The sequence below is a fragment of the Leuciscus leuciscus genome (genome assembly GCF_965113295.1).
Source record: "Leuciscus leuciscus genome assembly, chromosome: 9".
Classification (NCBI taxonomy): Eukaryota; Metazoa; Chordata; class Actinopteri; order Cypriniformes; family Leuciscidae; genus Leuciscus; species Leuciscus leuciscus.
Window position 1 is genome coordinate 35,427,673 of NC_138733.1, and position 116,884 is coordinate 35,544,556.

Here is a 116,884-nt window from a genome sequence, read left to right on the forward strand (position 1 = left end):
CTGATTTCACATGTGTTTCACAACGAAAGTAGACCGCATAACTCTGTCATACTAACATCCAACTTTTTCCAACCATTAATACATCAATTTCATACTTCCATACTCATTTAGTATTTGTTCTTATTTGTTGATACAATTATTTTTATTACACGTGTTTTCCTTGTGTTGATGATAGAGAAACAGGCTCTGTAAGTTACTGTCATCTCACAAATCCTTCAGATTGTTCAGCTGATAAATTCCCTCCAGTTTACATATTTCTTATTTAACAATCTTCCTTGATTGTCCTCTATTGTTAAGGGGAAACACCCTCACACTGACCTTAAGTGATGTATGACCAAAACTAACAATATTAATTTGGTGCCACTTACTGCTACATTGCGGTGGCCTGTGTGAGAAACTACTACACAACTCATCCTCTTCCATTTCCTTTTTCCCTCTCTTTTCAGACATAACTTTGTACGTATGATGTACCCTCTCTGTACATCATACATAGTTTCATCTCCAAAAGCATACCCTCTATGGCTGATGTTTACTGAGTGACCATTAGCAAGCATGCAGTGTAAAGTGAAGATATTTTTAAGGTTATTCATTTCCCCATTTCTCCAAGCCAAGAATCAATCAATTAGCAAGCACCATCGCACAGCTGCAGGTGATATGTGCATAAAAAAAAAAAGAGTAGGTCAAAAAATCGACAAAAAACAAGGAACTCCCGCACACTATCAGCACTTGCAATTGAGTATCAAAATTTCATTAGCAACGTTTCGGTCTTATGACATCAGGCAAGCCAAGAATAAAATGTTCAAGATACATGGATGGGAATTTGCTCCCTAAAGAAATCTCTGCGAAATCTGTTGACCTCATCTCCAGCCAAGCAACAGAAGCATTTTATAAAACAACAGTCCTTAAACTGAGCCCAGACACAATGTTTAGCAGTGCACACAGAGCCTGGTCTGTATTAACAATAAGGTACAACAGGAATTTTTGTCAGGTATTATATTTGCAGGTCCTACATGTTACACAATGCGTGCAGAGATATATTTAAAGTTTATGTAACAACCATTTACTTTTAACTATAATAATATAATGTATAATAAGTAATTAAATGAGACTGTGTTTTCATGTTTTATTGTTTGCTTTTCCAGCCTGAAGGATGAACAAATCTACTGGTTTGGATCTGGTATTTTCATCATATGAATCGCTGGGTCCAAGGAAATATGTATTGACTATTTTTATTTTCCTAGTTTACACAGTTGCAACCTTTGCAAACATATGTATAATGCTTGTTATCTACTTAGAATCAAGTCTCCATAAGCCAATGTATTTATTTTTGTTCAACCTGATGTGCAGTGGACTACTCGGAAGCAGTGCTGTTTGGCCAAAAGTTCTTTCAAATCTCCTAACTGATTGGCACACTAGTTCGTATGAGGGGTGTCTTCTCCAAGTCTATTTGCTTAGTATTTATGGTGCTTGCACTTATTCTACTTTGACAGTAATGGCCTATGATAGGTATGTATCCATTTGCAAGCCATTACAGTACCATATTATCATGAATCCCATTAAAATTAAAATGTTGCTTATGTTAAGCAACTTAGTTCCTGTTTTCTCAATAGCTGGTCAAATATATTTGACATCAAGAATTCCCTTATGCAGCCGTACTCTTAATAAGCTATTTTGTGATAACCTTTCAATCATTAACATATCATGTAATACGAGTAGTCTTGGCTTTTTAAGCAATGTGTATGGTTTATTAATAATAGTGTGTTTATCTGTGCTCCCTACATGTCTTATATTGCTGTCTTATGTTAAAATACTTTCTGTTAGTTTAAAAGTGTCAAAAAATGGTCAAAACAAGGCACTTGGAACATGCCTTCCTCATTTGATAATCTTCATAAACTTTTCAATTGCCACGTTTTTTTCTGTTATATATAACAGATTTACTGTGCTTATATCTAGTGAGATGAATGTCTTCATATCAGTCCAAATAACACTTTTGCCACCACTTTTGCATCCAGTAATATATGGTGTTAGAACCAAAGAGATCAGAAAATGTACTGTTAAAATAACCCAGAGATTGTGTGCATCAACAATCTGTTATTATACTTCAATACTAAAAGTACCTAAAATATTTGCAATTTCATGATCTTTATGTACATTATGTGTTAAATTATATGTAAAGCTATAGACAACCAAAGATATGATTAAAAGCAAATACTATTGTACAATGTTTTGTCTACTTTCAGATTTTATACAGTAAGATACAAAGGTCTGATCCTACTAGTGGAGCAACCTCTAATGTTCATTCTTTTTAAATATACTACAGTGTTTTTCATTATAGATTATATTATCATCATAACGATCTGAAGGAAAATTAGATTTTCACAATTTTCTAGTGTTTAGTGTGTGTCCTTGACAGCAGGGCTCAAGCCCTGGCATGGACGCTAAACCATTTGAGAATGTTCCAAGTATCATGTGATTCACTTCAAGAACATCTGACCTTTGTACAGTGCAGTTCGTGTTCTGGATAACACTTTTTTTCAGGTTTAAAGTTGGTAAAATCCTAATGTGTTCAGAAAATGTCAATGAGGTCTTAGACATTTGAACCCACTGCAAGCTCATTTAATTTCATCCACAAAAACGTTAGGGTTATCTAAATATGTTTTCACTTGTGCACACATGTAAATGTAGTAAAGGCTGTTGCCTAAAAGCTGGTTAATTCATAACTTTACCTGTTCATTTTTGTACTGACACTCATTTCACTATAGGCTACAATGTCATGTGTGATAATTTTAATGACATAAAAAAATGCACAATTATTTCTAATTTGTTGCGTCATGTAAAAATACCCCATATTTCAAAAATCTTGCCAAACAAATGTCCTGATTTAATGGTGATTTGTCACCATCTAGTGTTATATTTGGGTTGGTTTGGGTTGTTCTTTTGTTCCACAATGATGAACAAAGAGACTTTTAAATCAGACCCAAACTTTATTTCTTTCCTTAGCAAATGTGTTCTTATTTTAGGATTGAAGGCTCTTTACTGTAGATTAAGCTTTAAAATTTAGCAGCCTACCTCAGCTCTTAGTTCTTATTGACAGCACATAATAAAGTAAACAATTCCAAATATCTTTATAATATTACCTGTTTATAGCTTAATAGCTGGCATATTTGAGATTCAGTTAATGGCTTTTTTTTTTCTTTTTACAAACCAAATACATTTACTCTCACAGAATATGAGATACTGTACTTATTTAAACTTTCATTATGCAGACCTGAAATTCATATGACTTGTTTTGGTAAATGCAATAGCATCACCTTGTCCACATGGTGGACCACTTGTATAAGGAATACTAGCCTACAACAATTGCTGAAAGTAATACTATTGTGTACTTGAAAAAAAAAAAGCTTTGTGTTTTCAAATTTAGGTTATAAAGATAAAATGTGAGCTCACAAAATATCAAAAATACAGTGCTGTCCCAAAAGGAATTTGTTAATAAATAAAAGACAACAAATATAGTGTCCGGTGTATGTTTTAGCTATAACATTGCTGTTTAAATTTTTTATTTCATCTTGCCGCTTTAATAGAAATTATGTTTCATTATGACACTGACACAGTTTAGTGTGTGTGTGTGTGTGTGTGTGTGTGTGTGTGTGTGTGTGTGTGTGTGTGTGTGTGTGTGTGTGTGTAATACATGGCACTTTATGATTACTTCATGACACTCACAAACAGTAAGAATGAATTGCTTTTTACATTTATTTTAATTCTCAATTTTATTGAGATTTACTTTTTTAGACTCCTATTATCGTGGTTATTAATCACGCTTAGGGAGCCTGTCATCTTCAAGTATTGATAAAACAAGCCAATGCACACATTGGCGTGCGAGCTTTGTATCAACGCTCCGCCCCGCAGCACGGTTATAAATACGGAAGTGGATGCACGCACCACTTGTCTTTCGCTTCGGAGCAAGTGTGACGGTGCTTCTTGAAGTCTCTCCCGGTGCTTGTGGTTCTACAGCGCGAGTGCAGCGGTGGTCGCGAGAATTCTGAGCTCTCAACAGCTGTTTTAACAGCATTCCTTTTTGTGTTTGTTTGTCTGACGGCCAGTTGAGGGCGGAGAAAGTGAGCGCTTCACTGGTACAGGCTGCACCATCCCTGTCAGTGTTGCCACGATCATTCACCTGTGTGCTCCGGCACTGGTGAGTTTTTTAATTTCCTGAAAGAGCAACACGGTGCGTTTGCTTCTTTTTCAAGATGTCATTCCACCATACCTGTCAACACTCCCGTTTTTCCCGGGTTTCTCCCGTTTTTTAGCCCTATCTCCCGGACCCCACCCGGTTTGTTATTTCTCCCGGGAAACTCCCGTAATTTGCATGTCCCAAACTCCTTTATGAATAATCGGACCAATATGTTTGTCTAATGTTGACCAGTTGCCAGATCTTGTATCAAATGCATTATATTCACACAATCCACACACCATATACAATTTCAACCCGTTTGTCACCTCAAGCTGGCAACCTATAACCCAGTTGCGCAGTCGCGGAAAGTTTAACCCGAAAGCGAGCCGATAGACATGGCAGGTGAAGGCAGTGTCCCCGCAAAGAAACCGAAGTAGCCTAAGGCCCTGTTTACACGAGAACGCTCGCGGGTGAAAACGCAAAAATATTTTATCAGATGTGCCTTTCGTGTAGACGGCGACGGCGTTTTTGGGGCTTAAAAACGCAAAAAAGTGAAACCACCCTCCAGAGTGGAAATCTTAAAAACGCTCCACCGTCACCGTTTCCATCTAAACAGTAAAAATGCAAAAGTCTGCTAGACAGTGAAGGCACCGATCAGTGCTTCACATTGCCACCTAGCCGCCTGGAGTGCATAATACATTGAATTTCACACACTTTTGCGTCACCATATGCACGCAGATTTCCCCCCCATAACGCTCGTCTAAACGCAGAATAGAAAGTGATCACTTTTGCGTTTTCTCTTCAGATCGTTTCCGTGTAAACGTAGCCTAAGTTACAGTTGTAAATTTCAACAATGTTGGACGCAACAATTTACGTTGCCTGAGCCAGATCCAGATATGTCAGCTATGCTGAAACGGGCCGCCAAGGCTGTCAGGCTCGCGTGGAATCCTCCACCGTGTCCCGAACAGTCTAGGTTGGATGATTGGTTTCTTGGGGCGGGCCGCACTGGTTCTCAGCCCGCCGCCCCAGTGCCTTTCTTTCCCGAAGTGCATGGAAAGCTTACCAGGTCGTGGATGGCACCTTTCTCTGCCAGAAACTGCCTGAGTAGCTCCTCCCCCCTCACTACCCTTGATGGAGGAGCGGTGAAGGGTTGCGAGGCAATCCCTCTAGTGGAGCGGTCTGTCGCGACACAGGTGCACCTGTGTCCGGCGGCCGCTGCCTCTTGGACAGGGGATCCTTGTCTCCCCTCTAAGGCCTGTGAGTTCTCGTCCGTTTTCACGGGCAGAGCTTACAAAGCCTGTGGGCAAGCCGCTTCCTCTTTGCATGTCATCGCGTTGCTACAGGTCAACAAGGCCAAGGCACTCATGGACATGCACAAGGGTAGCCCAGACCGTGCGCTCATAGGTGAGCTCCGCACCGCAACCGACCTCGCCCTCTGTGGTACGGCCGTTGCGGCTTGCACGATCGTTCTGGCGATGTCCACCTTAGTGGTCTCGGAGCACCATCTCTGGCTCAACCTGGTCGATATGGGGGATGCGGACAAGGTACGGTTCCTGGACTCACCTATTTCACAGGTTGGGCTGTTCGGCGACACGGTAGAGAACTGCACCCAACAGTTCTCTGCCACCCAGGTGCAGACGGATGCCATCCGGCACATCCTGCCCTGGCGGCCCGCTGCTGCCTCCACCCCGCCACCAGTGGCAGATCCTCCCACTGCCGCCGCCTCCACTCGCACTAGGCCACCGCAGCAGCCTCCAACCAGGCCTCAACGTGGAGCCAGCCACAGTCAGGCCACCCAGCCCATCTCGGGCACTGCCAAACCAGGTGGCAATCATCAGACCAAGCGTCCCTGAGACAGGCCACCCAGGGAGGGGGGAACAAGCTCTTCAGATGGTTGCCGTTCCGCCGCTGAATCCCCAGAGTCCAGCGGTACCCTAATTGTCAAAAGAGCAAATTCCTCCATTCCTGGGTCCCATGAGGGCCAGCCTGGCGGTGTGTGACCCTGTGAAGCCTTGCACCCCTCAGCCCCCTCTTGTGTTGCCAGCCGGCAGCTGGGTGCAGTTCGAGGACCCGGTCAAGCGCCTTCTCATGCACCTCCCTGGTCCTTCTGGACACGTCACTTCAGGAACTATGCTACTAACCACAGCTTGAGAGCTGTAGTTCTAACCATGCAGGCTTACGATGCTGTTTGTGAATGTTCGTTGGAACTATGGTTTCGGGAAACACAAAATTGTTGAACTTGCGACCATAGTTGGCTAACTATGCTTTTGGGAAATACACCCTGATTGTCTGTTCAGTTGTAAAATGGTAAAAGTGAAGAAAGTGAGCAAACTATGAAGTCAAGAGGGCACACATAAAAAACTCTTCAAATTTTACAATCTTATCTTACCTTCCAATACGCAAATAGTTTCACAATGCCGTCTGGAATAAAGAAAATGACCAACTGAGCAACATGATTCATATTCAAAATGGAAAGAGAGCACTGCTTTGTTTACATTTGTATATCCTCTCTTCTAGCTTCATCAGGCACGTGCAGAGTTGGGGGCTTTGGGTGCTCGAGCCCCTGCCCTGTTTCAAAATTAATCAAAAGTCCCCATCTCAAACAAATATCAATGATAATATTGTGGTCAATAAAACAAAATGCATTTGATTATAATTAACATGAAAATGTGTACAAAACTACAGTAGCCTAAATTCACATTTATTTTTACGTTCCTGACAGTCTGAGGTGTTGTTGCTATAACGCGTTGCTATGGGTTGCGTCACTTTCGACAAGTTCAAGGGGGTAATCCAGCATCCGTAAGGCGTACCTTCTATGGGGGCATCCATTGGCTAACAAGCCATCACCTGCTGTTTGCATTCCATTGACTCCCATTCATTTTGGCGTCACTTTGACAGCGAATAACTTTATCTGAGGCATTTAAAGACTCTATTTGTCCATTGTTTATTTCGAAAGAAACACGACAATGCATAAAAGGCTCCATTACCTTGTATCTTACATTATGGCCCCGTAGAAGCGTTTTTTGTAAAAATAGGCAAACGATTGCGTCATAACCACGCGACTCTCTGTCGCACAGTAGAGAAATTACCGTGTAGACAGGAGGAGAAGCTCGCAGACAATCGGTGGGACGTGGAGGCAAAATGACAAAATAATTCATCAGAATACTTACCAAAAGTTGCTCCTGCTCCTGGCACAGCTACTAGAAGACAGACGGGTTGCTCACGTCACATCTACGTCGTCAAGCTCAGTTTGAGGCTGCGCAGTACGCTCAGCCATCAGGAAGTGAGTGCTTTTAATTGACTTCACTGGTCTCCGTCGAAGTCTATGGGGTCGCTGTGTCCATATCTTTTACTATCTATGGCCAAGTTGCGTGTGTCTTGCTTCGGTCTTGATTGACGGGGTCAGTCTCCGTTTTCGAGTGTCTAAAAACTCTGGAGTAGTGTGTGAACGGCAGGCATAACCGTAGCAAAAGTTATGCGTTTTAAAATGAAAATACACTTTGTAGTAGTGTGTGGACGGCAAGCATAACTGTAGCAAAAGTTATGCATTTAAAAATGAAAATGCACTAGTGTAGACGTAGATATCCCACAGTCTACTTGGGAACCGATGCTCTCGAGCCAAAAATGGTTCTTTCAGTGAGTATATGGCTCGACAATATTAAAAGGTAGTGTGTCGATTCAATTAAAAATCCACATATCACATATCTTAAAATATTACATAATTCATTGAAGCCTGTTTGTCATGTATAATACACCGACCAATCGTCATCTGGCACATCAAGTTAAAATTTCATTGGACAATGTGAAGTGGAGTGGTATTTTCCGGTCATTTATAAATAAATCATTTGAAAATTACATGGACAGACGAATTTACATTTATGAAGTGATCTGAATCTGCGTCGTTGAACTAATGGATGTTAATTGACTACAAAGCACTGCACAAAACCAGCACCAAAAGTAGCATTAATGGTTTTATAGTATTCAAGTCACTTGTATTTGGTCTATATTGATACACCATTTACCATTTGATGAAACTATCATAGGCCCAGGCCTACAGGCCTATTATGTGAAGTCTAGGCTGACAACAACATGCGAAATGGTGACTTTATTATTTTAACTTTTTTGATAATTTTGCAGCAATAGTATATTAGTATAGTATTACTGGTCAAAAATGTGCACACACATTACAAATTTTTATTTAATTTAATTTTTTTAAGAAGTCTATGGAGGTAAAATAATGCCAAATGTTCTTGAAACAAAAAAGCCTGTTGAATTGCACTACTTGTAAAACATATGCATTGCATTAACCATGCTTGCATTTTAATATTTAAATATTAAAGCTGGTTGAATATTTAAGCTGTGAATATTTCAATTCAAAACATTTCAAACACATTTTCATTATTAAAAATTAAATAATCCATCTGCTGTTAGTCGATCTCACCAGCAGGTGGTGCAAAAGCGCGTGTTGTTGACGAAGACCAGCAGCAGTTAGAGCAAGCCATTCATTCATAAAACTCATTTACAGCAATGTAAGTGTATTTGTGATTATTATGACGGCTGTTTTATGTTAAATTCAGTGTCTTCACGGTTACTTTTCCTGTGTAGCCTACATGCATCTTTCTCTACCGTGAACGAGATTATAATGTTATTCCCCGATGCGGATGTACAGATCCAATGTTACATTTTTGAGGTTGACATATATTTCTCTTGGTTGTTTAGTTGCCTTAACTTTATATTGTGGCGATGTGCTGCATGCAGGATATTAGGGTTTCCCTCAATACTTCAGGATTACCCTGCTGGACGCTTAACGTAGCTTAATGGACTAATTACAGTGATATAAAAGACCAAACTCGCAGGCAAGCAGATGGACTCAGAATAACGCGCAAAGCTTAATGCTGAGCGTTTCCCAGTGATAGACTGGCATAAAGTTGGCTTGACGTTGGACATTCGCACATTTAGGGACCGTCTCTAAAGTGTATACGACTTTGGTATACACGTTTCTAACTTCGATAGCATTTCAATAGAACGACTTACAGTCATAAAACCAACAGTAAAGTGTTCATGTAGTGTCAGGCATAATGCGCACCCTTTTTGATATTTATTCAAATAAATTGAAGTTTGCTATTGAAGTTAGAAACATGTATGCCAATGTTGTATGCAACTTTAGAGACGGTCCCTAAAAGTGCAAATGTCCAATGCCAAGCCAATTTTACATTTATTTTGTCATTTAGCAGACTCTTTTATATACTGACACAGATAATCATTTTCATTTTATGAATAGCCGCGTTTCCACTGTCGGGCCAGTGCGAGCCAGGGCTTTAAACGGGCCATGCCGGGCTAATAGCCTCGGGCTAATAGCACCGGACCTGCGTTTCCACTGTCGGGCCAGAAGCTCCACAGCGCTTCACTAAAACACGCCCGTAACACGCCTCTCTGGAACAACGTCACACTAACCCATCATTTCACCAAAAAATGGAAGTTTTATCAGAAAACTAATCAGAAATCACTGGAAACAGCGTTGAAAACAAACATGATAAAAGCGGCCGTTTGCTGGCATTTTTGTTGTTTACTTGAATATTTAAAACCCAAGCATCGATGTTTTACCACAGGTTTACAATAAAAAGTGATACATTGATCATAATTAATTTATGTCAAAATTGCACATTAGTCACTCAGAAATAAATTACCATTAGGTCTATTTCACAAAAGAAAGAGGACACACTTCTTCAGTCGGGTCTGTTTCTGTTTATCTGGAACAGGACATACATACATCACATTTAGAAAGAATGATAATTTCTACAAATATATGCCACCAAAAATACGACCTGAGGAGCTTTAGCACTCTCTCGACTCCAATACAGATATTTTGGAGGAAACAGAAACAGAGGAAGCTCCTGAAAAAAAAGTTGCTTTATTGTATGATAGTCTGGTATAAAGAGACGAGACGTAGGCTACTGACAGATAAAATAAAAACATGACTGTGAAAGCCTTTATGATTGGTCTGATTTCTTCAAGCGTTCACTATGTTTTTTTACTATGCGTATATTCAAGCGTTTACTATGTTTACTATGGTAATGGTTAGCGCGCATAGTCTTTTGCATCACAAACAGAAGGCATTCAAACATGAACGCGAGTTAAATTATTTTAAAAGTCTTTAATCCTGACAGAATCATCCGGCACTGCCGTCTCCCGACTCATGTGAACTCCGCCCCTGTTCATAACCACTCCTCTAGCCCGAGCTGGCCCGCTTTGGCCCAAGGTATTCGACGGGCCAGAAATCCTGGCCGTTGGCCCCGAGTAAGCCCCGATCAAGCCCCGGAAGTGACAGTGGAAACACGACTGGCCCTGGCACGCACTAGCACGGCCCGGCCCTGGCCCGACAGTGGAAACGCGGCTAATGAATGGCTTGTTCTAACTGTTGCTGGTCTTCGTCAACAACATGCTTTTGCACCACCTGCTGGTGAGATTGACTAACAGCAGATGGAGAGTATGCTCGGCAATCTACTGCTTTTCCTGCAATTCCTGGATGTCAATGTTGAATTTACTGTTGAATTTGAACCACTGAATTTGTGGAAGCGAATTTGCAAAGTGAAATAAATGGACCGAAATTTGCCTGTTTTTAAACAGTTTGAATATTTTGGAAGTGAAATATGAAAGGTGAATATGGATTATTGAATTTTTAATAATGAAAATGTGTTTGAAATGTTTTTAATTTAAATATTCACAGCTTAAATATTCAACCATGTCGAATTTCAGCCCATAAAAATACAAGCCCTAAAAATATAATGCATTAAAATGCAAGCATGGTTAATGCAATGCCTATTTTTTTCAAGTAGTGCAATTCAACAGGCTTTTTTGTTTCAAAAACATTTGGCATTATTTTACTTCCATAGAAGTCCCTTATGCGCATCAAGCCTGCATTTATTTGATCAAGAATACAGAGAAAAAAAACACATATATATATATATATATATATATATATATATATATATATATATATATATATATATATATATATTACAATTTAAAATAATGGTTTTCTATTTTAATATACCTTAAAAAATATATTTTATTTCTTTGATGCAAAGTATATATATATATATGCACATTTTTACATTTGAGCCCCTGCCCCTGAGGAACTCTCTGCACATCCCTGAGCTTCATTGATGGTCGCCTTCAAACATTATGTTAACTCTAAATAATGTTAAGACCTACATGTCTACTTACTCTCATAAGTGTATTAGTAGACTATTAGGGATAGGGTTGGGGTTAGTAGAATATGTTGACATGTACTTGCAAATTTACATATAGTCAGTAGAATGTCTGTTAGGTGACCATCAAAATAAAGTGTTAGCAGATATTAAGCAGACAGTCTGCTTATACTTTACTAATACTCTAATTAGAGTTAGTTGACATGCTGCATCGTTACTTATAGTCAATAAAATGTCTAAAGGGAACCATCAAAATAAAGCATTACCCACCTGCTGGTATAGACAGTTATTTCTTCTCACACTGGTGCATAACATACTAGTTGGTGGTTGGCTGTAGTCTTTGTAGTATGTTCAAGTATAACTTTTTGACCCAGATGCATGCGATGCGAGGTGACAAAATAGTTGGCTTTCATCCCCACCAGTTCTTTAATATCAATTTGGTGTGTAATGGCCTTAAAAAACAAATCAGACATTCAAACTGACCCATCAGTAGATTACAGCTTTCTGACTGTCCTTAAGGTGTGACAATTAGCAGACTCCTGTTGTACACGCATATTGGCCTATTAGCCTGGATCACTATCAAGACCTCTGTGCATTTAGGAATTTCAAATGACCCTTTTGGCAAGGAAGAAGGGTTGGAACAGGAAAGCAAATGTCTTTGGTAATTTGCAACCCTATATTATATTATATTATATTATATTATATTATATTATATTATATTATATTATATTATATTATATTATATTATATGTCTAGTTCAGTACTGTTTTGTATTTTTGGAGACGTTTCAAAGACTTGGTCATGAGACAAAGTTAACTACCATGAAACGTTAGTAACAACATCATAAGCAACTTTGTTTTTACTGTTGTTCTGTTGTATACTGAGTTTCGTTATATATAAAGCACTTGTGTTGCTTTTAATTATTTCAGACATGTAAAATTAACAGTACAAAAAGTCAAAACATTGGATATAGCAAATTGCCAATAGCACAGTGTACAGTAAATGGATGATGTGATTTGTTATGTATGATATCATTTGTGATAAGACAAGTCATTGTTATTTAAACAAATTTTAAATAACACAGACATAAGATAATTGGGCCCTTGGTGATGCCAACTGTGTATCTCGGACCACTCTGATATTTGGCCTGCGTCCCTTGAGTGCTATTTGGCATGTTTATTGGCAAGATAGTAAGTTTGACTCTTGTTATAGCAACAAAGGACCTATGAGAGTCTTGTAAATATATTTTTTTTAGTAATGAACACAGGTACCTATTGCATGGTTCAATTGTGTGTTCAACAAATTGTACAGTCTTGCAGGCCTGACTATAGGTAGGCTTGTAAGACTATGTGCCCACAAGAATTTTTATTTATTTGTTTATTTATTTTTTACATCTTTACATTTCATAAAAATCAAATGTCTACTATTCACAATGTTCAACACATCCCTCATCCCTTGCAGTATTTTGGTCTATTATAGAATGCTCTCTTCTATGAACTGGAGTGAATACTTTCAGGGCTGTTCGGGTCTAACATATTTTTTTTATATATTCAACATATTTTCTATCAAAATCAGCATAAATTATGAAAATTGTGCTGTGCTACTGTTGATGATTTATTAAAATTAATAGTTTGGTTTGATGTCACAATTATGGTGATCAGTGTTTGCTTTAGTTGAGCAGTTTGATTTGATGTTTTAAAGTTAGTTTTTTTCTCTGGCTGCTGTAATGGTTTGTAATGGAAAAAACAGTAAGAGAAAATGTGATCATGTGATGTCAGCTACTTGATGATGACGACAATGATATAATCATCATGTAGTGCTCTGATCAGCTGATTTCTTCTAGACTGTTAGATGTGTTATTCATTTCATATAATTGTAATAATAATGCTTCTACAGCATGACATCCAACAGTGTTTAAATAGAGCTCTTGCACTTCGTGAATGTACGGGGTGCCAAAGACAGGCCGAACCGAAGGACGGTGTATTGATATACCTGACCGTCGAAGGCGAATCTCAAGAATGGCCTGTGACGGGGTATTATCTGAATCTGAAAGTATGCGTCTTTCAGATCGAGAGAAATGAACCAGTCCCTCGGGCGAATTTGCGCGAGGATTTGTCTGGTTGTGAGCATTTTGAACGGTCGCCTCATGAGAGCTTTGTTCAAATATCTCAGATCTAAGATAGGTCTGAGAGCTCCGTCCTTCTTGGGCACGAGGAAGTAACGGCTGTAAAAGCCTGACTCGCTCAGAGAAGGAGGTACCGGTTCTATACCGGTTCTATGGCCCCTTTGTACAGCAGCTTTGCTATTTCTGCGCAAAGTAGGTGTGCTACTTCTTGATTCACTCTCGTCTCGGTCTGTGCTCGAAAGCGCGGGGGACGGCGAGCGAACTGTAGCGAATAGCCCTGCTTTACTGTATTCAGCACCCACTCTGACACACCTGGAATAGCTTCCCATGCATCTGCATGCATAGCTAGGGGTAGAATGGCCTCTGGGTTCCGATCGCCGCACTGCGTGGGGTCGAGAACCTGAATCAGAGGTACCGGCGCGGTGAGCACGCTCTCGGTGCTTGAATACGGAGGCTCGCTGACAGCGATGGCTGGCCGGTTTATGCTCAATGTCTCGGTCGCCTTGGATGGAGAACATTTCATGGCGGGAAAAACGGGATGCGTGAGCGGCACCGGGGGTAAAGTGTTTATCAGTAAGTGTGAGCGCTCGTGAGCGGGCACGGGACTTACATTCACAACATGACCGGTATGCTGCAGCTTTGAGGGTTCTGTCCCCTGGGATAACCGTGTAGCAGAGCGGGCAGTGAGTAGGTGTGGGCGCTGTATCGTGGGCACATTTCCTACATTTGACACTCGAGCGGCGTGTGCCAGCTTTATGAGAGTGGGCTCTGTGGGAGCGAGGGACACAGGGGGAACCGTGCTTGTGTGTAGGGGTGAACACTGGGACGAGGGCACATTTCCTACACTTAAAACACCATCGGCGTGAGCCGGATAACCAGACATTATACTCTTTTTGAGATTTCTCTGGGCCGCCGTAAAAACGGTGTTTGGGTGCAGGTGAGCGGATTGTACAACGCGCTCGTTGGCTGCAAAATACACATCTGCAGTCGCATTTTCTAAGGGAACTGACTCGTCGCTGCGAAGACGGAGGCTGGGATGGACGCTGGGCAGAGCTTCGTGCAGGAGGCTGAGCTTGAGAGCGGCCTGCAGCTGAGCTCGAGCGTCGAGGCAGGAAGAGGTTCATGGCCTGCGTAGCTTTCTGCACCTCCGAAAAACGGTCGACAATCCCGCTTACCGCTGTGCCGAATAGCCCGGTGGGGGAGAGCGAGGCGTTGAGGAACACGGCTCGCTCAGCTTCCCTCATGTCGGCAAGCGTTAGCCATAGGTGCCTCTCCGTGACGGTGACCGAGGCCATGCATCTTCCGATAGCCTGAGCCGCGGACTTAGTTAGCACGAAAGGAAAGGTCCGTCGCGCGCCGTAAGTCCATAATGACAGTCTGGTCCGGGCCTTTCTCGTCCATTTCGCGGAGGAGATCGACATGGAGGATTTGAAGGACTGCCATGGAATGCAGGGCGGAAGCAGCCTGTCCAGCGGCAGCAAAAGCGCGGCCAACGAGAGCTGATGTGGCCCGGCAAGCTTTCGACGGGAGGGCAGCCTTTGAACGCCATCCCGCAGAGGGCGGACAAAGGTGCGCTGCTACTGCCTCCTCCACTGGGGGGATCGCGTTGTACCCTCTCTCGGCGGCTCCGTCCACCTGGGAGAGCGTCGAGGAGACGGGAGCGGAGTCTCGCGGAGAACGGAGCGTTCTACGATTTAGAGAGCTCAGCGTGGAGCTCTGGCAGGAAGGGTGCTGACCTAGAGGCGGGCGCTTGGCGGCGCTTCTGCTCTTTTAGGCAGAGAGTGTGTGTCGCGGTGGCGAACACACACACAGCAGAAGCAAAAAGGATACTGTCGCCGGATAGTGCGGCAGGCACGGATGGCTGAGGCTGGCGAAGACCTCTGCTTGCTAGTCGCTTGCTTCGATGGCGGCGGCTTCTCTCAGGATCCAGCGATGCGAAGAGCTTAATAAACAAATTATAGCTGGTCCAAAACGCAGCAGCTAGAGTTCTTACCATAACCAGGAAGTATGACCATATTAGCCCAGTTCTGTCAACACTGCATTGGCACCCTATTAAACATCATATAAATTTTAAAATATTGCTGATTACTTACAAACCACTAAATGGTTTAGCTCCGCAGTACTTATGCGAGCTCTAAACGCATTAAAGTCCTTCACGTCTATTGTGATCTCAAAATTCTGGCCAGTTGATAATACCTAGAATATCAAAATCGACTGCTGGCAGTAGATCCTTTTCCTATTTAGCACCAAAACTTTGGAACAGTCTTCCTAACATTGTCCGGGAAGCAGACACACTCTGTCAATTCAAAGCTAGACTAAAAACACATCTCTTTGACCTAGCATACACATAACACATTATAGACTTAATTCAATGTTAGGCTGCATAGATTAGGTCAGCCGGAACCGAGAACACTTCCCATGGGTCCTGATGTACTCGTTGCATCATAAGACGAATGGTGTCTACGCTAATATTAGTCACTCTGTTTATCCCGAAGTTTACTGCAGTCCGCCGGATCCGGGCTGTATCTGGATCTGATGGGGGACCTGCGCCTGGACGCGACGGACAGCCTTAAAATGTCAACTAGTATCTCCCCTGTGAAGGCCTCCCTTTACCTCTATACAGATAAAGCGTTGTCGGGATAATTCCGGTTCGCGTGACTACGCGGAAGCAATAAAAATTCTGTATTATAAATTTTAAGGCCAGACAAGTAGTAGCCTATGTATTTTATTATTGTAGTAGTATGTTGAGGGTTGATTTGTAGGGAAGGACTACACGCCTGTGCACATATATTCAAACGCACATACTTATAGACTGAACTCGTAATGTGCATGTGCACGCCATCAGCGTTCTCACTGGTTCGTGTTTTTGAAGTTTGCGCAGAAAGAACTTTTGCGGCCGTTGCGACGGAAGTGAATCAATCAAACTAACTTTAGCTGGACAATAACTTTATTCTAGAGCTGCTATAAAGCCAAAACAATCTCTGTTATTCTAATTTCCTATTATCAATGTAAAGCCGCTTTGGAGCAATCTACATTGTTAAAAGTGCTATATAAATGAAGATGACTTGACTTGACTAGATGGAGTTATGGCAATCTCTGTATTCGCTTAATATGACATTTTGGGAACTCGTCAAACGGGTTTTCTATTCCTCAGCACTGCCATATGGCTCTCAGTATAATAGGCTAGACTTGAGGGGACTGAACTAAAATGGTTGTAGTAATGGAATCACAAATGGTCAGCTTCCTTAGGTTAGGGATGAAAGTTCATGAAGTTGATAGCGCCCTGGGAAAATGAATCCTGACCGTATACAAAGTTTGTTTAATGTGTGTTAATAGACAGTTGAACTTGGGAACATAGGGCCCTTTTTCATATGTTCATTATGTGCCAAATAAAGTTGGGCAGCATATGAATTAATGAATGAGGCATTTTAAATAGCGCTTTCATATGTACTACTGTACTCCCATAGCGTCTCTCCTCAGCATAGGACCCTAGGAAAATCGATATGCTCCCCCACAACACAATTCAATTCCTTAATCTTGTATTTCACACTGTATTTGTGATTACTTTTTTTTTTGATTGTTAGTCACAAAAATCCTAGAACTCAGAAAAAACGTTCTGACATGAAAACTGAAATCCCATGATACAGGTGGCATTGAGCTCACAGACTGGGAGTAGCACACAGACTCATGGGAACACAACACAGTGTTTTTAGAGACCTAGATATGAGTCAAGTCTTCATTTCACTCTAACAAGTAAAACATATAACACATCTGAAATATAATAAATTGTATCTGTTCAACAATCCAATGAGAAGAGCTGAGATTAATGAGTATATGGGTAGATTTAATATATCGGATTTGCTGCAGTTATATATGAATTTCATGGTGTACATACAATGAATTATTCAATTTACGTCTGACTTGAAGTTTCAAATGTAGCATGTACATTTGCATCACAGTTTAACAATACAAAAAAAAAAAGTAAGTAAGGTAAAGGTGTTTTTTTTTCCCCCCTTTTTTATTGGCATAACAGTACTGAAGCAATGGTTTAGCTTTACACTACAGAGATGATGTTTGCTTGCACAGTAAAACATATGACAATGCTGTATTTTGTTGTTTTAAAAAGTTGGTCAACTACTGTATAATTTCTCTTCTCAGTTTCATTAACTTCATTCGTTTGAACAGAACACTGTGTGTGCAGAAGAGGTTTTCAGCATGAAGGACCTACCTACACAAAATATCTCATTCACAGACTTCAAATTAGTCGGTTTCTACAGCCTAGGAGAATGGAGGCCTTTGTTATTTATCCCTTTCTTTCTGATGTTTTTATTAGCTCTCACAGCAAATAGTATTCTCATATATTTAATCAAATCACAAACGTCTCTGCATTCTCCTATGTATGTACTAATAGGTGTTATGGCAGTGTTAGACTTGATCATGCCTATATTATTTGTACCTAACATGCTTCTTAGTTTTTTATTTAATTGGAATGAGATATCTCTAACAGGTTGTTTGATACAAATGTTTGGCCTTCATTTTATTGGAACATTTCAATCTACTTTGGTTTTTTGGATGGCACTGGACCGTTACTTTGCAATATGCAAACCTCTTCATTATCATAGATTCATGGAAATCTCTAACTTTCTAAAGTTTGTTGTTGTGCCAGTAATGAGAAATGGACTACTTATTGTCACCATGGTCTCTCTGGCTGGAAAACTGTCATTTTGTGTAACAAATGTCATTGATCACTCTTTTTGTGAACACATGGCGTTGGTTCAGTTAGCATGTGGAGATATATCTGTTAATAATATTGTAGGACTTTTGTCTGCTTTCCTTATAACAACTGCTGATTTTATTCTTATTACTGTATCTTATGTTATCATTTTCTCTTCTGTGTTTAGATCTGGAGAGACTCATTTAAAGGCCATTAATACCTGCATTACTCACATTATTATTATGACACTTAGTTTGATTTCTGCTTTGACTGCATTTTTGTCATACAGAATAAGGAATAACATTTCTTCTAGCAACCGTATATTTATAAGCATCATGTACTTATTGTTTCCAAGTTGTCTACACCCGCTAATCTATGGATGGAGAACAAAAGAAATTCGACTAACATTTCTGAAGTTTATAAATAATGCAAAGGTCTTTCCTTTAAAAAACTGAATGGCTTTTACAAACGAATGGATACTACAACATGATAATACACAGAACACATAACTTTTATACAAGGAACTATTGTTTGGATAAAAGCTGAATGATACTTTGTAGATAAATGCATGATAAATATAAAGATAAAAGAATGCAGTTAATGTCTTTACAAAACACATCTAAAACAGCTAATAGAGATGGAAACCTATACACAAAAACAAATGATGTGTAATGTGTAGGGGTGAGCGGGGCACAAACTAACGCGGGTCTAGTTGTAACACACACGGTTTAAAACTTCCCACACATTCCAGCATGATGAACCTTAGTGTATTTATTAGTTCCCATATCAACACTATAGAGAAAAAATTGTGCCAAAATTAAAAAAAAAAATGTTTGGAAGATATCACTGAACATTAATTAATTTTTTAAGTTCATTTTTTATCTGTTTTTTGTGTTTATTTAAAATTAGAGACATCAGATATTATTTTAATATGATATCTGTTATTTAACAGTTGAGATAGTTCTTTAATGCTTTACTAACCAGCAGAAGACACAAGCAGAGTTTAAATCCCATGCTATAACACTGCGTTACAACGTGCCCCTGTTAGAACTATGCTATTCTATTCTATACTTTTATGAATTCTATTGAGAAAATATGAGAAAAAGGTGAATAAAGACTGAGAGTCAATGTTTAGAAGTGATTCATTATTATTATGTTTTGAACTATGCTGTATAGCTGTGTTTTGCGATGTGTTTGTTGTAAAACTCAAATATTAGTTTATTTTTAGTTATTAAAAAATGTCATTATTTTACATGAAAAAGTTAATAAGTGTATTTTATTGACAAACTATTTTAGTTTTTCTTGTCATGTGGTCATGTTACAATGTCCTCCTCACATTTTACAACATGCCCCACCTATAGGGTGAACTTGGTTACGTATGTAACCCTCGTTCCCTGAGTAGGGAACGGAGACGTTACGTCAGTGATGACGAATGGGGTTTCGCTTAGAAAGCCTCTCACCTTCAAGTATGCAAAACGAGCCAATGGCAAGAAAATGCCATGGGTCTGTGGAATTTGCATAGCGTAAGTCCACCCCACGTCGTGGGTATATAAGGAAGTACGCTGGCAACATGCAGATATGTTTCTTCGCTGAGGAGCCGAGACTGAACTCCGGCGTTCCAGCGGTACAGCTGAAGTGGCTGTACCGCTCTGTACCTACTCAGGGAATGAGGGTTACATACGTAACCGAGACGTTCCCTTTCGTGGTCACTACGAGTTACATCAGTGACAACGAATGGGGTTCCCAGTCTAATCACGCCACCTCGGCTGTCTTCCAGTGCCCTGCATATGTCTGAGCTCCCTGTCGTGAGACGGACGGAGGGGGAATATTTCTCAGTGGAAATATGCAATCATGCCCAGCCCGAAGGGGGGGACTTGGAATACAGATATGACCTGGAGGGGCTGCATATGGAATATCACTGGGGTGTCCAGCCGCAGGTGGAATATTTCAAAGACACATGCTCAGAGAGGCTTACAATGGAAATACACATGTGGGGGTCGCCCGGAGGGGGAGCCATGCACATGGAGGCACCTAGCCAAGCGCGAAAGCTGCCGGTGGCATAACTCTGGCGTTGGTGTCAACAGCGCTGGAGGAACTCAGGGCCTACAGGGAGGCTCACCTGAGGAGAATATTCGCACGTATCCCGTCCGTGGAGAGGAATGGCGAGCAAGCGAAGACACCTGAGCAGATTCTAGTACCGGCTAGTTGAAGCGAATACATGAGAAGAAACTGGCTCCAGTCGGAGATTGTAGAATCTCGCGAATGCCTGCAGCTCTGAGATGTCTGTTAGCGAGGCGCCATGCGCTAGAGCCCAAGAGGAGGCCACACTCCGGGTGGAGTTGGCCTTCCCACCAAGGGGGCACGGTTGACCTTGCTGCTGGTATGGTAAAGCAATGGCGTCCACTATTCAGTGAGACAACCTTTGCTTGGAGAGGGCCTTTCCCTTCAGCTTCCCACCATAACAGACAAAGAGCTGGTCTGAGGTCCTGAAACACTGCATTCTGTCTACGTAAGCACGGAGGGCGCATACTGGACAGAGCAGTGCCAAGGCTGGGTCTGCCTCCTCCGAGGGCAGCACTTGCAGGTTCACCACCTGGTCTCGAAAGGGAGTAGTGGGAACCTTGGGCACATATCCAGGCCGGGGTCTCAGGATCAAATGAGAGTTAGCCGGCTCCAAATTCCAGGCACGCTTTGACAACCGAAAATGCCTGCAGGTCCCCTACCCTCTTGATGGAGGCCAATGCAACCAGGAGCGCTGTCTTAATTGACGGGAACTTAAGCTCCACTGATTGCAGAGGCTCAAAGGGAGCACTCTGCAGGGTAGTTAAAACCACTGAGAGGTCCCAAGAGGGAATGAGAGGAGGGCGAGGAGGATTCAGTCTCCTCGCTCCTCTCAGGAACCTGATGATCAGTTTGTGCTTTCCCAGAGACTTACCTTCAACTGCATCGTGATGTGCGGCAATGGTGGCAGCATACACTTTCAGGGTGGAGGGAGACAGCCTTCGCTCCAACCCTTCTTGCAGGAAGGAAAGCACGACACTGATCGGGCATTTCGTGGGGTCTTCACGACGGGAAGAACACCAGTTGACGAAGAGGTTCCACTTCAACGCATAGGCATGTCTCGTGGACGATGCTCTAGCGGAAGTGATGGTAGCCACCACCGCTGGTGGTAGGGTACTCAAACCTGCCTCGTCCCGTCCAGGAGCCACACGTGGAGGTTCCAAAGATCGGGACGAGGGTGCCATAGGGTGCCCCAGGAGGTCCTTCCTCAGAGGGATTGGCCAGGGAGGTGCTGTCGCGAGGAGTAATAGTTCGGGGAACCAGGTCTGGTTTGCTAATATGGGGCAACCAAAATGACCTGCTCCTCGTCCTCCCTGATCTTGCACAGGGTCTGCATACTTGCGGAGGCCCCGCGGCCAGCTGTGCGCCAGTGCACCCATCCCGAGGGTGCCCTCGGTCATTGAATAAAACAGGTCGCAATGTAAGCTGCGCGCACATGGTGACCGAGTCGATTTCCATACCGAGAAAAGAGATCCTCTGCACGGGGCAGAGTTTGCTCTTCTCCCAGTTGACCCGAAGGCCCAGACGAGCTAGGTGCCGGAGCACTAGGTCCCTGTGTTCGCAAGAATGTGAACCCTGTGTTCCCGTAAAGGAACAAGGGCTGCCTCGACGACTTTGATGAAGACGCAAGGAGACAGGGCTAGCACGATTGGGAGAACCGCGTACTAGTATGCCCGCCCCTTGAAAGCAAACCGTAGGAACGGTCTGTGTCAAGGTAGAATGGAGACATGGAAGTAGGCGTCCTTCAGGTCGATCGCTGCAAACCAATACTGTGGCCGCACACATAGAAAATGCGTTTGGCCGTGGCATCCTGAACGGCAGCCTGTGAAGGGAGCGGTTCAGGACGCGGAGGTCCAGGATTGGCTATAACCCACCGGATTTCTTCGGGACAATGAAGTAGGGGCTGTAAAGCCCGGACCTCATTTCCGCTGGAGGGACAGTCTCGATCGCACCCTTCGCCAGTAGGGTGGCAACCTCTGCTCTCATGATAGGGGCATTGCCACCGACCATAAGTGAAGCGGCCTCCCCTGAAGTGGGGAGGAGACCGTGCGAACTGAATCACATAGCCGAGCCTGATGGTTCGGGAGACCCAGCGGAACAGGTTAGGTGGTCTTGCCAGGCTCCCAAGAACTGTGCCAGCAGGGTCATGCGAACCACAGATGTACCCTCGGTGGTGCAGCGAAGCGGAATGACCGGCCCGGACGTGGGTGGCATAGCGACCCGATGTGGGGGCACGGTCATTAGCAGCGTCCTGCCAGAGGAGGCCAGGGAAGGACCAGCGTTCCACGGGGGCATGCTCTGGCAGGGGTCTGGTGACAGAAGGGGACGAGAATGGCGAGGCTCGTGAGCAGCATGCACTGTCATCCACAGCCTCTTGGGGCTCGGAGGAAGGGGCATCAGTTCTTGAAACAAGAGATTCTCCCCCGGCCCTCCACCGGGGGAAGGAGTGGCCCTGCTACCAGCTTTTGGCCAGCTAAGGGGCGGAGACGGGCAGTGCCACCCTCCTGCATCCTCCTCCTGCTAGGGGACGGTGAAGGCTCGAGGGGAGGAGCCACAGGGAGGCGGCCTCGGCGGGAAGCAGACTAAAGAGACCGCACGGACAGATGACCGTTGGTGCAGAAGGCCTCAGTCCGCTTCAGGGGAGGGTCGAAGACTGTTGGGCGCAGTCCTCAACCACACCGCCGAGCAAGCCGCCCGTCTCAAGAGTGCTGCCTAGCCAGGCATTTAGCCGGCTAAGGGGCGGAGACCAGGGCTCGAGACTAACGGCGTCCTATCGTCCTGGGGACGATAGAAAATGTGTTTAGGACGAACAGAAATATTCTCCAGGACGCCTACAGGACGAAAGACATTTTTGTATGTGTGTTCATTTATTACTAGCCTATTAGGGTAACTTACTTAGAAAATGCCAAAATTAACAGACCAAGCGCTGACTACAACGGAGCGCGAGGAATGCTCGTCGGCATTATGCCACACCGTAACCCTCAGATCACCCTGGCCACCAGCCAAAGTATCCCCTCTTGAGGAAGAGATAGATTGGGGTGTGGCAGAGGGGACTCTACCCACACGGAGATCATTGAGTCTCGATCTATAAACATCGCGATGGTCATGTTCCCGCAATGAAAACACGAGCGCTGCCGAGCGTGATTAAGCCCAACACGCGAAACCGCACTCGTGACCGAAAAAGATATGCCACGTGCAGGTCTTTTAGAGAGAGGAAAAAGCTCAGCAGAGTGCTGAAGCGCCCAGGGAGAAACACACACACTGTCAGCAGATCACTGCACAGATCAGCAGCAGGCAATGCGATCTCGCTGGAACGCGCCATCACACCAACACACTGAAGAGCCGCTCGTCTCGTCGAGGAAGATGATTCAGAATGGCTTGTAGGAGTGAAGAAAACTCTTGGCTCCGAAGCGAAAACATATCTGCATGTTGCCAGCGTACTTCCTTATATACCCACAACGTGGGGCGGACTTACTCTATGCAAATTCCGCAGACCCATGGCATTTTCTTGCCATTGGCTCGTTTTGTATACTAGAAGGTGAGAGACTTTCTAAGCAAAACCCCATTCGTCATCACTGACGTAACTCGTAGTGACCACGAAAGGGAAGAACATAATTGTACTCGACATGTGAGAAAAAATAAATACTCTGAACCCCAAGTGAATTTACACAAACTGAGAAAGTCAAAAAAGTGTTAGGTTGTGCCCCATTCTTTATACATCAGCTAGTAAAGTACAGTATATTATTAAGATTTCATTAAAAAAATAAACAGAATCAAAACAGAAGGCATGCTTTGTATCTGTCAGAAGCTGCGTTTCCATTACAGATTTGCGCAAAACTTTTGCAATATTTTCAAAATGTCAAAAAAAAAAAAAAAAAACGAAATGACGGCGTTTTCCATTTTAACCGATGTTATGCGACTAAAGGGCCTTACACACCGGGACGAATATTGGCGCGCGTTATTCGCCAGCTTTTTTCAACGCGTTTTTTGTGTTCACACCCAAGCGATTTTCGCTGACGATGAGCCGAGTGAACATGCAAATTCATTCCCTGACATTAGATGGCGCTTAATGTAAAACAGAAATACAATACCACTCCATAACAGTATATACTCTGCAATACCACTCCATAACAGTTCTCTTTTATCAAGATTTTTGTAGTCGCTGTCACATTTGTCATATAGTTCTTTATGTTCCGACACCAACGAGACCAGCAGCTCCACATTCATCTTGCCTTGCATCTTCCTCGTCTTATTTCTTCCCGGCAGTGTCTGTCTATGGGCAGTGTAGACGCTACTTAGCGTATATCTTCTTCGCCGTTACGTATGTGTGCTCGGCAAGACCGTTTTGTGTTTGAGCGCCCCCAAGTTGTGTTTTACTGTAACTTCAGAAGCTCCAGACACGTGAGCAAAAGCGGCAATCTCATTGGCCGGATAGTTTTTGACGCAGCGCGTCAAACCAAAAAAAACGAACCCGAGGCGGTTTTAAAAAAATTACGCTTTTACGCGTGCCATTTTTCGCGTCGGTGTGCACACTCACATTGGCGCCCTTTGTTTAGTCACGAGGCGTTAAACGACGGCGAATATCGCGCGCGAAATTCGTCCCGGTGTGAACAGGCCTTAAAGTGTAATTTTTTTCCTCTCGCAATAAGTAATTCCAAAAAATCATAGTAATGGATATTGGTAGGTTTACATAGGCTATCCCAGCCACTGCACTAAGCATTATTTTTAATGGAAGGAGACGACATGTTATCCAAGCATTAATGGCAAGGAAAGACCCTTATACTGGGAGAAGCACATTTGAGGGGTTTCTCCTTCCTCTGCTTCAAGGTCTTGTTTAATTGTGCCATTTCTTTGTTGTTTAGAATCCAGTATTCCCATAAATCCTTTGTCATTTATGAGTGTAATGAAGAACTCTGTCTCGTCTTCTGCCCAGCCACCCAGCAGAGAAAGCTCATTTTGGCCGCCTGTATCCGGGATCTTGTCCTTTCGATCATGACCCACAGCTCATGACCATAGGTGAGAGTAGGAACGTAGATTGACTGGTAAGTCGAGAGCTTCGCCTTGCAGCTCAGCTCCTTCTTCACCACGACAGACTGGTACATCGACCGCATTACTGCAGAAGCTGCACCGATCCGTCTGTCAATCTCCCGTTCCATCCTTCCCTCACTCGTGAACAAGACCCCAAGATACTTGAACTCCTCCACTTGAGGCAGGAACTCTCCACCAACCTGAAGTGGGCAAGCCACCCTTTTCCGACTGAGAACCATGGCCTCTGACTTGGAGGTCCTGATTCTCATCGCAGCCGCTTCACACTCGACCACAAACCGTCCCAGTGCATGCTGAAGGTCCTGGTCTGATGGGGCAGAGATGAAATCGTGTGGTCCCCAAACTGGACACCCTCCGGCCCCTGGCTGCGCCTAGAAATTCTGTCTATAAAAATTATGAACAGAACCAGTGACAAAGGGCAGCTCTACCAGAGTCCAAGCCCTTCGCATAGGGCCCCGGACCCAATACTCCCAGAGGACCCTCCACAGGACGCCGTGAGGGACACAGTCGAATGCCTTCTCCAAATCCACAAAGCACATGTGGATTGGTTGGGCAATCTCCCATGAACCCTCCAGCACCCTGGAGAGGGTGTAGAGCTGCTCCAGTGTTCCACGACCGGGACGAAAACCGCACTGTTCCTCCTGAATCCAGGGTTCTATTATCGGCCGTATTCTCCTCTCCAGTACCCTGGCATAGACTTTCCCGGGGAGGCTGAGAAGTGTGATTCCCCCTGTAGTTGGAACACACCCTCCGGTCCCCCTTCTTAAAAAGAGGGACCACCACCCCAATCTGCCAGCCCAGAGGTACTGTCCCCGACCTCCACGCGATGTTGCAGAGGTGTGTCAGCCAAGAAAGCCCCACAACATCCAGAGACTTGAGGACAGGTATTATAACCGCCAATATTACACAGAGGGTTTGAAGTGGGCTAGTTGACGCGCTTCCTGTGGCTTGATTGTTTGTTTGAGAAATAACGTGACGAGTTCAAGTTCTGATTTCAACTCTGTCGTGAGAGATATGATTTTTTGTCACACAAAGTCTTCATTATCCATAATAGAACAATATTCCATCTTCATCGACACTGTCACATTATCTAACATGTATTCACCACATCCGTAGCGGTCAAAAACTAGTTGGCCATTTCCCCTCTGGCAACACCTGCGTCTGATTACACCTACCCTCCCAAGTAGATGAGCCCTATTTAGCTATGCCATGACCGTAGTACCACCTACTGGCCAAACCTGGACATAAACACTGAAATGGCTCTTACACAACCGGCCCCTAATTGAAATGGTTAACAAACATCACAATTCAAAACAAAACAAATTAAGGAACCATTACCAACCTGACATAACATTTTATCCAAACATTTTAGTCACAGTGAGTTCACACACATTAACACTAAAATTGCCCATTTAACCAGCAGCCTCAAGCAACAGGCAGAGCTTTGTTACAGGACGTTGAATGACACTTGACTTTGTTTGCAGACGCACTGAACGCACAAATCCCTTTTTATCCCGGAAAGCTTCCAACACTCTTCCCAGTGGCCAAGAGCCTCGTGGGGCAGTAGGATCCATAATGACGACAATATCTCCAGGCTTTAGATTTCTCCTGATTTCATTCCATTTTTTCCTCTCTTGCAGCAAAGGTAGATATTCCCGTACCCAACGTTTCCAAAAAAGTTCAGCAATATACTGAACTTGCTTCCATCTGCGTTTTAAATACAAGTCATGTGGCTCAAACAATCCTGGCGGCAATGATGGATTTCCTTTCATTAGAAGAATGTGGTTGGGAGTAAGTGGCTCCAAATCATTTGGATCGTCAGAGAGTTTGGTGATAGGCCGATCATTTAGGATGGCTTCAGCTTCACACATAACTGTATGAAGCCCATCATCGTTCAGGGCCTGCTGTTGAAGAACTGAACTTAGAATCCTTCTCACCATGCGGATAACCCGCTCCCAAACCCCACCATGATGTGAACCTGCTGGAGGATTAAAACTCCACTTAACTCCCCTTTGCCGGAGAGCTCCCTGAATTCTTCCATGATCCAAAGCTGCGAGAGCCTCTCTTAGTTCCCTCTCTGCTCCTATAAAGTTGGTTCCATTGTCAGATAAAATACGAACAACTTGACCTCTTCTACAGATGAAACGCCGCAGAGCATTGATACATGCATCAGTGTCCAAAGAGTCAGCCACTTCGAGGTGGACTGCTCTGCTTGCCAGGCAAGTTAGTATCACGCCATAGCGTTTGGCTGTACCACGTCCTTTCCTCACTGTAATTGGGCCAAAATAATCAACGCCAATGTTGGTAAATGGGGGCTTGTCAGGAAGAATCCTTTCCTCTGGCAAATCTGCCATCTTTTGCTCCTGCATTTTTCCATTATACTTCTTGCAACAGACACATTCTGTAATGACTTTTCTTACAGCGGAGTTGGCACTAGTGACCCAATACTTCTTCCGCAGTGTTGATAGCGTGTGATTCCGACCACTATGGCCCTGCTGCTGATGGATGTGCCTGAGGATAAGAGTGGCCACATTTTGGTCCTTGGAGAGGATCAGCGGATGTTTAATCGACTCTGGCAAGGAACTTCTGGTCAGCCGCCCTCCAACTCTGAGAAACCCATCATCCAAGCGTGGATCCAACCTGTAGATTGTACTAAGCCTGCTCACTGTAGAGTTCCCAGCTGACAACATGGCAATTTCCTCTCCAAATCTCTGTTGCTGACAATATCTAATGATTGCCAGCTCTGCTCCCAAAAGGTCATCAATGGACAAAATTTGCCGTCCCGGCTTGTCCTTAAACCCTCGTCTCCTCGGTGGCACATTATCTGTGCTCTGCTTACCAGTGACAGCAGCTGTCTCCTCCTCCCTCCTCCTGCAACTCCTTTCCAACAGAATGCTTTTCCATTTAAGAAACCAGGCTACTGCCACCTTAAGCTTACTCCAACTTGAGAAATAGGTCAGTAACCGGCTTGTGGCAACATGTGAGCCCTCCACAGACACAACATTCACTGTGACTTCCTTCTTGACCTCCTGATCATCTGGTTCTATGATAGTTTCTACCATGTTTGTTGTCCAGTTAGATTCTGGTTTACACAAAAAACCTGGACCCTCTATCCACCTCCTGCCATGAATGAAGTCTCCAACCCTCACTCCTCTGGATGCCTCATCAGCTGGATTCTCCTTGGAGCTGATATATCGCCATTGTGAAGTTTCAGTGGCCCCTCTTATAGTCGAAACCCTGTTCGCCACAAATGTATGGAAACGTTTATCCTCGTTTTTTATATACTTCAACACAGAAGTGCTGTCAGTCCAAAAGATGGACTGCTGCAACTGGAATCTCAACTCAGCCTTCAGCATCAGATCAACACGAACTGCAAGCACAGCAGCAGTCAGCTCCAGGCGAGGAATAGTAACGGTCTTTAAAGGTGTAACTCTGGCTCTGCCCATCAGGAATGCAACATGAATATCATTTCCATCATTCAGCATCCGGAGATATGTGACTGCTCCATATCCTGTTTCACTAGCGTCTGCAAAGTGATGAAGTTGAGCATGTCTTGGTTGTCCAAAGCCCTTGGGCTTAACGCAACGATCAACCTTAAATTCAGACAGCATATCCAAGTCCTCCAACCACCTGAGCCACTGTTGCGCAATGTCTTGTGGCACAGTCTCATCCCATCCAAAATTTCTTCTGCAAAGTTCCTGCAGCAGGATTTTGGCAGGCAATACCACGGGCGCAACAAATCCTAGGGGATCGTACACAGAACTAGCCACTGATAACATTCCACGCCTGGTGACTGGCTTTTGTTGGATCTCCATCTTGAACTTGAATGAATCACTCTCAACACACCATTGCAAGCCAAGAGCTCTCTCAAGAGGAAGTTTGTCTCTATCCAGATTCAGTTCAGTCAGGTCTTTAGCTCTGTGTTCCTCTGAAATACTCTGCAGTGTGGTGCGACTATTGCTCATCCATTTCATCAGAGTGAATCCTCCTTCCTGACAGAGAGTACTTAAATTTTTAACCATGAAGGCGGCTTCTTCTTCAGAGGGCATGCTCTTCAGACAATCATCCACATAAAAATTCTCCTTGACTGTTTGAAGCACTTCAGCTGGAAATTCAGACTGATTGTCATCTGCTGTTTTTCTCAGAGCAAAACTAGCACAACTCGGGGAGGACACCGCACCGAACAGATGGACAGTCATACGGAACTCAGCTACTTCCTTGGTGAGATCTCCCTCTGGCCACCATACAAAGCGCAGGAAGTCTCTATCCTCCTTTGCAACTCTGACCTAATGGAACATTGCTTGTATGTCGCCCATAACTGCTACAGGTTCCAGCCTAAACCTGAGCAGGACACCAAGCAATGTACTGGTCAAATTGGGGCCTTGCAAGAGCTGCTGGTTCAAAGATGTTCCTTTGAAAGTCGCACCACAGTCGAACACCACCCGCAGACTCCTCTTCCTGGGGTGGTATACACCATGGTGCGGGAGATACCACACCCTACCACTGCTGTGATCCAACTGCTGTTCTGGAACTTGCTCTGCATAGCCCAGACTGATCACCCTGTTGAGGTTCATTTTATATTCCTCAAAAAACTGTTTATTATTAAGGAACCTCCTTTTCAACCCGAGCAACCTTTGCTTTACCACAGATAAATTGTTGGGCAGAGTGACATTGTTTCTTTTAAAAGGCAGCTTCAAACTGTAATGACCATCTTCAAGTGTGGCAGAGCTTTCCATAATCTCCATAAACTTGATGTCTTCCATTGAAGGGCCTTTCTCCTCTGTAGCTCTTTCGCCGAAATCATGGTTATACTGGCTGTTTAGCATTTCTTCCAAACGGCTCACTGAAATCCTGCTGTCATTAGCCTGAAAAGGGCCATTAAGGACCCAGCCCAATACTGTCTTAATTGCATATGGTCCTCCCCCTTGGCTATTTATGACCTCCCAAGGTTCCAATATCTTGGGAGCATTGCTTCCAATCAATAGGTCAACATTAGCCTCTAAACTAGGAATCTGTACCTTTGCCAGATATGACCATTTTGCCAACTCTCCTTCAGAGACAATACTGTCTGAACTTACAGGCATTTTCTTCTGTGTGAGGACTTCTGGTAGCTTATAAAAGACGTTGCTGTCCACACTAGACACCTCCAAGTCAAACAATAATTTTGCTGGCACGACCCTTTCCTGTCCCATGGTTTGTAGCAGAACGTGGGTTTGTTTACCAGACAGACCAAGCCTTTGCATAAGATGCTCTGAACAGAAAGTGGCTGAACTGCCGGGGTCCAGAAATGCGTATGTTTGTATTACTCTGTCCCCTTTGATGGATTTGACTTGGACTGGCAAGATGGAAAGAAGGCAGCGATCACTTCCGACCCCTACACTACCACAGGCTTCTTTAGATGCTGTGGTGTCAGGTCTCACAGGATCCTTAGGTCGCTCTGTGTCTACATTGGCTTTATCTCTCTTGTAAATATGAAGCACACTAGGATGGTTTTGACCGCAAATCCGACAAGTCGCACGCTGTCCACAATTGCGACTTATGTGCCCAGCACATAAACAGCCAAAGCAAAGCTCTTTCTCCTTTAGAAAGATTATTTTGTCCTGGTGCTTCTTCCATTTGAACTGTTGACATTCCTCTAAAGAGTGACTTTGCGAACACCACACACAAATTGACCCCACAGTAGAACTATTTTCTGACAAAACTGCCTTTCTCTCTCCAAAGTTCCCAGTTGAGTGTACAGGTCCAATGGTGGTGGCAAAGCTGTTTCCTTTAAATCTGTTGCCTGGCTGCAACTTCAGCCTGTCGACCTTAGCACCAACTGTTCCTGGTGCTGGGTCCTGAATATCACCAAACAAAGAGTCTGACAGAATACGAACATGTTTCTCAATGAATGCCACCAAATCTTTGAACAGAGCTCTGCGTTCAGATGTATCCATTATATTATGAGCCACTGACCTCCATTGCTCCCTCAGCTTGAATGGGAGCTTTGACATAACTGCCCTCATGTTGCTCGTCATGTCCAACTCCTGCATATATTGTATGTTCTCCATGACATTACAGCATGAGCGCAGAAAAAGTGAGTAGGCCTGCAGTGCGTTGGTATCTTCTGCTCTTATAGGTGGCCACGCCAAAACCTTTTCCATATATGCAGAGGCAACTTTGTACTCGTTGCCGAAGTGTTGTTTAAGCAGCTGCTTTGCTTTAACATAACCTAGATCCGGTGCCATATGCTGGCAGCTTCGTACCAGTTCCCTCGGCTGTCCTCTCGTGAATTGTTCCAGATAATATAAACAATCACCTTGACTGACCTTATCCTCCACTGCCTGCTCAAACGCTCGCTTAAATGAAATATATTGAAGAGGATCCCCATCAAATAAGGGAATCTCTCTTGCAGGCAATAACATGAAGCGTTGCTGTTGGATCAATGCTGTAGTTATTTCATTTTGCCTTTCCATTATGGAACAGATGTTCCCCAGTTGGTGTTCTTCTACTGGCTGAGCACTAAATGGGTAGGATCTCAGAAGTTGTGGTGGTACAATATGGTGATCGTCCATTTGAGAACCAATCCTCTGGTTTAGCCCAGCCTGGCCTTGTTGACTAGCCTGCTGAGTTAGCATAGCTGTAGGTTGTAGATTGCCTGTTGGCAATGACCAATCCTGGCACTGCTGTGCTTTGTGGTGGTTTACAGGCCTGTATTCTTTTGCCATAGGATTAAGCTCGTTAACAGTTGCCGTTCTTTTACTTTTACGCATGTAAGAACTCATTCCATTAGATGTAGTATCAACAATGTCAGAGGCAGAGACCAGCACTTCTAGCTTAGCATTGGAGGCAGCTAGCATAGTTTCCAGCTCAAGTTGCTCTCTTCTCCTTTTTAAATGTTGCTCCTGTTCCTCCAATGCATGCCTTTCCTTTAAAGATGCAGCCCGAGCAAGCAGTGCAGCTCTTTCTGCCCTTTCCATTATTTTTGCAGAATTAGTGGATTTTCCACTGAGAAAACTCCTCCTGCTTGATTGCTTGCTAGGGACATTTGAGACACTATCCTCTGGCCGGATATCATCACCACATTCATCATCTTTTTTACCTTTCAATGAGGGAATAACACATAACCAACGGTTCACCTCAGACCGTAATTCATCATTGCAAATCATTTTTGCTTTGAACCAAATACCATGTTTTTCCCTTTCACTCTCAGGTAACATGACCAACAAGGAATCATGAACACATTTTGCATCATCACACAGATCAACAAGAGCACCCAGAGCACATTGTACTCCTCCTTTATCACTTATTTGCATAAGCTCTTTAATACGTTCCCTTAGCTTAGAAGCTTTATTTAATTTAGCCTTCCTATCATTTTGCAGTCTTTCCAGCTTTTGTTCAAATGCCTTTGCAGTTAATGTTACAACACGTTTTTCTTTCTCTTTTAACACATCAAAACCGTTTGCTTTACTGTTCCATTCAGCTGATTGCGCAACCGCCTCAGCAGCTGACGCGTCTTTTTCAAGAAGACTCATTGTGTACATGAATGAACGTCACAAAGCTAATAAACAGTAGTCAATGTCATTTGCTTTCCACTACAAAATTCCTTTGTTCAGCTCTTTCTTTACCAATGCATTGGATTTTTACGCCCGGGTAAGTATAGTGTGCACACTTTATGAATGGCCATTCAAAACTTGTAGCGCTACAACATACCTTACGTGGGACGCCTTGATGAAATAAAAACAGCTCACGATGTCCTCACACTGGTGGATGATGAAAGAAGTTTCGTGTTGTCCTTGAACAGCTGAGCAGACCTTGACTTAGCTCCGGGTCGGATGGAACAGCACCGCCGCATCCTCTCACCGATGCTACTTTCTCTCGCCGGGTTCCGATGTATAACACAGCCAGACAGATAAACAATGAGCAGCTTTCAGATGTCCGGTTTCCAGCGGGCACTCCGCATGGCTTTAAACTGTGAACATATAACTCCACACGCGACGATCTTCCAGCTTCATAAAGCCTAGTTTTTGACTTTTATAACCGCCAAAATTACACAGAGGGTTTGAAGTGGGCTAGTTGACGCGCTTCCCGTGGCTTGATTGTTTGTTTGAGAAATAACGTGACAAGAGTTCAAGTTCTGATTTCAACTCTGTCGTGAGAGATATGATTTATTGTCACACAAAGTCTTCATTATCCATAACAGAACAATATTCCATCTTCATCGACACTGTCACATTATCTAACATGTATTCACCACATCCGTAGCGGTCAAAAACTAGTTGGCCATTTCCCCTCTGGCAACACCTGCGTCTGATTACACCTACCCTCCCAAGTAGATGAGCCCTATTTAGCTATGCCATGACCGTAGTACCACCTACTGGCCAAACCTGGACATAAACACTGAAATGGCTCTTACAGGTATAGTTTAGTTTAATTATGGCTATAACTTATGCTGTCATCTTGCTTTTTTCCACTATTAGTACATGCCTGTTGTAGTGGACCTCATCTGAATGATGGCCAAAACTTTACTGATGAGTTTTATGAAGTTTATTATACTTCACACAAAAGATGAAGCGTCAGTTTTCACAAAATTCACAATAAAACATTCAGCTCTTACATGGATTTTCTAGAGTGAACGTCTCGGGTTACGACTGTAACCCTTGTTCCCCGAGAAGGGAACGAGACACTGCGTCGTCGTCGTGACGACACTTAGGGCGTTCCCCAAAGTGTCATCACGACGACGACGCAGTGCGAGTTCCCTCGAAGGGGAACGTCTCGGGTTACGACTGTAACCCTTGTTCCCCGAGAAGGGAACGAGACACTGCGCCCTAAGTGTCGTCACGACGACGATGCAGTGCGAGTTCCCTCGAAGGGGAACTGACAGTACAAGAATTGTGCATTAAAGTCTTATCCATAAACTCTCTCTCTCCCTTGTATTATCATCAACATACACAGCGAATTACACAGAAACACTTGTTACAACTAACAGTAAACAAATATACAGACCTTATGCCTTTTTGAGGGGTGCTTATTAACTTTTAAGTAAACTTTTAAGTAAAATCTGTAAAAGAACTCTGATGAACTGTAATGAAGTGCACGCTCTCCCTTTTCATTACTGCCGTGACCACTATCGCTCCAGAACCTATAAGCTGGATCACAAACAGTTGGTACCGATCCATCCTTGAGTAACAACATTTTAGCAAAACCTGTGTTTTGTGTTGTTCTTTTGTATTGACCCTCGTCGCGCAGACATAAACAAATTTAGGTATATGTGGGCGCATTCCCTTAAAAAAAATAAAAAATAAAAAATAAAATCGAACTAATATTATGTTGCCAGTTAACAAAATAAATTAATTGACACTGAACCACGTTTTAGATTTGCTTTATTATTCTCTATTCATTTAATCAATTGTTTAAATTTCCTTTAAGCTTTTCAATGCTCTGAACTGAATGGTTCAACAAATAACAGGTGATTGTTTGGTATCACTCAACCTCAAATACTAGATTACACTATTCAAGTGTAGAAACTCAAAATGAATAGTTAACAAAACAATATCTTTACAGAAATACCAGTAAAGCCTTATAAAGTGTCAATTTCTTGAAGTACAAATTATTACAAATGTTAGGGCACACTTTCGGGGTGAAACAATACACTTTGAAAGCAAACAAACACGGTAGTGGCACCCTACAAAAACACAAAACCACTGTCAGCATTTTCATCATGTGCATTAAAGCACCATTTCACAAAAAAAATCTAATATAACATACACACGACATTATGCACCTCATTCACATTTGTTTAGCACATACACATTACATTAACAACTTACCGAACTCTTTTATAAAGACTTCGTAATGCTGGTCACGTGCATCAATCAAACATCTCCAGCCATCTCGAACTCTAACTACCAAAATACACAGTATACATACACAGAATGAAACGAGCATAGCCTATTACACCAGATTAAATGATGATTATTACATTTACTTACATAGAACATCGATTAAATCAAGGATGATAATCAACTTTGCACACGACTTAAGGCCAATTTATACTTCTGCGTCAGGTTCGCGTAGGAGGTACGGCGTAGCATACGCATTGACGTGTACCATACGTCGTACCCTTCGCCGTACCCTGACGCGCACCTCCTCAAAAATGTAACTACGCGTCGCGGCGACGCGGACCGCAAGATCTGTGATTGGTCGGCTGGATAGCATCGCGTTTCCTCCTACGCATTTCCGGAATGATCTTCTGCACTCTGCACCGCCCGCCCGCCATTTTTAAATTCCGAAGATCAGTGAAGAGCCATGGAAATAGACCAAGTGACCGAGAGATTGCTTGAAGAAGTGCGGAAATACAGCCATCTGTATGACTCCTTCAGTCGCCATTGCTCGTAGAAACCTAAACTCAAAACAGCCGCGAGGAATGTAAACACAGTGGAACTGGAACATTAAAACCCACCCGCGCCAACTAGCGTTTCGGCGGTGTAACTGCAGAGCAACACAGACATTCGCAGAAGTATAAATGCTCACGACGGCGTCGCCTACGTGCGTACCCTACGACGTACACTACGGCGTACACTCGACGCAGAAGTATAAATTGGCCTTTAATGCGTCTCTCATGCACTGTTTTAGCCGTCTTTCTCTGTATCGCGCTATTATGACGTCATCATAAGGGCTTGCTTTTCTTAAAGGGGAAGTACTCTCTAGCTTATAAATTCAGATACCACCCGGCTACAATTAAATAAAAACACCTAATAAAAAGTGGGACTGAAAATGTTATCATATTGTTTTTCATAATGTGGAGGCTGCAAAGTTTATCTGTGTATCTCAGTCAACTCTGATCTTATTCCTGTGCCACTTAAATGCTATTTGGTGTGTTTATTAGCAAGACAGTAATTCAGATGCTTGTTATATATATTTTTTTCTTTTTGGAAATTAAGAAAACTTTGTGATCGGTCATCGACTCCACCATGGTCAGCAATCCAGCGAGCTCTGACGTGGATCTCCATCCCTCTGGCTCTGCCATGTTCATCATTAACACTTAAACTTAATCTATTAAATCCAATCTTCCTGAAAATTACACCATTTATACAAATGTTTCCCAACCTTGTTCCTGGAGGCACCCCAATAGTGCACATTTTTGCACAATAGTCTCACTTATCTGACCCATCCATTTCAGCTCTTGGAGTGTCTACTAATGATGAGCTGATTAGTTGATTCAGGTATGTTTGATTAGGAAGAGTTTGAAAATGTATTGTTGGGGTGCTTCCATGAAACACTTATTTAATATAACAGAAGTCTTACTCATTGAGTAAATGTCATGGGTTGCATGCTTGTCATGCCACTGTCATCCACTGGTCATATAAATCCTAGAGCTTAGAAAACAATTACCACTGGCACAGAAACTGCAGATCTATGATACAGCAAAAAGGAGGTGAGCTCTTTTCTTTAATGGGAGTAGCACACATACTCATGGGAACACAACAGTGTATTTAAAGACCATGATTTTGTCAAGCTTTCATTGCACTCCAACAAGACATCTTATCTTGAAAAAAAATAGTTTCTATTCAATAATGGGGAGCACAAATTAATTAGTGTGGGTAAATTAATATCATATCTGGCTATGTATGAGTTATGTATGAATTGTATGCTTGTCATATGATGAGTCAATCCATTGTATTTCTGAGCAGAAGTGTCAGAGGAAACTTTTATTTAACTGTCCAGATTTACATCACAGTATAACAATGCAAGAAAATTCAGAATTAAGGTAAACTCTACTACTATACTTAGAGCCCATAATGTTTGAAATATAGATTCTAGAAAATATTAAACAGAAAAAGAGCTTAAATTCTGACCAGTTTATAATTATTGTTATTAGTATTATTATTAACAATGTCATTTTTTAAGCACAGTACAATTTATGACTAAAGTGTATCTCGGTGTTGTTATTTTCTTGATCAACTTTATTTGTTTGAACAGAATGAAGGACCTTCCTGCACAAAATATTTCATTTACAGACTTCAAATTAAATGGTTTCTACAGCCTTGGAGACTGGAGGCCTTTTTTATTTATCCCTTTCTTTTTGATGTTTTTATTGGCTATAACAGCAAATTATATTCTCATATATTTAATAACAAGCCAAAGGTCTCTGCATTCTCCTATGTATGTACTAATAGGTTTAATGGGTGTTGTAGACTTGATCTTGCCAATCTTTTTTGTACCTAACATGCTTCTTAGTTTTTTATTTAATTGGAGTGGGATATCTTTAACAGGTTGTTTGATACAAATGTTTTGCCTTCATTTTATGGGAACATTTCAAACTACTTTGCTTTTTTGGATGGCAGTGGATCGTTATTTTGCAATATGCAAACCTCTTGATTATCATAAATACAAGGAGATCTCAAATTTTCTAAAATTTGTTTTTCCACCACTAATCAGAAATGGACTCTTGATTGTCACAATTGTTTCTCTTGCTGGAAGACTGTCATTTTGTGCCTCAAATGTAATCGATCACTGTTTTTGTGAACACATGGCATTGGTTCAGTTAGCATGTGGTGATATATCTGTTAATAATATGGTAGGACTATTGGCTGTTTTCCTAATACCAACTGCTGATTTTATTCTCATTACTGCTTCCTATGCTGTGATTTTTACCTCTGTATTCAAATCCGGCAAAGCTCACACGAAAGCTTTAAACACCTGCATTACTCATTTAATTGTTTTGTCAGTTGCTTTAACTTCTGCCTTGATTGCATTTTTATCTTACAGAGTAAGAAATAACATTTCCTCCAACAACCGCATAGTTATAAGCATCATGTACTTGTGTTTTCCAAGTTGTTTTAACCCAGTAATCTATGGATGGAGAACAAAAGAAATAAGACACACATTTCTTAAGTTTATAAATAGAAAAGTCTTTACTTTTTGAAAAATGTATGTATATATATATTTGAAGACCTGCCTGTGTTTGCTGTTTTAGGGGTGTGTGTGTGTGTGTGTGTGTGTGTGTGTGTCTTTATTGTATATATATATATATATATATATATATATATATATATATATATATATATATATATATATATATATATAAATGAAAGGATATACATTCAATGTGATAATACATTTAAAATATGACCTTAATATAAAAATGTATTATTTGGAAGGAGGAACCTCTACAATATATTTTAAATTAATAAATATACAATAAAGACACACACACACACACCCTCCTAAAACATCAAACACGGGCAGGTCTTCAAATAGATACTGCATTGCTATTTCTATAAGCGATTATGCTCTCCACTTAAATATATAATTGTAAATAATCCCATTAATAATAAAAACACATTTATCAAAATGTTTTTTTTCAATAAACAGCAATATATTCAAGTCTGTATTATTTAAAAGTAGCCTATTTCCTATTAAACATGTTTTTAAATCGTGTTTTTAGACTTTTGATAAAAAGGCTACCATGGTTCCAAATACCATAACTATTGATTCCTTTGGGATACCAACACAAAATGTAGCCCAGATGCAGTTAACATGATTTTGAACAAGCCCAAACTTTATTTCATGACCTGTCATATATACTTTCTAATAGGCATCATGTCAAGTATGAATAAAAACAAAATGAGCCAATAAATTGCATCAGCTTTTCTGGGGTCTTCTCAGCAGTGTTGTAACATAAGCAGGTTCTGAGCTACGGGTGGACCCGCGTGGGCCTAGGCATACACAGACTGACCTGTCAGATCCATGGAAATGCATCAAAAAAAAATTAAAAAAAATAAAGTTCTTTATGTTTAACAATTCTTCAATAATTATTTTGAATTGCTGATAAAAATTTTCATTGTTTAACAAATAAAATTGTTGATTTATTGATTTGTTTTGTCATGCAATACAACTCTCCTAGTATTATACTGGGCTACCATCATGCATTTAACGTGACTCGGGCTCTCAAGCCAGAAGAATAAAAAATAAAAAAGGAAATTGCTACTTTTCAGATGGAAATTGCTACTCACAGATGGAGCTGGCAGAAGAGTTTGAGAGAGGAGTTAATCTCTAACGCACTTCAGCCACTGACGAGAGTGTTCTGCTGGACGAGGATCATGCATTTAATCATGCATACCGCGCCGATCTGAGTCTGCACGCAGGCAGCCAGGGAGCCCTGGCCCGTCCCGGTTTGAGAACCGCAGACAGGGCCAGAGAGCTAGCGTTGCCTCCCGTCACAGAGAAGGTGCGACCAGAGGAAAAGTAAGCAGGATTTGAGGGAAGTGATCCAGCACAGGCGCTCCCAGCACTAGTGAAGCGATCCTTCCCTCTGAGGGTCTGCACATCTACCCTATTTTCTTCCATATTCCTTCCCCCTGTGCCCTTCTTCCTCCACAGGCTCTCATAACATCAGGCCTGAGGCTGGGCCAATGATGAGTGTGTTCCATCGTTTGGAACCAGTCTGAAGGCCTGTCGCAGGGCTTGGTAGTGAGTGTGCCCTTTCAGGCTGTAAGGGTATGGCAGGCCTCATTTACATTAAGGCCTCCGCTTTTTAAAGGGATAGTTCACTTTGAAATTAATTTTTGGTATGTTTTAGCTTACCTCAAGGGCATCCAAGATGTAGGTGTCTTTTTTTCCGCAGTAGTTTCAATTTTGATATTTTTAGGTCAAACCGTTCTTGTCTGTCAGTCATAATGCAGGTCTATGGTCACGGTCTCAAAACACATGCACAGAGTCCAAATTAAAACAATTCCCCGTCGTCCAAATTAAACAATTCCCCATCGTAAGTACACATTGATGGCCTAAGACACGAAACGAGCGGTTTGTGTGAGAAAACGAACAGTATTTATATCGTTTTTACCACTTATACGCAGCCATGTCGAAGTGCTCTGATCTGACGTGTACGCAGACTGGTGCATAGATATATACACTAGATGTCTCCTTAAAGACATTCGTTCAATGAACTGCCGTAGACAAGGCGACATCTAGTGTGTATATATCTATGCACCAGTATGCGCACACGTCAGATCAGAGCACTTCGACATGGCTGCGTATAAGTGGTAAAAACGATATAAATACTGTTCGTTTTCTCACACAAACCGCTCGTTTCGTGTCTTAGGCCATCAATGTGTACTTACGATGGGGAATTGTTTAATTTGGACGACGGGGAATTGTTTTAATTTGGACTCTGTGCATGTGTTTTGAGACCGTGACCATAGACCTGCATTATGACTGACAGACAAGAACGGTTTGACCTAAAAATATAAAAAATTGAAACTACTGCGGAAAAAAAGACACCTACATCTTGGATGTCCTTGAGGTAAGCTAAAACATACCAAAAATTTATTTCAAAGTGAACTATCCCTTTAAGTCACAGGTTGAGCTTTGCAGGTCACTTCACCACCGTGAAAAATTATAGTGACCTCAACTCCCTATAGAAAGGGATTAAGGGGATGTTTGTTCATCGTATCAGAAAAATATGAAAGGGGAAAAATTTAACTCGGGCCCTGGAGCTTGCATTTTTTAAGGAAGGTTATCGTGACACCGTTACTATATGCCTCCTCAAACTAAGAGTCATTTATGAGGTTTTTATATGGTTTGTAGCATTAGAACGAAACATGTCACCTTTTGTGAGTAACTTGGCCTCCTCTCAATAAGAGAGTCATTTTACCAAAGCGGTCGCTCATCTGAGCTCCAGATAATTGATATGGCAAGCGTTCGGCCCTCCAAAGAGATGCTGCCTTGATAATCATTCTGTTTGAGTGAGTTGGCTTCCTTTCGGTTAGAGAGTTATTCTGGAAAATAAGCCACCGCTCTACTGAGCTCCAGGCAAGATCACTATTTCAAGCATATGGCCCCCCAGAGAGGCCTCCTTGTTAAACCACCCTAGGTTGAGTGAAGCTTGGTTTCCGCTCACTGAGAGAGTAAAGGGCACTGTGCTGAAACCTCCGCTCCCCCGAGCTCCAGATAGATCATGACTTCAAGCGCGGTCCTCTGTGGGCTACCTTGATAATCACCCTGTGGCGAGTGTGTTGGCCTCCTCTCATTTAGACCTCAACTTTCGGTTCCAAACCTACTCTCTGAACATAACCTGCTCTGGAGCAGGTTCAGGTTTACTTCAGAGGTGTTCAGAGCATGCGTGCCCTATTGGTGAGGCTCTAGTGGGCTTGACAGATTGTGCACAATATAATTTATATAGTTATATTGATATATTTAAAGCACTATTAAAACAAAGTTTTGTTAATTTTATTATAATATATTGCTATATAATTCGCATTTCACACATCGTTGATCTGCATTCAGACAAGGTTTTTTTTTTTTTTTTTACAGGACGTTTTCCGTGCTATAATGTATTTCTATAATAAAAAACAAATAGTATATGATATATGATATATATTACCTTTCAAGCTATGTGGAAGGAAAAGGACTAAACAAAAAATAAACCTATACAGCCATGTTATCTTTGCAAGCACAGACTGTATTTAATTGAATCGGTCCTTCTTTTTATTATATAATTAGCATCAAACAAACAATATATTTCATGTTCTCAGGGATTAAAGATTATTAAACAAAAAGATTGAAAAAATGATTGCACAACCCCCAAATAGGTGGCGATATGCACTAAGTATGCAAATCAAGATAAGAAGTTATTTTTCTTAGCATCCATTTCCATGGTGACTCGTTGATTCGTCGCTCTGTTGAGAATGTCTGGTGTGTTAACCATGAACATACTCTGAGTTGGATGAACTTACTCCCGGGCACGTTTTTGGAACCAGCAAACCTTGAGTAAGCAAGGTTTGGTTTAAGGGTATTTAAGAGAGCTCTCTTGGTTTAAGAGAGTTCAGGGTATGTTTGATGGTAAAATAACCTCCCACATAGCAACATTGTGACGTCTCAGATCCGGCCCACATCTAGCACATGTGGAATGATGATCTGGCCCACATGCAGTGTGGAATGACGGCTCTTGGGTGGCTCACTCCTGTTTGCCAGATCTGGGCCACAAGCAGGCCATAGCAATGCCACATGTCAGCCAAGAGCAGTCATTTCAACCTTAATAAGCCTGTTAACAAGCAGAATCACTGAAGGAAAGAAGAGAACAGAAAAAGAGACTAGCAGAAACACAAGAACTACAACTGACTTCAGCCACAGCAAGATGAAATCAACTGAAGAGAAAAGAAGACATTAAATCTCTGAAGATCTCAGCAGAGGAGGATTAAATGACTCCACAAACAGCATTACCAGCTTCACTTATTACTAACCAGACTGACTTTATTTCTGTCAGACATATACAGTTTTTTTTGAGAATTAACTGAGATTTAACTCTAATGTGTTAGTTTAACTCTAATGGTACTAAATTAGGGAGTTCCAGGAACTAGAGTTATTAAAGTCATATTTCGGCTTCATCACAGTTTTGTTTTTGAGGTACTAAATCCAAGTTTCCCTCAAGCAGTGAGAGCAGTAAATGAGCCAAGGGAACATTGAATATCCCTGAAGTTAGGAAAGTATCCAAAGAGAAGGCCACTCTTAATCAGTCTGAAGCTAATTAAATCACCAGCTACTGGATACATCTGGTCATAATTAGTCACTTGTGACAATAGTTGCTGAGACACTAAGTGATAGTAAACCGAAATTATTTGGTCTGACTGATTCTAGTAACTCAACTCTACGTGGAGACATGGACTCATTACATAGTGTGACCCATGTGTGTTTATGTGTTCATGTCTTCCTGTTTAATGAGAAGGTTTTTAGTAATTAAAAGGAATGATCAAAACAGGCAGTAAGTACTCTTAGTGTTTTGATCATTAGCACTTTACTGATGAGAATGTCCTGTCCTTGTTCTGGTCCCAGGACATCCTCTCAAAATAATTTGCATCCCCATCCTTTTGAAACCAAAGAAACAACCAAATGAATTTCATTAAAAACACAATTATAAAAAAAAAAAAATTATCACAATTTTTTTGTTATTGTTTTTAAATAGTATGACTTTTAGAGAATATAAAGGTGTCGGTGTGATAAACAACAACAATAAAAAAAAAATATATATATATATATATATATATATATAATATATATATATATATATATATATATATATTAAACTCTCATATTCATTCATGAACATGTATTATTGATATGTTTGTAATTTTTGGTGTTAAAATGTTTTTGTATGGGTGTATGTATTTTGTCTTGGAAGTGTGGACTCCCCCTAAAGTAATTACAGAATTGCTTCAGTTCTCTTCAAATTTCCATTGGAATAATTCAATCTTAAAAAAATGTAAACAGTGTACAATAACTGATGGTGCTAATAAATTAGTTAGTTGACTGGCATTTAAGCAGATTAAAATCGTTATTTTGGATCTGCATTTTTATCTTATAGGTGATGCCTTCATTTGACTTAATCGCACCCTCCTTTTACCTGAAACAATAAGGCCTGTTAAGATTGCACAACCTATTCTGTCCTTCCAAAAGTGAATCCTGCCTCAAGCTGTATATACCCATTAAGGAAAACAACAACAAACAACAGTAATAATAATGTCAAGCTGTTGTCCTAGCACTGTATCAGGGGAGGGGAGCAGGGAATATTTAAGAGAGGTGCATGACCTAAATCAGAAGAGGGGGAGCTATAAGAATAAGATTTTAAAAGCCTTTGCGCATGCTGTTATAGATTTTAGGTTTAATTTTACTGACATGAAAAACTAAAAGAGAAATAGATTTGTTGATCTAATGTTTAGCATGTTTTAATGATTAAATCTCTAAGATTCCTTTGATGCAGGTCTGAGCATAAAATGCAAACCACATTTGAAGGTTAAAGGACACTGTTTATGCTTAAATGTATGTATATTTTTGCTTATATTGTTAATTGCTTCTGTAAACATGTTTTCTGTGCATTAACTGTAAACTGTTAAACTAAACTGTAACTATTAACTGTTTTACGTATTCAAAGCGAACTTTGATCCAAGGAATGGATGACAGAAAATTCAACTTCTCTCATCAGGAACTCTACTTGATTGGATTCACGGATCTGCAAGAGTATCGGCGATACCTTTTCATTCCTTTTCTTGTCATCTTTGCTTTCACGTTGTTCGCAAACTCAATTATAATGCTAGTGATTGTAAAAGAAAGCAAGTTACATGCACCCATGTACATTCTGATCGGGTTTATTGCAGCTCTTGGGTTTATACAGCCAATATTTGTTGTTCCAAGAATGTTAATCAGTTTTCTGTTTGGTTTAAATATGATTTACAAAGATGAATGTCTTGTTCAAACGTTTTGTCTGCATATGGCAGGTTTTTTCCAGTCGACAATTTTAGTTTTGATGGCAGTCGACAGATTTTTTGCCATTATTTTTCCCTTACAGTACCATGACTATGTAAACGTTAAAACATCAATAATATTCTGTTTGTCATTTTTTTTCCGTAACTTGCTTTGTGTTGCTACGATGGTCGGCCTGATTGGACCACTCTATTTTTGTAAATCAAATGTGATTTATCATTGTGTTTGTGAGCATACATCAGTTGTTAATACAGCCTGTGGTGATGTGAGCAAGAACCATATGGCTGGAACAATCGCTTTCATCTTAGTAGCATGTGACTGTGCATTTGTAGTCTGCTCTTACATTGTTATTTTTGTCATTATATCTCGCTCTCCTTCTGGTGAGTCACGCCAAAAAGCCATCTTGACATGTAGCACACATTTAATGGTCATAGCGGTGGCATTTTTCTGTGTTGTTGTTGCATTTGTTGGCTACAGGATGCCTACCATACCTAGAGATATCCGTGTGTTAAGCACCTTGTCATATCATCTTATTCCGAACTGCTTTAACCCAGTAATCTATGGAATTCGAACAAAGGAAATCAGAGTTCAGGTTGTTAAATATTTATCTAATAAGGTTGAATCATATTAACTTTCTCTCTTTCATTTTACTTTAATGGTTCATTGTACATGAAGGAAAATGTCTGTTATTAGTATATATATATATATATATATATATATATATATATATATATATATATATATATACATACATAGACTGTATATATATATATATATATATATATATATATATATATATATATATATATATATATATATACATACATACATAGACTGTACATATATATATATACACACATACATAGACTGTATATGATATGTGAATGTATATATCACAAATTTTCATTGTGCTTTCAGCAGTGTTTAGCCAGAAACTGACCCTTTGCAATTACCAATATCCATACAGAAGTAGAAGTAGTTTTTTTCCCCAACTATTTATGGAAACCCTATGGCCAGCTTTGGCTCCATGCAGGAGTGATGAATCATTCTTCAAGCAAAAGGAACTGAATAAATCTTTGAATTCTACCAATCCCGATCTGAATTCTGAATGTAGCCTGAATCATAATGAGATCATGTTTGTTTGTTGGCCAGAGAAGAACTGGCCTGGTTTCTCCTAAGGTTTTTCTCCATTCTGTCACCTGATGGAGTTTGGGCTCCTTGCTACTGTTGCCTCTGGCTTGATTAGTTTGGGACACATTCAACAATATCATTGATCTGACTGTACTGCTGCTGTTGTATGAGAACTGGACTGAGCTAGACGATAGAAATGAAGGTGACTTGATTTGAAACATTTGCTGTAGTTCTAAAATGATAATAAACATCACATTTTAGATATCAAGTAAATGCAAGTCTTTTGTAATAGATTATAAATGCACTTTAACATCACGTCTTAAGAAATGAAGAGGAAAACTGCACTGCCTTTTTAACCATTAATGATTTTGCAATGTAAATTTTAAAGAAAATTTAAATAGGTTTAAATACATGTTCACTGCAGTAATTATCTGTCAAAGTGAAAATTTGGGTCACGGGGCGGCTCACTGTCTTTTCCCAATTCTGTTCCCCTCTCTCCTCCCATTGCTTTCGGTCGCCTCTGCGGATACGTTAGGCACTTTAAAAGGGTGACTGGAACTCAGGTCGCTCACATTAAAAGCTAAACTTGCTGTTTACGCCACTCTCCCACTTCTCAGATCGGGTTGTTTTGCAATTTTGTCTGGCCCAACCAGACAGTGGTGGGCAGATTATTATTTTTATTTTTTTTCATAATTAGTCACACTAAATTAACCGGTTAAATAGACAACTCTAATATTTGCACAGGCGGATCAACTTTCTACTGACAGTCTGCTGTACTTTCTGCATGTCTTGATTGACAGATGTCTCGTCCAATCAGCGGTGTTTCATTCGCAAAATATACCTACCTTTTCCGTTTTGTCTGACTTGTCATTGTGTTTTCACTTACTGCTAAGCAGATGCCATGTGACTAATAAAGACTATGCCATGGGATTCTGAAGCCACAAGAGAATTCATGACAGCACAAGTTAGCACGCAGTATAGCAATCAAAATTGTGACTTGTAAGCCAGTATAGGATAAAGGTCCTAAGCAAAGTTCTTCACTTAAGGGTAAAAAGAAGTTTGAAACACCTGAGCAACGGTATAATGTTAGAGAACATCCCAGCATCGCCTATACTGCTGGGAGCTGTGTTTAGATGATTATGTAAATATTTACCAATGTATATTACTTGCCAAAAATGAACACGCAACAAAAATGACAGTGGTGAGAAAATAGCAGTTAAGAAAGAATCTGTTCATAACAATGTGAGAGCTCTGAAATTCTGACCTCAAGTCAAATAAAGTCACTTCATGTTTATTTATATAACACTTTATACAATTTAAAGCCAGCAGCTTTACAGTATTAAAGGTAAGGTAGGCAATTTCAGAGAGGATATCAATAGCAAACTAGCTTTGAAAGCATAAGATTCCATCCTCCCTTAGTGAGTCTCAAAAGCCATGTCTCTTTCAAAACATATGAACACACACAGCAGAGTCTGCAAAGCATCACGAGATGAGAGACGGCGTTAAATTACTGCATGTCTACAATGATAATGAACGTAAAGAACTTACAGAGCTCTTATTCAATCACTGGGCAGAATGAGCACCAGTTCTAATGGACTCTAATGGAATCCTCCTGGGCTTAACTGCTCCAATCCCTGTGTGAATGTTGTATTCTTAATAAGGTTCTCTGAATCTAATCGCAGAGTGAGCCCTCGAATGGTTGGCAAGTGTATGATTGTACTAACAAAAAAAATAAAATTAAGGGATTTTGCAAGCCGATTAGGTAACACTTCATTTTGATAGTCCGTTTGTTGAGACTTTACTAGTTATTAGTAGCCATTCAGTAGCTTGTCAACAGTGCATCAGTTGACATTCAACAACACTGTTTCAACTGACAAGTAACATACATTCAACTGACTGCCTATACACTGTAAAAAATGATTTTTTGGTGAAGTAAATACTACTGAAAAAAAACAATGTAATTTACATGAAAAAGTTAGTCCAGGCAAGAATTTAAAAAACTAAGTAAATTCCATATCAGTACTTATTTCAAGCGAGTAGAAATGAAAGCGTAAATATCAACTCAATAAAATTAAGTAAAAATTACTCAACTTTTCTGATACTGGGGTTCCCATCATGCACTGGACCTTGAATAATTAATGAGGTTCATTTTTCACTGTTTTCCAGCTGTATTTACACTGTTTTATCATTGCTTTTGTTGTCAGGATTAGTAACTTGCCATTTTGTGACATTTTGAGTAAATTTTCTGCTCAAAATGACACATTCAAACACAAAAATGATCCATCAAATGTTACCGTCATTGTGTATTGTCTACGAAGTATTGAGGTACTGTATTTGCATTCACATGAGACTTAACATCTGACATGATGTCTTATAAATTACTTAGATAATCTAAGTAAAGCACATACTATAAATGATTGGTATAATTCAATATTATTGTTTGAGTGAAATGTAATGCAAAGGAATATTCAACTAAATCGATATCAATCAACCTTTTACTAGCCAAGTTAAAATTACTTATTATCTTTGTTACTTTCACTTAACTAGGTTAAGTAAAGTTTACTTAATTCCATATTCCAAGTAAATTTAACTTAAAGATTTCTAATTAAAGCTACTAATAAATGTTTAGGTTTTTACTTGGCAAACTTTGTAAATTTACTAGCATTTTCAGAGTGAAAAAAATTAGCAAGCTTTTTTCAAGTAAATCCTACTCCAAATTTTTTACAGTGTAGACTATAAGGTACAATTCAAGTGTTAATCTACAGATTTTACAAAAAAAAGTGCCTGTTGACTGTCAATATTATTTTGCAACAGGTTATTAACCAATTGTCAACTAACTTTCTGTAGATTGAGTACCAACAACTCAAGATCAATCTGTCAGTTAAATGTCAACAGTCATGTCAGCATATGAAGTATATGATACTGTATATCCTACTCAAGGGGTCTCATATGCATCAAATTAATGATTATTTTAGCTGATTTAAAACTGTTTTAAAAAAATTGTTAACCATTTGTAGATAATCTGTTGATAGTCAACTAAAGATTAGATCTGTTGCTTGTCAACAAATAAATTGTTTATGATCAGTAGACTATTAATAGACATTATCCACTAAGTGTTAGTAGATATATTTTAGGACTATCTAATTAAAGTGAAAAACAGTTTATATCAGTAGAAAGTCTATAACCTATCAACAGATTGAAAACATACTTTTTTTGTACGTTTGGATGGATGCTGAAACGTATGATACAGACATGTCTGCAACGTAGAATTATTACGAATTCACAGCTACAAAACGTTTACGAATCAAAGATATCTGTATCATTTCCCTTATACTGTTTTATAGATAAATGTAAGTTCCCTTAACCCTACTCCCAAACCTAAATATAAATTACTCATTTTATACAGAATATAAAAAGAATAAAACACTTTATGGACAGAGATGTGTAGGGAAATGCCAGTTTTATTAATAGCATTAAAATATATTTTGAGCCACTAACATTAATCCTACTCCTGCCCCTAAACCTACCCATAACCATTTCTTAAAACTATGCAGGCTAAAATTATGAAGAAAAACAACAGATGTGTAATCATAATAATTTATTGCGAAAAAAATTGGTACCAAAAGTCGCTCAAATGACGATGTGTTGCAGTCCTCTCTGGCATTATATAATAGTTTTGGGTAACACTTTAGAATACTGTTCCTTCATTAATGAATAACTACACAGGAACAAATGAGTAATGCATTAGTAACACTCTAGTAACTACTATTAACTAACAAGAAACTCTGATTAACGAATTAGTAATCGCGCTCAGATGAATGTAGTAGTTCATTATTAGCTAATCAATAACTACTATTTTTTTCATACCTCCCAGAGAACTACTATCTATAGGTTCATAATTAACATGAATAATGCATAATTTATAATAAAAGGTAATGGTAACCCACTAGTAATGACTCAAGTATTACTACATCATTTTAAAGGAACTACTAATTATTTGGATCAGTATTCTAAAGTGAAAAACATGATAACAACCTAATATTGACTGGAGTCATTGTAAACTTTTGAGATTTTTGTAAGATTTTGAATATCAGTTCCTTCCAATGGATTTGGTAACACTTTAGTCATTACTAGTGTGTTCCCATGATCTTCACTTTAGAATACTGATCCAAATAATTAGTAGTTCCTTTATAAATATGTAGTAACACTTTATTCATTACTATTCAAAACCTTACAAAAGCCTTAAAAGCTTACAATGACTCCACACTCCAGTCAATATTAGGTTGTTATCATGTTTTTCACTTTAGAAAACCTGTATATAGTGCTTCTTATAGTCTTCAGTGAGGTATGAAAAATAGTAGTTACTGATTAGCTAATAGTGAACTACCACTTTTGTAAGGCTTTTGTAAGGTTTTGGATAGTAATGAATAAAGTGTTACTACATATTTATAAAGGAACTACTAATTATATGTAAATTACAAACATATCAATAATGCATGTTCATGAATGAATATGAGAGTTTAATTTTTTTTTTATTGTTGTTGTTTATCACATCGACACCTTCTCTAAAAGGCATACTATTTATATAAAAACAATAACATAAAATTGTGATAATTTTTTTAAAAAAATTGTGTTTTTAATGAAATTCATTTGGTTGTTACTTTGGTTTCAAATGGAGGGGGATGCAAATTATTTTGAGGGGATGTCCTGGGACCAGAACAAGGACAGGGCAGTCTCGTCAGTAAAGTGCTAATGATCAAAACACTAAGAGTACTAACTGTTCTATGTAGCACATCCTGTTTTGATCATTCCTTTAAATTACTAAAAACCTTCTCATTAAACAGGAAGACATGAACACACAAACACACATGGGTCACACAATGTAATGAGTCCATGTCTCCATGTAGAGTTGATTTACTAGAATCAGTCAGACTTGGATTTAGTACCTCAAAAACAAAACTGTGATGAAGCAGAAATATGACTTTAATAACTAGTTCCTGGAACTCTCTAATTTAGTACCATTTCAGCAATTTCATCTTTAGCAAGCTAGGCCTATATCATTAATATTTCAAATAAACATTTTACAAGTACCCACAGAAATGTTGCCGTGTATAAGAGCTGCACGATTCTGGATAAATTGTGAATCACGTTTCTTTGTTTTAAACAGAGATCACGATTCTGAACAGACAACTAAACAAAATAACATGTAATTTACTAGAGACACAATGGGACCTGCCTAAGCGCAAGATCACGTGCGTAGAGTTGTGGAGACTGGAACCCTACCGCATCTCCTTCCTGCTGTGCTCCATATACGACACCCTTCCTGCACACATGGGTGTTGAGGGACGACCTGTACTGCAAGCTCTTTGGTCAAAAGGGGACACTGGCACACATATTGTCAGGGTGCAAAACATCTTTAATTTTGTGAATTGGTAAGTTTCGTCAGGGCGTGAAGAAATATAGAGCTGCGTATCATCAGCACAACAGTGAAAACTGATGCCATGCTTCCTAATGATATCTCCTAAGGGTAGCATGTACAGAGTGAACAGCAACGGTCCTAGTACTGAGCCTTGTGGTACGCCATACTGAACTTGTGATCGATAAGACATCTCTTCATTTACTGCTACAAACTGATAACGGTCAGCTAATTATAATTTAAACCATGCTAATGCAATTCCACTAATGCCAACATAATTTTCAAGTCTATTTAAAAGAATGTTGTGGTCGATAGTGTCAAATGCAGCACTAAGATCGAGTAACACTAATAGCGAGATACAACCACGATCGGATGATAGCAGCAAATCATTTGTGACTTTAATGAGAGCTGTCTCAGTACTATGGTACGGTCTAAATCCTGACTGGAAATCCTCGCAGATATCATTTCTTTCTAAAAAGGATCATAGTTGTGAGGATACTGCCTTTTCTAGTATCTTTGACAGAAAAGGCAGAATCGAGATCGGCCTGTAATTGACTAATTCTGTACGATCAAGTTGCGTTTTTTTAAGAAGCGGTTTAATCATAGCCAGCTTAAAGGTTTTTGGTACGTATCCTAGTGACAAAGATGAATTAATGATATTAAGAAGAGGATGTGTGACCTCTGGAAACATCTCTTTCAGTAGCTTAGTCGTTATAGGGTCTAACATACATGTTGTCGATTTAGATGATTTAACGAGTTTAGTAAGTTCTTCCTCTCCTATAGCAACGTATTAAAGACTACAATGCACTGCCTGATGCGATTCTGTAGTAGACGGTTGCATAGTTATAATTTTCTCCCTGATATGATCAATCTTGTTAGTAAAGAAATTCATAAAGTCATTACTGCTGTGCTGCTTGGAAACGTCTGGGGTTGAAGATTTATTTTTCGTTAGTTTAGCCACTATTTCAAATAAACACCTAGGGTTTTGTTTATTTTCTTCTAATAGGTTTGAAAAATAAGCAGATCTAGCAGCTTTTAAGGCCTCTCTGTATGCAATCGAGCTCTCCTTTCATGAAATGCGAAATACCTCTAGTTTTGCTTTCTTCCAGTTGTGCTCCCTTTTTCTGGCTACTCTCTTAAAGGTGGTATCAGTGATTTCAGGCCCAAAAATATTTTTATCACATTCATCTAATCTTTCCTAACGATCCGCTAGCTGCCCGCCCCATAAGCATGCCGTCTAAAAACCGCGTCTCTGTAGGCAGCCTAGGCTCTGAGATCTGCACACAAAAACAAATGGTTTAGCCAAACACTCAAAACCAAAACAAATAGTGTTCCAACCAATCACCGACAGGGGGAGGGTGTTGTGAGGTTTTGAGCCAGCTTTTTCTTCAGCTCTGACTTCGCGTGCAGCCGTGCACGAGCAAAAAACCTCACAACACCCTCCCCCTGTCGGTGATTGGTTGGAACACTATTTGTTTTGGTTTTGAGTGTTTGGCTAAACCATTTGTTTTTGTGTGCAGATCTCAGAGCCTAGGCTGCCTACAGAGACGCGTTTTTTTGACGGCATGTTTATGGGGCGGGCAGCTAGCGGATCGTTAGGAAAGATTAGATGAATGTGATAAAAATATTTTTGGGCCTGAAATCACTGATACCACCTTTAAGGGCCCGAGTGTGCTCGTTGTACCACGGCGTTGGACTATTTTCTTTAAGCGCAAAGGATCAGCTGTGTCTAAAGTGCTGGAAAAGAGAGTTAAAAGAGTTAAAAGTTTCTGTCGCAATATCTAGTTCTTCTAAGCTATCCGGGATGCTGAGATGATGAAACTGATCAGGAAGATTATTAATAAAGCAATCTTTAGTGGCAGAAGTGATAGGTCTAACATATTTGTAACACGGAGTCGGCTTTGCAGCCTTGGCTAAATGAAGTTTACACGAGACTACATAATGATCTGAGATGTCATCGCTCTGCTGCAGAATTTCAACTAATAGGCAAAAAAAAAAAACATTTAAAATACCAAATGTAAACAATGTAAGAATAAAAATGAAAATGAAAGAATAAATAGAAATAAAATTGTACAAATGTGCCAGTACCACTAAATAAAACACCAACATGACAACTTTTTTTGGTTTATTGTCTTAGTTTTTGTGTTTTATGTGAAACATGGTTTATGAATGAAATAAATGTTTTTATAAAACGTACCTATATCTTGTAGATGTCACAATAGCTGATCCTGTCGTTTGCTCAAGTCTGTTGATAATAAAATAAGCTTAATGTTGCAATTTACGGATCTGAAGACATCATCATAATGAATGAGGGGAAAACAGGATGTAAAAAAAAGCCTTGCATAACAATAAGTGTTTATGATTGTCAATTTGGTAATTAAACTGAATTTTAGTGATCTCATTCTTTTACTAATGCTCACATCAATTCACTAATAAATGCTGGAATATTCCTATCAGCTACAAGTGAAGACGAGCATCAAACCATCAGGAAGAGCTGAAATCTGCAAAGACAGAGTTTATTGAAGGACCGTGAGAACATGAGTGATCCAGAACACTGCAGAGTGAAACACACTGAAGAACAAAGAGGTTGGTGTTTATTCCTGATTCATCATTAATGAGGCTGAAGAACATTAAGGTTATAAAGAAGTTTATCAGATTTAGTGTTTGTAGTAGAAAAAAACTAAAGAGTTGTGAAAAAAACAGTTAAACCAATAAGTAATATAGGGGACACTTTATATGTGCATTGGTACAAAATAGGACCTGAAACTCAAATGTTTTTTTGATTTTCTTGTTTTGATCCAGTGGTCAATGCAGCAAGATTTGATAAACAACCATTGATTGTCAACATCTGGGGCCGGCTTCACGAAGCTATTTTAGACCGGTCTATAGTGTTAGACAAGTCTAAAATTTGCTCAGACTAGTCTAATGCAAGTTAGGCTGTTTCACAAAAATAAAGACTGACTTAATTTAGACTTAAAGGATTAGTTCACCCCAAAATGAAAATTTCCTAATAATTTACTCACCACAATGCCATCCAAGATATCCATGTCTTTCTTTCCTCAGTGGGAGAGAAATTATGTTTTTTGAGGAAAAAATTTCTGGATTTTTCTTCTAACAATGGACGTCATTGGTCACCATCGTTTTTTATGTCCAAATCAATGCAGTTTCAAAAATCTTTGAAGTGTTTAAACGGGCTGTACGCGATCACAGCTGAAGAAGAGGTTGTTATCTAGCGAACCGATAGGTCATTTTCAAAAATAAATTATACTTTTTACCTTCAATAGTTCGGATTGAGCAGATCAACAAACGGACAGGGAACTACGTCATCACGTTGAAAGGTCACGCCGGCGCCGGCAGAAGTACAAACACATTTTAACAAAAAAAAAGGTAAAACAATGATTTTGAAGTTGAGGGAGAAAATGAGATCGCTTTTTCACTTAGAAAGAGCGTTTGTCTCGTTTGTCTTAGTCTTCATACAGTCGCATTGTAAACAGTGTACTTCTGCCGGCGCCGGCGTGACCTTTCGACGTGATGACGTAGTTCCCTGTCCGTTTGTTGATCAGCTCAATGCTGGCTCAACATCATGATGTCTTGTCAGCCATTGCAATGGACGATGGCATCGTCTATCGGCCCAACCCTACAATGGCTAATTAATTGTTCATTTTAAATTAGTAAGTATTTACAACATTTTTATTTAAATAAATGTAATATTTATCTGAGAGACTGTCAGAACTGTATTACTGTTGTATAGTTTTAAAATGTTAATATTATTTTAGATAATTGTGCAGTTGATCTAATAAATGCTACAGAAACATGGGACTTTTAACTATCATTTCAGATGTGATGCTGGAGAATGAGGAGAGTGAAGAGGAGGAGAAAAGAAGAGACAAGAAATGTTTCCCCTGCCGTCAGTGTGGAAAGAGTTTCGCACGCAAACATAATCTCGAGATTCACATGAGGATCCACACTGGAGAGAAACTGTTCACATGTGATCAGTGTGGGAAGAGTTTCACACAAAAATCTCACTTTAAGAATCACATGAGGATCCACACTGGAGAGAAACCATTCACATGTGATCAATGCGAATGGTTACGCACAAATATCTCACTTTAAGAATCACATGAGGATCCACACTGGAGAGAAACCGTTCACATGTGATCAGGGCTTCAGACCTGAAGAGTCACATGCTAGTTCATACACAGGAGAAACCACATTTGTGGAAAGAGTTTTTCTTATCTGCAGAATTTAAAAGTTCATCAGAAAATACATACTGGTGAAAAAGCTAGTGAAAGGGATAGTTCACTTTGAAATAAAATTTTGGTATGTTTTAGCTTACCTCAAGGGCATCCAAGATTTTTTTCCGCAGTAGTTTCAATTTTTAGGTCAAACCGTTCTTGTCTGTCAGTCAAATAATGCAGGTCTATGGTCACCACCTCAAAGAGCAAGCACAGAGTCCAAATTAAAACAATTCCACATCGTCCAAATTAAACAATTCCCCATCGTAAGTACACATTGATGGCCTAAGACACGAAACGAGCGGTTTGTGTGAGAAAACGAACAGTATTTATATCGTTGTTATCTCTTGAACACAGCCGCGTCCAAATGATCTGAGGGCGCGGGCGGGTATAGATATATGTACACTAGATGTCGCCTTGGCTACTGCAGTTCATTGGAACGAAACCGTAGCCAAGGCGACATCTAGTGTATATATCTATAGACATATACACTAGATGTCGCCTTGGCTACTGCAGTTCATTGGAACGAAACCGTAGCCAAGGCGATATCTAATGTATATATCTATACCCGCCCGCGCCCTCAGATCATTTGGACGCGGCTGTGTTCAAGAGGGAACAACGATATAAATACTGTTCGTTTTCTCGAAACGAGCGGTTTGTGTGAGAAAACGAACAGTATTTATATCGTTATTTCTTGAACACAGCCGCGTCCAAATGATCTGAGGGCGCGGGTGGGTATAGATATATACACTAGATGTCGCCTTGGCTACTGCAGTTCATTGGAACGAAACCGTAGCCAAGGCGACATCTAGTGTATATATACACTAGATGTCGCCTTGGCTACTGCAGTTCATTGGAACGAAACCGTAGCCAAGGCGACATCTAGTGTATATATCTATACCCGCCCGCGCCCTCAGATCATTTGGACGCGGCTGTGTTCAAGAGATAACAACGATATAAATACTGTTCGTTTTCTCACACAAACCGCTCGTTTCGTGTCTTAGGCCATCAATGTGTACTTAAGATGGGGAATGGTTTAATTTGGACGATGTGGAATTGTTTTAATTTGGACTCTGCTCTTGCTCTGGTGACCATAGACCTGCATTATTTGACTGACAGACAAGAACGGTTTGACCTAAAAATTGAAACTACTGCGGAAAAAAAGACACCTACATCTTGGATGCCCTTGAGGTAAGCTAAAACATACCAACATTTTATTTCAAAGTGAACTATCCCTTTAACCCATTTGTACCGGATGCTGCGCGCCGCAACATTACATCTGCCGCCGGTTACTGCATTGCGCAACTCTGAACCTCCTGCCGGCTGCTGCGTGGCGCAGCATTTTGTATTCGTCATGCTTTTCATGACGTGCGCAGCATATAACGCACTGTCATTGGTTCAAATGCACATGTGGTGGGTCTTGTTGATTTTTTAAAGACCACGTGACCCCCAAATTGTACTGTGGTTCGCTGAAAATCACGTCAATCAATCAGACATACACGTGCACTTGTTTTGGATTTTTTTAAAAACGCGAGCGGGAAAATGGCAGCGACTGAAGATGATTTTGACAGCGAGGGCAGTGATATTGAGTTGGATGATAGTGAGGAGTTTGAGAGAGAGGAGGTGGTAACGTTAGAGGATTATGATGAAAACGATGATTCTTTGGATAGAGCACAGGAGTGGGATTTGTGGGACACAGACGGAGAGGAGGAGGATGGCTTTTACGGATTCCAGGTAGACTGGAGAACTGAGGGTTATCAGCCGCGCAAGGCGAAGCAGTTCACCCGCAAACCGGGGGTGAAACAGCCGATCCCCGAGGATGCTAGCCCTCTGGAAGTCTTTTCGTGTATTTTTACCGATGAGCTTTGGGACATGTTGGTGATGGAAACTAATCGGTACGCCGAACAGACGCGCGAACATTCCCCCACCAACTCGAAGTGGAAACCTGTCTCCAAAACGGACATGAAGACATTTGTCGGGCTGTGTCTCGCCTTTGGTATTATGCAGCTGCCAGGACGCAGGGATTTCTGGAGGCAGACAAAATGGTTGTACCAGACCAACGTCCCCAAGGCAATGGCAAGAGACCGCTTCGACATGATCTGGAGGTAATGATTTTTTTTTTATTATTATTTTTTTTTATGAATAACTAGCATAATAAATAACATAATAAATAATAATATAATAATGTGATGATGGTTTATAATGATAATAAATAAATACAATATTGTTAATATATAAATACTGGCATAATGAATAAATAATGAATAAATAGCATAATAACTAGTAATACAAAAATGGCATAATGAATAAATGGCATAATAACTAGTAATACAAAAATGGCATAATGAATAAATGGCATAATAACTAGTAATACAATAATGGCATAATGAATAAATAGAATAATAAATTATATAATTATAGTGATGATGGTTGATAATGATAATAATAAATACAAAAACGTTAATATATAAATACTGGCATAATGAATAAATAGCATAATAAATAATACAATAATGTCATAATGAATAAATAGCATAATAAATAGTCATAATTATGGCATAATGAATAAATAACAATACATATACTGTAAATACTATAAATTTACACACATGACAATACATATAAATAAATAAATACAATGATCACAATAAATGTTATGTTATAAATTAATCTTATCATATGCATTTTCAGATATCTCCATCTCCAAGACAACATGGACCCTGCCGTGGACAAAACGGACAAGCTCTGGAAGATCCGGCAGTGGATGGACCTCCTCCTGGTTAGATTCCAGGCGCTCTATGAGGTCAATGGCTTCGTGAGTGTGGATGAGTCCATGGTAAAGTACAAGGGACGCCTGGGCTTCCGGCAGTACCTCCCCATGAAGCCGGTGAAGTGGGGAATAAAGGTGTGGGTCATGGCGGAGAGCAAAACAGGCTACGTCACCAATTTTCAGGTGTACACGGGTGCCATTCAGGGTAAGACGGAGAAAGACCTGGCTCACCGGATAGTGTCAGACCTAGTGGCCCCTTATTACGGGTCCAACCTGTCCGTATACATGGACAACTTTTACACCAGTGTGAAGTTGATGGAGGACCTCAAGGTCAGGGGGGTGCAAGCTTGTGGAACGGTACGTGCCAACAGGAAGGACCTCCCCAAGATTAAACCGCTCACAAAGAAGGCTGAGTTGAACAAGCATGAGTTCAATGTGGCGCAGCGGGATGACTTGACCTTCTGCATCTGGCAAGACACCAAGGCTGTGATGGTCCTCTCCAACTACCATGACCCGACAGCTCATGGGTTTGTGAGGAGGAAGGCCAATGGTCAACGCCAGACAGAGGTTCGGGTGCCAGCATGCCTTGCTGACTATCAGCAACATATGAAAGGAGTCGATCTTCTGGACCAGATGGTGGGCTACTACCAGATCCATCATCGGTCTACGAAGTGGTGGAGGAGGCTGTTCTTTTACTTTGTTACGGTGGCGTGCTACAATGCCTTTGTGGCTGCCAGGTCTGCGGGAGGAGCGGAGTGGAAGTACAGGAGGGGCGGCTACAAGGACTGGCTGGAGGTTCTGACCCAGGAGCTGATCGTCCCCGTCACTGCGAGAAGTGCTCCTAATGTGCTCCCCACCAGCCCAACTGGAGCTTCTGCTGAGCATGATCTGGTCCAGATTAACAAAAAGAGAAAGACTTGCAGGGAGTGTTATCTGAAGCACTGCGGCACCGACGTGCGTCCTGGGTCAACTCTGATGGGGTGCAGGCAGTGTAACCTTCCCTTGCACCGCGAGTGCCTCATGTACCACGTCGTTCGCCACAAATGATTTGTCTGTCTATAGCCGCGTTTCCACCGAAATTACCCGGAACAATTTGTCCCAGGAACTTTTTTCCCAGGAACTTTTTTTGCCCCAGACCGGTTGCTTTCTGTGTTTACACCGCGGTCTAAAGTACCGGGAAGGTAAACTCATAGGGTAAACTGCGCGCAACTGCTCCTCCCAGTCTGCGACGGACAGTAATCAGTTTTGAGCGCCACATTTATAATAAGTATGGAGGAGTTTCAAACTGTACTGCAGTTATGTATTGGTTTACTAACGAGGTAATTAACAAAACAAAATAGACGAGCACTGATACTAAAGCGTGTTCAGAAAGCTTGTATGCGTATAAAATTAGACAAGGTATGTTATCAGTTATTGTGAGATGCCTGGGACGAACGCGCAAAAATGTCCTCTTTCGCAAATACGCTTAAAAAAAAGCCTGAACCCCGTCTATCAATCATAAATAGTGAATAGTCTTGTAAATAGTTGTTTGTTACTAACCTCAAAGCGCTATATTTCAATCCTGTTATAGTAAATTTGTAACATGGTTTAGAGTGCCTTGCAATAGATGACAATGTGTAAACATGACTTAATAATAAAAGCTGTGGCAGAAAAGAGACGAGCACTGAAAAGCGTGTTCAGTAAGCTCGTAATGCTAACGTTAGATATAAAATGTGTATGTTATCAGCTTTGCGGACATTGACCGTGAGATGGCTGGGACGAACGCGCAGAAAGTTTACTCTTCCACAAATTCCCTTAATAAAGCCTGAAACTCGTCACCAGTCCACCAGTTTTTTTATTAAATTCCATATTTGCAGACAGACAACTCTTACTGCATGAAGCCACGACACGAACCGCAATAGATTTTTTAAAAAGGGAGGTTAAAAATAAATAAATGCTGCGTGGTGTCATCCAACCAAAATGCGGCGTGAACACAACCAATCAGCTTGTGCAGCGCACAAGTCCCACCCCTGAAAGTTCCTGAACTTTGAAAAAGTACTACCTCATGAGCAGGGACTATCGGAGGGGGAAATATTTACCCGGAACTTCATTTAGACCCTGGTTCCTGCGGTGTAAACACATCGAGTACCAGCCCAAAGTCCCTAGTTCCTGGGGAAAGTTCCTGCGGTGGAAACGCGGCTTAAGTGAGGAGGAGATGTGAGCCATGAGCTCAGAGACTGAGACTGTTCCCAGTTCCACCTCAGGACTTTCCCCACCTCTCTCTCATAACAAGATGCCTTGTTCAATGTGTTGGCATGTTTAAATGTCATTTGTTATATTTTATATGATTAATTTATAAATTTTTTCTTCCCCATATGAATTTGAGAATTTTTTGAAAAATGTGTTATGTAAGTGCCAATGTTGCCATGTTTTAATAAAACCTGAGATTCTTACCTTTAAATGCATTTTATTTCATGTTTCTAAGTGCTACAGAGGCTTAGATATTAAGGTTTTGGTAGGCGTTGACAATTCTTAGTATTTTTTCTGAAAACCCTCAGGAGATAAGGGTATTTATCCTAGAATAACATAGGTTTTTATAGGCGTTTTTAGCAGGCGTTTTAGGAGTAAATGGGTTAAAGCTGTAGTCTACGATGTTGAAAATCGGTCGAGAAAGCCTGAGACGGTTGGGAAGTTTTAAAAAACTCATCCCGCCCCTCCACACACACACCCCTCCCCTCTGTGCTACCTGATCCCTCCCACCGGGAAACGACCTGAACAACATCACTCAGTCAAGCTGTGATCACCGGTAGTAAACATCGGAACAGAGATTTACTATGTGCGATGTTGGATTCGCAGGTAAAGCAACATTTAAAAAGTATAAATAAATGCTTAACTGCTCAACAAAAAGTCAGCCGTGTCAGCGTTGGTTTTCAGTCCCAAATCTCCCTGAAGCTTCCTCCAACGGCCAATGGTGGACCCTATATTGATTCTACTTTGAGTCCGGCGTTCTTCACATTTTTTTTTTTTATCTCTGCTCTTTCCTCTACAGACTTTATCTTTCTTCCAACCTTGACTGTAGGGACAAGCAGGGGCCGCTTGCTGCTGTCGGTTTGTTTTTTCTCCATTGCTGAGCTGATGCTACTTTGCTAGCTACCATAGACTGTCAGCTGCTTGCCCGCGAAATTTCATGTCGCAGGAGGGGGGCGGGGTGGAGACGCGAGCGCCAGGTGGAGTTTCAAGTGGAGCGGGGGATTGGATGAGAGCAGTTGACCAATGTAAGCTGTCCGGCCGGACAGCTTACATTGGTCAACTTCTCTGCAGCTGTACACCCAATAGAGTGAATGGATTTTTTTCATTCTTTTTTCTCTTCATATTGTTAGGATTTTACTGTAGAACCATAACCAGCATCTAAACGAGGTTATTAATAATGAACAATCTTTGAAAGCGTAGACCATAGCTTTAACTAAAATGTATAATGCATTAATAAAGTGACCAAAGTATTACTGTGAACTTATTTCATTTGAGGCCACTAAAAAGCTATTGTACATAAAACGATTTCCACTGGACCAGCAACTACTCAGTCACAGCCTGTTAAATAAAGCAACACACAGCATATCATCAATGTTTGTAGATCATCTCCTGGACTGAAGCACAGGCTCTGCTCTTCAGCACAACGGTGACCCAAAAAAATATATTTTACAGTAAACTACTGGCAACAGTGTTACTGTTTTATAACTTACAGTTTATTACTGTTAAAATACATTCAGTGGGTGTGTCATTTCATCTTACACTGTTAGCCCTTTCAACCCCACAGGAAAATCCACTCTACCAAGAGTAAAAGTAACATTGACGCAGTGTTGCAGTGAGATAATTAAGTGAATATGTAAGTGATTGTTGAGCATTAGTGATGAACACCTGCTGTAAACAAGCAGAATCACTAAAGGAAAGAGAAACACAAGAACAGAAAATGGAGAAACCCTAGCCTAGAAATCTAGATGCACCCTAGCGGCAGCAAAATGTATTTTGCAGCCAGGGTAGTCTAGCAACTCTCCGTTGACTTTCGTGCTGGAAAAACCTAAATTGGGTCAGGCCAATCACGTTGTGTATTGGTAGGCGGGGCGGGCTTAACATAATGACGACAGAGTTGTGACGGTCCTGCTACTTGAAAACAAAGAAGAGCTGCTGCTGGAGAACAGTCTTTCGAATCAGCTTTGGCCGCGACTCTGGAGGACTTGGAGTTAAGTTTTTCTGAGAAAAGAGCAAAGAACGGCACTTAAGTCATTTTTAAAAAGGAAGATGTGTTTGTTGCCGGCTATCAACTGACGTTAGCACCACTGTTGGGAAAACGCTCTGGTTGGTTGAAGCGCTGTCCTATTGCTTGCAGAGGGAATTTGAAAGACAGCCGTTTATCCCGCCCCTCGGATTGAGCCGTGTCTATGGTGAGTTGCCAGACCTAACATCTTGATGTAGCTAGAGAAACACAAGAAATGCAACTGACTTCCAGCCATTACACATTATTACACTTATTATTAACCAGTATGACTTTATTTCTGTCATACATCTACAGAAGTTGTTATTGAGATGTTTAATTGAAAATGTTTGGTTTGAAGTTACCATTATAGAGATCAGTGTTTGCTTTAGTTGGGTTCTGGACTCTTGACGTTTTAACTTAAATTTCTCTCTTGCTGTTTTGAACTGTGTATTTGTAGGTCACATGGGCATACACGCATGGTTTGAGAATGATTAAATTATCATATAGCCTGTTTAATCACTAACCTCATTCAGAGTTTAATCCTGTATCAATAGTGTTACATTACCACCACTGTGAAACTACAGCAATGAGTTACAATGATGATTTTTTTAACACATCATGCACAACCAAAGAAACACAGCTACACTGTATTGTAGAAACACAGAGATATCAAAATGTTTTAATGCACTATATGATTTCAATATCCTTCAGAATAACTAGTTACAGAAATATTGCTGTAATTCATGTTGTATATTAACAGATGTACGATAAATATTAAATACCCATAAATTCAAAGCTTATATACTGGAGCTTATATATGCCCAGGATGGTTATGGCATCATCTCAACAGCCTAAAACACCTAACCATCTTCCTCTTGACTTTTTCTTGTCATAACAAATGTGTTTTATAAGCACACAGTTAAAGCAGCCAGAGAGAAACTAATATTATAAAGTCAAGGGTCAAGAGCCCAACTAAAGCAAATACTGATCTCCATCATGGTGATCACAAACTTTATTATATTCAATAAAACATCAACAACTAAATATCTGTTAATTCTCAACAAGAACTTTTGTACATGTATGAAAGAAATCGTAAACTGGTTTGTAAACTGGTTTCACACTCGGTGGCTGGAAGTCATTTGTAGTTCTTGTGTTTCTCTTTTTTCTGTTCTTGTTTCTCTGTCCTTCAGTGATTCTGCTTATCAGGTGTTCATCAGTTTCTCAATTCACTCACTTCTTTTCATTCACTCTGTCAAGGGGACTATATTGGTGAACTAATGTAGGGTATAGTGAATGAGGGTATAGGGTGTGATTGTGAAAACAGCCTCTGAGTGTCGATTTTGAGCACTGTTAATTTACAGTATATTTCTGTAGGCTATTTTTGATTTCTACGGTATATTACTGTTTTAATGGAAAATGGTATGATATTGTCAGAATTTGGCCTTTTTTTACAGCAAGGGTTAACAGTGTGTATAATATATTAAGGAAATTAAAATACAGTATATACTATGCAGAAACTCTTGTGACCGTAGGGCATGTTAAAAGATGAACTTGTAAATTTAATTTAAAATATAAAAGGTTTAAAGATGGACATTATTAACTTGAGAGATTGTTTATAAACTTTACAATGGGAACCTTATGTATAACAAGGAACAAATTGATTTATTGACTTATATAATTTATGTTTGAACATATATGGGTCATTCTATGAAAATGTCCACTTTTCTGTCCCTAGCCTTTACAGAAATATTACACTTAAAAAAAAACCTTTAGAGTTACAATTTCTTTACATTTTGAAATAAAACAATATGTTATTTGAACAATTACACCTTCTTGAGCCATCAATGTGGCAATATTTGATTTTTATTAATTAGAATTCCAAGCACCACAGAAGTGCTCGTCCCCACAGTCATGTACAGAGGGAAAATGCTTTATTTTGAGGTCAATAACAGATTTTTACACCATTTAAAATACAATAATGTATACATAACTATCAAACATATTATGTAAATAATATATTTAAAAAAAAAGCAGAATAAATATTATAAAATTTATAATGAAAGTAGTGGTCCCCTGGAGTTGTGTCACTGGTGTTACCGTTAAACAAAAATCTCTTATTTTGAAATAAAAATCACCCTGATGACATCACTTGACTTCCTTCTTCCAATTTCCTGAATATCTATGAAGAAAAGCCCATGGTAGATCCACTGTCTCTTTTCAGTTAGCAGAAATCTTCTCATTTATCTCATGATTTCATATGAAGCTTTTAGTTGAAGTCACTGGTATGCCCTACATTACTGTTAGGTAATTGTAAAAAACTAGAATACAAATGGATTAAACTACTTAATTTAGTTAGTATACCATGATTGACAACATGTGGTTTGTTACCTTGCAGCAGCCATTTTGTAAAATGAATTTTTCATGAAAATTGTCACTGGTGTCACCTTTCTTATGGGTAACACCGGTAACACCAGTGACTCCCATTTATAGATAAACTTTATTCAAAGCTATTCATTTAGATTATATGCCAAATGTAACTATTTAGTCTCATCTACTTAATTATAGTTGAAGAATAATGATCTTTGGTCTTATGCATTCCATTGGTGATTCATTGCGTCACTGGTGTTACTGTCTTTTTTTTTTCTGTCACATTAAATACAATGTCACATGTGACATAGTAATAATGTTACATCCATTTAATTCTGCTACACTCAAAAGTTAAGATTTAAAGGATTGCATCATTATTTGATTTTAACTGGTTTTCAAATATTTTCATTGAGCAAATAGATGGTAGTGCAGATGAACGAACCTCATTCAAGCACACTTTTAACAAACCTGATTAAAATAAATAAAACAATCTCCTTATTTTTTGCATTAGGCCTATTATTATTTTTAGGTAACTCTGTCTACATGTGCTGAAAAAAATTATAAATAATATTTCATAAAAACCTTTAATATTGCCAAAGTAGCAAGGTAACACCATTGACAAAAAAATGGTACATGTGGTCTTTAAATAAATGTACAAAATACATAAAAAAATCATTAAGCCGTCATTTATGTGTATTCATAAAGTCAAAGGGTAGTCTAATAATGTGGTGCAAGTTTAAATGTTAGAAAAAGAAATACATTTTAAGACATCTTGCCATACCAAAAGTGGACGTTTCTGTAGAATGACCCATAGGCTATAGTGTTCTCAGAAATGAAGGGAAACATTAGAAGGATTACTCTGGATACAAAGGTTTAATTATTGGATTGTTCTGATAATAGTAAATGTATGAAATGTAACCATAATTAACCAGATAAATAATTGTAGGATGTGATATGTTTATGCAACAATTACTACCCAAGGGGGTAAACACTTAATTTTGATAGTCCGTTTGTTGAGACTATACTAGTTATTAGTAGCGCTGCTCAAACAATACAGACTCTGATAAGTGAAGCAGCAGCAGCTCCGTGTCCTGTATTAATATATATATATATCTCCCCTCATCAGGTATGAATTACATAAAAGCAATGAGAGTATGTTTTTTGACATGTAAGAGTTTAAGAAATGTTAACTACATTGTTTAAAGTGTTTAAGTTTACTGTTATTACGGACATGTAAAAGTTCGCTTCAAGTCACGTCTGTGTGCTGCGTCACGCGTGCTAGTCACACATTTTCATGCTAGTGATGGAGACCATGCGGTCTCAGAGAAAATACGCCATATTAGAGGAAAGTCCACAAATAACATGTGTTTTGGTGAAATAATACAATGAGTAAGTTGTAAGTGCCAAACGTGTACTAAAAAGTGTATCAGAAAGAATAATTCTGGCAAACATGAACACATTTTTAGGATTTATTCACATGGAAAATGTCATAAATGTTATCAGTGAATATCTCATAGTACATAATGCTTAATCTGTAGACACAGCAGTAAAGGTTACTGTATGTATATGTAGTTCTGTTCTATATTTTGTGATTACTACTCTTGAAATGATGCGCTGTCATTGATTGGCATAAGAGTGATTGAACTGTTTTACATTGTATAAAAAAACAATACAGACTCTGATAAGTGAAGCAGCAGCAGCTCCGTGTCCTATATATCTCCCCTCATCAGGTATGAATTACATAAAAGCAATGAAAGTATGTTTTTTGACATGTAAGAGTTTAAAAAATAACTACATTGTTTAAAGTGTTTAAGTTTACTGTTATTACGGACATGTAAAAGTTCGCTTCAAGTCACGTCTGTGTGCTGCGTCACGCGTAGGCCTCCACAACTCTCTCCCCATATTTCGAACAAGGGTGATCAAAATCCCGAGATAGTACCATCATTGTACCTCATTGTACATCACCTAGCAGCAGCAGCGCCGCATCAGACACGCTTCTGGTGTGCTAAGACATAGAAAACAGCAGCCAAATTAATTATACTAGTTATAATAAAAGCCGCATTATATATAGCCTATATATAAATATATTTTTTTAACCTTTATATACCAGCTGACAGGGCTCTCAGCATTAGGTGAGATTTTTTTTTTCTTCAGAAAAATGAACATGTAACGTTATTGATATTGAATCAGCATCAGAATCAAATCACAAGATTTGAATTGAAATCGTGAAATTTGTCAAGCAAATATAAAACCAGTATAGCCTACCAGTCATTGTAGATGTAAACATTGTAACTTGTTGTCACTAAAATTCAGTTTAATTACCAAATTGACAATCATAAACACTTATTGTTATGCAAGGCTTTTTTTTTACATCCTGTTTTCCCCTCATTCATTATGCTGATGTCTTCAGATCCGTAAATTGCAACATTAAGCTTATTTTATTATCAACAGACTTGAGCAAACGACAGGATCAACTATTGTGACATCTACAAGATATAGGTACGTTTTATAAAAACATTTATTTCATTCATAAACCATGTTTCACATAAAACACAAAAACTAAGACAATAAACCAAAAAAGTTGTCATGTTGGTGTTTTATTTAGTGGTACTAGCAAATTTGTACAATTTTATTTCTATTTATTCTTTCATTTTTATTCTTAAATTGTTTACATTTGGTATTTTTAATTGTTGTTTTTTTTTTGCCTATATTAATGAGAGGTAAGATAAATGTAAGAATTTAAATATGTTTATGAAATTCTTAGAAATAAAAAGAGACAGAATTTGTGAATTAGTAAACACTTTGCAATTCATTTACTTAAAAGTTACTTTACTAGATGTAAAGGTGAACATAAATACTTGTAAATCGGTATAACAACATAATTTAATCTTGATTTTGACAGATTTTTAATGCAATCATCATTCTTTTACTAATGCTCACATCAATTCACTAATAAATGCTGGAATATTCCCATCAGCTACAAGTGAAGACGAGCATCAAACCATCAGGAAGAGCTGAAATCTGCAAAGACAGAGTTTATTGAAGGACCGTGAGAACATGAGTGATCCAGAACACTGCAGAGTGAAACACACTGAAGAACAAAGAGGTTGGTGTTTATTCCTGATTCATCATTAATGAGGCTGAAGAACATTAAGGTTATAAAGAAGTTTATCAGATTTAGTGTTTGTAGTAGAAAAAAACTAAAGAGTTGTGAAAAAAACTGTTAAACCAATAAGTAATATAGGGGACACTTTATATGTGCATTGGTACAAAATAGGACCTGAAACTCAATTTTTTTGGGGGATTTTCTTGTTTTGATCCAGTGGTCAATGCAGCAAGATTTGATAAACAACCATTGATTGTCAACATCTGGGGCCGCCTTCACAAAGCTATTTTAGACCGGTCTATATAGTGTTAGACACGTCTAAAATTTGCTCAGACTAGTCTAATGCAAGTTAGGCTGTTTCACAAAAATAAAGACGGACTTAATTTAGACTTAAAGGATTAGTTCACCCCAAAATGAAAATTTCCTAATAATTTACTCACCCCAATGCCATCCAAGATATCCATGTCTTTCTTTCCTCAGTGGGAGAGAAATTATGTTTTTTGAGGAAAAAATTTCTGGATTTTTCTTCTAACAATGGACGTCATTGGTCACCATCGTTTTTTATGTCCAAATCAATGCAGTTTCAAAAATCTTTGAAGTGTTTAAACGGGCTGTACGCGATCACAGCTGAAGAAGAGGTTGTTATCTAGCGAAACGATAGGTCATTTTCAAAAATAAATTATAATTTATATACTTTTTACCTTCAATAGTTCGGATTGAGCAGATCAACAAACGGACAGGGAACTACGTCATCACGTTGAAAGGTCACGCCGGCGCCGGCAGAAGTACAAACACATTTTAACAAAAAAAAAGGTAAAACAATGATGGCAGACGATTTTGAAGTTGAGGGAGAAAATGAGATCGCTTTTTCGCTTAGAAAGAGCGTTTGTCTTAGTCTTCATACAGTCGCATTGTAAACAGTGTACTTCTGCCGGCGCCGGCGTGACCTTTCGACGTGATGACGTAGTTCCCTGTCCGTTTGTTGATCAGCTCAATGCTGGCTCAACATCATGATGTCTTGTCCTTAGAAACATTGCTAAGAAACATTAGAAACATTGCTAAGCTACGTAATATGCTATCAGTTTCTGATGCAGAAAAGTTAGTTCATGCATTCATGACCTCGAGACTGGATTACTGTAATGCCTTATTAGCTGGTTGTCCTGCATCCTCAATAAACAAGCTACAGTTAGTTCAAAATGCCGCCGCTAGAGTTCTTACGAGATCAAGAAAATATGATCATATAACACCGATTTTATCATCACTGCATTGGTTACCTATAAAGTTCCGTATTAATTACAAGGTATTGCTACTGACTTATAAAGCCCTAAACGGCTTAGCTCCAGTCTATTTAACGGATCTTCTATCGCCCTATAATCCATCGCGCTCTTTAAGATCACTAAATTCAAGGCTTTTGGTCATACCTAGGATATTCAGAACCACCAAAGGAGGGAGAGCATTTTCACATTTGGCTCCAAAACTCTGGAATAGTCTTCCTGATACTGTTCGTTGCTCAGACTCGCTCTCCCAGTTTAAAACTAGATTAAAGTCGCATCTCTTCAGCCAGGCATTCATATAATCCCACAGTTCAAACTACAATCCGGCCTCTAGCTCATAAATGCCAGAGGAGAACTGGCCCCCGACTGAGCCTGGGTTCTCCCGAGGTTTTTTTTCTCCATTAGGTCACCTGATGGAGTTTTAGGACACCATTAGGTCACTTGATGGAGTTTTTCGGTTCCTTGCCACTGTTGCCTTTGGCTTGCTCAGTTGGGGATATTTTGGGGATATTTAATTTAATTTTATCAATCAATAAATTCCTCTTGAAACAAACTTTGTTGTATTATTTAAATTGAATACTGTGAAGCTGCTTTGATACAATCTGTATTGTGAAAAGCGCTATACAAATAAACTTGACTTGACTTGACTTGACTTGTCAGCCATTGCAATGGACGATGGCATCGTCTATCGGCCCAACCCTACAATGGCTAATTAATTGTTCATTTTAAATTAGTAAGTATTTACAACATTTTTATTAAAATAAATGTAATATTTATCTGAGAGACTGTCAGAACTGTATTACTGTTGTATAGTTTTAAAATGTTAATATTATTTTAGATAATTGTGCAGTTGATCTAATATATGCTACAGAAATATGGGACTTTTAACTATCATTTCAGATGTGATGTGGAGAATGAGGAGAGTGAAGAGGAGGAGAAAAGAAGAGACAAGAAATGTTTCCCCTGCCGTCAGTGTGGAAAGAGTTTCGCACGCAAACATAATCTCGAGATTCACATGAGGATCCACACTGGAGAGAAACTGTTCACATGTGATCAGTGTGGGAAGAGTTTCGCACAAAAATCTCACTTTAAGAATCACATGAGGATCCACACTGGAGAGAAACCCATCTCACCCAACCTCCAATCCCTCCACTGGCTCCCTGTGCACTTTCGTACTGATTTTAAAATTCAAATGTCTGCATGGCCTGGCCCCCCAGTACCTGTCTGATCTGCTCGTGCCCTACACCCCCTTTCGTTCGCTCCGGTCGGCTGACCAGGTACTGCTGGTCCGTCCCCAAGACCAAACGTAAATCTAGAGGTGACAGCTCCGAGACTCTGGAATGAGCTGCCTTTGCACATCAGACTGACTGAGTCTCTTCCTGTTTTTAAATCTCATCTTAAAACTCATTTATTTTCTTTGGCTTTTAACTCAGTTTGAGGGTTGACTTTCAGTTTTGTATTATTGTTGCATTTATTTTTATTGTTATTTATTGTTTTATTATTTTTTTGTTGCGCCTCTGTTGTATGTTATTGTTTATTTATAGACTGTGTTCAGCACTTTGGTCAACAGTGTTATTTTTAAGGTGCTTTATAAATAAAGGTGGATTGGATTGGATTGGAGAAACCGTTCACATGTGATCAGTGTCGGAAGAGTTTCACACGCAAACATAATCTTACGATTCACATGAGGATCCACACTGGAGAGAAACCGTTCACATGTGATCAGTGTGGGAAAATGTTTTTCAGGGCTTCAGACCTGAAGAGTCACATGCTACACTTTTAGACCTTACCAGGTTTTTTCACAGTAAAATACTGGCAACACTGTTGCCAGTAATTTACTGTTAATTGTACAGTTCTTTACTGTAATCTACAGTATGTTACTGCAATGCACTAAATTAAAACTCGAGTTAACTAATTTCACTTGCAGAAACCGACTGCCTTAAATTGACCAACTGTCATTTAAATGTATTAACTAAAATGTATAATGCATTAATAAAGTGACCAAAGTATTTCAAACAATACAGACTCTGATAAGTGAAGCAGCAGCAGCTCCGTGTCCTGTATTAATATATAGGCTACATATCTCCCCTCATCAGGTATGAATTACATAAAAGCAATGAGAGTATGTTTTTTGACATGTAAGAGTTTAAGAAATGTTAACTACATTGTTTAAAGTGTTTAAGTTTACTGTTATTACGGACATGTAAAAGTTCGCTTCAAGTCACGTCTGTGTGCTGCGTCACGCGTGCTAGTCACACATTTTCATGCTAGTGATGGAGACCATGCGGTCTCAGAGAAAATACGCCATATTAGAGGAAAGTCCACAAATAACATGTGTTTTGGTGAAATAATACAATGAGTAAGTTGTAAGTGCCAGATAACTGTGAAAATGAGTGTCTGTACTAAAAAGTGTATCAGAAAGAATAATTCTGGCAAACATGAACACATTTTTAGGATTTATTCACATGGAAAATGTCATAAATGTTATCAGTGAATATCTCATAGTACATAATGCTTAATCTGTAGACACAGCAGTAAAGGTTACTGTATGAATATGTAGTTCTGTTCTATATTTTGTGATTACTACTCTTGAAATGACGCGCTGTCATTGATTGACATAAGAGTGATTGAACTGTTTTACATTGTATAAAAAAACAATACAGACTCTGATAAGTGAAGCAGCAGCAGCTCCGTGTCCTGTATTAATATATACATATATCTCCCCTCATCAGGTATGAATTACATAAAAGCAATGAAAGTATGTTTTTTGACATGTAAGAGTTTAAAAAATAACTACATTGTTTAAAGTGTTTAAGTTTACTGTTATTACGGACATGTAAAAGTTCGCTTCAAGTCACGTCTGTGTGCTGCGTCACGCGTAGGCCTCCACAACTCTCTCCCCATATTTCGAACAAGGGTGATCAAAATCCCGAGATAGTACCATCATTGTACCTCATTGTACATCACCTAGCAGCAGCAGCGCCGCATCAGACACGCTTCTGGTGTGCTAAGACATAGAAAACAGCAGCCAAATTAATTATACTAGTTATAATAAAAGCCGCATTATATATAGCCTATATATAAATATATTTTTTTAACCTTTATATACCAGCTGACAGGGCTCTCAGCATTAGGTGAGATTTTTTTTTTCTTCAGAAAAATGAACATGTAACGTTATTGATATTGAATCAGCATCAGAATCAAATCACAAGATTTGAATTGAAATCGTGAAATTTGTCAAGCAAATATAAAACCAGTATAGCCTACCAGTCATTGTAGATGTAAACATTGTAACTTGTTGTCACTAAAATTCAGTTTAATTACCAAATTGACAATCATAAACACTTATTGTTATGCAAGGCTTTTTTTTTACATCCTGTTTTCCCCTCATTCATTATGCTGATGTCTTCAGATCCGTAAATTGCAACATTAAGCTTATTTTATTATCAACAGACTTGAGCAAACGACAGGATCAACTATTGTGACATCTACAAGATATAGGTACGTTTTATAAAAACATTTATTTCATTCATAAACCATGTTTCACATAAAACACAAAAACTAAGACAATAAACCAAAAAAGTTGTCATGTTGGTGTTTTATTTAGTGGTACTAGCAAATTTGTACAATTTTATTTCTATTTATTCTTTCATTTTTATTCTTAAATTGTTTACATTTGGTATTTTTAATTGTTGTTTTTTTTTTGCCTATATTAATGAGAGGTAAGATAAATGTAAGAATTTAAATATGTTTATGAAATTCTTAGAAATAAAAAGAGACAGAATTTGTGAATTAGTAAACACTTTGCAATTCATTTACTTAAAAGTTACTTTACTAGATGTAAAGGTGAACATAAATACTTGTAAATCGGTATAACAACATAATTTAATCTTGATTTTGACAGATTTTTAATGCAATCATCATTCTTTTACTAATGCTCACATCAATTCACTAATAAATGCTGGAATATTCCCATCAGCTACAAGTGAAGACGAGCATCAAACCATCAGGAAGAGCTGAAATCTGCAAAGACAGAGTTTATTGAAGGACCGTGAGAACATGAGTGATCCAGAACACTGCAGAGTGAAACACACTGAAGAACAAAGAGGTTGGTGTTTATTCCTGATTCATCATTAATGAGGCTGAAGAACATTAAGGTTATAAAGAAGTTTATCAGATTTAGTGTTTGTAGTAGAAAAAAACTAAAGAGTTGTGAAAAAAACTGTTAAACCAATAAGTAATATAGGGGACACTTTATATGTGCATTGGTACAAAATAGGACCTGAAACTCAATTTTTTTTTTGGATTTTCTTGTTTTGATCCAGTGGTCAATGCAGCAAGATTTGATAAACAACCATTGATTGTCAACATCTGGGGCCGCCTTCACAAAGCTATTTTAGACCGGTCTATATAGTGTTAGACACGTCTAAAATTTGCTCAGACTAGTCTAATGCAAGTTAGGCTGTTTCACAAAAATAAAGACGGACTTAATTTAGACTTAAAGGATTAGTTCACCCCAAAATGAAAATTTCCTAATAATTTACTCACCCCAATGCCATCCAAGATATCCATGTCTTTCTTTCCTCAGTGGGAGAGAAATTATGTTTTTTGAGGAAAAAATTTCTGGATTTTTCTTCTAACAATGGACGTCATTGGTCACCATCGTTTTTTATGTCCAAATCAATGCAGTTTCAAAAATCTTTGAAGTGTTTAAACGGGCTGTACGCGATCACAGCTGAAGAAGAGGTTGTTATCTAGCGAAACGATAGGTCATTTTCAAAAATAAATTATAATTTATATACTTTTTACCTTCAATAGTTCGGATTGAGCAGATCAACAAACGGACAGGGAACTACGTCATCACGTTGAAAGGTCACGCCGGCGCCGGCAGAAGTACAAACACATTTTAACAAAAAAAAAGGTAAAACAATGATGGCAGACGATTTTGAAGTTGAGGGAGAAAATGAGATCGTTTTTTCGCTTAGAAAGAGCGTTTGTCTTAGTCTTCATACAGTCGCATTGTAAACAGTGTACTTCTGCCGGCGCCGGCGTGACCTTTCGACGTGATGACGTAGTTCCCTGTCCGTTTGTTGATCAGCTCAATGCTGGCTCAACATCATGATGTCTTGTCCTTAGAAACATTGCTAAGAAACATTAGAAACATTGCTAAGCTACGTAATATGCTATCAGTTTCTGATGCAGAAAACTTAGTTCATGCATTCATGACCTCGAGACTGGATTACTGTAATGCCTTATTAGCTGGTTGTCCTGCATCCTCAATAAACAAGCTACAGTTAGTTCAAAATGCCGCCGCTAGAGTTCTTACGAGATCAAGAAAATATGATCATATAACACCGATTTTATCATCACTGCATTGGTTACCTATAAAGTTCCGTATTAATTACAAGGTATTGCTACTGACTTATAAAGCCCTAAACGGCTTAGCTCCAGTCTATTTAACGGATCTTCTATCGCCCTATAATCCATCGCGCTCTTTAAGATCACTAAATTCAAGGCTTTTGGTCATACCTAGGATATTCAGAACCACCAAAGGAGGGAGAGCATTTTCACATTTGGCTCCAAAACTCTGGAATAGTCTTCCTGATACTGTTCGTTGCTCAGACTCGCTCTCCCAGTTTAAAACTAGATTAAAGTCGCATCTCTTCAGCCAGGCATTCATATAATCCCACAGTTCAAACTACAATCCGGCCTCTAGCTCATAAATGCCAGAGGAGAACTGGCCCCCGACTGAGCCTGGGTTCTCCCGAGGTTTTTTTTCTCCATTAGGTCACCTGATGGAGTTTTAGGACACCATTAGGTCACTTGATGGAGTTTTTCGGTTTTTAGCTCCAGTCTATTTAACGGATCTTCTATCGCCATATAATCCATCGCGCTCTTTAAGATCACTAAATTCAAGGCTTTTGGTCATACCTAGGATATTCAGAACCACCAAAGGAGGGAGAGCATTTTCACATTTGGCTCCAAAACTCTGGAATAGTCTTCCTGATACTGTTCGTTGCTCAGACTCGCTCTCCCAGTTTAAAACTAGATTAAAGTCGCATCTCTTCAGCCAGGCATTCATATAATCCCACAGTTCAAACTACAATCCGGCCTCTAGCTCATAAATGCCAGAGGAGAACTGGCCCCCGACTGAGCCTGGGTTCTCCCGAGGTTTTTTTTCTCCATTAGGTCACCTGATGGAGTTTTAGGACACCATTAGGTCACTTGATGGAGTTTTTCGGTTCCTTGCCACTGTTGCCTTTGGCTTGCTCAGTTGGGGATATTTTGGGGATATTTAATTTAATTTTATCAATCAATAAATTCCTCTTGAAACAAACTTTGTTGTATTATTTAAATTGAATACTGTGAAGCTGCTTTGATACAATCTGTATTGTGAAAAGCGCTATACAAATAAACTTGACTTGACTTGACTTGACTTGTCAGCCATTGCAATGGACGATGGCATCGTCTATCGGCCCAACCCTACAATGGCTAATTAATTGTTCATTTTAAATTAGTAAGTATTTACAACATTTTTATTAAAATAAATGTAATATTTATCTGAGAGACTGTCAGAACTGTATTACTGTTGTATAGTTTTAAAATGTTAATATTATTTTAGATAATTGTGCAGTTGATCTAATATATGCTACAGAAATATGGGACTTTTAACTATCATTTCAGATGTGATGTGGAGAATGAGGAGAGTGAAGAGGAGGAGAAAAGAAGAGACAAGAAATGTTTCCCCTGCCGTCAGTGTGGAAAGAGTTTCGCACGCAAACATAATCTCGAGATTCACATGAGGATCCACACTGGAGAGAAACTGTTCACATGTGATCAGTGTGGGAAGAGTTTCGCACAAAAATCTCACTTTAAGAATCACATGAGGATCCACACTGGAGAGAAACCCATCTCACCCAACCTCCAATCCCTCCACTGGCTCCCTGTGCACTTTCGTACTGATTTTAAAATTCAAATGTCTGCATGGCCTGGCCCCCCAGTACCTGTCTGATCTGCTCGTGCCCTACACCCCCTTTCGTTCGCTCCGGTCGGCTGACCAGGTACTGCTGGTCCGTCCCCAAGACCAAACGTAAATCTAGAGGTGACAGCTCCGAGACTCTGGAATGAGCTGCCTTTGCACATCAGACTGACTGAGTCTCTTCCTGTTTTTAAATCTCATCTTAAAACTCATTTATTTTCTTTGGCTTTTAACTCAGTTTGAGGGTTGACTTTCAGTTTTGTATTATTGTTGCATTTATTTTTATTGTTATTTATTGTTTTATTATTTTTTTGTTGCGCCTCTGTTGTATGTTATTGTTTATTTATAGACTGTGTTCAGCACTTTGGTCAACAGTGTTATTTTTAAGGTGCTTTATAAATAAAGGTGGATTGGATTGGATTGGAGAAACCGTTCACATGTGATCAGTGTCGGAAGAGTTTCACACGCAAACATAATCTTACGATTCACATGAGGATCCACACTGGAGAGAAACCGTTCACATGTGATCAGTGTGGGAAAATGTTTTTCAGGGCTTCAGACCTGAAGAGTCACATGCTACACTTTTAGACCTTACCAGGTTTTTTCACAGTAAAATACTGGCAACACTGTTGCCAGTAATTTACTGTTAATTGTACAGTTCTTTACTGTAATCTACAGTATGTTACTGCAATGCACTAAATTAAAACTCGAGTTAACTAATTTCACTTGCAGAAACCGACTGCCTTAAATTGACCAACTGTCATTTAAATGTATTAACTAAAATGTATAATGCATTAATAAAGTGACCAAAGTATTTCAAACAATACAGACTCTGATAAGTGAAGCAGCAGCAGCTCCGTGTCCTGTATTAATATATAGGCTACATATCTCCCCTCATCAGGTATGAATTACATAAAAGCAATGAGAGTATGTTTTTTGACATGTAAGAGTTTAAGAAATGTTAACTACATTGTTTAAAGTGTTTAAGTTTACTGTTATTACGGACATGTAAAAGTTCGCTTCAAGTCACGTCTGTGTGCTGCGTCACGCGTGCTAGTCACACATTTTCATGCTAGTGATGGAGACCATGCGGTCTCAGAGAAAATACGCCATATTAGAGGAAAGTCCACAAATAACATGTGTTTTGGTGAAATAATACAATGAGTAAGTTGTAAGTGCCAGATAACTGTGAAAATGAGTGTCTGTACTAAAAAGTGTATCAGAAAGAATAATTCTGGCAAACATGAACACATTTTTAGGATTTATTCACATGGAAAATGTCATAAATGTTATCAGTGAATATCTCATAGTACATAATGCTTAATCTGTAGACACAGCAGTAAAGGTTACTGTATGAATATGTAGTTCTGTTCTATATTTTGTGATTACTACTCTTGAAATGACGCGCTGTCATTGATTGACATAAGAGTGATTGAACTGTTTTACATTGTATAAAAAAACAATACAGACTCTGATAAGTGAAGCAGCAGCAGCTCCGTGTCCTGTATTAATATATACATATATCTCCCCTCATCAGGTATGAATTACATAAAAGCAATGAAAGTATGTTTTTTGACATGTAAGAGTTTAAAAAATAACTACATTGTTTAAAGTGTTTAAGTTTACTGTTATTACGGACATGTAAAAGTTCGCTTCAAGTCACGTCTGTGTGCTGCGTCACGCGTAGGCCTCCACAACTCTCTCCCCATATTTCGAACAAGGGTGATCAAAATCCCGAGATAGTACCATCATTGTACCTCATTGTACATCACCTAGCAGCAGCAGCGCCGCATCAGACACGCTTCTGGTGTGCTAAGACATAGAAAACAGCAGCCAAATTAATTATACTAGTTATAATAAAAGCCGCATTATATATAGCCTATATATAAATATATTTTTTTAACCTTTATATACCAGCTGACAGGGCTCTCAGCATTAGGTGAGATTTTTTTTTTCTTCAGAAAAATGAACATGTAACGTTATTGATATTGAATCAGCATCAGAATCAAATCACAAGATTTGAATTGAAATCGTGAAATTTGTCAAGCAAATATAAAACCAGTATAGCCTACCAGTCATTGTAGATGTAAACATTGTAACTTGTTGTCACTAAAATTCAGTTTAATTACCAAATTGACAATCATAAACACTTATTGTTATGCAAGGCTTTTTTTTTACATCCTGTTTTCCCCTCATTCATTATGCTGATGTCTTCAGATCCGTAAATTGCAACATTAAGCTTATTTTATTATCAACAGACTTGAGCAAACGACAGGATCAACTATTGTGACATCTACAAGATATAGGTACGTTTTATAAAAACATTTATTTCATTCATAAACCATGTTTCACATAAAACACAAAAACTAAGACAATAAACCAAAAAAGTTGTCATGTTGGTGTTTTATTTAGTGGTACTAGCAAATTTGTACAATTTTATTTCTATTTATTCTTTCATTTTTATTCTTAAATTGTTTACATTTGGTATTTTTAATTGTTGTTTTTTTTTGCCTATATTAATGAGAGGTAAGATAAATGTAAGAATTTAAATATGTTTATGAAATTCTTAGAAATAAAAAGAGACAGAATTTGTGAATTAGTAAACACTTTGCAATTCATTTACTTAAAAGTTACTTTACTAGATGTAAAGGTGAACATAAATACTTGTAAATCGGTATAACAACATAATTTAATCTTGATTTTGACAGATTTTTAATGCAATCATCATTCTTTTACTAATGCTCACATCAATTCACTAATAAATGCTGGAATATTCCCATCAGCTACAAGTGAAGACGAGCATCAAACCATCAGGAAGAGCTGAAATCTGCAAAGACAGAGTTTATTGAAGGACCGTGAGAACATGAGTGATCCAGAACACTGCAGAGTGAAACACACTGAAGAACAAAGAGGTTGGTGTTTATTCCTGATTCATCATTAATGAGGCTGAAGAACATTAAGGTTATAAAGAAGTTTATCAGATTTAGTGTTTGTAGTAGAAAAAAACTAAAGAGTTGTGAAAAAAACTGTTAAACCAATAAGTAATATAGGGGACACTTTATATGTGCATTGGTACAAAATAGGACCTGAAACTCAATTTTTTTTTTGGATTTTCTTGTTTTGATCCAGTGGTCAATGCAGCAAGATTTGATAAACAACCATTGATTGTCAACATCTGGGGCCGCCTTCACAAAGCTATTTTAGACCGGTCTATATAGTGTTAGACACGTCTAAAATTTGCTCAGACTAGTCTAATGCAAGTTAGGCTGTTTCACAAAAATAAAGACGGACTTAATTTAGACTTAAAGGATTAGTTCACCCCAAAATGAAAATTTCCTAATAATTTACTCACCCCAATGCCATCCAAGATATCCATGTCTTTCTTTCCTCAGTGGGAGAGAAATTATGTTTTTTGAGGAAAAAATTTCTGGATTTTTCTTCTAACAATGGACGTCATTGGTCACCATCGTTTTTTATGTCCAAATCAATGCAGTTTCAAAAATCTTTGAAGTGTTTAAACGGGCTGTACGCGATCACAGCTGAAGAAGAGGTTGTTATCTAGCGAAACGATAGGTCATTTTCAAAAATAAATTATAATTTATATACTTTTTACCTTCAATAGTTCGGATTGAGCAGATCAACAAACGGACAGGGAACTACGTCATCACGTTGAAAGGTCACGCCGGCGCCGGCAGAAGTACAAACACATTTTAACAAAAAAAAAGGTAAAACAATGATGGCAGACGATTTTGAAGTTGAGGGAGAAAATGAGATCGTTTTTTCGCTTAGAAAGAGCGTTTGTCTTAGTCTTCATACAGTCGCATTGTAAACAGTGTACTTCTGCCGGCGCCGGCGTGACCTTTCGACGTGATGACGTAGTTCCCTGTCCGTTTGTTGATCAGCTCAATGCTGGCTCAACATCATGATGTCTTGTCCTTAGAAACATTGCTAAGAAACATTAGAAACATTGCTAAGCTACGTAATATGCTATCAGTTTCTGATGCAGAAAACTTAGTTCATGCATTCATGACCTCGAGACTGGATTACTGTAATGCCTTATTAGCTGGTTGTCCTGCATCCTCAATAAACAAGCTACAGTTAGTTCAAAATGCCGCAGCTAGAGTTCTTACGAGATCAAGAAAATATGATCATATAACACCGATTTTATCATCACTGCATTGGTTACCTATAAAGTTCCGTATTAATTACAAGGTATTGCTACTGACTTATAAAGCCCTAAACGGCTTAGCTCCAGTCTATTTAACGGATCTTCTATCGCCCTATAATCCATCGCGCTCTTTAAGATCACTAAATTCAAGGCTTTTGGTCATACCTAGGATATTCAGAACCACCAAAGGAGGGAGAGCATTTTCACATTTGGCTCCAAAACTCTGGAATAGTCTTCCTGATACTGTTCGTTGCTCAGACTCGCTCTCCCAGTTTAAAACTAGATTAAAGTCGCATCTCTTCAGCCAGGCATTCATATAATCCCACAGTTCAAACTACAATCCGGCCTCTAGCTCATAAATGCCAGAGGAGAACTGGCCCCCGACTGAGCCTGGGTTCTCCCGAGGTTTTTTTTCTCCATTAGGTCACCTGATGGAGTTTTAGGACACCATTAGGTCACTTGATGGAGTTTTTCGGTTTTTAGCTCCAGTCTATTTAACGGATCTTCTATCGCCATATAATCCATCGCGCTCTTTAAGATCACTAAATTCAAGGCTTTTGGTCATACCTAGGATATTCAGAACCACCAAAGGAGGGAGAGCATTTTCACATTTGGCTCCAAAACTCTGGAATAGTCTTCCTGATACTGTTCGTTGCTCAGACTCGCTCTCCCAGTTTAAAACTAGATTAAAGTCGCATCTCTTCAGCCAGGCATTCATATAATCCCACAGTTCAAACTACAATCCGGCCTCTAGCTCATAAATGCCAGAGGAGAACTGGCCCCCGACTGAGCCTGGGTTCTCCCGAGGTTTTTTTTCTCCATTAGGTCACCTGATGGAGTTTTAGGACACCATTAGGTCACTTGATGGAGTTTTTCGGTTCCTTGCCACTGTTGCCTTTGGCTTGCTCAGTTGGGGATATTTTGGGGATATTTAATTTAATTTTATCAATCAATAAATTCCTCTTGAAACAAACTTTGTTGTATTATTTAAATTGAATACTGTGAAGCTGCTTTGATACAATCTGTATTGTGAAAAGCGCTATACAAATAAACTTGACTTGACTTGACTTGACTTGTCAGCCATTGCAATGGACGATGGCATCGTCTATCGGCCCAACCCTACAATGGCTAATTAATTGTTCATTTTAAATTAGTAAGTATTTACAACATTTTTATTAAAATAAATGTAATATTTATCTGAGAGACTGTCAGAACTGTATTACTGTTGTATAGTTTTAAAATGTTAATATTATTTTAGATAATTGTGCAGTTGATCTAATATATGCTACAGAAATATGGGACTTTTAACTATCATTTCAGATGTGATGTGGAGAATGAGGAGAGTGAAGAGGAGGAGAAAAGAAGAGACAAGAAATGTTTCCCCTGCCGTCAGTGTGGAAAGAGTTTCGCACGCAAACATAATCTCGAGATTCACATGAGGATCCACACTGGAGAGAAACTGTTCACATGTGATCAGTGTGGGAAGAGTTTCGCACAAAAATCTCACTTTAAGAATCACATGAGGATCCACACTGGAGAGAAACCCATCTCACCCAACCTCCAATCCCTCCACTGGCTCCCTGTGCACTTTCGTACTGATTTTAAAATTCAAATGTCTGCATGGCCTGGCCCCCCAGTACCTGTCTGATCTGCTCGTGCCCTACACCCCCTTTCGTTCGCTCCGGTCGGCTGACCAGGTACTGCTGGTCCGTCCCCAAGACCAAACGTAAATCTAGAGGTGACAGCTCCGAGACTCTGGAATGAGCTGCCTTTGCACATCAGACTGACTGAGTCTCTTCCTGTTTTTAAATCTCATCTTAAAACTCATTTATTTTCTTTGGCTTTTAACTCAGTTTGAGGGTTGACTTTCAGTTTTGTATTATTGTTGCATTTATTTTTATTGTTATTTATTGTTTTATTATTTTTTTGTTGCGCCTCTGTTGTATGTTATTGTTTATTTATAGACTGTGTTCAGCACTTTGGTCAACAGTGTTATTTTTAAGGTGCTTTATAAATAAAGGTGGATTGGATTGGATTGGAGAAACCGTTCACATGTGATCAGTGTCGGAAGAGTTTCACACGCAAACATAATCTTACGATTCACATGAGGATCCACACTGGAGAGAAACCGTTCACATGTGATCAGTGTGGGAAAATGTTTTTCAGGGCTTCAGACCTGAAGAGTCACATGCTACACTTTTAGACCTTACCAGGTTTTTTCACAGTAAAATACTGGCAACACTGTTGCCAGTAATTTACTGTTAATTGTACAGTTCTTTACTGTAATCTACAGTATGTTACTGCAATGCACTAAATTAAAACTCGAGTTAACTAATTTCACTTGCAGAAACCGACTGCCTTAAATTGACCAACTGTCATTTAAATGTATTAACTAAAATGTATAATGCATTAATAAAGTGACCAAAGTATTTCAAACAATACAGACTCTGATAAGTGAAGCAGCAGCAGCTCCGTGTCCTGTATTAATATATAGGCTACATATCTCCCCTCATCAGGTATGAATTACATAAAAGCAATGAGAGTATGTTTTTTGACATGTAAGAGTTTAAGAAATGTTAACTACATTGTTTAAAGTGTTTAAGTTTACTGTTATTACGGACATGTAAAAGTTCGCTTCAAGTCACGTCTGTGTGCTGCGTCACGCGTGCTAGTCACACATTTTCATGCTAGTGATGGAGACCATGCGGTCTCAGAGAAAATACGCCATATTAGAGGAAAGTCCACAAATAACATGTGTTTTGGTGAAATAATACAATGAGTAAGTTGTAAGTGCCAGATAACTGTGAAAATGAGTGTCTGTACTAAAAAGTGTATCAGAAAGAATAATTCTGGCAAACATGAACACATTTTTAGGATTTATTCACATGGAAAATGTCATAAATGTTATCAGTGAATATCTCATAGTACATAATGCTTAATCTGTAGACACAGCAGTAAAGGTTACTGTATGAATATGTAGTTCTGTTCTATATTTTGTGATTACTACTCTTGAAATGACGCGCTGTCATTGATTGACATAAGAGTGATTGAACTGTTTTACATTGTATAAAAAAACAATACAGACTCTGATAAGTGAAGCAGCAGCAGCTCCGTGTCCTGTATTAATATATACATATATCTCCCCTCATCAGGTATGAATTACATAAAAGCAATGAAAGTATGTTTTTTGACATGTAAGAGTTTAAAAAATAACTACATTGTTTAAAGTGTTTAAGTTTACTGTTATTACGGACATGTAAAAGTTCGCTTCAAGTCACGTCTGTGTGCTGCGTCACGCGTAGGCCTCCACAACTCTCTCCCCATATTTCGAACAAGGGTGATCAAAATCCCGAGATAGTACCATCATTGTACCTCATTGTACATCACCTAGCAGCAGCAGCGCCGCATCAGACACGCTTCTGGTGTGCTAAGACATAGAAAACAGCAGCCAAATTAATTATACTAGTTATAATAAAAGCCGCATTATATATAGCCTATATATAAATATATTTTTTTAACCTTTATATACCAGCTGACAGGGCTCTCAGCATTAGGTGAGATTTTTTTTTTCTTCAGAAAAATGAACATGTAACGTTATTGATATTGAATCAGCATCAGAATCAAATCACAAGATTTGAATTGAAATCGTGAAATTTGTCAAGCAAATATAAAACCAGTATAGCCTACCAGTCATTGTAGATGTAAACATTGTAACTTGTTGTCACTAAAATTCAGTTTAATTACCAAATTGACAATCATAAACACTTATTGTTATGCAAGGCTTTTTTTTTTACATCCTGTTTTCCCCTCATTCATTATGCTGATGTCTTCAGATCCGTAAATTGCAACATTAAGCTTATTTTATTATCAACAGACTTGAGCAAACGACAGGATCAACTATTGTGACATCTACAAGATATAGGTACGTTTTATAAAAACATTTATTTCATTCATAAACCATGTTTCACATAAAACACAAAAACTAAGACAATAAACCAAAAAAGTTGTCATGTTGGTGTTTTATTTAGTGGTACTAGCAAATTTGTACAATTTTATTTCTATTTATTCTTTCATTTTTATTCTTAAATTGTTTACATTTGGTATTTTTAATTGTTGTTTTTTTTTTGCCTATATTAATGAGAGGTAAGATAAATGTAAGAATTTAAATATGTTTATGAAATTCTTAGAAATAAAAAGAGACAGAATTTGTGAATTAGTAAACACTTTGCAATTCATTTACTTAAAAGTTACTTTACTAGATGTAAAGGTGAACATAAATACTTGTAAATCGGTATAACAACATAATTTAATCTTGATTTTGACAGATTTTTAATGCAATCATCATTCTTTTACTAATGCTCACATCAATTCACTAATAAATGCTGGAATATTCCCATCAGCTACAAGTGAAGACGAGCATCAAACCATCAGGAAGAGCTGAAATCTGCAAAGACAGAGTTTATTGAAGGACCGTGAGAACATGAGTGATCCAGAACACTGCAGAGTGAAACACACTGAAGAACAAAGAGGTTGGTGTTTATTCCTGATTCATCATTAATGAGGCTGAAGAACATTAAGGTTATAAAGAAGTTTATCAGATTTAGTGTTTGTAGTAGAAAAAAACTAAAGAGTTGTGAAAAAAACTGTTAAACCAATAAGTAATATAGGGGACACTTTATATGTGCATTGGTACAAAATAGGACCTGAAACTCAATTTTTTTTTTGGATTTTCTTGTTTTGATCCAGTGGTCAATGCAGCAAGATTTGATAAACAACCATTGATTGTCAACATCTGGGGCCGCCTTCACAAAGCTATTTTAGACCGGTCTATATAGTGTTAGACACGTCTAAAATTTGCTCAGACTAGTCTAATGCAAGTTAGGCTGTTTCACAAAAATAAAGACGGACTTAATTTAGACTTAAAGGATTAGTTCACCCCAAAATGAAAATTTCCTAATAATTTACTCACCCCAATGCCATCCAAGATATCCATGTCTTTCTTTCCTCAGTGGGAGAGAAATTATGTTTTTTGAGGAAAAAATTTCTGGATTTTTCTTCTAACAATGGACGTCATTGGTCACCATCGTTTTTTATGTCCAAATCAATGCAGTTTCAAAAATCTTTGAAGTGTTTAAACGGGCTGTACGCGATCACAGCTGAAGAAGAGGTTGTTATCTAGCGAAACGATAGGTCATTTTCAAAAATAAATTATAATTTATATACTTTTTACCTTCAATAGTTCGGATTGAGCAGATCAACAAACGGACAGGGAACTACGTCATCACGTTGAAAGGTCACGCCGGCGCCGGCAGAAGTACAAACACATTTTAACAAAAAAAAAGGTAAAACAATGATGGCAGACGATTTTGAAGTTGAGGGAGAAAATGAGATCGTTTTTTCGCTTAGAAAGAGCATTTGTCTTAGTCTTCATACAGTCGCATTGTAAACAGTGTACTTCTGCCGGCGCCGGCGTGACCTTTCGACGTGATGACGTAGTTCCCTGTCCGTTTGTTGATCAGCTCAATGCTGGCTCAACATCATGATGTCTTGTCCTTAGAAACATTGCTAAGAAACATTAGAAACATTGCTAAGCTACGTAATATGCTATCAGTTTCTGATGCAGAAAACTTAGTTCATGCATTCATGACCTCGAGACTGGATTACTGTAATGCCTTATTAGCTGGTTGTCCTGCATCCTCAATAAACAAGCTACAGTTAGTTCAAAATGCCGCCGCTAGAGTTCTTACGAGATCAAGAAAATATGATCATATAACACCGATTTTATCATCACTGCATTGGTTACCTATAAAGTTCCGTATTAATTACAAGGTATTGCTACTGACTTATAAAGCCCTAAACGGCTTAGCTCCAGTCTATTTAACGGATCTTCTATCGCCCTATAATCCATCGCGCTCTTTAAGATCACTAAATTCAAGGCTTTTGGTCATACCTAGGATATTCAGAACCACCAAAGGAGGGAGAGCATTTTCACATTTGGCTCCAAAACTCTGGAATAGTCTTCCTGATACTGTTCGTTGCTCAGACTCGCTCTCCCAGTTTAAAACTAGATTAAAGTCGCATCTCTTCAGCCAGGCATTCATATAATCCCACAGTTCAAACTACAATCCGGCCTCTAGCTCATAAATGCCAGAGGAGAACTGGCCCCCGACTGAGCCTGGGTTCTCCCGAGGTTTTTTTTCTCCATTAGGTCACCTGATGGAGTTTTAGGACACCATTAGGTCACTTGATGGAGTTTTTCGGTTTTTAGCTCCAGTCTATTTAACGGATCTTCTATCGCCATATAATCCATCGCGCTCTTTAAGATCACTAAATTCAAGGCTTTTGGTCATACCTAGGATATTCAGAACCACCAAAGGAGGGAGAGCATTTTCACATTTGGCTCCAAAACTCTGGAATAGTCTTCCTGATACTGTTCGTTGCTCAGACTCGCTCTCCCAGTTTAAAACTAGATTAAAGTCGCATCTCTTCAGCCAGGCATTCATATAATCCCACAGTTCAAACTACAATCCGGCCTCTAGCTCATAAATGCCAGAGGAGAACTGGCCCCCGACTGAGCCTGGGTTCTCCCGAGGTTTTTTTTCTCCATTAGGTCACCTGATGGAGTTTTAGGACACCATTAGGTCACTTGATGGAGTTTTTCGGTTCCTTGCCACTGTTGCCTTTGGCTTGCTCAGTTGGGGATATTTTGGGGATATTTAATTTAATTTTATCAATCAATAAATTCCTCTTGAAACAAACTTTGTTGTATTATTTAAATTGAATACTGTGAAGCTGCTTTGATACAATCTGTATTGTGAAAAGCGCTATACAAATAAACTTGACTTGACTTGACTTGACTTGTCAGCCATTGCAATGGACGATGGCATCGTCTATCGGCCCAACCCTACAATGGCTAATTAATTGTTCATTTTAAATTAGTAAGTATTTACAACATTTTTATTAAAATAAATGTAATATTTATCTGAGAGACTGTCAGAACTGTATTACTGTTGTATAGTTTTAAAATGTTAATATTATTTTAGATAATTGTGCAGTTGATCTAATATATGCTACAGAAATATGGGACTTTTAACTATCATTTCAGATGTGATGTGGAGAATGAGGAGAGTGAAGAGGAGGAGAAAAGAAGAGACAAGAAATGTTTCCCCTGCCGTCAGTGTGGAAAGAGTTTCGCACGCAAACATAATCTCGAGATTCACATGAGGATCCACACTGGAGAGAAACTGTTCACATGTGATCAGTGTGGGAAGAGTTTCGCACAAAAATCTCACTTTAAGAATCACATGAGGATCCACACTGGAGAGAAACCCATCTCACCCAACCTCCAATCCCTCCACTGGCTCCCTGTGCACTTTCGTACTGATTTTAAAATTCAAATGTCTGCATGGCCTGGCCCCCCAGTACCTGTCTGATCTGCTCGTGCCCTACACCCCCTTTCGTTCGCTCCGGTCGGCTGACCAGGTACTGCTGGTCCGTCCCCAAGACCAAACGTAAATCTAGAGGTGACAGCTCCGAGACTCTGGAATGAGCTGCCTTTGCACATCAGACTGACTGAGTCTCTTCCTGTTTTTAAATCTCATCTTAAAACTCATTTATTTTCTTTGGCTTTTAACTCAGTTTGAGGGTTGACTTTCAGTTTTGTATTATTGTTGCATTTATTTTTATTGTTATTTATTGTTTTATTATTTTTTTGTTGCGCCTCTGTTGTATGTTATTGTTTATTTATAGACTGTGTTCAGCACTTTGGTCAACAGTGTTATTTTTAAGGTGCTTTATAAATAAAGGTGGATTGGATTGGATTGGAGAAACCGTTCACATGTGATCAGTGTCGGAAGAGTTTCACACGCAAACATAATCTTACGATTCACATGAGGATCCACACTGGAGAGAAACCGTTCACATGTGATCAGTGTGGGAAAATGTTTTTCAGGGCTTCAGACCTGAAGAGTCACATGCTACACTTTTAGACCTTACCAGGTTTTTTCACAGTAAAATACTGGCAACACTGTTGCCAGTAATTTACTGTTAATTGTACAGTTCTTTACTGTAATCTACAGTATGTTACTGCAATGCACTAAATTAAAACTCGAGTTAACTAATTTCACTTGCAGAAACCGACTGCCTTAAATTGACCAACTGTCATTTAAATGTATTAACTAAAATGTATAATGCATTAATAAAGTGACCAAAGTATTTCAAACAATACAGACTCTGATAAGTGAAGCAGCAGCAGCTCCGTGTCCTGTATTAATATATAGGCTACATATCTCCCCTCATCAGGCATGAATTACATAAAAGCAATGAGAGTATGTTTTTTGACATGTAAGAGTTTAAGAAATGTTAACTACATTGTTTAAAGTGTTTAAGTTTACTGTTATTACGGACATGTAAAAGTTCGCTTCAAGTCACGTCTGTGTGCTGCGTCACGCGTGCTAGTCACACATTTTCATGCTAGTGATGGAGACCATGCGGTCTCAGAGAAAATACGCCATATTAGAGGAAAGTCCACAAATAACATGTGTTTTGGTGAAATAATACAATGAGTAAGTTGTAAGTGCCAGATAACTGTGAAAATGAGTGTCTGTACTAAAAAGTGTATCAGAAAGAATAATTCTGGCAAACATGAACACATTTTTAGGATTTATTCACATGGAAAATGTCATAAATGTTATCAGTGAATATCTCATAGTACATAATGCTTAATCTGTAGACACAGCAGTAAAGGTTACTGTATGAATATGTAGTTCTGTTCTATATTTTGTGATTACTACTCTTGAAATGACGCGCTGTCATTGATTGACATAAGAGTGATTGAACTGTTTTACATTGTATAAAAAAACAATACAGACTCTGATAAGTGAAGCAGCAGCAGCTCCGTGTCCTGTATTAATATATACATATATCTCCCCTCATCAGGTATGAATTACATAAAAGCAATGAAAGTATGTTTTTTGACATGTAAGAGTTTAAAAAATAACTACATTGTTTAAAGTGTTTAAGTTTACTGTTATTACGGACATGTAAAAGTTCGCTTCAAGTCACGTCTGTGTGCTGCGTCACGCGTAGGCCTCCACAACTCTCTCCCCATATTTCGAACAAGGGTGATCAAAATCCCGAGATAGTACCATCATTGTACCTCATTGTACATCACCTAGCAGCAGCAGCGCCGCATCAGACACGCTTCTGGTGTGCTAAGACATAGAAAACAGCAGCCAAATTAATTATACTAGTTATAATAAAAGCCGCATTATATATAGCCTATATATAAATATATTTTTTTAACCTTTATATACCAGCTGACAGGGCTCTCAGCATTAGGTGAGATTTTTTTTTTCTTCAGAAAAATGAACATGTAACGTTATTGATATTGAATCAGCATCAGAATCAAATCACAAGATTTGAATTGAAATCGTGAAATTTGTCAAGCAAATATAAAACCAGTATAGCCTACCAGTCATTGTAGATGTAAACATTGTAACTTGTTGTCACTAAAATTCAGTTTAATTACCAAATTGACAATCATAAACACTTATTGTTATGCAAGGCTTTTTTTTTACATCCTGTTTTCCCCTCATTCATTATGCTGATGTCTTCAGATCCGTAAATTGCAACATTAAGCTTATTTTATTATCAACAGACTTGAGCAAACGACAGGATCAACTATTGTGACATCTACAAGATATAGGTACGTTTTATAAAAACATTTATTTCATTCATAAACCATGTTTCACATAAAACACAAAAACTAAGACAATAAACCAAAAAAGTTGTCATGTTGGTGTTTTATTTAGTGGTACTAGCAAATTTGTACAATTTTATTTCTATTTATTCTTTCATTTTTATTCTTAAATTGTTTACATTTGGTATTTTTAATTGTTGTTTTTTTTTTGCCTATATTAATGAGAGGTAAGATAAATGTAAGAATTTAAATATGTTTATGAAATTCTTAGAAATAAAAAGAGACAGAATTTGTGAATTAGTAAACACTTTGCAATTCATTTACTTAAAAGTTACTTTACTAGATGTAAAGGTGAACATAAATACTTGTAAATCGGTATAACAACATAATTTAATCTTGATTTTGACAGATTTTTAATGCAATCATCATTCTTTTACTAATGCTCACATCAATTCACTAATAAATGCTGGAATATTCCCATCAGCTACAAGTGAAGACGAGCATCAAACCATCAGGAAGAGCTGAAATCTGCAAAGACAGAGTTTATTGAAGGACCGTGAGAACATGAGTGATCCAGAACACTGCAGAGTGAAACACACTGAAGAACAAAGAGGTTGGTGTTTATTCCTGATTCATCATTAATGAGGCTGAAGAACATTAAGGTTATAAAGAAGTTTATCAGATTTAGTGTTTGTAGTAGAAAAAAACTAAAGAGTTGTGAAAAAAACTGTTAAACCAATAAGTAATATAGGGGACACTTTATATGTGCATTGGTACAAAATAGGACCTGAAACTCAATTTTTTTTTTGGATTTTCTTGTTTTGATCCAGTGGTCAATGCAGCAAGATTTGATAAACAACCATTGATTGTCAACATCTGGGGCCGCCTTCACAAAGCTATTTTAGACCGGTCTATATAGTGTTAGACACGTCTAAAATTTGCTCAGACTAGTCTAATGCAAGTTAGGCTGTTTCACAAAAATAAAGACGGACTTAATTTAGACTTAAAGGATTAGTTCACCCCAAAATGAAAATTTCCTAATAATTTACTCACCCCAATGCCATCCAAGATATCCATGTCTTTCTTTCCTCAGTGGGAGAGAAATTATGTTTTTTGAGGAAAAAATTTCTGGATTTTTCTTCTAACAATGGACGTCATTGGTCACCATCGTTTTTTATGTCCAAATCAATGCAGTTTCAAAAATCTTTGAAGTGTTTAAACGGGCTGTACGCGATCACAGCTGAAGAAGAGGTTGTTATCTAGCGAAACGATAGGTCATTTTCAAAAATAAATTATAATTTATATACTTTTTACCTTCAATAGTTCGGATTGAGCAGATCAACAAACGGACAGGGAACTACGTCATCACGTTGAAAGGTCACGCCGGCGCCGGCAGAAGTACAAACACATTTTAACAAAAAAAAAGGTAAAACAATGATGGCAGACGATTTTGAAGTTGAGGGAGAAAATGAGATCGTTTTTTCGCTTAGAAAGAGCGTTTGTCTTAGTCTTCATACAGTCGCATTGTAAACAGTGTACTTCTGCCGGCGCCGGCGTGACCTTTCGACGTGATGACGTAGTTCCCTGTCCGTTTGTTGATCAGCTCAATGCTGGCTCAACATCATGATGTCTTGTCCTTAGAAACATTGCTAAGAAACATTAGAAACATTGCTAAGCTACGTAATATGCTATCAGTTTCTGATGCAGAAAACTTAGTTCATGCATTCATGACCTCGAGACTGGATTACTGTAATGCCTTATTAGCTGGTTGTCCTGCATCCTCAATAAACAAGCTACAGTTAGTTCAAAATGCCGCCGCTAGAGTTCTTACGAGATCAAGAAAATATGATCATATAACACCGATTTTATCATCACTGCATTGGTTACCTATAAAGTTCCGTATTAATTACAAGGTATTGCTACTGACTTATAAAGCCCTAAACGGCTTAGCTCCAGTCTATTTAACGGATCTTCTATCGCCCTATAATCCATCGCGCTCTTTAAGATCACTAAATTCAAGGCTTTTGGTCATACCTAGGATATTCAGAACCACCAAAGGAGGGAGAGCATTTTCACATTTGGCTCCAAAACTCTGGAATAGTCTTCCTGATACTGTTCGTTGCTCAGACTCGCTCTCCCAGTTTAAAACTAGATTAAAGTCGCATCTCTTCAGCCAGGCATTCATATAATCCCACAGTTCAAACTACAATCCGGCCTCTAGCTCATAAATGCCAGAGGAGAACTGGCCCCCGACTGAGCCTGGGTTCTCCCGAGGTTTTTTTTCTCCATTAGGTCACCTGATGGAGTTTTAGGACACCATTAGGTCACTTGATGGAGTTTTTCGGTTTTTAGCTCCAGTCTATTTAACGGATCTTCTATCGCCATATAATCCATCGCGCTCTTTAAGATCACTAAATTCAAGGCTTTTGGTCATACCTAGGATATTCAGAACCACCAAAGGAGGGAGAGCATTTTCACATTTGGCTCCAAAACTCTGGAATAGTCTTCCTGATACTGTTCGTTGCTCAGACTCGCTCTCCCAGTTTAAAACTAGATTAAAGTCGCATCTCTTCAGCCAGGCATTCATATAATCCCACAGTTCAAACTACAATCCGGCCTCTAGCTCATAAATGCCAGAGGAGAACTGGCCCCCGACTGAGCCTGGGTTCTCCCGAGGTTTTTTTTCTCCATTAGGTCACCTGATGGAGTTTTAGGACACCATTAGGTCACTTGATGGAGTTTTTCGGTTCCTTGCCACTGTTGCCTTTGGCTTGCTCAGTTGGGGATATTTTGGGGATATTTAATTTAATTTTATCAATCAATAAATTCCTCTTGAAACAAACTTTGTTGTATTATTTAAATTGAATACTGTGAAGCTGCTTTGATACAATCTGTATTGTGAAAAGCGCTATACAAATAAACTTGACTTGACTTGACTTGACTTGTCAGCCATTGCAATGGACGATGGCATCGTCTATCGGCCCAACCCTACAATGGCTAATTAATTGTTCATTTTAAATTAGTAAGTATTTACAACATTTTTATTAAAATAAATGTAATATTTATCTGAGAGACTGTCAGAACTGTATTACTGTTGTATAGTTTTAAAATGTTAATATTATTTTAGATAATTGTGCAGTTGATCTAATATATGCTACAGAAATATGGGACTTTTAACTATCATTTCAGATGTGATGTGGAGAATGAGGAGAGTGAAGAGGAGGAGAAAAGAAGAGACAAGAAATGTTTCCCCTGCCGTCAGTGTGGAAAGAGTTTCGCACGCAAACATAATCTCGAGATTCACATGAGGATCCACACTGGAGAGAAACTGTTCACATGTGATCAGTGTGGGAAGAGTTTCGCACAAAAATCTCACTTTAAGAATCACATGAGGATCCACACTGGAGAGAAACCCATCTCACCCAACCTCCAATCCCTCCACTGGCTCCCTGTGCACTTTCGTACTGATTTTAAAATTCAAATGTCTGCATGGCCTGGCCCCCCAGTACCTGTCTGATCTGCTCGTGCCCTACACCCCCTTTCGTTCGCTCCGGTCGGCTGACCAGGTACTGCTGGTCCGTCCCCAAGACCAAACGTAAATCTAGAGGTGACAGCTCCGAGACTCTGGAATGAGCTGCCTTTGCACATCAGACTGACTGAGTCTCTTCCTGTTTTTAAATCTCATCTTAAAACTCATTTATTTTCTTTGGCTTTTAACTCAGTTTGAGGGTTGACTTTCAGTTTTGTATTATTGTTGCATTTATTTTTATTGTTATTTATTGTTTTATTATTTTTTTGTTGCGCCTCTGTTGTATGTTATTGTTTATTTATAGACTGTGTTCAGCACTTTGGTCAACAGTGTTATTTTTAAGGTGCTTTATAAATAAAGGTGGATTGGATTGGATTGGAGAAACCGTTCACATGTGATCAGTGTCGGAAGAGTTTCACACGCAAACATAATCTTACGATTCACATGAGGATCCACACTGGAGAGAAACCGTTCACATGTGATCAGTGTGGGAAAATGTTTTTCAGGGCTTCAGACCTGAAGAGTCACATGCTACACTTTTAGACCTTACCAGGTTTTTTCACAGTAAAATACTGGCAACACTGTTGCCAGTAATTTACTGTTAATTGTACAGTTCTTTACTGTAATCTACAGTATGTTACTGCAATGCACTAAATTAAAACTCGAGTTAACTAATTTCACTTGCAGAAACCGACTGCCTTAAATTGACCAACTGTCATTTAAATGTATTAACTAAAATGTATAATGCATTAATAAAGTGACCAAAGTATTTCAAACAATACAGACTCTGATAAGTGAAGCAGCAGCAGCTCCGTGTCCTGTATTAATATATAGGCTACATATCTCCCCTCATCAGGTATGAATTACATAAAAGCAATGAGAGTATGTTTTTTGACATGTAAGAGTTTAAGAAATGTTAACTACATTGTTTAAAGTGTTTAAGTTTACTGTTATTACGGACATGTAAAAGTTCGCTTCAAGTCACGTCTGTGTGCTGCGTCACGCGTGCTAGTCACACATTTTCATGCTAGTGATGGAGACCATGCGGTCTCAGAGAAAATACGCCATATTAGAGGAAAGTCCACAAATAACATGTGTTTTGGTGAAATAATACAATGAGTAAGTTGTAAGTGCCAGATAACTGTGAAAATGAGTGTCTGTACTAAAAAGTGTATCAGAAAGAATAATTCTGGCAAACATGAACACATTTTTAGGATTTATTCACATGGAAAATGTCATAAATGTTATCAGTGAATATCTCATAGTACATAATGCTTAATCTGTAGACACAGCAGTAAAGGTTACTGTATGAATATGTAGTTCTGTTCTATATTTTGTGATTACTACTCTTGAAATGACGCGCTGTCATTGATTGACATAAGAGTGATTGAACTGTTTTACATTGTATAAAAAAACAATACAGACTCTGATAAGTGAAGCAGCAGCAGCTCCGTGTCCTGTATTAATATATACATATATCTCCCCTCATCAGGTATGAATTACATAAAAGCAATGAAAGTATGTTTTTTGACATGTAAGAGTTTAAAAAATAACTACATTGTTTAAAGTGTTTAAGTTTACTGTTATTACGGACATGTAAAAGTTCGCTTCAAGTCACGTCTGTGTGCTGCGTCACGCGTAGGCCTCCACAACTCTCTCCCCATATTTCGAACAAGGGTGATCAAAATCCCGAGATAGTACCATCATTGTACCTCATTGTACATCACCTAGCAGCAGCAGCGCCGCATCAGACACGCTTCTGGTGTGCTAAGACATAGAAAACAGCAGCCAAATTAATTATACTAGTTATAATAAAAGCCGCATTATATATAGCCTATATATAAATATATTTTTTTAACCTTTATATACCAGCTGACAGGGCTCTCAGCATTAGGTGAGATTTTTTTTTTCTTCAGAAACGTTATTGATATTGAATCAGCATCAGAATCAAATCACAAGATTTGAATTGAAATCGTGAAATTTGTGTCAAGCAAATATAAAAACAGTATAGCCTACCAGTCATTGTAGATGTAAACATTGTAACTTGTTGTCACTAAAATTCAGTTTAATTACCAAATTGACAATCATAAAACACTTATTGTTATGCAAGGCTTTTTTTACATCCTGTTTTCCCCTCATTCATTATGCTGATGTCTTCAGATCCGTAAATTGCAACATTAAGCTTATTTTATTATCAACAGACTTGAGCAAACGACAGGATCAACTATTGTGACATCTACAAGATATAGGTAAGTTTTATAAAAACATTTATTTCATTCATAAACCATGTTTCACATAAAACACAAAAACTAAGACAATAAACCAAAAAAGTTGTCATGTTGGTGTTTTATTTAGTGGTACTGGCAAATTTGTACAATTTTATTTCTATTTATTCTTTCATTTTTATTCTTACATTGTTTACATTTGGTATTTTTAATTGTTGTTTTTTTTTTGCCTATATTAATGAGAGGTAAGATAAATGTAAGAATTGAAATATGTTTATGATATTCTTAGAAATAAAAAGAGACAGAATTTGTGAATTAGTAAACACTTTGCAATTCATTTACTTAAAAGTTACTTTACTAGATGTAAAGGTGAACATAAATACTTGTAAATCGGTATAACAACATAATTTAATCTTGATTTTGACAGATTTTTAATGCAATCATCATTCTTTTACTAATGCTCACATCAATTCACTAATAAATGCTGGAATATTCCCATCAGCTACAAGTGAAGACGAGCATCAAACCATCAGGAAGAGCTGAAATCTGCAAAGACAGAGTTTATTGAAGGACCGTGAGAACATGAGTGATCCAGAACACTGCAGAGTGAAACACACTGAAGAACAAAGAGGTTGGTGTTTATTCCTGATTCATCATTAATGAGGCTGAAGAACATTAAGGTTATAAAGAAGTTTATCAGATTTAGTGTATGTAGTAGAAAAAAACTAAAGAGTTGTGAAAAAACTGTTAAACCAATAAGTAATATAGGGGACACTTTATATGTGCATTGGTACAAAATAGGACCTGAAACTCAAATTTTTTTTTGGATTTTCTTGTTTTGATCCAGTGGTCAATGCAGCAAGATTTGATAAACAACCATTGATTGTCAACATCTGGGGCCGCCTTCACAAAGCTATTTTAGACCGGTCTATATAGTGTTAGACAAGTCTAAAATTTGCTCAGACTAGTCTAATGCAAGTTAGGCTGTTTCACAAAAATAAAGACTGACTTAATTTAGACTTAAAGGATTAGTTCACCCCAAAATGAAAATGTCCTAATAATTTACTCACCCCAATGCCATCCAAGATATCCATGTCTTTCTTTCCTCAGTGGGAGAGAAATTATGTTTTTTGAAGAAAAAATTTCTGGATTTTTCTTCTAACAATGGACGTCATTGGTCACCATCGTTTTTTATGTCCAAATCAATGCAGTTTCAAAAATCTTTGAAGTGTTTAAACGGGCTGTACGCGATCACAGCTGAAGAAGAGGTTGTTATCTAGCAAAACGATAGGTCATTTTCAAAAATAAATTATACTTTATATACTTTTTACCTTCAATAGTTCGGATTGAGCAGATCAACAAACGGACAGGGAACTACGTCATCACGTTGAAAGGTCACGCTGGCGCCGGCAGAAGTACAAACACATTTTAACAAAAAAAAGGTAAAACAATAATGGCAGACGATTTTTAAGTTGAGGGAGAAAATGAGATCGCTTTTTCGCTTAGAAAGAGCGTTTGTCTTAGTCTTCATACAGTCGCATTGTAAACAGTGTACTTCTGCCGGCGCCGGCGTGACCTTTCGACGTGATGACGTAGTTCCCTGTCCGTTTGTTGATCAGCTCAATGATGTCTTGTCAGCCATTGCAATGGACGATGGCATCGTCTATCGGCCCAACCCTACAATGGCTAATTAATTGTTAATTTTAAATTAGTAAGTATTTACAAAATTTTTATTTAAATAAATGTAATATTTATCTGAGAGACTGTCAGAACTGTATTACTGTTGTATAGTTTTAAAATGTTAATATTATTTTAGATAATTGTGCAGTTGATCTAATATATGCTACAGAAACATGGGACTTTTAACTATCATTTCAGATGTGATGCTGGAGAATGAGGAGAGTGAAGAGGAGGAGAAAAGAAGAGACAAGAAATGTTTCCCCTGCCGTCAGTGTGGAAAGAGTTTCGCACGCAAACATAATCTCGAGATTCACATGAGGATCCACACTGGAGAGAAACTGTTCACATGTGATCAGTGTGGGAAGAGTTTCACACAAAAATCTCACTTTAAGAATCACATGAGGATCCACACTGGAGAGAAACCGTTCACATGTGATCAGTGTGGGAAGAGTTTCGCACAAAAATCTCACTTTAAGAATCACATAAGGATCCACACTGGAGAGAAACCCATCTCACCCAACCTCCAATCCCTCCACTGGCTCCCTGTGCACTTTCGTACTGATTTTAAAATTCAAATGTCTGCATGGCCTGGCCCCCCAGTACCTGTCTGATCTGCTCGTGCCCTACACCCCCTTTCGTTCGCTCCGGTTTCGCACACTGGAGAGAAACCGTTCACATGTGATCAGTGTGGGAAGAGTTTCACACAAAAATCTCACTTTAAGAATCACATGAGGATCCACACTGGAGAGAAACCGTTCACATGTGATCAGTGTGGGAAAATGTTTTTCAGGGCTTCAGACCTGAAGAGTCACATGCTAGTTCATACACAGGAGAAACCACATTCATGTTCTTTGTGTGGAAAGAGTTTTTCTTATCTGCAGAATTTAAAAGTTCATCAGAAAATACATACTGGTGAAAAAGCTTATTTGTGCTTTGAGTGTGGGAAGCCTTTTATTACAGCTACACATTTGAAAAGACACGAGAGGATCCACACTGGAGAGAAATTGTTCACATGTGATCAGTGTGGTAAAATGTTTTTCAGGGCTTCAGACCTGAAGAGTCACATGCTACACTGTTAGACCTTACCAGGTTTTTTCACAGTAAAATACTGGCAACACTGTTGCCAGTAATTTACTGTTAATTGTACAGTTCTTTACTGTAATCTACAGTATGTTACTGCAATGCACTAAATTAAAACTCGAGTTAACTAATTTCACTTGCAGAAACCGACTGCCTTAAATTGACCAACTGTCATTTAAATGTATTAACTAAAATGTATAATGCATTAATAAAGTGACCAAAGTATTACTGTGAACTTATTTCATTTGAGGCCACTAAAAAGCTATTGTACATAAAAAGATTTCCACTGGACCAGCAACTACTCAAACACAGCCTGTTAAATAAAGCAACACACAGCATATCATCAATGTTTGTAGATCTTCTCCTGGACTGAAGCACAGGCTCTGCTCTTCAGCACAACGGTGACCCAAAAAAATACATTTTACAGTAAACTACTGGCAACAGTGTTACTGTTTTATAACTTACAGTTTATTACTGTTAAAATACATTCAGTGGGTGTGTCATTTCATCTTACACTGTTAGCCCTTTCAACCCCACAGGAAAATCCACTCTACAAAGAGTAAAAGTAACATTGACGCAGTGTTGCAGTGAGATAATTAAGTGAATATGTAAGTGATTGTTGAGCATTAGTGATGAACACCTGCTGTAAACAAGCAGAATCACTAAAGGAAAGAGAAACACAAGAACAGAAAATGGAGAAACACTAGCCTAGAAATCTAGATGCACCCTAGCGGCAGCAAAATGTATTTTGCAGCCAGGGTAGTCTAGCAACTCTCCGTTGACTTTCGTGCGGGAAAAACCTAAATTGGGTCAGGCCAATCACGTCGTGTATTGGTAGGCGGGGCGGGCTTAACAATGACGACAGAGTTGTGACGGTCCTGCTACTTGAAAACAAAGAAGAGCTGCTGCTGGAGAACAGTCTTTCGAATCAGCTTTGGCCGCGACTCTGGAGGACTTGGAGTTAAGTTTTTCTTTGAGAAAAGAGCAAAGAACGGCACTTAAGTCATTTTTAAAAAGGAAGATGTGTTTGTTGCCGGCTATCAACTGACGTCAGCGCCACTGTTGGGAAAACGCTCTGGTTGGTTGAAGCGCTGTCCTATTGCGTGCAGAGGGAATTTGAAAGACAGCCGTTTATCCCGCCCCTCGGATTGAGCCGTGTCTATGGTGAGTTGCCAGACCTAACATCTTGATGTAGCTAGAGAAACACAAGAAATGCAACTGACTTCCAGCCATTACACATTATTACACTTATTATTAACCAGTATGACTTTATTTCTGTCATACATCTACATAAGTTGTTATTGAGATGTTTAATTGAAAATGTTTGGTTTGAAGTTACCATTATAGAGATCAGTGTTTGCTTTAGTTGGGTTCTGGACTCTTGACGTTTTAACTTAAGTTTCTCTCTTGCTGTTTTGAACTGTATATTTTTAGGTCACACTTGTGCATACACGCATGGTTTGAGAATGATTAAATTATCATATAGCCTGTTTAATCACTAACCTCATTCAGAGTTTAATCCTGTATCAATAGTGTTACATTACCACCACTGTGAAACTACAGCAATGAGTTACAATGATGATTTTTTTAACACATCATGCACAACCAAAGAAACACAGCTACACTGTATTGTAGAAACACAGAGATATCAAAATGTTTTAATGCACTATATGATTTCAATATCCTTCAGAATAACTAGTTACAGAAATATTGCTGTAATTCATGTTGTATATTAACAGATGTACGATAAATATTAAATACCCATAAATTCAAAGCTTATATACTGGAGCTTATATATGTCCAGGATGGTTATGGCATCATCTCAACAGCCTAAAACACCTAATCATCTTTCTCTTGACTTTTTCTTGTCATAACAAATGTGATTTATAAGCACACAGTTAAAGCAGCCAGAGAGAAACTAATATTATAAAGTCAAGGGTCAAGAGCCCAACTAAAGCAAATACTGATCTCCATCATGGTGATAACAAACTTTATTATATTCAATAAAACATCAACAACTAAATATCTGTTAATTCTCAACAAGAACTTTTGTACATGTATGAAAGAAATCGTAAACTGGTTTGTAAACTGGTTTCACACTCGGTGGCTGGAAGTCATTTGTAGTTCTTGTGTTTCTCTTTTTTTCTGTTCTTGTTTCTCTGTCCTTCAGTGATTCTGCTTATCAGGTGTTCATCAGTTTCTCAATTCACTCACTTCTTTTCATTCACTCTGTCAAGGGGACTATATTGGTGAACTAATGTAGGGTATAGTGAATGAGGGTATAGGGTGTGATTGTGAAAACAGCCTCTGAGTGTCGATTTTGAGCACTGTTAATTTACAGTATATTTCTGTAGGCTATTTTTGATTTCTACGGTATATTACTGTTTTAATGGAAAATGGTATGATATTGTCAGAATTTGGCCTTTTTTTACAGCAAGGGTTAACAGTGTGTATAATATATTAAGGAAATTAAAATACAGTATATACTATGCAGAAACTCTTGTGACCGTAGGGCATGTTAAAAGATGAACTTGTAAATTTAATTTAAAATATAAAAGGTTTAAAGATGGACATTATTAACTTGAGAGATTGTTTATAAACTTTACAATGGGAACCTTATGTATAACAAGGAACAAATTGATTTATTGACTTATATAATTTATGTTTGAACATATATGGGTCATTCTATGAAAATGTCCACTTTTCTGTCCCTAGCCTTTACAGAAATATTACACTTAAAAAAAAACCTTTAGAGTTACAATTTCTTTACATTTTGAAATAAAACAATATGTTATTTGAACAATTACACCTTCTTGAGCCATCAATGTGGCAATATTTGATTTTTATTAATTAGAATTCCAAGCACCACAGAAGTGCTCGTCCCCACAGTCATGTACAGAGGGAAAATGCTTTATTTTGAGGTCAATAACAGATTTTTACACCATTTAAAATACAATAATGTATACATAACTATCAAACATATTATGTAAATAATATATTTAAAAAAAAAGCAGAATAAATATTATAAAATGTATAATGAAAGTAGTGGTCCCCTGGAGTTGTGTCACTGGTGTTACCGTTAAACAAAAATCTCTTATTTTGAAATAAAAATCACCCTGATGACATCACTTGACTTCCTTCTTCCAATTTCCTGAATATCTATGAAGAAAAGCCCATGGTAGATCCACTGTCTCTTTTCAGTTAGCAGAAATCTTCTCATTTATCTCATGATTTCATATGAAGCTTTTAGTTGAAGTCACTGGTATGCCCTACATTACTGTTAGGTAATTGTAAAAAACTAGAATACAAATGGATTAAACTACTTAATTTAGTTAGTATACCATGATTGACAACATGTGGTTTGTTACCTTGCAGCAGCCATTTTGTAAAATGAATTTTTCATGAAAATTGTCACTGGTGTCACCTTTCTTATGGGTAACACCGGTAACACCAGTGACTCCCATTTATAGATAAACTTTATTCAAAGCTATTCATTTAGATTATATGCCAAATGTAACTATTTAGTCTCATCTACTTAATTATAGTTGAAGAATAATGATCTTTGGTCTTATGCATTCCATTGGTGATTCATTGCGTCACTGGTGTTACTGTCTTTTTTTTTTCTGTCACATTAAATACAATGTCACATGTGACATAGTAATAATGTTACATCCATTTAATTCTGCTACACTCAAAAGTTAAGATTTAAAGGATTGCATCATTATTTGATTTTAACTGGTTTTCAAATATTTTCATTGAGCAAATAGATGGTAGTGCAGATGAACGAACCTCATTCAAGCACACTTTTAACAAACCTGATTAAAATAAATAAAACAATCTCCTTATTTTTTGCATTAGGCCTATTATTATTTTTAGGTAACTCTGTCTACATGTGCTGAAAAAAATTATAAATAATATTTCATAAAAACCTTTAATATTGCCAAAGTAGCAAGGTAACACCATTGACAAAAAAATGGTACATGTGGTCTTTAAATAAATGTACAAAATACATAAAAAAATCATTAAGCCGTCATTTATGTGTATTCATAAAGTCAAAGGGTAGTCTAATAATGTGGTGCAAGTTTAAATGTTAGAAAAAGAAATACATTTTAAGACATCTTGCCATACCAAAAGTGGACGTTTCTGTAGAATGACCCATAGGCTATAGTGTTCTCAGAAATGAAGGGAAACATTAGAAGGATTACTCTGGATACAAAGGTTTAATTATTGGATTGTTCTGATAATAGTAAATGTATGAAATGTAACCATAATTAACCAGATAAATAATTGTAGGATGTGATATGTTTATGCAACAATTACTACCCAAGGGGGTAAACACTTAATTTTGATAGTCCGTTTGTTGAGACTATACTAGTTATTAGTAGCGCTGCTCAAACAATACAGACTCTGATAAGTGAAGCAGCAGCAGCTCCGTGTCCTGTATTAATATATATATATATCTCCCCTCATCAGGTATGAATTACATAAAAGCAATGAGAGTATGTTTTTTGACATGTAAGAGTTTAAGAAATGTTAACTACATTGTTTAAAGTGTTTAAGTTTACTGTTATTACGGACATGTAAAAGTTCGCTTCAAGTCACGTCTGTGTGCTGCGTCACGCGTGCTAGTCACACATTTTCATGCTAGTGATGGAGACCATGCGGTCTCAGAGAAAATACGCCATATTAGAGGAAAGTCCACAAATAACATGTGTTTTGGTGAAATAATACAATGAGTAAGTTGTAAGTGCCAAACGTGTACTAAAAAGTGTATCAGAAAGAATAATTATGGCAAACATGAACACATTTTTAGGATTTATTCACATGGAAAATGTCATAAATGTTATCAGTGAATATCTCATAGTACATAATGCTTAATCTGTAGACACAGCAGTAAAGGTTACTGTATGTATATGTAGTTCTGTTCTATATTTTGTGATTACTACTCTTGAAATGATGCGCTGTCATTGATTGGCATAAGAGTGATTGAACTGTTTTACATTGTATAAAAAAACAATACAGACTCTGATAAGTGAAGCAGCAGCAGCTCCGTGTCCTATATATCTCCCCTCATCAGGTATGAATTACATAAAAGCAATGAAAGTATGTTTTTTGACATGTAAGAGTTTAAAAAATAACTACATTGTTTAAAGTGTTTAAGTTTACTGTTATTACGGACATGTAAAAGTTCGCTTCAAGTCACGTCTGTGTGCTGCGTCACGCGTAGGCCTCCACAACTCTCTCCCCATATTTCGAACAAGGGTGATCAAAATCCCGAGATAGTACCATCATTGTACCTCATTGTACATCACCTAGCAGCAGCAGCGCCGCATCAGACACGCTTCTGGTGTGCTAAGACATAGAAAACAGCAGCCAAATTAATTATACTAGTTATAATAAAAGCCGCATTATATATAGCCTATATATAAATATATTTTTTTAACCTTTATATACCAGCTGACAGGGCTCTCAGCATTAGGTGAGATTTTTTTTTTCTTCAGAAAAATGAACATGTAACGTTATTGATATTGAATCAGCATCAGAATCAAATCACAAGATTTGAATTGAAATCGTGAAATTTGTCAAGCAAATATAAAACCAGTATAGCCTACCAGTCATTGTAGATGTAAACATTGTAACTTGTTGTCACTAAAATTCAGTTTAATTACCAAATTGACAATCATAAACACTTATTGTTATGCAAGGCTTTTTTTTTTACATCCTGTTTTCCCCTCATTCATTATGCTGATGTCTTCAGATCCGTAAATTGCAACATTAAGCTTATTTTATTATCAACAGACTTGAGCAAACGACAGGATCAACTATTGTGACATCTACAAGATATAGGTAAGTTTTATAAAAACATTTATTTCATTCATAAACCATGTTTCACATAAAACACAAAAACTAAGACAATAAACCAAAAAAGTTGTCATGTTGGTGTTTTATTTAGTGGTACTAGCAAATTTGTACAATTTTATTTCTATTTATTCTTTCATTTTTATTCTTACATTGTTTACATTTGGTATTTTTAATTGTTGTTTTTTTTGCCTATATTAATGAGAGGTAAGATAAATGTAAGAATTTAAATATGTTTATGAAATTCTTAGAAATAAAAAGAGACAGAATTTGTGAATTAGTAAACACTTTGCAATTCATTTACTTAAAAGTTACTTTACTAGATGTAAAGGTGAACATAAATACTTGTAAATCGGTATAACAACATAATTTAATCTTGATTTTGACAGATTTTTAATGCAATCATCATTCTTTTACTAATGCTCACATCAATTCACTAATAAATGCTGGAATATTCCCATCAGCTACAAGTGAAGACGAGCATCAAACCATCAGGAAGAGCTGAAATCTGCAAAGACAGAGTTTATTGAAGGACCGTGAGAACATGAGTGATCCAGAACACTGCAGAGTGAAACACACTGAAGAACAAAGAGGTTGGTGTTTATTCCTGATTCATCATTAATGAGGCTGAAGAACATTAAGGTTATAAAGAAGTTTATCAGATTTAGTGTTTGTAGTAGAAAAAAACTAAAGAGTTGTGAAAAAAACTGTTAAACCAATAAGTAATATAGGGGACACTTTATATGTGCATTGGTACAAAATAGGACCTGAAACTCAATTTTTTTGGGGGATTTTCTTGTTTTGATCCAGTGGTCAATGCAGCAAGATTTGATAAACAACCATTGATTGTCAACATCTGGGGCCGCCTTCACAAAGCTATTTTAGACCGGTCTATATAGTGTTAGACACGTCTAAAATTTGCTCAGACTAGTCTAATGCAAGTTAGGCTGTTTCACAAAAATAAAGACGGACTTAATTTAGACTTAAAGGATTAGTTCACCCCAAAATGAAAATTTCCTAATAATTTACTCACCCCAATGCCATCCAAGATATCCATGTCTTTCTTTCCTCAGTGGGAGAGAAATTATGTTTTTTGAGGAAAAAATTTCTGGATTTTTCTTCTAACAATGGACGTCATTGGTCACCATCGTTTTTTATGTCCAAATCAATGCAGTTTCAAAAATCTTTGAAGTGTTTAAACGGGCTGTACGCGATCACAGCTGAAGAAGAGGTTGTTATCTAGCGAAACGATAGGTCATTTTCAAAAATAAATTATAATTTATATACTTTTTACCTTCAATAGTTCGGATTGAGCAGATCAACAAACGGACAGGGAACTACGTCATCACGTTGAAAGGTCACGCCGGCAGAAGTACAAACACATTTTAACAAAAAAAAAGGTAAAACAATGATGGCAGACGATTTTTAAGTTGAGGGAGAAAATGAGATCGCTTTTTCGCTTAGAAAGAGCGTTTGTCTTAGTCTTCATACAGTCGCATTGTAAACAGTGTACTTCTGCCGGCGCCGGCGTGACCTTTCGACGTGATGACGTAGTTCCCTGTCCGTTTGTTGATCAGCTCAATGCTGGCTCAACATCATGATGTCTTGTCAGCCATTGCAATGGACGATGGCATCGTCTATCGGCCCAACCCTACAATGGCTAATTAATTGTTCATTTTAAATTAGTAAGTATTTACAACATTTTTATTTAAATAAATGTAATATTTATCTGAGAGACTGTCAGAACTGTATTACTGTTGTATAGTTTTAAAATGTTAATATTATTTTAGATAATTGTGCAGTTGATCTAATATATGCTACAGAAACATGGGACTTTTAACTATCATTTCAGATGTGATGCTGGAGAATGAGGAGAGTGAAGAGGAGGAGAAAAGAAGAGACAAGAAATGTTTCCCCTGCCGTCAGTGTGGAAAGAGTTTCGCACGCAAACATAATCTCGAGATTCACATGAGGATCCACACTGGAGAGAAACTGTTCACATGTGATCAGTGTGGGAAGAGTTTCACACAAAAATCTCACTTTAAGAATCACATGAGGATCCACACTGGAGAGAAACCGTTCACATGTGATCAATGTGGGAAGAGTTTCGCACAAAAATCTCACTTTAAGAATCACATGAGGATCCACACTGGAGAGAAACCCATCTCACCCAACCTCCAATCCCTCCACTGGCTCCCTGTGCACTTTCGTACTGATTTTAAAATTCAAATGTCTGCATGGCCTGGCCCCCCAGTACCTGTCTGATCTGCTCGTGCCCTACACCCCCTTTCGTTCGCTCCGGTTTCGCACACTGGAGAGAAACCGTTCACATGTGATCAGTGTGGGAAGAGTTTCACACAAAAATCTCACTTTAAGAATCACATGAGGATCCACACTGGAGAGAAACCGTTCACATGTGATCAGTGTGGGAAAATGTTTTTCAGGGCTTCAGACCTGAAGAGTCACATGCTAGTTCATACACAGGAGAAACCACATTCATGTTCTTTGTGTGGAAAGAGTTTTTCTTATCTGCAGAATTTAAAAGTTCACCAGAAAATACATACTGGTGAAAAAGCTTATTTGTGCTTTGAGTGTGGGAAGCCTTTTATTACAGCTACACATTTGAAAAGACACGAGAGGATCCACACTGGAGAGAAATTGTTCACATGTGATCAGTGTGGTAAAATGTTTTTCAGGGCTTCAGACCTGAAGAGTCACATGCTACACTGTTAGACCTTACCAGGTTTTTTCACAGTAAAATACTGGCAACACTGTTGCCAGTAATTTACTGTTAATTGTACAGTTCTTTACTGTAATCTACAGTATGTTACTGCAATGCACTAAATTAAAACTCGAGTTAACTAATTTCACTTGCAGAAACCGACTGCCTTAAATTGACCAACTGTCATTTAAATGTATTAACTAAAATGTATAATGCATTAATAAAGTGACCAAAGTATTACTGTGAACTTATTTCATTTGAGGCCACTAAAAAGCTATTGTACATAAAAAGATTTCCACTGGACCAGCAACTACTCAAACACAGCCTGTTAAATAAAGCAACACACAGCATACCATCAATGTTTGTAGATCTTCTCCTGGACTGAAGCACAGGCTCTGCTCTTCAGCACAACGGTGACCCAAAAAAATACATTTTACAGTAAACTACTGGCAACAGTGTTACTGTTTTATAACTTACAGTTTATTACTGTTAAAATACATTCAGTGGGTGTGTCATTTCATCTTACACTGTTAGCCCTTTCAACCCCACAGGAAAATCCACTCTACAAAGAGTAAAAGTAACATTGACGCAGTGTTGCAGTGAGATAATTAAGTGAATATGTAAGTGATTGTTGAGCATTAGTGATGAACACCTGCTGTAAACAAGCAGAATCACTAAAGGAAAGAGAAACACAAGAACAGAAAATGGAGAAACACTAGCCTAGAAATCTAGATGCACCCTAGCGGCAGCAAAATGTATTTTGCAGCCAGGGTAGTCTAGCAACTCTCCGTTGACTTTCGTGCGGGAAAAACCTAAATTGGGTCAGGCCAATCACGTCGTGTATTGGTAGGCGGGGCGGGCTTAACAATGACGACAGAGTTGTGACGGTCCTGCTACTTGAAAACAAAGAAGAGCTGCTGCTGGAGAACAGTCTTTCGAATCAGCTTTGGCCGCGACTCTGGAGGACTTGGAGTTAAGTTTTTCTTTGAGAAAAGAGCAAAGAACGGCACTTAAGTCATTTTTAAAAAGGAAGATGTGTTTGTTGCCGGCTATCAACTGACGTCAGCGCCACTGTTGGGAAAACGCTCTGGTTGGTTGAAGCGCTGTCCTATTGCGTGCAGAGGGAATTTGAAAGACAGCCGTTTATCCCGCCCCTCGGATTGAGCCGTGTCTATGGTGAGTTGCCAGACCTAACATCTTGATGTAGCTAGAGAAACACAAGAAATGCAACTGACTTCCAGCCATTACACATTATTACACTTATTATTAACCAGTATGACTTTATTTCTGTCATACATCTACATAAGTTGTTATTGAGATGTTTAATTGAAAATGTTTGGTTTGAAGTTACCATTATAGAGATCAGTGTTTGCTTTAGTTGGGTTCTGGACTCTTGACGTTTTAACTTAAGTTTCTCTCTTGCTGTTTTGAACTGTATATTTTTAGGTCACACTTGTGCATACACGCATGGTTTGAGAATGATTAAATTATCATATAGCCTGTTTAATCACTAACCTCATTCAGAGTTTAATCCTGTATCAATAGTGTTACATTACCACCACTGTGAAACTACAGCAATGAGTTACAATGATGATTTTTTTAACACATCATGCACAACCAAAGAAACACAGCTACACTGTATTGTAGAAACACAGAGATATCAAAATGTTTTAATGCACTATATGATTTCAATATCCTTCAGAATAACTAGTTACAGAAATATTGCTGTAATTCATGTTGTATATTAACAGATGTACGATAAATATTAAATACCCATAAATTCAAAGCTTATATACTGGAGCTTATATATGTCCAGGATGGTTATGGCATCATCTCAACAGCCTAAAACACCTAATCATCTTCCTCTTGACTTTTTCTTGTCATAACAAATGTGTTTTATAAGCACACAGTTAAAGCAGCCAGAGAGAAACTAATATTATAAAGTCAAGGGTCAAGAGCCCAACTAAAGCAAATACTGATCTCCATCATGGTGATAACAAACTTTATTATATTCAATAAAACATCAACAACTAAATATCTGTTAATTCTCAACAAGAACTTTTGTACATGTATGAAAGAAATCGTAAACTGGTTTGTAAACTGGTTTCACACTCGGTGGCTGGAAGTCATTTGTAGTTCTTGTGTTTCTCTTTTTTTCTGTTCTTGTTTCTCTGTCCTTCAGTGATTCTGCTTATCAGGTGTTCATCAGTTTCTCAATTCACTCACTTCTTTTCATTCACTCTGTCAAGGGGACTATATTGGTGAACTAATGTAGGGTATAGTGAATGAGGGTATAGGGTGTGATTGTGAAAACAGCCTCTGAGTGTCGATTTTGAGCACTGTTAATTTACAGTATATTTCTGTAGGCTATTTTTGATTTCTACGGTATATTACTGTTTTAATGGAAAATGGTATGATATTGTCAGAATTTGGCCTTTTTTTACAGCAAGGGTTAACAGTGTGTATAATATATTAAGGAAATTAAAATACAGTATATACTATGCAGAAACTCTTGTGACCGTAGGGCATGTTAAAAGATGAACTTGTAAATTTAATTTAAAATATAAAAGGTTTAAAGATGGACATTATTAACTTGAGAGATTGTTTATAAACTTTACAATGGGAACCTTATGTATAACAAGGAACAAATTGATTTATTGACTTATATAATTTATGTTTGAACATATATGGGTCATTCTATGAAAATGTCCACTTTTCTGTCCCTAGCCTTTACAGAAATATTACACTTAAAAAAAAACCTTTAGAGTTACAATTTCTTTACATTTTGAAATAAAACAATATGTTATTTGAACAATTACACCTTCTTGAGCCATCAATGTGGCAATATTTGATTTTTATTAATTAGAATTCCAAGCACCACAGAAGTGCTCGTCCCCACAGTCATGTACAGAGGGAAAATGCTTTATTTTGAGGTCAATAACAGATTTTTACACCATTTAAAATACAATAATGTATACATAACTATCAAACATATTATGTAAATAATATATTTAAAAAAAAAGCAGAATAAATATTATAAAATTTATAATGAAAGTAGTGGTCCCCTGGAGTTGTGTCACTGGTGTTACCGTTAAACAAAAATCTCTTATTTTGAAATAAAAATCACCCTGATGACATCACTTGACTTCCTTCTTCCAATTTCCTGAATATCTATGAAGAAAAGCCCATGGTAGATCCACTGTCTCTTTTCAGTTAGCAGAAATCTTCTCATTTATCTCATGATTTCATATGAAGCTTTTAGTTGAAGTCACTGGTATGCCCTACATTACTGTTAGGTAATTGTAAAAAACTAGAATACAAATGGATTAAACTACTTAATTTAGTTAGTATACCATGATTGACAACATGTGGTTTGTTACCTTGCAGCAGCCATTTTGTAAAATGAATTTTTCATGAAAATTGTCACTGGTGTCACCTTTCTTATGGGTAACACCGGTAACACCAGTGACTCCCATTTATAGATAAACTTTATTCAAAGCTATTCATTTAGATTATATGCCAAATGTAACTATTTAGTCTCATCTACTTAATTATAGTTGAAGAATAATGATCTTTGGTCTTATGCATTCCATTGGTGATTCATTGCGTCACTGGTGTTACTGTCTTTTTTTTTTCTGTCACATTAAATACAATGTCACATGTGACATAGTAATAATGTTACATCCATTTAATTCTGCTACACTCAAAAGTTAAGATTTAAAGGATTGCATCATTATTTGATTTTAACTGGTTTTCAAATATTTTCATTGAGCAAATAGATGGTAGTGCAGATGAACGAACCTCATTCAAGCACACTTTTAACAAACCTGATTAAAATAAATAAAACAATCTCCTTATTTTTTGCATTAGGCCTATTATTATTTTTAGGTAACTCTGTCTACATGTGCTGAAAAAAATTATAAATAATATTTCATAAAAACCTTTAATATTGCCAAAGTAGCAAGGTAACACCATTGACAAAAAAATGGTACATGTGGTCTTTAAATAAATGTACAAAATACATAAAAAAATCATTAAGCCGTCATTTATGTGTATTCATAAAGTCAAAGGGTAGTCTAATAATGTGGTGCAAGTTTAAATGTTAGAAAAAGAAATACATTTTAAGACATCTTGCCATACCAAAAGTGGACGTTTCTGTAGAATGACCCATAGGCTATAGTGTTCTCAGAAATGAAGGGAAACATTAGAAGGATTACTCTGGATACAAAGGTTTAATTATTGGATTGTTCTGATAATAGTAAATGTATGAAATGTAACCATAATTAACCAGATAAATAATTGTAGGATGTGATATGTTTATGCAACAATTACTACCCAAGGGGGTAAACACTTAATTTTGATAGTCCGTTTGTTGAGACTATACTAGTTATTAGTAGCGCTGCTCAAACAATACAGACTCTGATAAGTGAAGCAGCAGCAGCTCCGTGTCCTGTATTAATATATATATATATCTCCCCTCATCAGGTATGAATTACATAAAAGCAATGAGAGTATGTTTTTTGACATGTAAGAGTTTAAGAAATGTTAACTACATTGTTTAAAGTGTTTAAGTTTACTGTTATTACGGACATGTAAAAGTTCGCTTCAAGTCACGTCTGTGTGCTGCGTCACGCGTGCTAGTCACACATTTTCATGCTAGTGATGGAGACCATGCGGTCTCAGAGAAAATACGCCATATTAGAGGAAAGTCCACAAATAACATGTGTTTTGGTGAAATAATACAATGAGTAAGTTGTAAGTGCCAAACGTGTACTAAAAAGTGTATCAGAAAGAATAATTATGGCAAACATGAACACATTTTTAGGATTTATTCACATGGAAAATGTCATAAATGTTATCAGTGAATATCTCATAGTACATAATGCTTAATCTGTAGACACAGCAGTAAAGGTTACTGTATGTATATGTAGTTCTGTTCTATATTTTGTGATTACTACTCTTGAAATGATGCGCTGTCATTGATTGGCATAAGAGTGATTGAACTGTTTTACATTGTATAAAAAAACAATACAGACTCTGATAAGTGAAGCAGCAGCAGCTCCGTGTCCTATATATCTCCCCTCATCAGGTATGAATTACATAAAAGCAATGAAAGTATGTTTTTTGACATGTAAGAGTTTAAAAAATAACTACATTGTTTAAAGTGTTTAAGTTTACTGTTATTACGGACATGTAAAAGTTCGCTTCAAGTCACGTCTGTGTGCTGCGTCACGCGTAGGCCTCCACAACTCTCTCCCCATATTTCGAACAAGGGTGATCAAAATCCCGAGATAGTACCATCATTGTACCTCATTGTACATCACCTAGCAGCAGCAGCGCCGCATCAGACACGCTTCTGGTGTGCTAAGACATAGAAAACAGCAGCCAAATTAATTATACTAGTTATAATAAAAGCCGCATTATATATAGCCTATATATAAATATATTTTTTTAACCTTTATATACCAGCTGACAGGGCTCTCAGCATTAGGTGAGATTTTTTTTTTCTTCAGAAAAATGAACATGTAACGTTATTGATATTGAATCAGCATCAGAATCAAATCACAAGATTTGAATTGAAATCGTGAAATTTGTCAAGCAAATATAAAACCAGTATAGCCTACCAGTCATTGTAGATGTAAACATTGTAACTTGTTGTCACTAAAATTCAGTTTAATTACCAAATTGACAATCATAAACACTTATTGTTATGCAAGGCTTTTTTTTTTACATCCTGTTTTCCCCTCATTCATTATGCTGATGTCTTCAGATCCGTAAATTGCAACATTAAGCTTATTTTATTATCAACAGACTTGAGCAAACGACAGGATCAACTATTGTGACATCTACAAGATATAGGTAAGTTTTATAAAAACATTTATTTCATTCATAAACCATGTTTCACATAAAACACAAAAACTAAGACAATAAACCAAAAAAGTTGTCATGTTGGTGTTTTATTTAGTGGTACTAGCAAATTTGTACAATTTTATTTCTATTTATTCTTTCATTTTTATTCTTACATTGTTTACATTTGGTATTTTTAATTGTTGTTTTTTTTGCCTATATTAATGAGAGGTAAGATAAATGTAAGAATTTAAATATGTTTATGAAATTCTTAGAAATAAAAAGAGACAGAATTTGTGAATTAGTAAACACTTTGCAATTCATTTACTTAAAAGTTACTTTACTAGATGTAAAGGTGAACATAAATACTTGTAAATCGGTATAACAACATAATTTAATCTTGATTTTGACAGATTTTTAATGCAATCATCATTCTTTTACTAATGCTCACATCAATTCACTAATAAATGCTGGAATATTCCCATCAGCTACAAGTGAAGACGAGCATCAAACCATCAGGAAGAGCTGAAATCTGCAAAGACAGAGTTTATTGAAGGACCGTGAGAACATGAGTGATCCAGAACACTGCAGAGTGAAACACACTGAAGAACAAAGAGGTTGGTGTTTATTCCTGATTCATCATTAATGAGGCTGAAGAACATTAAGGTTATAAAGAAGTTTATCAGATTTAGTGTTTGTAGTAGAAAAAAACTAAAGAGTTGTGAAAAAAACTGTTAAACCAATAAGTAATATAGGGGACACTTTATATGTGCATTGGTACAAAATAGGACCTGAAACTCAATTTTTTTTGGGGATTTTCTTGTTTTGATCCAGTGGTCAATGCAGCAAGATTTGATAAACAACCATTGATTGTCAACATCTGGGGCCGCCTTCACAAAGCTATTTTAGACCGGTCTATATAGTGTTAGACACGTCTAAAATTTGCTCAGACTAGTCTAATGCAAGTTAGGCTGTTTCACAAAAATAAAGACGGACTTAATTTAGACTTAAAGGATTAGTTCACCCCAAAATGAAAATTTCCTAATAATTTACTCACCCCAATGCCATCCAAGATATCCATGTCTTTCTTTCCTCAGTGGGAGAGAAATTATGTTTTTTGAGGAAAAAATTTCTGGATTTTTCTTCTAACAATGGACGTCATTGGTCACCATCGTTTTTTATGTCCAAATCAATGCAGTTTCAAAAATCTTTGCAGTGTTTAAACGGGCTGTACGCGATCACAGCTGAAGAAGAGGTTGTTATCTAGCGAAACGATAGGTCATTTTCAAAAATAAATTATAATTTATATACTTTTTACCTTCAATAGTTCGGATTGAGCAGATCAACAAACGGACAGGGAACTACGTCATCACGTTGAAAGGTCACGCCGGCGCCGGCAGAAGTACAAACACATTTTAACAAAAAAAAAGGTAAAACAATGATGGCAGACGATTTTGAAGTTGAGGGAGAAAATGAGATCGCTTTTTCGCTTAGAAAGAGCGTTTGTCTTAGTCTTCATACAGTCGCATTGTAAACAGTGTACTTCTGCCGGCGCCGGCGTGACCTTTCGACGTGATGACGTAGTTCCCTGTCCGTTTGTTGATCAGCTCAATGCTGGCTCAACATCATGATGTCTTGTCCTTAGAAACATTGCTAAGAAACATTAGAAACATTGCTAAGCTACGTAATATGCTATCAGTTTCTGATGCAGAAAAGTTAGTTCATGCATTCATGACCTCGAGACTGGATTACTGTAATGCCTTATTAGCTGGTTGTCCTGCATCCTCAATAAACAAGCTACAGTTAGTTCAAAATGCCGCCGCTAGAGTTCTTACGAGATCAAGAAAATATGATCATATAACACCGATTTTATCATCACTGCATTGGTTACCTATAAAGTTCCGTATTAATTACAAGGTATTGCTACTGACTTATAAAGCCCTAAACGGCTTAGCTCCAGTCTATTTAACGGATCTTCTATCGCCCTATAATCCATCGCGCTCTTTAAGATCACTAAATTCAAGGCTTTTGGTCATACCTAGGATATTCAGAACCACCAAAGGAGGGAGAGCATTTTCACATTTGGCTCCAAAACTCTGGAATAGTCTTCCTGATACTGTTCGTTGCTCAGACTCGCTCTCCCAGTTTAAAACTAGATTAAAGTCGCATCTCTTCAGCCAGGCATTCATATAATCCCACAGTTCAAACTACAATCCGGCCTCTAGCTCATAAATGCCAGAGGAGAACTGGCCCCCGACTGAGCCTGGGTTCTCCCGAGGTTTTTTTTCTCCATTAGGTCACCTGATGGAGTTTTAGGACACCATTAGGTCACTTGATGGAGTTTTTCGGTTCCTTGCCACTGTTGCCTTTGGCTTGCTCAGTTGGGGATATTTTGGGGATATTTAATTTAATTTTATCAATCAATAAATTCCTCTTGAAACAAACTTTGTTGTATTATTTAAATTGAATACTGTGAAGCTGCTTTGATACAATCTGTATTGTGAAAAGCGCTATACAAATAAACTTGACTTGACTTGACTTGACTTGTCAGCCATTGCAATGGACGATGGCATCGTCTATCGGCCCAACCCTACAATGGCTAATTAATTGTTCATTTTAAATTAGTAAGTATTTACAACCTTTTTATTAAAATAAATGTAATATTTATCTGAGAGACTGTCAGAACTGTATTACTGTTGTATAGTTTTAAAATGTTAATATTATTTTAGATAATTGTGCAGTTGATCTAATATATGCTACAGAAACATGGGACTTTTAACTATCATTTCAGATGTGATGCTGGAGAATGAGGAGAGTGAAGAGGAGGAGAAAAGAAGAGACAAGAAATGTTTCCCCTGCCGTCAGTGTGGAAAGAGTTTCGCACGCAAACATAATCTCGAAATTCACATGAGGATCCACACTGGAGAGAAACTGTTCACATGTGATCAGTGTGGGAAGAGTTTCGCACAAAAATCTCACTTTAAGAATCACATGAGGATCCACACTGGAGAGAAACCCATCTCACCCAACCTCCAATCCCTCCACTGGCTCCCTGTGCACTTTCGTACTGATTTTAAAATTCAAATGTCTGCATGGCCTGGCCCCCCAGTACCTGTCTGATCTGCTCGTGCCCTACACCCCCTTTCGTTCGCTCCGGTCGGCTGACCAGGTACTGCTGGTCCGTCCCCAAGACCAAACGTAAATCTAGAGGTGACAGCTCCGAGACTCTGGAATGAGCTGCCTTTGCACATCAGACTGACTGAGTCTCTTCCTGTTTTTAAATCTCATCTTAAAACTCATTTATTTTCTTTGGCTTTTAACTCAGTTTGAGGGTTGACTTTCAGTTTTGTATTATTGTTGCATTTATTTTTATTGTTATTTATTGTTTTATTATTTTTTTGTTGCGCCTCTGTTGTATGTTATTGTTTATTTATAGACTGTGTTCAGCACTTTGGTCAACAGTGTTATTTTTAAGGTGCTTTATAAATAAAGGTGGATTGGATTGGATTGGAGAAACCGTTCACATGTGATCAGTGTCGGAAGAGTTTCACACGCAAACATAATCTTACGATTCACATGAGGATCCACACTGGAGAGAAACCGTTCACATGTGATCAGTGTGGGAAAATGTTTTTCAGGGCTTCAGACCTGAAGAGTCACATGCTACACTTTTAGACCTTACCAGGTTTTTTCACAGTAAAATACTGGCAACACTGTTGCCAGTAATTTACTGTTAATTGTACAGTTCTTTACTGTAATCTACAGTATGTTACTGCAATGCACTAAATTAAAACTCGAGTTAACTAATTTCACTTGCAGAAACCGACTGCCTTAAATTGACCAACTGTCATTTAAATGTATTAACTAAAATGTATAATGCATTAATAAAGTGACCAAAGTATTTCAAACAATACAGACTCTGATAAGTGAAGCAGCAGCAGCTCCGTGTCCTGTATTAATATATAGGCTACATATCTCCCCTCATCAGGTATGAATTA

At 38.4% G+C, this 116,884-nt stretch overlaps 5 protein-coding genes and 9 long non-coding RNA genes across 14 annotated transcripts; all 14 read left to right on the plus strand.

Moving 5' to 3' along the window:
- Window positions 1-1,276: 1,276 nt before the first annotated feature.
- On the plus strand, window positions 1,277-3,441 carry LOC309506575 (olfactory receptor 2K2-like; the record flags this gene model as incomplete). The annotated part of the gene is made up of 2 exons (XM_082180417.1): window positions 1,277-2,048; window positions 3,422-3,441. The coding sequence occupies 2 exons, from the start codon at window positions 1,277-1,279 to the stop codon at window positions 3,439-3,441; spliced, it is 792 nt and encodes a 263-aa protein (XP_082036543.1).
- Window positions 3,442-17,719: 14,278 nt separating this feature from the next.
- On the plus strand, window positions 17,720-18,676 carry LOC309506576 (olfactory receptor 52K1-like; the record flags this gene model as incomplete). The annotated part of the gene is made up of 1 exon (XM_082180418.1): window positions 17,720-18,676. Exon 1 carries the CDS (start codon window positions 17,723-17,725, stop codon window positions 18,674-18,676), a length of 954 nt encoding a protein of 317 aa, XP_082036544.1. The 5' UTR covers window positions 17,720-17,722.
- An 18,614-nt stretch (window positions 18,677-37,290) lies between these two features.
- Window positions 37,291-38,235, plus strand: LOC309506577 (olfactory receptor 52K1-like; the record flags this gene model as incomplete). Its single annotated transcript, XM_082180419.1, has 1 exon — window positions 37,291-38,235. One exon carries the CDS (start codon window positions 37,291-37,293, stop codon window positions 38,233-38,235), a length of 945 nt encoding a protein of 314 aa, XP_082036545.1.
- A 6,021-nt stretch (window positions 38,236-44,256) lies between these two features.
- Window positions 44,257-45,198, plus strand: or55d1 (odorant receptor, family 55, subfamily D, member 1; the record flags this gene model as incomplete). Its single annotated transcript, XM_082180840.1, has 1 exon — window positions 44,257-45,198. The coding sequence occupies one exon, from the start codon at window positions 44,257-44,259 to the stop codon at window positions 45,196-45,198; it is 942 nt and encodes a 313-aa protein (XP_082036966.1).
- A 10,977-nt stretch (window positions 45,199-56,175) lies between these two features.
- Window positions 56,176-59,173, plus strand: LOC309506715 (piggyBac transposable element-derived protein 4-like). Its single transcript, XM_082180649.1, has 2 exons — window positions 56,176-57,454; window positions 58,041-59,173. Exons 1-2 carry the CDS (start codon window positions 56,892-56,894, stop codon window positions 59,164-59,166), a joined length of 1,689 nt encoding a protein of 562 aa, XP_082036775.1. The 5' UTR covers window positions 56,176-56,891; the 3' UTR covers window positions 59,167-59,173.
- A 7,972-nt stretch (window positions 59,174-67,145) lies between these two features.
- LOC309506798 lies at window positions 67,146-70,414 on the plus strand. Its single transcript, XR_014208917.1, has 3 exons — window positions 67,146-67,216; window positions 67,695-67,823; window positions 69,998-70,414. It is a non-coding gene; the product is annotated as an uncharacterized lncRNA (long non-coding RNA).
- A 2,113-nt stretch (window positions 70,415-72,527) lies between these two features.
- On the plus strand, window positions 72,528-76,198 carry LOC309506791. Its single transcript, XR_014208909.1, has 3 exons — window positions 72,528-72,598; window positions 73,077-73,205; window positions 75,782-76,198. It is a non-coding gene; the product is annotated as an uncharacterized lncRNA (long non-coding RNA).
- A 7-nt stretch (window positions 76,199-76,205) lies between these two features.
- On the plus strand, window positions 76,206-88,180 carry LOC309506807. The gene is made up of 3 exons (XR_014208926.1): window positions 76,206-76,618; window positions 82,318-82,401; window positions 88,103-88,180. It is a non-coding gene; the product is annotated as an uncharacterized lncRNA (long non-coding RNA).
- Window positions 78,312-81,981, plus strand: LOC309506792. Its single transcript, XR_014208910.1, has 3 exons — window positions 78,312-78,382; window positions 78,860-78,988; window positions 81,565-81,981. It is a non-coding gene; the product is annotated as an uncharacterized lncRNA (long non-coding RNA).
- On the plus strand, window positions 84,096-87,766 carry LOC309506793. Its single transcript, XR_014208911.1, has 3 exons — window positions 84,096-84,166; window positions 84,645-84,773; window positions 87,350-87,766. It is a non-coding gene; the product is annotated as an uncharacterized lncRNA (long non-coding RNA).
- Window positions 88,181-89,879: 1,699 nt separating the features above from the next.
- Window positions 89,880-93,550, plus strand: LOC309506796. Its single transcript, XR_014208915.1, has 3 exons — window positions 89,880-89,950; window positions 90,429-90,557; window positions 93,134-93,550. It is a non-coding gene; the product is annotated as an uncharacterized lncRNA (long non-coding RNA).
- Window positions 93,551-95,651: 2,101 nt separating this feature from the next.
- Window positions 95,652-99,230, plus strand: LOC309506800. Its single transcript, XR_014208919.1, has 3 exons — window positions 95,652-95,722; window positions 96,201-96,329; window positions 97,577-99,230. It is a non-coding gene; the product is annotated as an uncharacterized lncRNA (long non-coding RNA).
- A 4,981-nt stretch (window positions 99,231-104,211) lies between these two features.
- LOC309506805 lies at window positions 104,212-107,274 on the plus strand. Its single transcript, XR_014208924.1, has 3 exons — window positions 104,212-104,305; window positions 104,782-104,910; window positions 106,170-107,274. It is a non-coding gene; the product is annotated as an uncharacterized lncRNA (long non-coding RNA).
- A 5,530-nt stretch (window positions 107,275-112,804) lies between these two features.
- On the plus strand, window positions 112,805-115,760 carry LOC309505530. Its single transcript, XR_014208478.1, has 3 exons — window positions 112,805-112,898; window positions 113,375-113,503; window positions 115,678-115,760. It is a non-coding gene; the product is annotated as an uncharacterized lncRNA (long non-coding RNA).
- The last annotated feature ends 1,124 nt before the right edge of the window (window positions 115,761-116,884 follow it).

Bases quoted from the DNA above. Each gene is read 5' to 3' on its own strand.
- LOC309506715 (XM_082180649.1), top strand. From the start codon at position 56,892: ATGGCAGCGACTGAAGATGATTTTGACAGCGAGGGCAGTGATATTGAG. The intron at 57,455-58,040 runs GTAATGATTTTT...ATGCATTTTCAG, and splicing joins CGCTTCGACATGATCTGGAG to ATATCTCCATCTCCAAGACA.